General features: G+C 38.0%; 5 protein-coding genes across 7 annotated transcripts in view; 1 reads left to right on the forward strand and 4 right to left on the reverse strand.

Annotated features, from left to right (window-relative positions):
• The window catches only part of enc1 (ectodermal-neural cortex 1), an 11,553-nt gene extending 4,258 nt beyond the window's left edge, over window positions 1-7,295 (reverse strand). Inside the window, exons 1-3 of the mRNA XM_043239699.1 lie at window positions 6,930-7,295; window positions 5,395-5,694; window positions 3,459-4,983 (exon numbers count right to left, since the gene is read on the reverse strand). Of these exons, the coding sequence (XP_043095634.1) occupies window positions 3,502-4,983; window positions 5,395-5,688 (1,776 nt within the window). The 5' untranslated portion in view covers window positions 5,689-5,694; window positions 6,930-7,295 and the 3' untranslated portion in view covers window positions 3,459-3,501. The remainder of the gene's footprint in view (window positions 1-3,458; window positions 4,984-5,394; window positions 5,695-6,929) is intronic.
• Window positions 7,296-11,271: 3,976 nt separating this feature from the next.
• On the forward strand, window positions 11,272-18,817 carry hexb (hexosaminidase B (beta polypeptide)). 3 transcript variants are annotated; one of them, XM_043239280.1, is made up of 14 exons: window positions 11,272-11,587; window positions 11,695-11,843; window positions 12,133-12,198; window positions 12,688-12,734; window positions 12,835-12,945; window positions 13,601-13,702; window positions 14,026-14,158; window positions 14,393-14,573; window positions 14,829-14,915; window positions 15,022-15,094; window positions 17,370-17,547; window positions 18,033-18,123; window positions 18,254-18,358; window positions 18,493-18,817. In XM_043239280.1, exons 1-14 carry the CDS (start codon window positions 11,346-11,348, stop codon window positions 18,554-18,556), a joined length of 1,629 nt encoding a protein of 542 aa, XP_043095215.1. In that variant the 5' UTR covers window positions 11,272-11,345; the 3' UTR covers window positions 18,557-18,817. The 3 variants fall into 3 exon arrangements, 2 of the variants coding, with proteins under 2 accessions (XP_043095215.1, XP_043095216.1); XM_043239281.1 differs by lacking the exon at window positions 17,370-17,547 and adding an exon at window positions 15,859-16,033 and having other exon boundaries at window positions 11,274-11,587; XR_006250986.1 differs by lacking the exons at window positions 18,254-18,358; window positions 18,493-18,817 and adding an exon at window positions 15,859-16,033.
• Window positions 18,818-18,894: 77 nt separating this feature from the next.
• On the reverse strand, window positions 18,895-26,779 carry gfm2 (GTP dependent ribosome recycling factor mitochondrial 2). Its single transcript, XM_043239279.1, has 20 exons — window positions 26,467-26,779; window positions 26,188-26,269; window positions 26,068-26,113; window positions 25,872-25,969; window positions 25,260-25,385; window positions 25,088-25,176; window positions 24,813-24,901; window positions 24,624-24,684; window positions 24,361-24,546; window positions 23,953-24,033; window positions 23,707-23,855; window positions 23,464-23,604; window positions 22,748-22,847; window positions 22,338-22,527; window positions 22,173-22,249; window positions 21,802-21,940; window positions 19,926-20,108; window positions 19,678-19,793; window positions 19,423-19,605; window positions 18,895-19,251 (listed from the first exon to the last, which is right to left on the reverse strand). The coding sequence occupies exons 1-20, from the start codon at window positions 26,500-26,502 to the stop codon at window positions 19,123-19,125; spliced, it is 2,301 nt and encodes a 766-aa protein (XP_043095214.1). The 5' UTR covers window positions 26,503-26,779; the 3' UTR covers window positions 18,895-19,122.
• Window positions 26,780-29,213: 2,434 nt separating this feature from the next.
• aif1l (allograft inflammatory factor 1-like) lies at window positions 29,214-44,872 on the reverse strand. The gene is made up of 6 exons (XM_043238967.1): window positions 44,587-44,872; window positions 44,325-44,386; window positions 40,623-40,689; window positions 38,791-38,832; window positions 32,606-32,768; window positions 29,214-30,966 (listed from the first exon to the last, which is right to left on the reverse strand). Exons 1-6 carry the CDS (start codon window positions 44,609-44,611, stop codon window positions 30,879-30,881), a joined length of 447 nt encoding a protein of 148 aa, XP_043094902.1. The 5' UTR covers window positions 44,612-44,872; the 3' UTR covers window positions 29,214-30,878.
• A 1,378-nt stretch (window positions 44,873-46,250) lies between these two features.
• On the reverse strand, window positions 46,251-107,092 carry lamc3 (laminin, gamma 3). The gene is made up of 28 exons (XM_043238966.1): window positions 106,319-107,092; window positions 101,412-101,716; window positions 88,005-88,135; window positions 86,022-86,188; window positions 82,278-82,466; window positions 79,255-79,372; window positions 77,201-77,299; window positions 76,592-76,728; window positions 75,963-76,079; window positions 70,281-70,479; window positions 68,206-68,309; window positions 64,054-64,281; window positions 55,489-55,677; window positions 55,026-55,277; window positions 54,450-54,603; window positions 54,235-54,377; window positions 53,334-53,512; window positions 52,724-52,916; window positions 51,477-51,718; window positions 51,300-51,376; window positions 51,089-51,223; window positions 50,747-50,999; window positions 49,686-49,829; window positions 49,338-49,440; window positions 47,628-47,830; window positions 47,177-47,320; window positions 46,826-46,928; window positions 46,251-46,713 (listed from the first exon to the last, which is right to left on the reverse strand). Exons 1-28 carry the CDS (start codon window positions 106,686-106,688, stop codon window positions 46,463-46,465), a joined length of 4,929 nt encoding a protein of 1,642 aa, XP_043094901.1. The 5' UTR covers window positions 106,689-107,092; the 3' UTR covers window positions 46,251-46,462.
• Window positions 107,093-144,179: the final 37,087 nt, after the last annotated feature.

The raw sequence follows: 144,179 nt of genomic DNA on the forward strand, positions 1-144,179 counted from the left end.
CCCACACCCGCCAAACACAAGCCTGGCATAAACACACACGCGTATGTGCAGCTCATGCACATGCGCAGCAACAGACAAGCCTTACCTTTATATTAAAAAGGTCACTTTAAATTTCTGACTAAACTTAAAAAAAAATTCTCACCATTTACAAAAAAAAATATTTTCAACATCGACACACACACACACACACACACACACACACACACAAATATATAAAGGATTTTTGGGATCATCTGGCAATAAAAGCCATAAAAGTGCCTGCTGAAAAATAAGCTTAGACATGATAGCTAATTATATTTATTAATTTAAAATTATAATACTTCACCTACTACCCAAAATGTTTCAATTACTACATTGCTATGTGGTGATACGGATAAACCAATATTATCATAAAGCAAAAAAAAGGTAGGCAAAGTTTGACCAAAATAATCCCATTGCATGGATCTTCTATCCAAACTGCTAAAGACTAAGGCTATTTGTTTTGTCCATCTTTTAGGGGGGGATACTGTACATGGAGATATGTTGCCTGCTATTCTGTCTGTTCGAGTATAATGAAATACTTCAGCAAAGAACATCACTGAACCCTTGCAGAGTTCAACAGCACATTTGTAAAAAAAAAAATGGTTTCCCAGAGAGAGGGAAAGATAAGAGATAAAGAGAGCAGTGTGTCTGTGTATATAGGAAAGGGAGGATCTCTGTAACCAGATGCATTCCCATGGGAGAAAGATAGCAGGAGTTTGAGTGTGAGAAAACACAGCCAGTTGGAGAGAAAGAAAGAGCAAGACTGAAAATCTTTGTTTACTCTTCCTTATCCAGTCCTCCCCCTCTCCCCTCATCTCTGTCTTCTCTCTCCTCCCACTCCTCTGCTCAGCAGTGAGGCTCCTCATTGTTAGTAGGGAGGAAGCTTGCTTAGAACACTTCATGGTCTTTTAAATGCATAGGAATGGCTCAGTGAACAAAGGCAGGACCACCACTTTGAAATGAAGTGCCCTGTCAAGGTGGGCGGCATTTCTCACACACACACACACACACACACACACACAGAGAATTTAACAGCAAAGCTAAATGACCAGCACCAGAGGGTCAGGAATGGAATGAGTGTGGAGGACTGCTTCAGTTTTAGTTTTTCAGTGAGAAGCAAGTTAAAGTTGGAGCTTATTCTATTTAGTCTACTGTCCTAGAGTTTGATTCACTCTCAGTATTTATGGGTTATTCTGTTCTCTCTGCCACGAAGGTAGAGGAGAAACAAATGAGAAACAAATAAAATATTAATTTCAATCTACCAGACAGATAAATCTTTCTATTGTTCTTAGGTGCTTTTACTCAAAGAATAAAGTGCTAAATATAAATGCCCCCATTTCTTTCAACGGATATTCTCGTCAAACAAGAATGATTGCCTAAAATGTTCTTATTTCCCTCAGTTATATTTTTCTTTGCATCTAAACTTACATCTCAGTCTGAATCGCAATGATTTCTGCACACCGCAAATCACAGTGATCGGCAATGCCGAAACCATTTATGGAAAACAACAGCTATGACTCATCTGAATTACCTCATCTCATTTACTTATGCATGTTTTACTCTGCAGTTAAGCAACACATGAGTCAATCCAAAAGATTTCATACTAGAAAATCAAGTGAATCACCAACAGCGTGGGATTTACATTGATCTCTGACTTTAATCAGTTTTCTTTCACTAGACTCTTACGCTGCCGCACAAATTACAGCCCATGCAGATTCCTATTAAAATAACTGCACTTCCAGAGAAATTCAAGTGAACAACTTTAAATGGGACCACACCTTTAACCAGAAAGAAAGGGGTGATGCTTCAATACGCATTGTAGCATATATACTTTGACAGAGACTGTAGCTAAACAATGCAAAAGCCTACTTGTGACCGTATTGCAAAGGTACAGAACTTTGCTCAGACTTCATGCTAGCATGCTCCATGCCGTTAACACACCGCTCATCCAAATTAAACACACCTCACCCGTTTCTAATGTCTGTTCTCTGAGCCCTCCCTCCTCCCTTATTTGCCCTACCTCTCTCTTTCCTCCTTCCTCCACCCTTAGACAAATTTCCCCCTCAGGAACAATAAAAGTCTTCTATTCTGCTTCAATTACCCTCGGTGAAACGCCCCTCACTGCACTCTCATAACTCATTCAGCCCTACCGCAAGCTGCCTCCTCACAACAGAGGCACACATAAACACAAAAGTTTTACTCTGGGTCTAAATTTTACAAGTGAAGGTTTGCATGTGCCCATATACGCACTGAAATGTAGGTTTAACCTAGCATCTTTCTCTGGTAGGCGTATGGTGCTTCAATCTCCAGTTCTAAGACCAGGGCTTTGAATTCTCTGAAGCAAGGATTTCTTTTTTTTTCTCCTCCCTCACAGTCTGGAGACTGATCAGATACAGCAGGGTCTCCATATCAGCTAGACCAGACAGAGAGCACGCACACACACACACACACAGCGCTGGGCATATCACTGCTGAGAGGTAGATACTGGAAAGCATGATGCCCTTTTCCAATGCAGCCCTGCTGTGACCGAATCCTGTTTTTTCTGGAGACCAAGCAAGCCTCAATACTTAATAGCCACTGTTTTTATGGACTCTCGGGAGACGTGACATCTGCGGCAACCTATTATAAAACATCCATTAATGTGCCAGCTTTGAAAGTTATCGATTATTGCGAAACGCTGCGATTAGTACACCTACATACACAAAAGAAGAAACTCTTCATGCAAAGATGGAAAGCAGCAGTCCGAAGGGGAACTGATCGAAAAGAAATATATCTGATTTTACATATGAGCTGTGTCGATCGGTTTGATATTCATAACATAATGCTTTGCTGTTTCTTTCCTCTCTGCTTTGTAAGAATCTAATTGTTCTGTCAATACTTAATTTGCTATTGATTTTAATAAGGCTGTTTGTCAATGTATGCACGAGGCAGATCATGAGGGATAAATGAAACCTATATCCAAATGCAGAGTGCCTCTGAACACACGAAAGAGCTGTGTACTGTATGTTTTCAAACTGTATGGCAACCACAACACTGAAATATTCATAATTAAGAGTTAAAAAGTATAAAATTTATTTAGGAACATTTGGTCGTGTGACCTTTTTTGCAGTTAGTGTGCGGGATCGGATTTGTTTTTCAGATTTTGACCTTGCCTGTCTTTGTTTCTCACGCGCCCATCTATTGATGTCAGGTGTGATGAGAATCATTACTAATTGATATAATTAAGAGCTCAAAATGTTTTGTGTAAACAAGTATTTAGCAAATATTCTAATGATCTAAAAAGGGTTCACGCTTCAATAAAAAGTCTCTAGATAAATACTGTAGATTTAAAAACAGTAGTATCAAAGGATTACTAATATGGTAGTATTTATTTAATCCTTTTCTGTAGTTGGCTTGGTAATTAGCCTGGTAATTCCTGGTAAGACTTCATGACCTACCTTGTAGGAACAGTAGGGTAACACAGGGGAGAACAGGCGTGCTTCAGGCTGGGAGGTGTTTCCAGGTGCTGACGAAGGCAGTGGGGATTAAGGAATATGGTACGGTAGTGATGCTGTTCCAGGCATCCAGCGTGGGGTCGTAACAGTCCAGGGTTTTGCAGCGCTGTGTACCAAAGTAGCCACCCACCACATAAAGTTTGTTTCCAGAGGCCACCGCTTGGCAGCTCATTCGTTTTGCCGTAACATCTCCAACTTTAGTCCACTGATAAGTCTCACTGCTGAATTTGTAGGCAGAGCAAGCGGAGAATTCTGTGTCGCCTCCCATTACAAAGATCTGGTTGCCGAGAACCGCAGCTGCGGTGTAGCGCCACGGCTGTGGACAGGACGCCGGGACCGTCCAGCGATTTTCTGAGGGATCGTAGCACTGGACTTTAGGCAGCTTGTCGTGGGCCACACTCGTCCCACCGAAAGCGAATAACTTCAGCTTTACGCTGACGACGGCGGCATTGCTAACTCCTTCTCGCAGGGGTGCCACCATGCTCCACTTGTTAGCAACCGGGTCAAACTGCTCTACCTGCTTCAAGGACACAGATGGTGATGCAGGCAGACAGCCAGTAGCAGCTGTGTGACCTCCAACGACGTACAGGCAGTGGCGTAACTCAGCGGAACCGTGACCGAAACGCGCTATCAGCATCGGAGCCGCTTTGGACCATTCTTCATGCAATGTGTCATACACCCAAACGTCCTTAGACACGCCGTTCTCTGAGCCCCGGCCCCCAGTCACGTATACTTTGCAGCCAATGGCACAAGCGCTGAACTCCTTGCGTGGACTGGGGATATCTGCCTTTGGAATGATTTCTTTGGCCTTCTGGTCCACCAGGTAGAGCTTGTCGCACATAAACGTGGGGCCACCCAACAGGAAAAGGGCGTGGCTGGTCTTGCGGGGCCGGGCGCAGGGACTATTGACGACGCCGTCGTTTTGCAAGATGCGCAGTTTGCAACGGATGGCCTCGTCTACCAGCTCTTTGCTTTTAGCCTGCGCGATGATGAGCTCCTCCGTAGAGACGTTCTCCATGAGGAAGATGGCAGGAAGGAGAGCCAGACGCACAGTACGGAGCAGCTCCGGAAGGTGACAGTGTCTCCTCTCGAGGTCGTAGTTCACCCAGTTCAGCGCCGACTCGTAGACCAGTCGCTCGTCCTCGGTTTCAAGCTCTTCGTGCGCCAGCAGCTGGACCAGCATGTCCTTGGGCAGCTGGAGAAACTCTTCAGTCTTGCAGATAGCGGGGAAGTTACTGAGGCACATGCTCCAGGACAGCTGGAACAGCTGGGTGCACTGGTGAGCATCTGAGAGCAGCAGCATGCCCAGGCAGTTGGATGGGTGGAGGTTCTTCTCCAGGAACTCGGCACAGGCATCGCGGATGTCCTGAAACTCCAGCATGTCACCGGCCTCAAGGAGAGATTCCGCGTTCTCCTCATTTATTATCACTCTTGACGAATAGGCATAGTCTAGAAGGAGCTCCAATACCTAGACAAAGGAGAGTAAATGCAAAGTTAACTTAAATAAAGGTGACAAATCAAACTGTAATATGAGTTACTAAACCATGAAACTATTGATTTACAAAAGCCTGATGTTCAACCCCAGATCTACTCCAAGGTTTCAGTACTCCTCAATTAATAATGTATTGTACAACAACAAAGAAAATTGATTTCTGTCATCACGTACCCTCATGTCATTTCAAACCATTTTATTTTACACAAAAGATGGTATTTTGAAGATTTTATTTTGTCCCGTAATGGGACGATTTTTCAAAACACTTTTTTGTATTCCACAGAAGGTTTGGAACCATACGGGGTGGGTAAATTTAACAATTTTTTGCCTGAACCTTCCCGACCCTTTCATGCTCTTTGACTACAAATTCAAGCACTTCCGCAGTACCTCTGGATGAATGGAGTCTCTGAAGTCCACTTCGCTGTCCTGACTCTCTCTCAGCCCTCCGCTGAACATTGCTTCAAAGTAGCGGCTGCAGGCGGCCAGCACAGCCCTGTGGCACGGGAAAGAACGGTTTCCCGCGTGGAGCAGAACATCGGTGAAGAGCCTCTGCTGCCGAAGAGCATTCAGGTGCATTAGCACACTGTCGGCATACGAGGACTTGTGGAACAGGTAGATGTTCATAGAGCCCGTGCTGGCACGAGACTTGCGGTTCTCGTGGACGCAGACCGACATTTTCATTGAATCCTGAAAAAGATGCAAGAATAAAAATGAAATCACAAGTGTCTTTTTTTACAGGGAATGTGTGCTGCCAACCTTTCAAGACTGTTAAACATCCCACAGGATGAAAGGCCAAAATATTTTATTAGCACCTGTGTACCCTATTGACAACTGGCGTGTTGCTGTGGCTTGAATAGCCCCTGTTGTCCGTTCTAGGAGTTCACCGACATCGTTTTGATTAGCGATATGATCAGTATCAGCAAAACACACAAGGAGCATGCCAAACCTCAACATGAAGGGAGAGAAGATGATGTAATTCTGCAAACACAACATAAAAACCCACTGGAAGCCTCTCTGATGTCTAGCCGAATGGAATGCGAACGAATGCAAGGGAGTCTAATCATTACCAGGTGTTCAAAGGCAGACGGATAAAAGGGGGGAAAACTTTCAGAAGTAAACACCCCTGCCTGAAAACTCACCGTAGAAAAAAACGAACAAAGAGTGGAGAACCAGGCACAGAGTCAACGCTCAGTGTGTCAATGTCACCGGCTGCCATCTGGTCGCCTATATGGTGCACATTCAAATCCAATCAGTCTGAATTTCCATGTAACCGATACACGCCCCCCCGGTCCCTGCCGGCTGTCAACATCCCTCCGGGGAGAATTTAATTGTGTTTCCGCTAATGTTGTGCAGAGGCAAAATGTAGTTCCGAACTTGGCTAAATACATTAAGGGCACACGAGCAACGTTGATGTATCACACCTGATACAGTCCAGTAATCCATTTATACCGGCCACAGCCGTGAAGTACAAGAACCAGAAACCCTGTGCTGACATTCCCTATTAATTATTCTGCAGCACAGCACTGAACAATAGAAATGTTATATGGATGATGCATTTATAAGGAATTATAATAGGCTACAAAATAACCAGTACAATGATCATTTGTGTAATGACAAATCATATAACAAGAAGGCTCTATTATAAAGTGCTTTTCATGCACCACACTGTTAAACTAAAGCTAATAACATTCCCATGACATAATGTCATAGGTGCACATGCACACATCACTATTTTGTAGAAATATTTGTATAATTACAATAATGACAGCTATTTTACTTTAAAAGACAACTAGAACCACTATTTAAAACTTTAAAATGTGTAGTTTTCTTATGTTTTAAGGGAGAAATGTCTTATGAAGCATGTCACGCAAACAACTAAAGATTGCGTTTACATTTATGAAAATACAGAGCGTTTATTTTACCTGTTCAGGAGCAACGAGGAGTTCAGTTCCGTCCGCTTTGGGCCACAAACATGCCACAGCGAGACGCGTGCAGAGTCACAATACCGGCAACAGCGTCCGACGTCGCGTGGACGAACCACAAAATAAACAAACGAGGAGCGATTCGGTTCCACTTGCTTTCAACGTGAGCGACCGGGCTGGGGATGCAGTTCGGCGTGCCGTCGGTGGAACCGCTCGGGCTCCGCTCTTTCTCTCTATGTGACTACGGTGCGCAACCGCGTTCGCTCGTGCCGTCTCCAGCAGCTCCGCCGCCGCGCGCGTGCAGGTCTCGATAGTGAACAGCTGACGGGTGTGAACGGCTTTTAGAGGAGGAAGAAAGAGAGGCGGAGCGCTGCTGCTCTTTAGGAGACTGTGGGAGGAGATAGACGGATGAACTGGCGTGAAAAGAGATAAGGAGCGTGTGGCGCGGCTCATTAATAGAATCATGAAGGACCGCATAGCGCCGAGGGGTGTGCGTTCAAAGTCTATGCAACTTATACATTACGGTTTATTTCGCATATAACTGACTTTTTATGCCATCCTACATAAAACAACAACCCCGGTGGGAGTGCTTTATCAAGTTGAAGTCATCTCAATTGTTTAGTCTAGAAATTGTACATTCAGCCTAAACTTTCTCGCTCGTTGGTCTGAGATGCGCCGCCGTTCAGCGCGAGTGTTGAATTTAAATTCACGGAACAATGTCGCCCCCTGCTGAGAAAAGGGAGCATTGCGTTATCTGCATTATAATAGATTTAAAATCTGTCGATTAAAAAATTTTACGATTGTTCTTGATTCTTTTTGGGCAGTAATGTGGTACAGCGGTCGACTTATATATATATATTATATATATTATATATATTATTTATTTTTCAATATATATATGTAGGGTAAAATAAAGTATTGTATGTTATTGAAAAATAAATTATATATATATACATACAATATTTTATTTTACCCTCTCTACTGTTTTTCCTGAATTAACCATAAAATAAAGTCTAAATATATTTTAATTGTAACTATGGAGTACGTTGACAGAAAATTTTGACGATGAAGCTTACATTGGTGATGTAGAGAAAGAGAAAACGTATTTCACCGTACATTATCTAATTCCAGCAATAAGAAAGAAAGTGTTTTAAACACTGATCTATATATAATAATATAATTTAATATATTCTCTCTTTTAAATCAGTGATTTTAAAGCTTATTTTTGGTAAGCTATAATAATAACAATTCATTATATCGTATATAAAAAACAGGTACACACATGCGCATGTCAGTAGCTATTTAACTGGGCTGTGTTTTATACATGTACAGTAGGGTGACCATAAGAGCCATTTTCCCAGTATGCATCCTGGCCAGGATTTCTATCTTGATTTTGGCTTTGAATCTTTGGCTCTTACGGTCACCCTACTGTACAGAAACCTTTTGCACCACTGTTCTACGCAATCCACTCATCTTCACCACCACTCTTTTGAGTGGCCCAGCTCTTTGGTAATTTACAGTGTTCAGTTTTTTTTCACAACTAACACCAACAGTTCACTCGGTTACTTCCTCACCCTGGAGTTGCTGTAAAGTGCCCTTCTTTTAAGACCAAGACATTTGCGGTCTAAAAGAACAACTAAAGTGTGAAGTATGAGGTCTATGAGGAGTGTGTGAGATCTCTGCACAACAAAAGTATATTTTAATATGACGTAGGCCTTAAAGTCAGCGTGAAACCAAAAACTGCCTATGTTTATTTTGTTAGGTCACATTGCTAGTTTTGTGGTTAACAGTTCACCGTGCAAGTCAGTACATACACACACACACACACACACCCATGCTTTATGGGGACATTCCACAGGCATAATGTTTTTTATACTGTACAGACTGTATGTGTTATTGTCCTACACCAACCCTACACCTAAACCCACCCCCTACAGGAAACTATTGGCAATTTCAGACTTTCAAAAAATGTAATCCTGTGTGTTTTATAAGCTTGTTTCCTCATGGGGACCTAAAAATGTCCCCCACAAGGTCAAAATTTACTGGTATTCCTGTCCTTGTGGGGACAATGTGATAAATACTAGGTACTCACACACACACACACACACACACACAGTTTGCCTTCGTAATCTTAAATCCAAATCGTAACATCCTTCACCACGCCCCTCTAACTATAAATTCGACATTATTTATACTGTTGGAATTTGATAAAAAAATTTTTTTTACAAATGTATTAATAATTAATTTAAAAAAATGTATACGAAAGATGATGCATGCTTTAATATTGTATATATATATATATATATATATATATATATATATATATATATATATATATATATATATATATATATATATATATATATACAGACGTGACAAAATTGTTGGTACCCTTTGGTCAATGAAAGAAAAAGTCACAATGGTCACAGAAATAACTGTTATCTGACAAAAGTAATAATAAATAAAAATTCTATAAATGTTAACCAATGAAAGTCAGACATTGTTTTTCAACCATGCTTCAACAGAATTATTTAAAAAAATAAACTCACGAAACAGGCATGGACAAAAATGATGGTACCCTAGAAAACACTGAAAATAATGTGACCAAAGGGACATGTTAATTCAAGGTGTGTCCACTAATTAGCATCACAGGTGTCTACAACCTTGTAATCAGCCATTGGGCCTATATATATGGCTCCAGGTAATCACTGTGTTGTTTGGTGATATGGTGTGTACCACACTCGACATGGACCAGAGGAAGCAAAGGAAAGAGTTGTCTCAAGAGATCAGAAAGAAAATTATAGACAAGCATGTTAAAGGTAAAGGCTATAAGACCATCTCCAAGCAACTAGATGTTCCTGTGACTACAGTTGCACATATTATTCAGAAGTTTAAGATCCATGGGACTGTAGCCAACCTCCTGGACGTGGCCGCAGGAGGAAAATTGATGACAAATCTAAGAGACGGATAATCCGAATGGTAACAAAAGAGCCTAGAAAGACTTCTAAAGAGATTCAAGGTGAACTTCATGCTCAAGGAACATCAGTGTCAGATCGCACCATCCGTCGTTGTTTGAGCCAAAGTGGACTACATGGGAGACGACCAAGGAGGACACCATTGTTGAAAACGAATCATAAAAAAGCAAGACTGGAATATGCCAAACTACATGTTGACAAGCCACAAAGCTTCTGGGAGAATGTCCTGTGGACAGATGAGACAAAAATTGAAGTTTTTGCCAAGGCACATCAGCTGTATGTTCACAGACGAAAAAATGAAGCATATCAAGAAAAGAACACTGTCCCTACTGTGAAACATGGAGGAGGCTCTGTTATGTTCTGGGGCTGCTTTGCTGCGTCTGGCACAGGGTGTCTTGAATCTGTGCAGGGTACAATGAAATCTCAAGACTATCAAGGAATTCTAGAGAGAAATGTACTAGCCAGTGTCAGAAAGCTTGGTCTCAGTCGCAGGTCATGGGTCTTGCAACAGGACAATGACCCAAAACACACCGCTAAAAACACCCAAGAATGGCTAAGAGGAAAAATTGGACTATTGTAAAGTGGCCTTCTATGAGCCCTGACCTCAATCCTATTGAGCATCTTTGGAAGGAGCTGAAACATGCAGTCTGGAAAAGGCACCCTTCAAACCGGACACAACTGGAGCAGTTTGCTCATGAGGAGTGGGCCAAAATACCTGCTGAGAGGTGCAGAAGTCTCATTGACAGTTACAGGAAGCGTTTGATTGCAGTGATTGCCTCAAAAGGTTGTGCAACAAAATATTAAGTTAGGGTACCATCATTTTTGTCCAGGTCTGTTTCATGAGTTTATTTTTTTAATAATTCTGTTGAAGCATGGTTGAAAAACAATGTCTGACTTTCATTGGTTAACATTTATAGAATTTTATTTATTATTACTTTTGTCAGATTAAAGTTATTTCTGTGACCATTGTGAGTTTTTCTTTCATTGACCAAAGGGTACCAACAATTTTGTCCACGTCTGTATATATATATATATATATATATGTGTGTGTGTGTGTTTGTGTGTGTGTATTGATAGATAGATAGATAGATAGATCAGATAATTATAATCAGATAATATTTATTTACTATTAGTATAAGTAGGCACATTGGGACGCAGCACTTGCATATGTTTAGTTCATATAATTTCTTCTGCTTGGGCCATTTGTTTTGCAAGTTTAGCCTATATCTAAGGACTGACCTTAATTGCTCTCTGCACAAATTAGCAGGAAAAAAGGATGAGGTTTCATAATAACATTAAAGTCATTAAAGGGGGCGTGGCGCCTGGTAGGTCCCATGACCAGGGTTAAGGTAAACCCCGCCCCGCGCTCGGAGCACAACACACACACAGACAGACACTCTCTCCTCAGAAGTCAGCTGACCGCGCATCGATCCACACAGACATGTACAGACTGCTCAAATGTGCGCCGCTGTTTTTGGCGGTGGCCGTCTGCAGTGGCTGGCTCTTCGACGACTTTGGAGGAAAACCGAAGGAGCCGGATGAAATCTCTCTCTGGCCGCTACCGCAGAAATACCAGTCGTCCGGCGTCGCCTTTAAACTCAGCGCCGCCAGCTTCCAGATCGTCCACGCCGCGCAGTCCTCCGCCGGACCGAGCTGCAGCTTGCTCGAGAACGCGTTTCGCAGGTAAAAGCGCGCAGCGTCCCATTCATATTCACAAAAGACGCTTTAACAGGAAGCGCGGTGTCGGTACAGTGTCACTGTTAAGCGTGCCACCGGCGTTTGCTTCGCAGATATTTTGAATACGTGTTCGGTGACCTGAAGAAGCACGAGAAGAGCCGAAAGAAAGCGCGCGACTCCGATCTCGCGGAGCTTCAGGTGTGGATCACGTCAGCGGATCCGGAGTGCGACGGTTACCCGAGTCTGAACACCGACGAGTCATGTGAGCCGCTTTTCCCTTCCGCCTGTGATCCTCGGTGATCTCTAATCCAATGAACGACCGGCAAATCCGATAATTGACATCTGCCTCTCCGGGGTGTGATCGGGTTAACGCATTAACGTGATCCTGGAGCTCTTTTTAGATGTGGCGACGTTTGACTCGCGCGGAGTAGTTTGTAAACTTCTACTTCATGTTACCTGGAAACTGCGTTTTGGAAGCCGGTCCCTCTGAGATGTAACTCGGCCGCACGCTGTGGTTGTCTGAGTTGTGAAGTTTTGCTCTCTTTGTGTAGATGAGCTGTCGGTCGATGAGCCCTCTGCTGTGCTGAAAGCTGCTAATGTATGGGGAGCTTTGCGAGGTAAGCGAAACTCTACAATGAAGTTAACTACAGTAAACAACCTTTTGAACGTACACATACCATTTAAAAGTCTGTGCTCAGTTTTAATTTTTTTTTCATATATATATATATATATACACATACATCATACACACACACACACACATATATATATATATATATATATATATATATATATATATATATATATATATATATATATATATATATATATATATATATATATAAACATTTTAGCAATATAACACACACACACATATATACACACATATATATATATATATATATATATATATATATATATATATATATATATATATATATATATGGTCACATAGGAAATACAATTTGAAAATGCACTAAAATTATTTAAAGCCAGGGTTTTAAAACCATAAGAGAAGATACTGAACTGTTTATTGTCTATAAAACAGATTTTATCTTAATTTGTTATTTCCTCAACATGTAACTTCCTCATGTGTTTGTTGTAAGGACTGGAAACATTCAGCCAGCTGGTCTATGAGGATGACTATGGAGCCGTAAGTTTGAAGAGGACTATTACTTACCGGCTTGCTCTTTTTCGTTAGGGCTTTAAATAATAAAAAATGACATCAATCTTTTCGTTGGTCTTATCAACAGAACAACATCAATAAGACCGACATCTCCGATTTCCCGCGGTTTGCCCATCGAGGGATCCTCCTGGACTCGTCTCGACACTTCCTGCCACTCAAAGTCATTTTGGCCAATTTGGTGAGCTGAAATCAATTGCATTATAATGACAGGCTTTACTTAAAACACACACATGGGTCTAGAGTGGCATTGTTTTAATGAATAATAAGAGAGAAAATGTAAATATATATATTTAAAAAAATAAGTGTGTGTATATATATATATATATATATATATATATATATATATATATATATATATATGTATATATATATATGTATATATATATGTATATATATATATATATATATATATGTATATATATATATATATATATATATATATATATATATATATATATATATATATATATATATATATATATATAAAAAAATTTTTTATATAAATAATCCTCAATTTTCTCATTAGAAGCCAGTTAAATATCTGGAGGGTAGTTATTGCATGGTATTGTATTTGGTTATTGTATGTTGTATGGAAGTTATGAGACTGGAAAGTCAAGTTTTTAATGTTTGTACGTGACTGCAATCACAAGACAAGATGACACTCATCACAAGGTTTGTCTGGGGAAGAAAAAAACGTGGTCAGCAAATGGTAGTTTTGACCTAGAGTCACATGCTCATAATAGTGGACATATGTGCAAGGACCTGAAATGCTTCTTATCCCACAAAACATGCAGTAAATTCTTATATGGCAATAAAATGTCTAATTTTCACAGGAAGCAATGGCGATGAACAAGTTTAATGTATTCCACTGGCACATTGTGGACGATCAGTCATTTCCTTATATGAGCCGGACCTTCCCTGACTTGAGTCAGAAGGTGAGTGCGTGGTTTACTTTGTTTTAGATTGAAGCCTTTAAGCCAACATCATATAAATAGGAGACATACAGCAGGCTTATCAACCTATCCCAGTAAATTCCTTTAGGCTTTAAAAAAAAAGATATACCATGCTTTTAAATATAGTGCCCTGTTGTCATATATATTTTTTTGCATACGCTGCATTGGAAGCGAAAGGTAAGGGGACGATAAAGATAGTGCTGTAGGATTAACTTCCAGCGTCATTTCCTTTTGTGTAGAAATAGAGTTGTGGATCTACTGCTGAAGTGTTTGTTGCGTATCGATCACGCTTTTGCGATTCACAGGGAGCCTATCACCCATTCACACACGTGTACACTCCGTCTGACGTGAAGATGGTCATCGAGTTCGCCCGCCTGAGGGGGATCCGAGTCATCCCCGAGTTCGACACCCCAGGACACACACAGTCATGGGGCAATGGTCAGTTGGTGGACTTCATGCGTAACAGTTATACAGATTGTTTTTAGTCATGTTTAGGGCTGCAAAAACATCGCACGGCTTTCAAAATGTGAAAAGGAAACAAATGCAAAGTCGAAAACGGAATATATGACAAATGTAAAGAAAGTACTCCAGCCTTAAGTCATATTTGTGGGTTTCAGGAGTTGATGCTGATTAATGTGACGTGTTTTCTCTCTCTGTTGCTCTTTACCCTAGGCATAAAGGATCTGCTAACACCTTGTTATAGTGGCTCTAGTCCTTCGGGATCCTTTGGGCCGGTGAACCCCATCTTAAACTCCTCTTATGAATTCATGACACAGTTTTTTAAAGAGATCAGCACGGTCTTTCCTGATGCCTACATACACCTGGGGGGAGACGAGGTTGACTTCAGTTGCTGGTAAGAAAAATGGAGCTGCTTACTGAATCATCGATTATTAAACTGCATTATTTCCCTGAATATTGCAATGCTAATAATCTTGCCTTCTATAACCTTTTATTTGATCAAATTGTTTAATTTAAAGAAACTGTAGCTTTCACACGGGACCTTGGGTGGAAGGGCATGCAGTATTTCTCTTTCTCTGTTTGATTTACTTTGAGCTGAGAGCTGTTACTGCTAAAGGTCATGCTTACATTCCCCTTATTGTTCTTGTAGGAAGTCCAATCCTGATATTCAGAAGTTTATGATAGAGCAGGGCTTTGGAACAGACTACAGCAAACTGGAGTCTTTCTACATTCAAAGGTAAGAGCTCAGGAAAGACTTTTATTTTGGTCTTGTCTAACTTAAAAATGATTACGACATGAATTAGAACACATTCCGACATTTAGTATTTGTCTTCCTAAAACAGATTGCTTGATATCGTGGCTGCTACCAAGAAAGGTTACATGGTATGGCAGGAAGTGTTTGATAATGGGGTGAAGGTAAGGCTCATCTCTTCTTATAATCTCTTATAACCTTCTTAATCACAAATAGCTTGACGTGCATGCTCACCTTTTCACAAGCTGCTGCTAGTGCTGACACACCACTATTGGTGCTTTTCCACTGCCTGGGTTCGGTTTGCATTTCTATCAGTTTAGTAACGCTTTAGAGTGGGCGGGATTATCTGCTTGTCGTTATAGTCAAGCTCTCGCTCCATCCGTTGCTCATCTATCAGCGAGAAGAACTGCTGTACTCCCTAACAAACCACAAAATGTATTTTTTTGGTTGTAAAAATAAAAATAAAAATTAGGCTTGTTCTAAACATTGCGTTCGTTCTTTCTATTCTCTCCGGCCAATCAGTGTTCAGGAGAGTATACACGTCATGTTTTGGAAATGGTATGGTGGTGCTAAAAAAAAGTACTAGATACTATTCCCAGTGGAAAACCCCCCTAAAGCGATCCATGCCAAACTGTACAATGCAGTGGAAAAGTGCCATAAGTTAGTTTTTAATCGTGTTGTATCAACTTGAAATAACTTGTTTACACCCCTAAATTTTCAACTTGAAATTTTAAGTTACTTTGTTAATTTAGGTGACAACTGAAATATTTTAGTTGACTATACTAAAACTTTTTAGGCAGTGGGTTAGCAAGTTATTTTAAGTTGAAACAACATTTTTTTTACATTGCATGTAGATTGTCTATAACAATATAACAGCCCACCCAAAAAAATTAATTAGGATACATAATGCGCTTTATGCATGTTCCAGCTGAAGGATGACACTGTGGTAGAGGTGTGGATGGGGAACAAGATGGAGGAGGAACTACAGAATGTGACTGGGGCAGGATTTACAACCATTCTTTCTGCCCCTTGGTACCTGGACTACATTAGCTATGGACAGGACTGGCAACACTACTACAAAGTTGAGCCACTCAATTTCCCTGGTCAGTTTCTCCAGTCAAATTCTTAATTTTGTTTGTTTTAGCCCTACTAGTTTACTAAAGTAGTGATTTCAAATGTAGAAGCTTTAGTCATTCAGTATTTGCACACGTATTGACCATGTGTGATGGTTTTGACATGACAGTCACTATTCCTTTTATTATATTTTAACCTATTTTATTGCCATGGATGAGTCAACATGGTGTTGAATCGCAAACACGCTTAAGGGTTGAGGCTTTGGTCTGAGTAGAGAAGGTTCATTGAGAAACACCTCCATTTAAATAAGGACATATGCGCTGGTCATCGACCCATATATAATTATTGGGAAGAATTTGCTTTTATTTTTGCATTGTGTTCACATGTGACCCTCAGTCTGGCTCTTGCTCTTGCTCTGCTTGTCACGAGTATGTTGTCATGGCTCGACCCCTTCTGAACTCCTGCCACATCCCGAGGTCGGGCCAATAAATGCCTTGAAAAGCACGCATTCCAGCATGTCACTCTTCCTTTCAAAATCTCTCATAGGCTGTTTATTTGATCATTCAAAAGTCCTTGAATAAGTTTTTAAGAGAAGTATATTTACTGTCACTTTTGAACTTAAAGAAAAGATTTTGGGAGCAAGCTTTTGAATGGTGGTGCATGCTTTGCCATAATTCCTCTTCCATCTTGCTTCAGTCTTGTTAAATTAATCACTACCAAAATTATTTATGGCTGATTTAATACCAAATATTGCAAAAATTTGTCACTTTTAAAACTAACAACGTTCAGTTCTTTGACAACTAGTAGCAACTAGATATGCTTAAATTAGCAATCTTGGTATCTTTAGGCCAATTTACACTGCGCAGATAAACGCCAACAAACAAGTGGGCTGTTGGATTTAGAATTTTCTAAAAAAAAATAACTGTCTAGTCTACACCAGACGTGAAATTGGTTGCATCGCAGCATATCCATTGTAAACCGCGCCGTTTGTTATAATCAATAGAACTTGTTGCGTCGCTCTCATCCGGCGTAGATGGTGCAAGTCTGACTGTGATGAACCTGTAGCCACAATCTAAATTTTACTGTGAAGCACTCTTTAAGTGAAACTTGCGCATCGTCATGGCAACAGTTCGTGGTCAGAGTTTGTTGGAAAATCTGTACACACTTCTTAACACCAATTAAGCATGTTCAGTCAGGTGAAAACAACCAACGGCAGCACACTTGTGGGTGTTTGTCTGTGCGGTGTGAAATGGCCTTTTGATATAGTAATCGTGAAAGAAGCATGAAAAGCCTCACAATGGAGTCCAGAGGGATTTTGACGTACGTGTTTGTGTCATACATGCATCTGTATGTGTACACGTGTAGCTGAAAGCCGACACACAGATCCATGTGTGGAAAGAAAAGCCGCAGTACCCAGATGAGATGGCGGCGGTAACAGCGGCTGGTTTCAGTGCTCTGCTCTCCACACCCTGGTACCTCAACCGCATCAGCTACGGCCAAGACTGGGCGAACATTTACAAAGCCGACCCCCAAAATTTCAACGGTGTGTGTCATGTGCAGATTTGAGCCTCCGTTTCTGTTCGGTTCTCCTAAATGTGCAACATCTTATGGTTTAGAGCAAAAGATTTTACAATGCAGTTTTTTGTGAGCTATGTTGGAGTTAAAAAATCTGGTGAATTTTCTTGTTTATTCATTGTAACCAAGGTTGGCACATGGTGTTTTGAAGGACTTATGTTTAAATGACAGAGGTGACGTGATTGTACAGTGTTCTTTATTGCCTTATCCTTAAATTAATGAGCTTCAGGTTTTTTCAGGGCAAAGCTCTATCAATAGTAAAGGCGTTGCCAGGAACCTGTTTTCCAACACTTGACCATGACCGCTATGAGTCTGTTCAGTCATGGCCCAGTTTAAATCATTTGCTTTGTCTGCAGATATAATAAAGGAATGTTTGACTCAAACACGACCAACTCTTTGTTCTGAGGGATGACACTTTTTGCTGTTAATAACGTGATTGCTATTATACCATAGGCACAGATGCACAGAAGAAGCTGGTGATTGGTGGAGAGGCTTGTCTCTGGGGAGAGTATGTGGATGCGACCAACCTCACTCCTCGACTTTGGTATGATATATTATTCAACCGTCTTGTAATATGTAAAACATAAGAGCTGATATTAGAAGTTAATGGCAAAACTGAAACCAACCCTAGTTTTTATTTAGAGTAAATTATTATTTTGTTTTTGCCATTGCAGGCCAAGAGCCAGTGCTGTTGCTGAGAGGTTATGGAGTGATAAAAGCGTGACGGATGTGGGTAATGCCTACAATCGTCTGGCCCAGCATCGCTGCCGCATGGTCAAGTGAGTTAAAATAGGACATGCATACTCATTAATGCAGTCTCATCTTATTTAATTAATCATACAGTTCCACATATCTAATTTCATTCTTTGTTTTTGGATGTTTATGGATTTATTTTTTCCTTCTTTCCCATCAGGAGAGGCATACCAGCAGAACCTCTATTTGTTGGCCACTGCCGTCATGAGTACATAGGCCTATGAACTTCAACATTCACTTCACAGAAAACGGATTTTAGAAGGGAATTAAAAGGACAAGGCTTTTTTTAAATGATAAAAACATTAAACCATTCCAGTAAATACGATTTGCTGTTCTATGCACTGAGCCAGTTATTACCAGAACTTTGTTTGTAATTGCTGTATTTTTATTAAATAAACGGACAGTTCTGTGCATCTAGATTTGTAGGCTTAAATGTTATTAAACTGTAATTAATATTCTTGTGAATAAATTTTACAGAATTTGAAGCTTTTGAAATGAGGTCTGCTTTTATCTTTGATTAAATATTAAAAAAAAAAAAAAAAAAAGATTTATGAAAGCACTGTTCTTGTAAAATTGGTAATGTAGTTTAATATTAAGCAGCAAGCGCTTTTTTTCTCTCCATCAGAGAAAAAAAATCCAATTATATCTCTGGATGTGGGCTGAGAAAATATGTCCATATGTAGGTTAGTTTTCAAAAGATTCATCTTCTAGACCATATGAGCATCCAATAATAGAACAAATCAAAACTGGCCTGTATAAATGTTCAGTTGAGTTGGTGAAGGTTCCCGTTTTATGCCAGTCCAGCCATCTTGTTAAACAGTGTATTCTGGTCCTGAGTGTTCATGGGCTCATAGCTGGACAGCTCCAGAGAAAAAGTAGCATTCCCAGAGGTCAAAGTGCGCAGTGCAGTCGAGTAGCCCTTGAATCAAAACAAATAAACTCATGTAAAATTGCTACAACATAAATTAACCATGTTGTATAGTAATCACGTGGCTACATGTTATTAGCCTTAATATATACGTAGACATTCACGAGCTGTAAAATTGTGCAATTATTGCCACATCATTTGTGATTTTAGTGAAAGACTGACCATCATCTCAGCCAAAGGTACTGTAGCCAGCAAAACCTTGCTTTCCTGTCGACTTTGGATGTCACATATAGTACCGCGTCGCTGGGAGAGATCTGCAAGCACAGAACTCAGAAACTCTTCACCTACGGTCACTTCCAGAGCCATCACCGGCTCCAAAACCTGCACCCCAGCCAGCTTCAGAGCCTGAACCAGAAAGACGATGTCAGATGTGGCATTATTTGAAAGCGATTATATCCCAGGGCGGTGTTTAAGTACCTTGAGCATGCAGCGGGACACGCAAGCTGCCACCATGGCTGCAGAAGTGCCAGGCTCCAAACGTACGTGCTGGATAACCGTCTTTACTCCCTCTACAGGAAAACCAAGCACAGGACCTGGGAAAGGGAATTGGGTTACCAATAGCATATGGCTGACAAATACATCAGATTTATAGGCTGAAATATTTTACCAGGAAGACATAGATGTGATGAATGCCATAAAAGCTTTAAAGCATGCATTGCTGTTACCTTGGAGGTAGGCGCTCTGAACTCCATTTTCCACAGCTTCTTTGACATCAGGTGGAAGCTGAGTTTTTACGTCCTCCTCAAAAGTAACATCACAGGAAGTGCTAGACTCATTCTTCAGAGGATGGACAGCAAGGTCTACTGTAACAACATGCCTCTTGTCTCCAAGAGTGCGATCTAATGTGTCTGAAATTGATACAAATCACACCGGAATTTACAAACTCTAAACTACTCCAAATAAACATGGTATTATTTGATATTATAATTACTTTGCCACTACAATTTGTTCTGTGTAGAGTGATAAGAATTAGGGCTGTCAAACAATTAATGGCATCAAAAATGTTTTTGTTCACATAATGTGTGCGTGTACTGTGTATATTTATTGTTACTATATAAAACGCACATATACACTCACCGGCCACTTTATTAGGTACACCTTTCCAACTGCTCGTTAACGCAAATTTCGAATCAGCCAATCACATGGCAGCAACTCAATGCATTTAGGCATGTAGACATGATCAAGATGATCTGCTGCAGTTCAAAGCGAGCATCAGAATGGGGAAGAAAAGTGATTTAAATGACTTTGAACGTGGCATGGATGTTGGTGCCAGACAGGCTGGTCTGAGTATTCCAGAAACTGCTGATCTACTGGGATTTTCACGCACAACCATCTCTAGGGTTTACAGAGAATGGTCCTGTCAGCTAAGAACAGGAAACTGAGGCTACAATTCGCACAGGCTCACCAAAATTGGACAATAACGTTGCCTGGTATGATGAGTCTCGATTTCTGCTGCGATATTCGGATGGTAGGGTCAGAATTTGGCGTCAACATCATGAAAGCATGGATCCCTGAATGTCTGAATGTTTGCAGTACCTTGTTGAATCTGTGCCACGAAGGATTAATGCAGTTCTGAAGGCAAAAGGGGGTCCAACTCCAATACTAGTAAGGTGTACCTAATAAAGTGGCTGGTGAGTGTACATGTTAATTTATGTAAAGCTGCAGTCCGTAAGTCTTGCCTATTTGTCGCCATCTATGATTAAAAACTTGTTATTGCAGTTCCTTGCAGAATAATATCCCATGCTTGGGTTGTACTGCAGAGCGGCTGAATCTAATGTCCTGTGTTCACCAGAGTGAATCCTGTCTGTATTCAGCAAACGCAGAAAACTATGTCTTGGAATATATGACCCAAATAAGAATTGTAGATAAGATATTGTAATCTGAACAAGTAATAGGTCTGCCACACTTTGATCTGACCAACTGAGGGAAAAGCATTACAATATGAAAACATTATTACAAGCTAACTGCTGTGAATCAGGCGATAGTTATAAATATAGATTTTTTTGGATAACTTAACCAAAAAAAAAGTTACAGACTGTAGCTTTAAGAAACATTTTATGTTTATATTAAATGGGTTTATCTGTAATATAAATATATACGTGTCAATATTTTCTGTGAGTATTTATATAGACATGCACACACCGATAACTTTTTTTTTTCACCTTATGTAAACAAAAACGTTTATTTTGAATGTGATTAATCAACTGACAGCACTAATAGGAGCGTTGTTTTCTACCTATGTCCTTATCACGTAATTCCAAAACAACAATGAAAACATGAATCTCCACTAAAACAGGGCATGTGACTAGTCATATATGTTGTTTTCTTTTTCATTTTATTGTTTTATGCTTTTTCTTTACCATGGACAAAGTCTATTGTAACCATAAGTCACACTGGGCCATAAAACAGTAAAGCAGCCAAACAAAACAGATGACCTGTCACTGGGAAATAGTTCTGATGTTTTATCACAAACCGAGTAATGCAATTTTACCAGGTAGACTATAATATAAAACACGAGGGGAGGGTTTGCGGTAGCCTCACCGGTGGCAGCTGCTGATTGGAGGATGGTTTCTCTGTAGGCCACCTGCAAGGGTCCTAGGTGAGTTTCGATGTTGTACTCTCTCTTAATACGGTCATGGATGATCTCAATGTGCAGCTCTCCCATGCCACAAAGTATCATCTGTGCACAAATAAGTGAAAAATACATTGTAGAGCATAAGCACTCCTCTCCTCAACACAAGATTCAAGGGTATCTGATATCCGCAGCACAAACGGGGCAGGATCAATTACGTGTCACAATGTAATCTGTAAAGTCTAAGACATTTCTTCTAAGCACTAAGCTCGGTTGAACAAGTAAATGCGTAGCGCTGATAAACAGGAAGCCACATCTAACGGAGAAAACGCTCATTTACCTGTCCAGAATCAGAGTCTGTTCTGACTTTCAGGCTGGGGTCTTCTCTCTGCAGGCAGTTGAGCGCGTGCTCCAGGTCTGTTTGACAAAACCCACTGAGATTTCAATCCTTCCTCCTGCTGCAGCCTATTTGGAAAGTGATCTGCTCAAGATCTGTTGTTCTTACCCGCTTGTTTGGCCATAGAAGGAGGTTCAATGGAGCAGAAGAACACGGGCTCGGGGACCTCCACCCCTGCAAGAGCCAGACTGCTGCTCTCCTTTTGCGAGCTACTCTTGCTCTCCGCTTCGTTCTGAGCACGCCGCACCGCAGCTGCAGCAGAGGCTTTGGAGGAGACGATGGTGTCGCCTGTCACCGTCTGATTTAAAACAAACAAAAAGATATTTAGCAAAAGTGCAATGCACCAGATGAAGACTCCAGACCATCTTTATTATAGCGCCAGTAAAACTTGTGGGCATCCCGAATTCAAAGGCTCATGGATCTAAAATGGTGAAAATGTATATCTAAAAAAAGAAGCATCATGTAAACACAATCATGTAAACAACATATTTTTTCTTCGTCCTATGAAAGTTGTTTACCTGTTTGAGTCCAACCGTGAGCGCGATGTTTCCAGCAGATAAAGAAGGGATTTCTACGTGCTGATCGGCAAAAGGCAAGAGAAGTCGGCTCATTCTTTCCCTGGAGCAACAAAAACACAAATTGTACTACATTGGTCAAAAAAGCAAATAAATGTACTTATTTTTTTACTGTACAATGACCATTGAATACCAAAACAAAAAAAAAGAACAACTACAATAAACAGACTAAAATGCCAACCGTTTATAACGTTATACAATTTATGAGATTTTTTACTCCAAACAAGTGCTTTAAAACAGATTCTTATCATACGAATGAGGTGTAAATTATATTATTTTATCATATTCTAGACAGCGATTAAAGGCTATGTTGATATACAATGACATTATATTTGATATTTAAAAAACCTGATATTTAATGACATTTCATTATTTAAATATCTTTATTATCGTCAACACTAGTAATATCGTGGCACATATAGTTAACGCCACAGTAATGCTCCTTCTTTTTGAGAGTGTGCGCGTGTTGTGTGATTTTAATTTTTTTTCCCCCACAACAAATCAGAAGAGCAATAGTAAAAAGCCGCAGAAGTAAAAAAATAAAAGCATCAGTCATTTCCTTTTTTTTTGCTTTCGTTTTAAAGAAAACTATTAAAATCTGGCAACGGACTCATTGGGTGTCATTATTATAACTGCACACAAAGTCTCAATAAACCTACGTTCCGTTCCTGCTGATGTTGTAAACTGCTGACTGAGCCTTCATGCTTCCTGAATAGATCCTAACAAACACGAGTGGACCCCTCTGTTTGTCATGGACCACTTTGAATGCCAACGCACACAGATCGTCCTTATACCAGCGTCTGGAGAGGCAAGAACACATATACATTCAATCAGATGTTATGTATTTTTTTTCCCCCTTTAGCATGATGAATTGATGAGGGGCTGAGGGATGCTGCACTCACACCAGGTCATGGTTCCTCTCGTTGGGGGCAGGAAGGTAAGCAGTAATGGCATCCAGTAGAGGCTGAACACCTTTATTTTTCAGAGAGCTTCCACACAACACAGGCACCCCCTTACGAGCTAATGTTACTCTTCTCAGCGCCTCCTGCAACTGTATATTCGATTTCAGTTCGGTTTATTTAATAGCAGAATGTCTCAGTAGAGAAAGAAACGTGGAGCACATGTATAGAGAAACTGTGTATTCTTACCTTCCCAGCAGGCACTGCATCAAAGTTTTCACTGTACTGTCCCAGCACCAGTTCCGCAAAATCATCATCTAGATCTGCTACCTGTCCAGTTCACACACACAAAATAAAAAAGGTAAAAATAGAAAAATTAATAATATAATTCTGCGCTATATCAAACCTCTATGACTGTCTGTAAAACACAAAAGAAAATATTTGGAAAATGTCTTCACCATACAATAAGTCAATTGGATGCATTTTTAATTTTCTATGTAGAAATAAAGTCATACATTAAAGAGAGTAAATGATGACAGAACCGTAACGATTTGGTGAACTGTCCCTTTAAGAACCTTCTGTGCTCAAGATGTGGCAAATAACAATAAATGTATCAGTATTTATTCTATTGTTTTCAGACACTTTTTTTTGTTGCACCTGTTCTATCAAAGTAGCCCTGGCCTCACTGACGGCCCGGAGCATATCTGGGTCATCTGAGGGATGAAGGGCGCTGGTTTCAAAAGCATCACCGTCATATGTCAGTGAGCTCCCCTGCCATGTCATTTTCTGCCTAGCGATCAAGTCCACCAATCCGGTAAAGCTCTTTCCTGAGCCAATGGGGATCTGGAAATAATACCAAACATCCAGAATGAATCTTTTCATTGGCAACAGCAGTCGGTTACTATGTTTAAAGACGCTACCTGAAGGAGAATGGGGTTGGCCTTCAGTTTAGTCTTTATGCTGTCTAAAGAGTACCTCAGGCTAGAAGAAACGAGAGCGGTCATTCAAATATATCATATCAGCGAAACATGCAGCTTTTCAGACATTAATTCTGCGAATTTAAGTGAGAGATTCTGAGAACCGAGGAAAAAAATATTTATAAGCAAAACCTAGCTGCAGGCTTGTCCATCTTGTTTAGGAAACACACACACGGGATTTGATGTTTTTCTGCCTGCCGCCACACAGTCATGGTTTGAGCCTGAAATTCATGTCCAAAAAAAAAAAAAAAAAAAGACTATATATTAAATAATATAATATATAGAAATACATTATTTGCAAAATATATTTTGCCTTTACTATTAATGGTATAATTAAAACGAATTAATAATTAATATGCATTCGTTTAATTGAAAATGATGATTACTACTAATCATTTCTGCCAAACCTCTACTCCAGCAGAAGCATCAAACACAGCGACCGCTCCATCCAACACCCGTAAAGCTCTCTCAACCTCCAGAGTAAAATCAACATGGCCTGAGAAAAGAAATATAATTCATATTGACCGTATTTATTATGCTTCTGCGCTGTATGCCCCCACTGTGTGGACACATGTGTACCCGGTGTGTCTATGAGGTTAATCCTGTGATGGTTCCAGTCAAAGGTCACAGCAGCTGACTGGATGGTGATTCCTCTCTCCCTCTCTTGAGCCATGTAATCAGTTACAGTGTCGCCGTCATCCACATCTAAACAACACCGGTCACAAAGCCATTAATATCATATAAAACAAATGTATATATTTTACAAAACATGTATTAAATAATTTATAAATTTATATATATATATATATATATATATATATATATATATATATATATATATATATATATATATATATATATATATTATAGTATTTATTAATATTTTAAATAAGCCTTTTTTGAAATATATTTTCAGTTTTCATTTTAATTTGTTAAATATTTATATTTATCATTGTTTTATTTCAGATGTAGTTATTTTAGTACTTCAGTTTAAAATTAGTTTATTTCAAGTTTATTTTTTTAAATGCAGGTTTTTCATGTAATATCAGATGAATTTATTTCTTAATATTACATTATTATTTAATACTTATATTTATTATGTTACCATAATAATTTTATACTATTCAGTTTTTTTTAATTAATGATAATCAGATTCCCCCCCATCAACTTTGTTTCTAGATGTCACCTCACCTCCGAGAGCCCGTGTGTAGCCAGAGAAATACAGCATTCTCTCTGTTGTGGTGGTCTTCCCTGCATCTATATGTGCCATGATACCTATGTTCCGAATTCTGGCCGAGAACATAATAGAAATATTTGGTATTGACAGACCATTATTCTTACACACTCAAAAGGAAACTGTAAATATCCTCGCATGGACATATCTTACTTTGAGATGTCAGGGTTGAGCACCGCTCGAAGTGATTTCACCTCATCTGAAGCAGAAAACAAGTTGCGAACAGTAAGACACTAGTCTAAAATGACAATGTACAGAACTACTGTCCTTTACCTCGATAAAAACTATAATTTCTCCTCCAGTTCACTTTGCATATGCACGTCTGTGAGGATCTGGTCATGAGGTGTCTGATGCTCTGAAAGGGAATGAATGATGGGGTTAATGTTGTAAAACACTAACTGAAGTGTATGAGATGTTATTTATATAGATTCACTATCTATGCAAACAAGCATTTACTGCAGTGACCATGGCATTTTGTCCTAAAGTATTGTTAAATTAGAGTCAATGACAAACGCTTATAGATCTTATAGACAAGACAATCCACAGACTTACCCCTCGAAAAACTGGGAACGGCACAATTAAATGCATTTTGACTTTGGTTAAAGGCTTGGAGCTTCAGTTGTACGGCAAGACATGACTGCTGTGCTCGCTCAAAGTCACGTTGAGATCAGACTTGACATTAAATTCATCGTAACGCGTGGACGGACGGTTAATTCTCAGTAACGACACGATAAAGCAAAAGACATCTAAAACAAACTCAGTGATATCTTTCCCCACTAATGTTAAACACAGCAAACGGGCAGCTGTCAAACGTTTTTTAAGAGTCGTTACAGTCGGGACCAGTTTACGAACGCACACGTTTTGGTGCATCTGTAAATAAGTCCGTCAGGAACACGAACGTACGACAAGGTATTCCGGGGCTAATCCGAATAAACATTAATTTTGAGGTTACTAGGCTAGTTAACTGCATGCACATTTATCTAGTAACTCCATAAATAAAGTAATTTAATCTTATTTATACATTTAAAAAATACAGCCAACCATATTCATAACTAACGTTTATTCAGCGGGTTAGCACGTGAATATCTTACCGTTCGTTTATGTTTCTGTACATTATATCGTGTACATATATTTAATACAGATTTAATACAGATTTACATTATGTGTATTATCAAGAAAAGTAACCAAGGGTTGATTGCTACCTTTAATACATTGCGATGTGTGTTAAATGCTGTGAAATATTTGTTCATTTGAGTTTGTCAAACGCCATTTGTTTGTGTGAACGCTTAGAAAAGGCATTGCTGTGCTTTACCATTTGACCCCAGCAGGGGGAAATACAGTCCACAGTGCAAACCTGTGCAATATAGTATAAACACTACGAGTACAGTACTAGTCATTTCTTATAAAATTGCTGGTAAGGCGGAAGTTTTTCATCGGTCTGTCCTAGCTCTGCAAAGTACAGTGTTACACTTGTCTGGTAAATTTCCTTTTTGTGTGAGCACTACGTGTTTTCCCTCAGGCAGAAAGGGGAAGAGTGATAAAGAGAAACAGATTGCAATTGACAGAATTGGAGTGAAAGGCAGACCTGCTGATTAACTAGAGAAGAATTCACTTCAACTAAACATGGTTTCACACACACACACACACACACACACACACACACACACACACACACACACACACACATTTTGGGTTTCCATGTTTTATAGGCTTAATGGTTTTTATACTGTACACACTATGTGTTATTGTCCTACACCAACCCTTTCAAAAAAATGTAATCCTGTATGTTTTATAAGCTTGTTTCCTCATGGGGACATAAAAAATGTCCCCACAAGGTCAAAAGTTAATGGTATTCCTATCCTTGTGGGGACGTTAGGTCACCATAAGGTGATAAATACCATGTGCGCACTCACACACACAACTTTATAGTTATCTTTATGATTTACATTGACACAACGTAATCTCTAGCTCCTCACCACAAACCTACCCATCAGAACTAAGTGTCTCTCCCCAATCCTTACCCTAGACCTACGCTTTACCCACTTATAACCTGATCCCTAAAATCAAGTCTTGGCCCTCAAACAGGCCTTTAAAGTGCTCTCAGAAAGTGAGGAGTGGCCAAAATGTCCCCACTTTATAAAACCGTTCCCACTCCGATGATATAAAACTCAAAAATGGCCTTCACATGGAAACACACACACACACACACAAAACACGTCCGGTCAGCTATCCTTGTGGGGTCTCCATAGACATAATAGTTTTTATAACCGTACAGACCATATATTCTATTACCCTGCATTTTTAGATTTTCGAAAACTTAATTCTGTGTGATCTGTTATTATTATTGAGTCTGTATGTATTCAGGTTGAAGTCCCCACTATTATAGAAAAAAAGGTAAACACACATACACATATAAGCTGTATGAAGAACTGAGTTGTGGGTGAGAACAAGGCCGCTTCTATTGAGATCTGTAATGCAGAAGTCTAATGAGGAAGTGAACTAGACCATTGAGTTTACACTCATGAAAAGATCCTCTTATCCTCATTATTTTGGAAAAGCCCAAAAATACTTCTGTTTTTTTTTTTTATGCGAACAAAAGAGTTTACAAAACCTTATTGTTTACAAAACCTTACTGAAATTAAAGAGTTTTTCCCGTCTTTCAAGATTACAATTATTTGGAAAAAAACCTAACACACCCACACACAGGGAAGTGTGTCAGAAACAAACCCATAGACACATCTAATTGTGACCATTATCATATTAACAGGCTACAGATTAAGACAATTAGTTATTTACGTGCATATGTGGGTTATCATCTCATGGCCTTCATCTCTTCATATATCTGTGACTTTGAACATTATAAAAATATATTGTGTTGCAGACTAACTTATTACTGATATGTTTTACATATCAGACTTGAGACTATGATTTACATTTTAGACTACGATCATTAAAAAGTTTAGGTTAGTGAGATGTTGGTTTTTGAATGCATTTGTGTAGTAATATAGTAAAATATTATCATTTAAAATGCTCTTCTATTTTAATGTATTTTAAGATGTAATTGTTTCCCTGACTTTTAGCAGCCATTACTGTAGTTTTCAGTGTCCTTTCATACCCCTTTTGACCCAACACTTCCTAACACGCACACAAAGTTATGAAAGATTGTAAGAACAAACTTACATTATAGATTTTTCACCAATTAGGACACGCTTGAGGTTGTGTCATATTTCGCAATTCTGGGGGACAATTATGTGTGGCACACACACAGACGTAAATAAAAAAAAAACTCCCACTAGTAGTTTAGGTGTAACAGTAGGGTATTTACTTCCTTTGGTGTTTGCCAAAAAAAAAGAAAAGAAAACCAGTTTACAAATGCCTCTGTTAATTAATATGCTGACAGAAAACTATTCATAAATTCTAATTACTCATTAAAAATGTATTTCTAATAAACAGCAGTACAATGCAGCCCTCAATTCATACTTCACTGATTTAAAAAGAAAGATAAAAAGCATGTTGATGAGAGAAACGTGGAACAGAGGCACAGAAATAAAACCTGACGTGATGGAAACAAACACATAAAAGTTGCTTTGTTTGCCGACGAAGTCTGAAATGGAAGTGAAAGCCACACCTGCTACTGCCTAGTGATGTCTTTTCAACATTTAATCTTAAAAAACAAAAACTCGAGATCATTTTATTTTCCATACATAGCACATCTTAGAAAGAAAACTTGAGGACAGTACAAGATTATTAAAAAAAAAAAAAAAAAAAAAAAAAAAAGACAAAAAGCACTACTGCAATATTTGCATCAGAGCTGCACATCACGCAAGTCTGGGATAAAACATGACATTTTCAAAGACTCACCACGCGACGACATTCTTGGAATGTCTCAGGATTACGATTTACCAGAATAAAAATTCCAAGCGCACACGAACACACGCAAGATCCGTTTCAAAGATGCTTCACTCAATCTTCACTCAAAACCTCTGCTACATGGAACTGAGTGAGGCACTTGGAAAGAGGGGTTTCAAGCTAATCGGCTATAGTGACTACAATCTACCCTGCTGCGGAAATGCCTCTTTTCCTACAACTTTATTTCCAATTCAAGCAGGGGAAATTTATAAAAAGCGTATGCTAAAATTGTGATTCAAAGCAAATCTGCACAATGTGTGTACTTAACAGTTAAATGTGCTTATACGGTACAGTAACGTTACAGATTACAGTCATTCGGACTCCGGTTAAAAAGAAACTGTCTGAAGACTGTACAAAGAAAAATGAATAAGCAAAGCAAGTCCCTTTTTGCCATCTCCCTCACTCCCCGCGCCTTCCTGTACCGTTACAAAGGAAATCCTGCTTTTAGAAACAGAACAAGCTTAAAAGAAAAGCTTTTTGATGGCTGCGCACTAACTGAATCTTAAAAGACCCTCACGCGCATCTAGGACTGATAGCACAGGCTAAAGAACTCTTCAAGCGAACACGACTCCAAACATGAACGTACTGGAATAAAAAAAACAATACAAAAATCACACATTACGGGGGAAGACGAAAAATCTTAATTCTCAATCTTAATTCTTAAAATACGCCTTGCAAGCTAAAATTGTGTCGTCCCATACACCCTATGCTTACTTACACTTGCAGTGTTAAACATTAAACGTCACTAGTACTTCACCCACAGGATTTGTGCTTGTAAACACTATTCAAAAACACCTTTTTCATATAAATATATACATTTGTTTACTTATAAAAAGCTACTTTGCGCTTCGACTTCTTCACAGCAAATATATATAGACATCTTTCACTTTTTTTTTTTCTCATTTTGTCCATCTATGAACTAAGATTTTCCCTGGATCTTGGCAAAAAAAAAAAAAAAAAAAGATTCTAGATAAGGCTATAGAAACCTAGCCCCTAATGTTAAATGGGCGGGATTTGCGAATGCAGGGATGCCGATCGAATCCATCGTCGCTGGTCTATGGTAGGCTGGTGATGTCACGCTTGGGAGGGGGTCCGTCGGGTTTACAGCCGGTCCCGTTAGCTTTGTCTTCAAACATCATAACCCTGTATGAGAGCAGAGAGAAAAAGAGTGAAAATCAGTAAATGGTCCATTAGAGAGAACCATATTAGCTTTGCAAGCACTTTTATAAAACAAGTTTATTCTTCGCAGCACTACAAGGGAATTTATTAAAATAAATAGCAATTTGGATAGATTACATACAAATTACAACTTTATAATAGATCATGATTTTATTATGCACATACACATTAGTCCTATGCTTCAAAAGGATAAGGCTTCTATGTCCAAATATAGGCATTTAAGAACATGGAGTTAAAAACGTTGCGGTGTCCACTACACTCGGTGTCCAGCACTGGCTATAAGCTTCCCACTGAGTAGATTAGCAGAGAGAGAGCTACAAGAGACAAGTAAAACAGAGATGGGACCGGCCTGTGAAACCACAAATGCTGGATCAGACAAAATGCTGGTGTTTTGGAGTTTAGAAAAAAAAAAAAACCTGACAGCGCAGAACTGCTGACTGATCTAGTCACACCATGTGACCGTGTCAGGTAAAACACGAGAAACAAGCCCCGACTCGCCTAACAGCTAGTCACCCGTTCACAACGTGTAGAATACTGACAGATGAAGAAGTCGCTGTGCGTCTGTATAACCATCACGCCACCTGTTACTAAAAACCATCCACAGAGCGGTTATGATTAGCTTACTTAAAGCACCGGACAACTTCAGTTATGCAAATAAATAAACATCGTACCGCAAGTTGTGCAATTACTTTTTTTCCAGAACGGTCAGGCAAACCAACCTCTGCACGGCGTGCTATAAAACGGGTGACAAAGTCATTATCAAATACAGGAGGCACGTGTGTGGGAGATTTCAAACCTCCGTATTTACTCCTAAGCCTTGTGAAAAATGGCTTCAGATGTTTTCAATGAGAAAAATCGCGAAACTTGGCACAAACTAGTGTTTGTCGCAAACAACCCGGCCGTGTTTTCACAAAAAAAAAGGGGGCAAAAATAAAATAAATAAAAAATAAAAAAAGCACAACAGGAAGTCGAAGACCAGGGAGGCGTTTAGGAGTACCAGTGCCTTGGACAACATCCACACTTGTGTCAATGACAGAGCTAGCCCCTAATTATGGCTCTCTCCTACCCCACCCAAGAAAATGTGTGGTGTTATATCATTGTATACACAAGTGTGTTTATACAAAACCGAATCATTAAAAAGGCTTTATTTCAGTGAAAAGCCTCAATTTTTGGTGCAAATGAATTCAAAGTGAGACCAAATTTTCCCCAAATGAAATGCCTGACAAGTTATATATATTGCAAGTACTTCAATATCACCAATGGACAACCCTAGTATCATAGTAACTCAATGCAGTTTATGTTTTAATATAAATGCTGAGGAACCAGAGGCTTGTACTGTACTAAAGCCAAATTTCTGTTATTGATCCAACCCCTAGTGTCTCATGATGATAACGTCGCCCGTCACGGCGGATCCCTCTCCCGCTGAGAGATATTGGCAGATATGCTGATCCAGCACTAGACGTGCTGATGAGATTAAACATGCCGACATATCTAAAAATAGCTGCACTGAGTCAATTCCCGCAGACATAACCCAACAGTGCCATTTCTCCAATGTTAAAAAAAAAGAAGACTGAAACGGGAACAGGCATGTTCACACACTTACAGTTTAAGAACAGCTGATCGCTTGCCAAGCATCATTTTCACAAAGTCCCTGTAGTTGATGGTGTCGCTGCAACCTCCCGTCACCTCCGAGATCATTTTCTTCATCTCCAGATGAGTCTTTGGCACACCCAACTTCTCCATCATTCGTTTCAAGCCCATCATGTCTGGAAACGCAAACAAACTCATTACAGCTTGACAAGTAGATCCTAATAAACCCGTCAATAATGGAGGTCAGAATTTAGCCTGTATATTTCTTGCAGATCTGGCATTAATGCTACGCAACGCACTGACGTCAAGTTAAAAATCTAATTTTAAAAAATGTGTCAAGAACCCTACTTTTTGTGCGAGTGTCCCATGATGTACATGACACAAAAATTGGCCTCATTGCAGAAAATGTAGTTTGGCACAAACATAAATGCTCACAGAAATGCATTAGGCTTGCTGCGATAGACTTTGTTGGCGGTTATGCCGGCGTTAAGTCTCAAAACTAGCTACGTAACACCATGACACCGTCCCACGCTGCTGTTCAATTTAAGTGATAACAGGGAGAGAAAAAAAAAAAAAAAAAAAAAAAAAAAAAAAGGCAAAAAAAGTGAAATCGAATATTTTTTATTTCATTATTTTACATCAAGGTGTATAAGTGTTATACGTTTCGTAATTGTTCCTCATTCTTTACTGATTTTTAGTTTTGCATAGCCATTTAATCTTTGTATAATAGGCAATAGCATGGCGTTTTGTTAATAAAAGTTCTATGTTCTGTGTTGTTGCTTGAATTGGATTCAAGTGATTGATGTTGAATTGTCGCTAATGTAAACGTGAAAGTAAAATGTGTGTTTCCTTATTTAAACTAGGCTATGAAGGAAAAACTCAAACTAAAAAGCCAACAACTGCTTGTCGCCGAAAGGAAGAGTAAAGAAAAACATGAACAGCGCTTACAGGCTATTTGAAACTCAATTCCTCACGTCACAACCCTAAACTGCATTTAGACTTGCAATGTGCCGAAATCGTGAAGATAACACCACATACATGTGATCTGTCCTGTGAAGCCGCCTCAGGGCTGATAATACAACACCAAGCATGCTACACAGAGCTGTCAGTGTTCATCTTTCCACATCATTTGCATTAGTGGAATGATTTTCTCCTCACTGTGTAGTCTAAGTTGTAAGTTTTGCGTTCCACATTATACAGTACGCCTCTCTCTCTCTCATGAAAACACACATGCTTACTCGTATTATACATCGGTCTCCTACGAATCAGCCTCTGAAGTGCCCTTAGTTCTGTGTCACACGCTTCAGTTGATTTAAAACCATGAATAAGGGTCATGAACGTTACCTCCCCCATCATCTTATGTGGGCAAGCCTTCCATTTACATACAAATGCATGCTATACATTTCTGAATGAAATAAAATTACAGTATTTCAGCTCGTCTATCATGTTTTGAATGCGTCGATGATAAACAGATCATTATTTTATCTGTAAGATTATTAAAATGTTATTTATCCTCATATACAAATTAATATATTTCAAACACTGCATAGACAGCAATGGCTGACCGTTTTGTTTTTTTGACAGCCGATGCAGATATCTCTGAGAGCAGGGTGACTGATGGCTGAAATAAAGCGGATACCTACATTTACTTTATTTTACACCATATTAAATATTATACTCCATATTCCAAAACCTAGTTAAGCTGAACTCTTCCTGTCAGCATTCAAGTCGCAGACTGACAGTCACGCAGAAAACACGTGATCATGCAGGATACAGATGCGTTTATATTGTTGAAGGTGCACAAGAAAGTATTATGTTATATTATAATGTTATGTTATATTATTATAATGTTTGCCTTTCTATTACTAATAAAAGCAATCGTTTTATTATGTATACTCCATGTATATTCTTTGTTTAACAGTTCTGTCCAATAATCAGAACTGTTAAACAAAATCACAGCAGCAAACTAGAGGGAGAATGCAAGCAAAATAAAAGTCTCACCTCAAACCCATTGGCCGAACAGAAAAACAAATCAGTTGATATCGATAATTATAAAAATGTCTAATATTGTTCGATTTATTGGTCGACCGATATGTTGCCAAGACCAATATTTCCCAGTCACAGAAACACAGCTGCAAGCTGACTTAAGCACTAAGAAAACAAAAATAATTTATTCAACATTTTGTTTTCTAGAGTTTCTGTCTTCCGACATTTTGGAGAGAACAATGAAACATTGTCCAGAAATGTAAAAAATGGTAAGATATGGTAGATTTTAATTTTAGGGTGAATTATCCTAACAATACTTAATTGTAAATATTCTAATTAGTATGTTTTTTTATTATTAAAAACATTGTATATTTGTTTTTTTAATCTGCATCTCCTACCACGAGTAACTCCTACTCTTCCTACAGCACATGACGGTGACCTTTAAGTAGGGCTGGGCGATAATTCGATAACGATAATTTTCACGATATAAATTTTCTCGATAACACGATAATGACAGTTCGATAAGCGCTCGATAATGTTTACGCACTATACGTAACGCTGCGCACGCATTTTGCAGCCTGCGCTTCTGGATGCCACACGCAGTGTTAGTACTATACAGCCATACAGTGTCAGTTGCACGTGTTGGAGGAGTAAGAAAAATGAGCGACAGTGAAGAAAATGCACCGTCCACGACTAGCTCGCAGGTCACAGACTTAGTTGACAAGAAAGGTCACTCAACTTCAGTAGTCTGGAGCTATTTTGGTTTTTTGCAATCCGACACAAAACAGAGCGACGTGCACTGCAAACTGTGCAGACGACTCGTGCCATCAAAACAGGCAACACCACAAACCTCTTTCATCATTTAAAACAACGTCACCCTTCAGAATACGAAGATGCAAAGAAATTACAGACCCAAACAAGTGTTGGTAAACGTCGTGGACCATCTACAAGCATCAGCGCAACTACCCAGCAGAGTCTCATGTCGTCATTTTCAAAGCCGTGCCTTATGAGAAAAAAAAAAAGACATGGAGACATCACAAAAGCAGTTGCATATTGCATTGCAAAAGACATGCTTCCCATTAGTCTTGTCGAAAATGAAGGATTTAAGAATCTTATCCACGTTCTTGACCCCAGATACGAACTACCGGGCCGAAAACATTTCTACAGACAGCGCTTCCACGGCTATATACTGAGTGTAGGGAGACGGTAGAGCGGCATCTGCAAAATGTACAATTCTTCGCTACTACTTCGGATATATGGTCCAGTCGCACATCGGAGCCTTATCTGAGCCTTACAGTTCATTTTATAGACGAAGACTGGAATCTTCAGAGCAAATGCCTTCAAACAGCTTATTGTCCTGAAGATCATACAGGTGAAGTTATTGCCCAAGGAATGACTGAAGCACTCACCTCCTGGGGGCTGAGTGAAACCAGACAAGTATGTATCACAACTGATAGTGGTGCAAACATGGTAAAAGCTGCATCGCTCAATAAATGGACACGACTTCAGTGTTTTGGACATCGACTACACTTGGCTATTGGTAAGCATTAGTCTCCGTATTCCATCTAATAACAAAAAGTTATAGAAATAATAATAATGATGATGAATTTTAAATCAATATTGTATTTAGGGCTGCAACAACGAATCGATTAAATCGATTAAAATTGATTACTAAAAGTAGTAACTTTTTGGGAGTAACGTTAACTTATGAATTTACGTGCTGAATCTTGCGTTGTGTGTTAAAATTTTGAATTAAAACGGAAAAATAAAATAAAAGGGATACATCTGTCATACAGCGTTATTGTGGCTGCGTGTGTCACGTGACAAACATGACGCGTAGCCATGGAAACATTAAAGGTGAACGTTCTAAAATTACGGTCGCCTAAAAAATTCACTCCTACACTGCAAAAAGCTTTTTACTTAGTAATTTTGTCTCGTTTCCAGTCCAAATATATTAAAAAAAATCTTAAATCAAGATTACTAGACAAGAAAAAATGGCATGAGAAAATTAAGAGATGCTTAAAACTTCTGTTTGAGATGCTTTAAATTCTTTTTTGGAGTGCACTTTCTAAAGATTTTAGTTCTGTTTGAATAAAAATTAATGCTTTAATTGTTTTTTTGTTTTTATCCAATTGATCGATTAACTAAAAAATAATCGACTGACTAATCGATTATTAGAATAATTGTTAGTTGCAGCCCCAGTTGTATTATTGATGTGTTCTTAAATGTTAATGATTACAAGAAAGAAGCCATATTTAAAACTGAAATGCATAATTTAGCCTAAATATTTAATGTGGAGTAGTAGTAGTAATGATGCTGATATAAAAGCTAATTTATATAGTGCTGATGGCCTTGTGCTGCTCAATTGTTGCTACAGTATATTATATATATTTTTCTTTACATATTGTGGATACATTTGAAAAAATATTGTGTTGAAAAAAGACAAAGTAAGTATCTATTTCCATTCCTTCCTCAGAGAAAGCGGGGAAGGACAAGAGGGTGGAACGAGCTGTCGGGCTGTGTAAAAGTAGTGGCTGCCTTCTCTTTCTCTTGGAAAAGAAAAGAGACCTTGTGACTGCTCAGGAAGAACTTAAACTGCCCAGACACAAGATGGTGACAGAATCACCTACCAGGTGGGGCTCACGTCAAAAGATGGTGGCCAGGGTGATTGAACAGCACAAGGCTATCAGTCAGGTACTCACTGCTGACAAGAAAACCAGACACTTGGTGCCTACCTGGCAGGACATTGACGTTTTGGAGTCAATAAATGAGGGCTTGAAACCACTTCTTGAGTTCACAGATTCACTGTCTGGTGAATCTTATGTGAGTGTGTCCTACCTTAAGCCTGTGCTGCACCTCTTCAAAACAGAGGTCCTGAAACATTCTGATGATGACACACAGCTCACAAAGGACATAAAGACAGTAGTCATAGACTATCTCAGTGAGAAGTATGATGAGGAGATAACAGATGAACTGCTTGATATGGCATCCTTGGTTGATCCAAGCTTCAAGACTCAATATATCAGGCCAGAGAAAATTGAGGGAATCAAACAAAGAGCAGTTTCTGAGATTCTGAATATGGAAGGAGACCAAGGTCCATCCACTTCACAGGCTTCATACAGAACAGAAGAAATGGAGGCAGAGGGGGGAGCTGCTGCAGCTGTTCCTGCCAAGAAGCAGAGGAAGTCACTTGGCAGTTTTTTTAAGAGGCCATCCCCCAGCAACACAGGACTCACTGACATGCAGGTAGTGGAGATGGAGCTGGAGCACTACCTCATGGCTCCAGATGCAGACAGTGAAACAGAACCCCTGGATTGGTGGAAGATGTATGACAAAAATTTCCAAAAGTAAGCCAACTAGCAAGGCGTTACTTGTGTATCCCTGCTACCAGCTCCTTCCGAGAGGCTTTTTAGTACTGGAGGAAACATTGTGACCTGTCATAGAGCAGCTTTAAAACCTGAGACTGTAGACAGACTTGTCTTTCTTGCACGTAACTTGTAGGGAAATGTCTTTGGCTGTTGAAAACTTGAGCAGTAAATGCTGAAAAATGGTTAAGATTGTTCTTTTGTTTATTATTTTTTTATTTATATTGTCAGACAGCTCAAACATTTTACAAAATGTGTTAAATCAGCTGCACAAAGGGATTGGCATGCTGAAAAGATTTGTCTATTCTCATTTTTTGTTGGAAGATAAATATACTTAATCACTTTAACTCTCTACATTTACAGTCAGAGCCATGTTACAAATGTTGTATAATTTTACAGTTCTTATTTTTTTATAAAAACGTTTTATATATTCTATTAATATTAATAATATTATTCTATTGATGTTGATGTAACTAGTAATATTCAAATCTGTATCTACCTCAATTGATCATTGTTTGAAAATTATTTGTCATGTTCTGACAATAAACTATAAATAATAATTAATTGTCTGGTTTTTCTTTTATTCAGGAGAAAAAACCTGCCTTTAAAATCGCTAGATATAAAGATTTGACATTTATCGTGATAATTATCGATATCGACTGATAAGGAAAAAATTATCGTGATAATTTTTTTTGCCATATCGCCCAGCCCTACCTTTAAGTTGGTTACAGGTATGTTCTCACGTTTCCCATCTGTCAGCTGTGGTATCACCTACACGGCGAGCATGACAAAAGAGCCCTTCCACAATAACACTCAAACTTTTAACTACACATGCACGCACACTTACCGATGTCCCCCTGATCATTCAGGTCAAACTCGGCGTATTTATCTGTGGATTGGAGAAAAAAAAAAAAGTGAGATTTTAATAGTGCAACAAAAACAAATGAAACTATTCACACACAGCCGCCAGCAACATCTGACAGCGGCAGCATCCAGAGGTCAGGCATGTGACAGCTGTGGTTCAGAGGAAAACAACAGAGAGGACGTTTGGAGAACCCAGCGTTTCTTATCCACAATGAGGCCTATTTCACAAAGGATGGCTGGCTATATCTGTAAATGAGGACGGCTAGTACCAGATTTGAATCTGTGTCCTATTAGATTTTGCTAGATTTTTCCTCCCTCTCCCCTTCATCTCTCTCATTCTGTGCCGTTTCATTCTCACAATGAAGCTTCTGTTGGAGCGGATGCATCGAGAGTGTAACAGAGTCACCGTGAGAGGAGGCTGATGGGAAGGAGAGGGTTACAATGGCCCCCTATAAACAAATACAGTCTGTTCACCCCCGAGCTGAATGAGAGAGAGAGTGTGAGTGTGTGAGAAACAGAGCTGGTCCATCGAAATGCTCCGACGCCGCCTAAAATGTAACTCACAATTTTCCCTGACTGAATCACTATCTCTCTAAATGGTTCTTTTTTTGGACGGTGATCCCTCTTATCAACTATTCTTTCTCTCTTTTCATTTCTGCTTTTAGGGCAGTGGTGTACGCATACTGACATTAGTGGGTCAAACACTGCGGCAAGTGCTCAGACTGTGTGTGTGTGTGTGTGTTCATTTTAACATTGTCAAAAGAAATCTCAAGGGTTTGGCGCTCCCTTCAGTGCCTTGTGCTTTTGACTTCTACCCTGTCCTTCCATTTTCTCACTCTGTTCAACAAGAAACTATTGTAACATTCAGAGACACTTAACCCCATTAACCTGATCACAAACCCAAGCGTACACCATGAGGACGGTAGTAAATAATTCAGAGTTAAAAGAGGCCCTTGGCTAAAAGTCAACATGTCTCAGTCAGTAATTTTATTTACTACTAAACGCAGCATATTCAAAAGAAGGGCAGGACTAAACTCGGTTGCGAAAAGTAGGAAAGTGGCAGATGGAGGGGAGTGGTTGGAAAGTTAAGAGGACTTCATAATGATAGTCAAAAACAAACGGTTTCGGATAAAGATACACTAATATTAAAAGTACTGGACAGTACAGATAACAACTTGAGAATAAAAACTTCACACTCTGTTGTCTAAGCACTTCCAAGCATTTCTAGTTTCAGACACATAGCACATTTTGATGAAGAGATTAGAAAGAAAAACATTCTTTGCTTGGAACACCACCGATCAAGTCTGCACAATGAGATGAAAAGATATTTTTGATCTTTGTGCAAAAAAATGTGCTACCAAAAAAACCCCTCAAAAAGTCAGCACTGCCTTCATGAGACACTTTTTTGGAAAAGTGTAAACATTAGAAAGAGGGAGGATGGCTTAAGATTCAGGTGACTTAAGTTTGCATGTGATTTTTTTTATAAAGAGAAAAGCAAAACCACAATTTAGCTTTGACCAAAATGCTCAGAGGACTGTTAGTTTACATTCCAGTTGTCCTTTCCCACACACACACACACACACAAAAAACCGTTATTTCCCTCTCCCACAAGAAGCACATGTCCAAAGCCCTTAGCGCTAAAACAACAAAAAGGGGGCAAGACCAGCTCATTCCTGCAAGACCATATGGAGAAAGCAAGTCTATCACACATGCACGAACACCCACACAAGCGCTCTTAGCATTCGTGCCACAACACACAGACATGTGTGCACATAAACGCTAGACTGCGTCTGCATTTAAACAGACTTTCCTTACTTTTAAAAGAATCCAACTTCTCTGGTAAATCCTCTTCATCTCTGTATTTCTGATCTTCCATAAACTCCTGCAAACAATAGAAAAAGAGTTAGAATGATCAAAAACTGGAATAGCCTGGGTGGATGAATGATTATCGAGCTCTTTGTTTGTGCATGGCAGAAGCCCAGAAAGGGTGAGCGAGCATGTGTAAAGTATCTTAAGAGTGCAGATTCTTCGCCGTGTAGTATGCCAAGGACACCCAAATATCTACGTCCTTGGGGAAAGAAAAAAAATAAAAATAAAAAAAAATCACAGATGGCTATGTACTTTTGTCTGCAAAGGGCCAAATTATTGGGATTATTTCCCCATGTAAATTTTGAAGTTGGTAATGAGATTCGTTGCACTGACCTAGAGAAATCTTCTTGGTTTGAAAGTGACTTGTGTGAGTTTCATCAGGGCTCTGAAAATCTCTAGCCTGATGTCCCGGGGCTACTGTGTTTTCCAGTCAGGCTACCAAAACACATCACTGCCCTGTCTGACCTTAAATACAAGTGTTCCCGCAAGTCCTTAAATAGCCTTCAATTTAGCTCTATCAAAATTTAAGGCCATAAAAAGACTCTTAAATGGTATATTAGCATTACAATTTCAAGACGTCTTACATTTAGGGATAGAAAGACGAGAATTGGTGATATGGATTAAAGGGTTAGTTCACGCCAAAATAAAGATTCTCCCACTGATTAAAATCACACTCATGTTGTTCCAAACTCATAAGACCTTTGTTTATCTTGGGATTTTTTTTTTTGGATAAAATTGTAGAGCTATCCAACACTCCACAGACAGCAACAACTGAAATGATCCTAGGTCCAGAAACGTAGTGAATGCGTCGGTAAAACGTTTAAAGTACTGCTTAACTGTAATCAAGAAAATGCTATATTCTCCCTTTACGTCACCACATTACTGACAATAGCCAACAACTCTTCGGTGTGCAAGAAACTTTCGTGACTGCTAGGGCTGTCGCGATAACCGCAGTGACGCAACGTCGTACTATTGACAAGCATAACCGCAGAGGAATGCAACGACCGCCAGCTAAGCCGATCAAAGTTAACATGATTGGAAACGGTAGGTTTCATTACATCCTTCTTTGAATGAATCGGCGTTTTTGAGCATGTAGTTCAGGGGTGTCAAACCAGGTTCCTGGTGGGCCGGAGCCCTGCAGAGTTTAGATTCAACCCTGCTAAAACTCATACTATGTCTGAAGTACTTGATTAGCTGGATCAGGTGTGTTTAATTAGGGTTGCATCTAAACTCCACCAGGAACCGAGTTTGACACCCCTGATGTAGTTGAATGAGTGGATTAATACCTCACTCAAAGACCACCGCCATCTCTTGGCAGAGCAGTAAAACTGCATTGACTGACAACCAGTCTAGAACGCGCAGTCAGATTCAGCAACAACAGACTAACAATCTTACCATCCAGTCTACATTCTCTTCTTTAGTTCACTCTTCTGGTTTCAATTTAGATCAAGTTTTATTGGTTTCTAAATATGACCTTATAGAAACCTGTGTGTCATATATAAATATACATGCAGTAATACCGCATACTGCGCTGCTGAGCCACTCAAAATAATGACTGCACCCTTAGTGTTAGTTAGAGGACAAGCATGCTTCATAAATGCAAGCTGCTAGCAAGTGTATACAGCAATAATGAAACGAACGGCACTTCCAAAGTCCTCCTCTTATCGGACAACTGGACAGAAGATAAAAAGACAAACAACACAGGCAACATCTTTCTGCATGAGGCCCATAAATCAAAGATCCACCTGATTTGAAACCTCGCTATCAGGGAAGCATTAGAGTGTGTGTGTGTGTGCGCGTATAAGGGAGATCACGCAGTGTGTTTGTAAGTGGATTTTAATTATGGCTGGTGGGAGATGCTGCTGACTAAGTGAAGGAATGTGCTGTAAAAGCAAACAGCATGTGTGTGTGTGTGAGGAGCATCAAGCAACCTTGAACAGTTCATGACTCATAATGACGTCTACTTGACACACATAGAGAGTAAAAATAAGATAGATTAACACACTGTGGTCAAATCGTGATACAGTTTTAGAATTAGATGAAAACTACACTGACTGTATCCACCCTCTTGAGTCATGCTGAGAGATGAAGAGCACCGCATTCAACCTCAGCCAAGTCACGACTACACCTCAGCATTCCTTCACATCAACTCGAAACTGTGAATTAGCTTCATGTGAGAAGCACAGTCTTTGCTTTCCTTTTGCTGTTCTTTTTAGATTATAAAAGGCATCAACACATCTGACAGATGAAAACATGCAAGATGTGCATAGACCCTAAAAAATCACTGTAGAGCAAAAACATTTTTTAGTATTAAGCACATAAGACACCATAATTTATGCATTTAATAATAAGAAAAATACATTGTCCTTAAAGGATAATTTTCATAACTGTACTAAAATAAAAACAAAAGGTCAAATGTATTGATGCATTATGCCAACAAGAATTGGGTGGGAAATGTGCTAATTCACAATACAATGGATTGTGACGCACATGAAAAAAAAAAAAAAAAAAAAAAAGTAGGATGGATATTTAATTCCATCAGATGTTGAATGGATGGAGGCAGATTAGATCAGAGGTTGACCGTAAACATTTTGACCGATTTCGTCAGATTCACCTCTACACTATGTGCAGGTAAGCATTGCAGATGTCACAACTAGTAGGCTAGTACATGACCTGATTTTCTCCTTAGTGTTCATGTGACCAGACCAAGCTGTCACTCCAGCCAGCCGCAGAGAGAGAGAGAGAGAGAGAGAGAGAGAGAGAGAGAGAGAGAGAGAGAGACCACTGCTGCCCACTCCTCAATCTCTCTCCCACATAATGGGTCCATTCATGCAGGATCACAGACACCTGTTTCCCGTCTGAGGGCACAGAGACAGCCGGCTGCGGGGGACACACTGCCTCTTATCACATCAAAGACAGCCCATTCTAAATATTAGCTTCAAAATAACACCAGTCAAGAAAATATGCCTCTTGGGATTTTCATAAAAGGTCTGAGGTTTTTTTTGGAAACGCCCAAGAAGGGGGTCACCTCCTTTACTTAAGGTTAAACGTTTTTTTTTTTTTTTATTTTAAAATACTTTTAAATACGCTTGCAGTTGTATTGTCCTAAAACTATTGTTTGAGGATCTTGGCACGCTAACGTTGGCTCGGCCAATGGCGTGAGGTTTCGGCGGGGCGATCTGTTTGTCCGACCAATGGCAGACGGGAAGGCGTTTTGGGGAATCCTTGAGCGTTTAATAAAGCAGCTGTGAATGACTCATGGGCTGCGTCTTAAGACTACCGACATAAATGTATTTTTCAGTTTGTAGGAGCGTTAAAATAAGAAAATCCTGTCTCCGTAGACAGCAGCTCGATAGCTTTTGAGACACAGTCCTGCTCTGGATTGTGAAATGATCTGCGGCTTAATGTGGTCGAGCTGTCTAACTAAATTAGGTCATGCTGCTGTAAAATCGAGCTTAACAATTCCGCCGCGGTCCAAAATAACATTTAACAGACCCGGGGGGAAGCGTAAAGCAAATGAAAAGCCTCGCTAATATTTACAGACAAAGCGGGAACAGCATCGGGGTGAACGGAGGCGACTCAAGGCCAGTGAAATAATCTCGCCTCCCCATTCAGACAATAATAATCCATCAGCGTTAGCTAATTTACCTTATTGATTTCCTCCAGCTTCTCCCTCTGCTGTGCTTTGAGCAACCCGAAGGCTTTTCCGCCTGAAAAACGAGACATAGCAACCGTTAGACACCCGCCTGGACGTTTCACGCAGGAGGACCCGCGGGCAAAAGATAAGGACAGCCGGCCGCTAACGGCACGCGCGCGCGCACAGAACAAAAACAAGCTCCGCGCGGATAATGGCAAACGCAGCGTCGGTTCACTAGAGAGAAAAAAAACAGACCCGCGGCGAACGATATACCTTGTAAGTCCTGGTTGGAAGGCATGCTGGACGGTCGAGCGCCGGCGATGAAGGAAGACAAGAGGAGGGACGCTGCTGTGGGAGAGCGCTCGCGTCGGTTGTGCGGGAGAGGGAGTCTCACGCTGCTTTAGAGGCGCAGGGCTCCCTGTGATGCACTCGCCCGCTCGCCGGGAACGCGGCTATAAACGCCACCGCGCGGTGAAGAGAGGCGACGCGGGCCGACGTGTTCTTTTATCACGAACAATGATGTTTGTAATTCAATTAATCATATATACACGCCCATACGCAACCGCGCCGAGCGACTGCACTTTTATTTGAGTTTTGCACTCAGCTATTTTTTTTAACGTTTACTCCTATCGCATCTTTCTAATCGTTTATTTTTTATTGTGTCTTAGCCAGTAACATTTCATTTCCTGTAATTACTGTCGCACGCCTCATTTGGTTAGATTTGTACATTTCATAAACCGCACGGCTGCATGCATTTTTTACTTTTAGACTACGCTCTTATTAGAATACATTTTCCCCTTTGTCCTATCGTGCATCATCTTAACGTTTATTTTCTAACTCTGTGATGTTATCTTTGAAAGTTATAAGCATTTAATTTCCTGCAGTTGCTGTTGCATGATTTATTGTGCAGTTGATAAAGTTTGAGTCGATGTGGGTGGGTTTCACTGGAGACAGGTTTTAATATTGTTGCTTTTGATTTGCCTGTTATATTTTTGTGTTAATTAATTTATATCCATACATTGAGCCAATGAGCTAACAACATTGAACGCTGCTTTGTAACTATAACTGTTAGTGATTTCAACTTGTAATATACAGGTGATGCAATATGGATGTGTATTATAGTGTATTAAAGTGTTCATTCTGGTTTTTGACAAATGGTCTCTTTGTATTGAAATAAAAGTTAAGCAAAGTGTCTCGAGTCTTGAGATCAGTGGAGTTAAGAACATTAAAAGGGTACTAGCTCAGAGAACATACCAAAAGCTTTTCACAGGAAACAGCTAATACAATAAGTCATGATGCATCAAAACTGAAGACAAGCAAACAACGGGCCATGCAGTCATCGATGTCGATGATATATACCAAATAATGGAACATTTGGTTATTCATAGCCAGTTCCTTTTGTGACTGTAATTTATGAACAGATGGATAATAAGCACAAAAATGAATATTTAATATGCCATGTTAGATATTAAATAAGTAATAAGTCGCATGTCAGCAAGCTCACAAGTAAACACACACCGATGCTCATAATGCACGATCGCACTCTTTAACGGCATGACACGATATGTTTATTTCGTCTTGATTTACTCATTCTAAAACCAAATTTTAAGTTAGCAACTTGTATGCAAGACAAAAGTACAAGGACCAAATGAATTTGAGTAGATGGCACCCTCAAGTGGCCAAAAGAGACCATATCTTGTCAGGAGCCCCCATTAGTCGAGGTTAACGGATGGGGAAATTGCATATTAATGTCCTCCTAATGTCAGCCAGCAAAACATCAATAATTAAGCATAATGCCAATAAAGATTGGGCATTGACGTCTTGCTCGAATACTGATGATTTCAATTCAAAGTGCTACAGTGTATAAATGCCATCACGTGCATTTTGACTTTTTATCAGTAGAGTAAATAAGTAAAGCCACTCTGTATTCACGACAATTATAAAGAATTTACTTTTTAATGTGTCATTAATACGTTCAGTATTGCTTTTATAACAAGACGCAGCGGAAAGAGGAACGGGAAAGGGGGATTTCAGAGGTTTTTTGATCTTCAGCTTCCTTTGATTCAGATTTTCTGAGGCGACTAACTCCTTTTGAGCTACCCCAATGTCTCTCTAAAAGACTAGATAAGCGATGGACTTCTTCCTCCCCTTAGTGCCCTTTTTGTGGGCATGTTTTAGGCAAGTTCTGAGCGATGTCTGTCAGACTGTCTCTTTCTTCTCGTAGCTCCTGCAGGCTCTGTTCGAGATGCCGCAGCTCTTTCTCTTGATCGCGCGCAGCGCCGTGGAGCCTCTGAATCTTTCCGGTGAGAGACGGACTCTCCACAGCACCCTGGAGAACGCGGAGACGGGCTGCCGTCTCGTTCAGGATGCGATCATAGCTCTCCAGCGCCGCATTAGCATCTGCTCACATCCGTGGGAGAAGAGCGTGAGTTAGAGAAGATTGCTCGAGGAAAAAACACCAAAAAATAAAACGTAGGGTTGCAGAGGACATGAAATTAAATATTGACTTTACCCAGTTGTTTAAGGAGCAGAGTTAGCGTGTTTGTAAAGGACTCCAGCTGACTCTTGGCCGTCTCCATGCTGTCTGTCACACTCCTTGAAGAAAGCTGGATGTCCTGAGGAGAAATGGGTATATCGGTCACCTAATCTGGACATTACAGGTTAGCATTACGTTCTATGCTTTTTTTAAATCTAGTTTTTATATGGAAAATGCAGTGCATTGTCTCAAACCCCCCAAACAGAACATCACCACTCAATGTCCTGCAGAAGTCCTGTAGTAGTTCTAGTTATAACGACACTGAGGTCCTATCCAACTGGACAAACATTGGCAATTCCAACATCTCGTTGATGCCAAATTGTTTACCTCCTCTCCCTCTACGGCTTCTTGTTTCCGTGAAGCTCGGCTTTCCAGCTCAGTCAACCGCTCCAGGGTGGTGTCCGCAGCTGAGCGCAACTGTCCAGATGCATGCTTAGTCCGTTTCCCCTGCGTGAGGGACGCTTTGGCATCCTGTCATGAATAACAGCATAACAGGGCTTTCAGTTCCCATCAGCTCTTGCCTCGGTCCAGACTCCTCGAGGCAATGCAGCGTTTCTACACTTAGGACTTGATTTGACTAAATTGCCTCTCAAAGTTCGTTGCACACAACGTCTATAATCACAATTTGTTTACAAAAAGGAATAGAACAGGATAAAAAAACTTCACCGACAAGTACAAAGCAATGGCTTTGGGAAAAGTTTGTCTTATTTGCATAATTCAGAGCAGGATTGACAAATATAACCGCTTTTGTTTTTTGAATGCACGCGGCGTAGCCTACTTTAGCCACCGCATCTGCAGACTCCTGGGCTTGTTTAGCTGTGCTGCTCACAGCCGTAGCGTTCTCCACCGCAGGCTTGATCATTCTCTCTGTCAGCTTGACTCTTTTTTTCACTTCCACCAGGGTCTTCCCATTTAGCCCCTTCTCTCTCTCCAGATATCCTTTGCTATATGTGGGCAGCTGAGGCCAGTCTTGCTCCACGTCTGCAGCGGAGTAGAGCGTACATTATCACATGTTCACGTTTCCATTGCATTATACAAAAGTTCAGTTTTTTTCAGATTTCAAACGTTCACCAAAACGGCATTTATTTGATCAAAAATACACTATTGCGACACTATTGCAATTTAAATAAAGGGTTTTCTATTTCCAGGGCCGCTGCTGGCCAAAGGCAGAATAGCACTGTTGTGTCGCCCTACCTTTATAAACTATAATATTATAAGGGGTCAAAATAGAATTTTAATAAAATATAAAAGTAAATAAATACATTGTAATTAAACCGTATTATTTATTTAAGTTACAATTGTAGCTCTAGACGGTTACCTATGATTTTATTAATACAGTTTGATTGATTTCATGGTCTCAAGCATTCAGAAATCCAAATATCATAAACCATTTTTGTTAAAGAAATTAAATGAGCTGTAGCACTTCTGTTACAAATAAACTGGCCGAAATTGGATATTTATATTACATGTTTGGTCATAGTTACACGCTAAATAAAGATTCGTTTAACAACAGCAATTATCACCCCTTTGGTGCCCTTTGCAGGAATTTGTAATCATGTAAGTTGTTTATTTTGTATTACATTATCTATCTTAACTTTGTTATTCAATAAAACCAGAATTAAACCATATATTGGCTCATTGTTATTATATAATACATTTTAAGTCATGGAAATTAAGTCAGAGGCGTTGTTGTTGGTGGTGAAATTATTACAGACAATAAAAGACATTAGCCTACTAACGTCAACAGTCAAAAATGTTTCACAGGATTATGAACGTATTACCTGAAATTGATGCAATGGCTTCATCTCAAGCTTTTTTATTTTTCCTCTTTTCTCTGAAATTGCCTAATTGTCCATCAGTTATGATAATATGTATTCAGCCGCAAACATAAGATGAGAGCGAGCGCAGGCACAGATGCTTATACAATAGCATTCATTATAAAATAGTTGTTTTTTTATTTATATTTAGCCTATATAATAAGTTCATGTTTATGCATACTCTGTGTATAGGGATTATGTGGTATTATCTATTTTAAAAGCTCAGTGTTGTGTGATCCTTCAGAAATCATTCTAATACTCGCTGCTCAGGAAGCATTTACTAGTATTATAAAACTGTAAAAAACAGTTGTTCTGCTTAGTATTTTTCTGTAAACTATATTTTGTCAGGATCCTTTGATGAATAGAATGTTCCAAAGAACAGCATTTTTTAAATAAAAAAAAGTAGATTTTAAATGTCTTTGCCACTTTAATACTTTTCCAAATATATATATTGCTGTATTTCTCACAGTCCTCAGCCGTACCATATTACTCTTTTTTAATCATTAGAAATGCTTAATTTTACATTTGCAGTACAGTATACAGCATATACAGTTTAGGCTATTAAAGTTGTAATTAGGACACATTTACTTCTATATTTACCGCATTTATTGCTCATCTGTCATGATATCAACAGTGAAAATATGAAAGAAGTAAAGAGCAGAACCAGTTACCCTCCAGACCCTTCTGTAAAGACAGGATCTCCGCCTCAACCTCTTTCCCTGTCACCACAGAGGAGACGGCTGACACCCTAAATCCCTCAGCCACATCCGTCAGCTTCAGATAAAAAGACAAAAGATGCATCTCATTACACTGTCTTTTGGCAGGAAATTGTCACATTTTGAATTTGCTTTGAGCCGAGAACACATCCCTGTTATTTCTCTCATGCTGTAACATTTCCCACCAGACTGACTGGCAGGAGGTGCTAAAACTCAGAGGATGAAAGAACTGCTAGACCTCTAATTACTAGGACTTTATTGCAGTTCTGGGTGTGTTTCTTTATCAGTGTGGTCAGGCTTTACCTGCTTGAGCTCTTGAACGGTTTTCAGGTGTTTTTCAACACTGTCCACGTGAGGCTGTGTTTCCTCCATGGTCTTATTTATCAAATGTTCTTGGGATTGGACAGAAACATCCAACTCAGCTGTCCTGTTCATCAGGTCCTTAATCTGAAACACAGATTAATTTGCTTCAGAATATATTCTTTTGATGTCCTCTACACTCAAAACACATTATTTATAATTATATATATATATATATATATATATATATATATATATATTTTTTTTTGAAATGATATAATTTCAAGGTCAGTGTGTTTTACAAAAAAAGGTGCAATGCCAAATAATCTTCTTACAGATTACAACAAACATATACTAATGATCTTTCAATTTGATACTTGTTAAAAATCCTACAGTTTATCCAGAATACACCTTATTTCGTTCCAAACCTGCGTTCATCATTCACACAAATTAAGGTATTTTTTTATGAAATCCAAGAGCTTTCTAACCCTGCGTAGACAGGTTCAAAGCCCAGAAAGTTAGTAAGGATCATTAAAATAGCCCATGTGACATCAGTTGTTCAACCGTAATGTTTTGAAGCTACATTTTTTGTGCACCAAGAAAACAACAACTTTACCGACGTCTTTAATACCTTTCTGGGCCTTGAACATGGTAGCTGCATTGCTGTCTATGGCGGACAAGAAAGCTCTTGTATTTAATCAAAAATATATTAAGTTGTGTTGCGAAGAAGGGTTTGGAACATTGTTAGGGCAATCAATGACATAATTGTTTTTTTTGTGCACTTTAAAAGTATGACGGTTTAATTAGAAATGCCTCTTATATATAGCTTTGCTTGCTAAACATGTCTGGGCGGTAAAATAATGTATATGAAAGCTTCAGAATGTTTTTCATGTCGCGGAATAAGTATAATTTTAACTATAAAATACATCCAACTTTTCTGTAAATCAACTCTAGACTCTAGATTTTAGTTAATAAGATTATAATATATGCATGTTGAACGATAATTAGCGTACTGAGGCATTAATAGCGGTGCCACAATGTCCATTCATAATGCATGAACGTACCTCTGCGATTTCAGGATCCTGGGTTGCCGTTACATTTGTTTGATTAAGCGTCTGCGAGAAAGACGTTATATTGGACTCCTGCGCTGTGAGGCCGAAAGTGCCATCCGTTCTGCGTAGGTCAGACAGCGAGGCGGTGATATTCTCTAAAATGGCGGCTATTTCGGAGTTGCGGCTCTGAAGCGACAGGTGTGTCACTAAGGTCTCATTAACCTCAAGAGTCAGACTCTCCTTCAACCGCTGCATCTCCTCCAGCCTTTAAAACAAAAAAATAGACAGACAGCGACATTTAAAATGATTAGTTATTAAGAATTAAGGCTCAATGAATACGGACATGTGACTCACTTCTCTGTGAGATCCTGTACATAGGACTCTGTGGAGTTGTCTTCCAGTAACGTGATTAGCTGTGAATAGGTTCTGTTAGCCATTTTAAAGGCATCTTCTGCTATCCGCTCTATGTGAGCTGCAGCGTCTGTGTGACTGTTAAAAGGAAAAATTAGAAGCAATGTCGGCAGAAGTCACATCTAAAACACATCCAATAGATATTTGCGCTAACCTTTTCGCTAGCACCTCGGACTCATTCACTATGGTGTTCCATTTGTTTGGTTCTTTAGGGATTACAGGCGGGATGGCCTGAGAATAAGATGTTTGAAGAGAAGCATAAAGGCACATTTAGACACGTTCTCTGGCCAGATGGATTAGACAGCCGCTTAATTGATCTGTGCGGACTCACCATGCTGTTAAGGTCAAGAGTCATCTTCTTAAGCTGGCCTTGCATATTCAGAGCAGCGGATAAAGTGTCACCAAGCTCTTCACACTCGTTTTCACCCTTCGGAGTCTGTTCTTGTTCTCTAACTTCTCCGCTGTCTGTTAAGCTGCAGTTCAATGCTGTTGCAATGCTACGCAGCTGCAGCTGTAAGGTCTGGGCAGATGTTTCCAGCTGTGAGAACTGCTTAATGAAGGCCTCACGAGCCTCTGCATCAAAGGAGGAACATCAGTGTCGAATCAGTAGGGAGTTTCCAAAAAAATGACTGTCACTGGCAGAAACAACAAAGCTGAATGGAGGCGCAATATGTTCTCCATTTGTTTTACATAAAGTATGATAAATTGAAAAGTGGCTGTACTAACCATGCTAGACAAATTAGTTTTTCTTGGCATTCAATACCTGTCAGAAGCTATTTTGAAATAAGACTTTAAAAGCTTGTTGCAATTTAAAATCCATTTGAATATGTTTTAAAATATCGATATTCCTGAATTTTCAATATTGTGTCAATATTAAAGCTGAATTTTCAGAATTCACTCGATCTTCAGAAATCATTCTAATATGCTGATTTGGTTCGCAAGAAACAAATCTTATCATTATAATCATAGTTGAAAACAGCTGGTTAATATTTTTGCAGAAACCCGTGACACTTCTTTTCTGGATTCCTTAAAGAATAGAAAGTTCAAAGAAAACCATTTATTTATACATGTCCTTATAATTTTCGATCAAGTTAATCCTTATAAAACTATATATATATATATATATATATATATATATATATATATATATATATATATATATATATATATATATATATATATATATATATATATATATATATATATATATATATATATATATATATATATTTTTTTTTTTTTTTTTTTTTTTTTTTTTTTGGTTAACCGGATAGCATTGACAGAAAACAATGTTGCAATAATTTTTAGATTTGAAAAAGTTTAACAATTTTCAAAGAACAGTTTCTAGTGAAAAATAGACATTTGGTGCAAACATTAGTGTCCTTTAAAGTATTATTTTATATTAAATGCATTAAATACATTTTATTTACATTGTGTTACTTACTACTAACTATGTAATGGTGCTATAATGTAAAAAAATATTAATTAGTCTTTTGAAGGAGCATTATTAATAATTTGTAAAATATTTGATCAAATTAATCAGACCCATTCATGACCCTTTAAAGAAGAGCTTTTCACCTTGAATAGCTAGGAGGTCTTCCAGGGCATTGGGCAGATAGTCTTCAACTTGGTCCTTCTGTATGTGATTGTCCAGGCCGGTGTATTGGTGTCTGTGCTGCTGGCGTCCACGATAATGCCGACTGTATCTATTGCAGTCATAGCTGCTGAGCAGCGTCTCCAACTCCTGCAGTCTGGCCTTCAGTTTACTGGCCTGTACGCAAAACAATGAGAAAAAAATCATTAACAAAACCTGTGGGTAAAAATGTAGAGAATGCGCAAAAGTAGTCCTTTTTAAAAACTGTAAAATCAAAGCATTCAATTATAGCATTTTGATTATTAAAAATATCCATCACACCTTATTGGCTTGAGCCCCACTGAGCTTTTAGCTATCATTTAAAGGGCAGAGCTAAAAAACAGCTTTGCATTACCACCCATTCATGCTGATTATGAAAAACCAGGAAGATGTAGGTCAGAGAGACCTAAGCATCCGAGCAAAGGAACTTATTGAGCGGGTAAGATAACACTTAATTATAAAACTTTTAATTTGCTGAGCAAACATTATATGAGAAGATAATTTATCGTGCTTCATCGTCATCTCTCTCTTTCTCGTGGACTGAGGAAGGCCCACCTGGTCTCTGATGAGGCTGTAGCACACAGGGCACTCCTCACATTGGTGGGTCAGGCGGCTTTGGTAGTAGTTCAGTTCACACTTGTCACACTTATAACCAACAAATCCGTGGCGACAAGAACACGTCCCGTTGTCATGGCACTGCATCAAGGACGAGCCCATGGGGTCACAATTACATGCTATAGGAAGAAAAACAATGACTCTCCGATACTTGAAACAGGTATGTGAAAGACACAGTGGACAATATTATGTATGAAACTTTAAAGGGGCAGTTCACCAAAAATGAAAATTATGTCATTAATTATTCACCTTCACGTCGTTCCAAACACGAATTAAGATATTTCTGATAACATCCGAGAGCTCTATGACCCTAGACAGCACTGAACTACAACGTTCAAGGCCCAAAAAGGTAGTCATCATTAAAATAGTCCATGTGAGATCAACCGTAATTTTATAAAGCCGCAAGAAAAAAATGTGTTTTCTTTACACACAAAAAATGTTTGCAGCTTCATAGCACACTCACTATTTTTTATAATGCCCTTTCTAAGTTTCTGGGCCTTGAACATTACAGAAAACTCTGGGATTTCATCTAAATATCATAATGTGTATTCTGAAGAAGTACAAAGGTCTTACAAGTTTAAAACAACATCAGGGTGAGTAGTTAAAGACAAAATGTACTTTTGGGGGGGTGAACTGTCCCTTTAAATGTGTATTAAAACGTATACCTGTTTAAAAATAAATTCTATTGTGATATAATACGTCCTGGAGTTTATTCAGCTGAATTCACTGTAGAATGCTATTGAAATTTGAATTATGAATTAAACTGTTTTAAAAGATGTAGATCAATCTCAGTGTAAGAGAAAATCTGACTTATGTCCAGTGTCTGTCGGTTTTTCGATACCTCTGCAGCCTCTAGAGGAGAAACCAAAGAATCCCATTCGACAAGTGTCACACGACTGCCCCTCCACACCTGTTCGACACACACACTGTCCCGTGACCGGATGACACGCCGAAGAGGAGGAGCCAATGGGGTTGCAGTTACACCTGTACAACAGAATAAAAGCGTTTAGAATGCATGCAGTTTAGATTACACGCCGAATCACTGGCGTATCTTACATCTCGCAGCCCAAGCCTGGCTGTAGGTTGAAATAGCCGGTTTCACACCGTCCACAGTCTCTCCCTGTCACGTGACTCAGGCATACACATTTTCCTGTATCCGGGTGGCAGTCGTTCGGCGATCCCGATGTCCCAGCCACGTTACAGGCGCAAGCTGAGAAACACAAATTCATAAATTCTCAATGCAAAATACCCAGAATCTTAAGTTTGCCGAGCTACTGAGAAATTCACCGAAAATCTTCTCACCCGCATGATCGCAAATGATGTATAGCTCGCGCGCAAAATGCTTTTTTAATGTGTACATTCTAATGAGGCATGCAACAAAGCACGATCTTGAACAAGGGCAAAGTGCTTAATGTTGTCGAGCTTCTCAAAAACAATTTCATCTAAGTTCTCAAAGCCTCAAAGCATCAACGTTGTTTTTATACTCAGCTAATGAGATTTTCTGTCTCTTAACTCGTTAGCATTAACGCATCTGCAGTATATGGAGCCATTTTCTTTTGGCTGGTTCCACAATGCAGGTGATTTAAAATTTTACTGTTCTTGTGCCACATTCATGTTTTAAATGATACTCACGTTTGCACTTTCGCTCTGGATTGAGCTCATTGGCCAAAGCGTTGCCGTAGTAACCCGATCTGCATTTTTCACAATGGTCCCCGGTCGTATGTCCCAGGCATTTCAGACAGCGTCCAGTCATGTGATCACACACACCAACTGCATTGGGATCCACGTTCCCATTACACTCGCACCTCAAACACGGTTGCACTTTGCCTCCCCAGCCCAGAGGGTTGCCATAGAAACCATCTTCACATAATTCACACCGTACACCTGGGAATGCATTAAAATCCATTAACGCAATCTACTTTCTATTTATTAGCACCCTTCGTGCTTGTGCTTTGAATGCAAGCATCTGCTAAACGGATAAATGTACATTTATTTACAGTGAGTGCATAATGTATTTTAATTACTAATCTGTCTGCATATTAATGCTGAACTGAGATCAATTATGTAAATAGCGCATGAACTGACTGCAACTGACCCCTTTGGGCTGTTGGACAGTTGGTACAAACCACATCCCCTGTCTCTGGCACCTGGGCACAGGTGGTGTGATCTGGACAAGGACAAGGTAAGCAGTCGCCTGGGCTGCCAGTCAGCGCATTGCCATAGTAACCATCTTCGCAAAGCTCACAATAATGACCTGTGGTGAAATCTCTGCAGTCACATACACCTGCAATAAAACACACACACACTCAAAGAAAGCATATACAACTTGCACACAAACAGAAACGTTGGGGCTGGGTTTTGACAAGTTTCATGATTTGATTATATTACGTTTCACAAGCTTGCAATTCTATTCATTTCAATAATGATGTGTGTGTATGTGTATATATATATATATATATATATATATATATATACACACACGCACACACACACACTCAGGGAATGTTTTATAATATTATAAAATATAATATTTTTACTTTAATTTATTTTTGGAAACATAAACATTTAAATGACTGCTGTAAAATTAAATCTTGAAGTCCTGACAAATTAACTATTACTATTCACTGTTAAGCAAAATTTTCTAGCAAAAAAAGTTTTTGGTCACAGAATATGTTTGATTCGGAGGTAAATGTGACACCTTTTTGGACATAATTTGAAAATGGATATAATTTGAAATATGAATGATACTCTGTTTTATATCAAAAGTAACAAAGCACTAAGCTTATTGCGATTTATTGTAAGGTGCGCTTCAATGCTACGCTCATGAACTGAAAACAGGCTAGACTACTTGATTTAAGAATGAGAACATTTTAAAATCAAGAAATCAAAAATTTTCACCAACCCCAGTTTTAATTTAAAGCAGCGGTCAGACAGTCTAAGACAATCTTCACATTCATTGAACCTCACGCACCGAAACTCAGTATCACAGCTCCATGAATACAATATGAGTTTCACGAAAGCAAACAAACTCAAATGGCTTTCTGGTTCAGTGCAGAAACACCAGGGTGTGAGCAATCACGTATCAAACCATCGGTTTAGACAAGCAGCTCAACGCTGCCAATGTCAGCACAAAAACAGGCTGTAGTATGCCACAGGGCAAAACGATGGGCTCCCTAACAGTTTCATTTGACAGAAATTAAAAACAAGTACAGACATGCTACAAAATACATAATAAGGAAGAACGTACATTGCATAAGTGACAAAATAAATAGAAATGTTTATGCATACTAAACAAACGTTATATCATATATAAAATGAAACAAATGTTTTATCACTTTTCGAATGCATGTTTGTCTGTGCGAGTCACTTCGTGCAGAATCCAACAGGCATGCTGTAAAAATATATAAATATAAAATATATAATATAAAAGTATAGCCCCTCGGCTGTGATTAAGCTAAAAGAAGTGCACTACCCATTTGAAACAGCAGATGGCAATATACTATTATATTAATTGTGCGCGTGAGAGAAAGGACGTGACTAGACTAGTCAGACTCTTCAAACGCATCTGTTTTCAAAAACCCTTTGAATATTTCTGATTCTGTGGAAAGAACTTAATTTAAAGGTCTCTTTATCAACAACAACAACATCAAATCTCCAGATATATGTCTTTCGGATTACTAGGCTCCTATAAGAGGGCAAAACAGCATTATGGGAGTTAATTCTTGACCTTTGACTTTCACATATATATAATGCATAAGTACATCCACGGTCAAAAGAATGTCTTGACCTGTGGATGTATGAAATATATACGGCGCATGAGATGAATAGTAAAACAACCTTATTAAAAACTAGTATTCGGAAAGATCAGGGACAAAAATAGCATAAAATAAACACGCTAATCATAACATGCATTTCCCTGAAAACCACTGTATATAGCTTCAGTGCCGAAGTTCCCTTTTGAGACAGTTTAAAGACAGAGATTAAGTCCTTATAATAATCTGTGTTAAGAAACAAGCTAATAAACAGATTGAGATATTCAGATGGATTTAATAAATGCACGTAAACACTACGCGGTACAAGATGGTGAAAAACAACTCAGTTTGTCAGTAAGGTCGTGCGGAGCTCTGCGTGATGGCTAATTCACACCTATCAATCAGATAATCACGTCTTTAACGTTAAAGGACTGAAACTTCACACTCCTGCTGTCCCTCAACGGCACTAAAAACCGCTGAGAGAGAATTTGCAAGGTTAACACTAATAGATTTAATAAGGTTTCACCTAGAGAGACAAACGAGCGCCTCAAAAAAAGACGAGGAGAGAGAAAAGTATTTGTTCGGGGTAGGAACGCACCGATAAGGATTTTAAGCAGCATATTACTTTTACGGAATAATTTTTTGCGATTATTGTATGGTATAGGCGACTGTGCAACAGATAATAACGTAAACGGAAAGCATGCTGCCACACATAGCACAAAGGATAACGTTATTGCGTTATATTTGTGAATAAAGAATATAAAATATAGCACACATTCAGTCCCCACCACTATCCAGGAAGACATGCTTTCTAATATTATCTCGAGTTCGGAAGACTATGTGGTTTCAAAGGTTTTGACCGGCATTATTAGATCCAAATCAGAGGGAGAGAAATAAAGAGAAAGAAAGCAAGAGACTGAGAGGAACAGACAGATGGACAGAGAGATCAATAACGGGAACCGGTGTGATAACTTCAAATGAAAAGCACCGTAGTTCATAACGAAATCTGGAGTCTTTTAAGAAAAGACTGTAGGGGCGTCTGTTTTTTTGGGGGTTTTTTTTTTCGTCTGATTTTATAAGCAGCTGGACTGGGCCGCGTTCCTCTTCCTCTGTTTATTTGTTCTGCTGAATTAGATTTAGGAGGCATTTTATTTTCGGTCTTTGGGAGGTCTGGGAACACAGCAGACATATGTGTTCTGTGTCGGTCTGACCTAGAGGAAACACATTTAACTCTAAAAGTCTTACTAAAAGAACCACCGCCTCATATATCACTTCACCAAGACAAACCTCAACTCTCACGAAGATCAATACCACTCTCTTACGCAACAAAACAGAGGGCTCACAGCAACATAATGCAGACCGAAAATGTTTTGAACGCTCTGCAGTACCTTAAAGTACAGCAAAACAAAGCCATTTTTGCTCTTTTTTATGGTTTTACAGAAGGGAGCACATGAAGAAATCTTATTTTTGAGCGAGCTAAACACTAAATTGAAGGTCATGAAGTGAGGCAGCATCACAGATTTTGTCGGTGACCCATTTGATTTCACTTCACTGGCCCAGTAATGTTGCAATCCAAAGGCAACAGGTGACACGGGAAATTTGGACCAGATTCATTTAAATCATAACTGAGGGATTGAAGATGACGGATGACATTTTCTGTCAGCATTGCAAGCGATGATGAGAATGTGTGCAATACAGCTGAAATGATTAATCACAGGACGTTTTCCAGCACGAACAGCCAGTTACACCTGGTCACAAAGGTATAAAGAGACAGACAGAAGGGAGAATGGGAAGGTGAGAGAGGTTACATTTAATTCTGTTGGAGTGTAAAAGAAATGCTGGCTACCATCTGTCTGCCGGCCTCGGCGGATGTTAAAGTTGCCCTTATGGTAATATGAGACAGATGTGGCAGCTATTGACTGGCAGATGCCATACACACACACACACACACACACACACAGAAGCAACCACTTCCCTAAGCGCAGATCAAAAGCTGCTGGCATGGATGTTGCATTCATTTGCATTCTGAAACAAAAGTCTCCTTATTCCCTCAAACTGCTTGACGTCAGATCAACATTCTCTCACAGAGTCCGATTCATATTTAACGGCTAATCAATCAGGATTAATCGTGTTAATTTTACATGCTGTCCGACTAATGGTCGCAAAAGAAGCCGGGTTCATTTCGCATTCAAATCAGAACCCTAAATATTCACAGACTCATCTGTGCTATGCAAAACAGGACGATGTCCACGGCCAGAGGTCTGCTGGGATTATCATATCAATGTCTTTACTTGAAATCTCGCATCTCTTCAGGCAAGTTTATTCCAAGCGCCTGACATTTGTACCTTTCCTCTTTTTGAATTATTCACTGCTTTAGGGTGGCTAAATGTCAGCACCTCCACATGGGCCCTTCCTGACTCTTTGAGAGGGGTGAAAGAATGAGAGTAATATAAAGACGTCCCTCTTTCCAAAAACAGAGGCATGAAAAGGAGCCGTCCCTGCAGCTGTCCTTTGGGAAAAGGGCGCTCTTGACCCCCGGTAGCTGCCAGACTATATCCGTCATGAGGCGGTCGAGCTCGTTAGAATATTCATTACAGTTTGGTCTACATTAAAGAGCTAATTAGACTGTAGCATTTTCATTTATGAGGCTCCAGATGGTTAACCAAATACTTTTTTATGTCGCAGTGGCATCAGATGGAATAAATCTTCGGAATCAGTCACAGCAAAAAGATTTATTTAAGAGTCTGTATGTGTCTTTATTTATGCTTTGTTAGACCGTCTGCTGTTTCGTCTAGCAGCGCATATCTAGCGTAGACCATCGTTTTAAAATGCTGGGGTCGAACTTTTGAATTCCTTCTTTAAAGAAATCGTTTTATTCCGTTATGATAAGAAGTATGTCTCGAGGAATACATATTTCTGAAAGATCAACGTGACATTGAAAACCAGAGCAACGGCCTTTGAAAAAAACGTACGGGAATAAATTACTTTTTATAATACGCTAAAATAAAAGAATTTAACTTAACCTAATCGAATTTAACCTTTAATTAGATTTGAAAACATCACAGTTTCGCTAAACAAATATAAGCAGCCTCGGTGAGCCTTGAAATATATAGAAGTCTAGAAATAAATACAATTATTCTTGCATTGTGTACCGTGTGCTAGGCGTTCTCGGCAGAAAGATTTTGCTCGCTGCTAGCAGAGAAACTACGAAGACTGAAAGCTGAGACTTTCCATTCAGTTTCTGAATTGAAAATACGTTCACAGCTGTGAAAAACAGCCGATCGTCTAAGACAAAGACGGACAGACGTCTTTTCTCCCTGCAGAACATCTTCCGTGTATTTTTCCCTCCTTCGATTATCTTTTTTCACCTCCTTTATTAGGTCAGCTTCACTGTAGAAACTGGTGACAGGAACGGCAGGAACAGAAAGAAAAATTCTGAAAAACAGCCTTTTAAATGTATGAGTCACCCTTACAAAACACGTTTTAAAACCTCGTGAGAATATATTCGTCTGAGGTGACCATTCACTTCTCTTTAGCCAAGTTTGTGCTGTTCTCCTTTTTTGTATTCGGCGGCTTTAATTGAGCAAATAGACAATAGACAAACATTTATTTCGTCTGAGTGATGAGCGTTATGCTCTACAAAATTATTCATTGTTTTTTGCTATATTTACCGATCCAAATTGAACGCACAACTCTTTTTGCGAAGGGTGCGGAGAGAAAGAAAGCGAGAGGAGCGAGAGAATGAAAACGACACAATGGAGCAAGGTGAGATATGAATGCTCTCGCGCTTTCTCTTGCTGTGGAGGTTAATATAAATACACTTATATGAAAACCCAGCCTTCCTTTTTCTGCTGCTCTCTGTTCTTTTCCTGATTCTTCCAAGGCAAACACAAACCCTCTAAGCCTAATTTTATGGATGGGATCCTTTACATTAACGCGCTCTGGAAAAGCACTTAAGAAAGAGACCAGAAAACACACAGGCACGCAAAATGTATGTGCATCCGAAGGACATATGCTTGACTTCATTAGCCCTCCAGCGCAGCACTGCGCCACCGCTCCGTTTTCCTGCTGCAAATATTAACTTTTTCCAATCTGCTGTATCGCTCGCAGGAAAATAGAAATGACACGAACAGGCAGACTTTAAATAAATCACAATTACGAAGCACCGCTGGATCCAGCCCGGAGACGTGAGCTTCCCTCCTCTCTTATCCTCGACCAAACAAACAACACCTGTGCTGAGTGACAAGACTAATAACCAATTAACGGTCAATTACGACCGTATCACATTACCGTGAGAAACACCCTCTCGATCAGAAATAGTAAATCAGAGGGGTGTGGCCCATCGGTGCGTAAACCCTTCCTGAAGCGGAAACGAGATCGGATTAATGCTCATCAAAGGACTAACAAAGCATAATTACGCATGCGAGTGCGAAACCAAATTAAAACACACTTTGGTTTTTGGCGCAGAGAAAAATGAAGAGTGACGTATGCGTATGCTAATGAAAAGCGTGCTGGTTTTCAGCAGGGACCTTGCGGGCCTAGTTCTATTTACGAACCTGGAAAATATTTAAGCAGCTAAATGGCAATGAACAGCGCCCGCTGTGACTTAGGCGAAATCTGCTTTGAAGTTAAACAGGTTCATAAATAAATAAAAGGAACGGGCTCCTCCTTTTCTCTCGGGAGGTGGAGATTTCCTGTGCATACATTCGTTCGATCTTTCGCCCCCCTTGAGCTCCTTTCGCTTTGATTTCCTCCTTCCTTCTTCCTTCCATTCCCTCCCTCTTTTCTGGCATACATGCGATTCGCTTGCTCTCGTTTGTCCTTTTGCCTACCCCGAGTGGTAGATAAAGTCATGTCTGACATTAATTTGTAATGTTAAAGACTTGTACCAAACTAATCGCACATTACGCTCATAATAAGAACGATGGAGGTTTAATTTGCTGCTTATTAAAAGAGTGGAATTACTCATCAGTGTGAAAGAGAGACAGTCGGAGAGAGAGAGAGAGAGAGAGAGAGAGAGAGAGAGAAAGCCCAAATCCACGCCAGGAGTCGCCGCAGAAAGAAGACGAACAGAAACAAACACTCTTTGTTGTGCAATCGACATTACAATTAATTAGCCTGTGGCTGGCTCGCAGGTCTAACAGAGGAGAGAGGAACGAGTGTGAACTATCTACCCTGTGCAGACAGACAGCCCGCCATTCTAGCTGCTAATGGGGTCACGGAAAGAACAAGAGGAGGAATGAAAAAGTGAGAGAGGAACAAGGGGAAGCGGTACAGAAAATGACAGGAACAAGAAGAGGATTGTGAGAGGAACATTTGAGTGATTTTGCTGGAGGTGTAAAAATGTATTTGGAAGCCTACACTATAGAGACAGTAGAAGCTGACCACTTGTAGATAAATGGAGAAATTGCGGCGGTCAGTATGGCGGGTGTAGGAATAGAACTTTCATCTTTTGGATAAAAGAGCAAATGGGCTTTTTGATAGAGCCTTCTTTTAGCCTAGAAGAAATAGGGACTGTACTTGTAGGTTTACTACAGCAGACATTGAAGGAAATTCAGCATTTTTTCACCAACATGGCTCTTCATTGGTAAAAAATTTACCATTTAAATATTTTTTGTATAATATATATATATATATATATATATATATATATATAAAGTTTTTAGAATTACAGCTCAAATATTCTGTCTACCACTAAAAAGTTTGAGATCAGGGTTTTGCTTTGTTTTTTTGATTGTTTGAAAAATGTACATTTTTTTATTTACCAAGGAAACATTACATGACAGGAAAGACATTTCAAATTAATGCACATAAAATAAAATATTGTGAAAACGTCTTTTGAAACTTTTATATATTCTAGATTCATTACATGTAAAGGTAAACATTTTAACCTTTTTTAGCTTTTTTATTTTGATGATTACAGCTTATCAAAGTAAAAAAGTCCAGCAGCCAGTAACTGTAATACTGACAGTATTCCCGCTTTTTACAAAATGTAGCTGTAGTTTGAGTATTTACTTTTTTGATGAGTTATATTGCGTATAATATATTGCGCCGTGTGTTTTATGGAGCTAAAATCTGCTAAAAATTTAGCTTGGCCATCCCAGAAGAGAGCTTCATTTAAATATTAAATCTAAAATAGAATAAAAAAATATTAAAATATGCTTTCAGCAGCCATTAATCCATTCTACTAAGAAGACAATGTGCTATATAATCCTTAAGAAATCCTTCTAATGTGCTGATTTGGTATTCAAGAGACTTTTTCTTACTATTAGCACATTTGAAAATGGTTGTGTTGCTTAATGAACTGTGAAAACAGCAGTGCTAAGTCTCTTTCAGTTCTTAAAGCAGTTTATGTACTTGCATTTGTAAGTCACCGTACAATGTCCCTTTTTATATTTTGGTTTTATAAACGGCCCAACACAAACACATTTTTCTAGTCGTTCTATTGTTCTTTTGAGAAATGACAGATATTTTGTACGCAAGAACAAAGCAAACGGGATCGAACCAGCGCAGGGGAGAGAAGCGGGCAGCCCAGATTCGCAACAAAATAAGGAGAACATAAGTGTCTGCAGTTTCAGAAAGAGACCCCTCACTGATGCTTAGCTGGAAGCTTCTCCGAACAGCACGCGCCGAACGCCAACTTTATTTGCAGTAGTCAAGAGAAGACGATGACGAGATGCTGCTGGCCTCAAAGAAAAGCCACATCTGACACTTGCATGATTAACGTTTAGAAATGCCTGGATGTATCGCATCCTTAGTGAATGAGTGCCATTTTCTCTCAAACAACAACAGTGCATTAGTGCTTCTCAAATACGTGCAAAACACCCGGCCAGAGGTAAAACCAAGATAAATGACGGTGGGGAAAGAGTACATGTCATGTGGATGTTGTGTATGGACTGCATGCAAACCTGTCTCAGGATGGCAGGTCCCATGTTGATTGCAGCTGCAAGGTACACAATGGGAGAAGGGTCCGCCGTTAGGGGTTTCTCTGGTGAATCCAGGAGCGCAGTGTTCACAGAACTGCCCAGTGAATCCTACAGGACAAGTGCACTCCTCCACCCACCAAACATGCGGAGCCGTATTGTAGTTTGTGCGGACTGCAGATTCAAGGCTAACCCTGGAGAGCTGGGAGGTGTCTGCGAACAAGAAAAAGGGTTCGATTTTAACCGGATAGTCCACTTAGACATTCTACTAACATTGTAATTACATGTCAATTAGCGGGCATTAGAGTATTAGTCTGGTTAATATCTACGAACACTTTATTTTGATAGATCCACAATATACGGACTATCAGAAACTTCTCAAGTACATGTCAGCTTATTCTACTCACCCTAAATCTTCCCCAGCAGTCTACTCTGAGAGTTACTAGACATTTAGCTGCATGTTGACATGTAATTATAAAGCTACTTTTCATTAGTACAAGTTTTAATTGTGGGCTATAAAAATAAAGTGATATATCAATATAATTTTACAACCTTATAAATTATTAAATAAATACACTAAAGTAGAGTTAAAATGTTTGAGACCAGTATGATTTTAAATGATTTTAAAACATATTAATTTATTAAAAATTTAAGGTCACAGTAAAGTATATATATATATATATATATATATATATATATATATATATATATATATATATATATATATATATAGTTATGTTACAAAACTTTTTTTTTTTTAATCATTCATAAAAGAATCCAAAAAAGTAGGATTTACACAGCAATATCAAACATCACAACTGTATAACAATACTTATCATTTTAAAATATTTATTGAGAAAATTAGATATTACAACAATTTGAATTAGTATATTTCTTCATTTGACACCGAGGACTGTAGTAATGATGCTAAAAATTCAGAAAACAGTCATTTTTAAACTTATAATTCACAGAACGTATAATATTATTTCACAATAAATGTTTAGTGGTACTGTTGTAGCGATTTAAAAAATGTAGAAAATGTAAAACAAAAAAATGCTGAACAGCAGTGCAAACAAACCGCTAAATAAATAATCAATCCTCGGGGTGCAAAGAAATGTCATAACAGGGAACAAGTTTTCTAAGAGTAAGAAACATGATGTGCTGACTTAGAAAAGTCAAGTGCCCATTCAAACGTATTTTTTTTATTTTTTTGAAGGGAAAAGAGGATTCAGCAGTTCTGACGGATTTGGAAAGAGCATTCCACCTTGAATCTACACTGAATGTGAAATCACTGTGTCCGGTCCACTTGTAATTGCCCTCACGATGTATCTTAGCTAGCCTGCCTGCTAAAGCTCCCCTCTGCCTCTCTCTCACCTTTGCTTACACGCAGACAGACATCAGGACCACTGGGTGCAAGCAGATAGAATCTTTGATCACCATATGAATAAATGAACAAGGAATGAATTAATCAATAAGGGCTGATGGGGAGAGGTGGAACATGGTGAAGGTGAGTGGGTCTTTGTTTCTCTCAGGGATCCATACCGCCTCATAAATAGTGATAGATAGAGAATTTCACTAGCACCTCGACTCTCTCTCTTCCTCCAGGGTCCGTGTGTCCTATCGTCTCAACTTTCATATCGGGACATGGCCAGGAAAACTAATGTTTGCGGGTGCTTTTGAGAGATACCGGCGTTTGCGCGCGCGCGCTGCCGTATACAGACAAACTGTTTATCACGTCCACGTCGTAGCAGAAGGGGAGAGCGGTTCAAACGCATGCACGGATTTCAGCGCAGCGGTTTCCGAGAATCAATGAGAGGGCCTGTCAGTGCAGGACGTGGTAGAAAAATAATTATGCTCTTTGGTAAGATGCAATTTACTTCGTTTGACGAAGAAAACAGACTAGAGCGAGACAAAGTGCGTTTGTGAGAGAAGACGTATGCTCCCACGCAGAATCACACGGTTTGTCTCGAACTCTATGCTGCATGTGCAGGACGATTGAGAGCAGCTTGGCAGGGATGCTCAGAGTTTAGTCTCTTCTTATAGTAATTTTCTCTTTTTGCTACAGCTCCTCGCTATCTCCTCAATGAAGACGCACTACAAATCTTCAGGTTAAAGCAGGAAAGCTTCAGGTTAGCAGAAAACACCGCCGATGCTGATACAGCGCACACACACACACGGATGTCATGACTGGAATCACAGTTGCTTTCTGATGTTTGTTCGTGGTGTTCACACACTTCTAATAATAAAACAAACAATAAGCCACGTGGTCTCAGCGGGCAAATGTTTCAGATTGCCATGGAAACTGAAATATCGCATATGTGTCCTAGTCTGGCCTGAAATTAAAGTAAAAATATTTAACTTATGTATTTCAATGAAAAGGGTTTTATTATATTGTATATGTTTTTCTTTTTTTTATTGGTGATAGACGTATATGTATGCATGTACATATATAAAGCGCCTTGAGTAGCTAACTATTTAGGCACTATATTTATATACAGATTTATTATTATTATTACAAAAGCAATTATTATTATTAAGTATTATAAATAAGGATAATAAAATGAATTTTATAGTCTACAATTAGCTTTCAAGCACTGGCGCTTTTATTTAGGCATCAAAATTCAAACTTTTAAACTTTTTCAAGTTATATTATTTTGTGAAGATGAAGAAAAAGTGTACGTTTCATGAGCTATGATTGACCACAGAGTTTATTTTTTGCAATAATCCAAAAGCCTATGGAAAAATCCTATTGGCTTTTTGTCGAGGGAACCGGTTTCATGCTAACGGCCCATCGACCTACTGAGTGGCGTCGTAGTTCCCCCACTTTATTAAATTTTTTTTTACTTTTAGAGATTTCCAACATTTATTTAATTATTGAACTCTCTTAAAGAGCACTCAATAAGAGATTTAAAGCTGTCAAGAGAAATGCTCCATATAGCAAAGCGCAGATTTAATACACTACGCATCAATATCTCTTCCCCTTTTCGGGCGCTGTGACTCAAGCGCATCATTCTGCGAACGGGATGCGCATAAGCAGTCTGTATTAAAAACTTTTGTATAATAATTTTCTGCGCAATGAAGGATTATTAATCTTGTTCTGTTTTTATCTACCATCATCATCTACCCTTCACTACTGCGAAGAATAAAGAAATGTCTTTTAATTCACTTAGTATATACTTATTTATAAATGCAGCCTATTGTTTTTTCATCAGTGTATTTTACAACAATACAAAGAGCAATGTGTGACATTTTACCAGATTTAGTCCTTCATTTATCACTTTTATTTGTAAATAAAATAGATTTTATAAAATGATTGTGCACCCATGAGTATCTTTTGCTGCTGAATTAATCACTAAATTAGTTTATAATAGTATTATTGTCATAGATTATGATTATATATATATATATATATATATATATATATATATATATATATATATATATATATATATATATATATATATATATATATATATATTTTTTTTTTTAAAAAAACTGAGCTGGTATCTGTTTGGATCGTTATCGGCAGATACTCAAAATTTTCAGTATCAGATCGTTCTGAAAAAATAGTATTGTTGCATCCCTAATAGGTTTTATTCATTTTCCAGAATAAAAGCATTTAGGCCTACAGTACATTGTTGCTTTTGGTGTAAAAAAAAAATAAAAATATCGGTTAAAGGAAAAACAATATTTGATTAGTGATTTAGAAATAAAACACTGAGTTCATGCCAGAATGGGAAACATTCACACCTATAATCCATTCAGCTGTATTGTATTCCAGTGTGTGGCACTTTCCAATTGGCAAGTACAGTGGCACATCACTGCATATATCTCAATGAGCACAGAAATCATGCCACGGTGAATGGCAATCACTAAACACAATCACAGCCCAGGAACGAACTGGGGGCACGACCAAACTTACAGGCTCCACTAGACTACTAATCGATGGCTGATTACAGTACAGTCCATATTGCCAGTTGGAAATGCATGTCCCTTTGCCATTTGAAATCAATTCCGTTTAGTCTTTAGAGACCGCATTTCTTTCTCATTTCATGTCTTTTCCTTGCAGAATTCCACAACACACACGTACATAAGCATATAAACAATGCACACATACATATATAAACGATGACTTACAGTTCTGGCCGCCTGCATTGCTGATACGTAGTGCAGTTAGATTGTAAAGCATTCGGAGAAACTCAAATGGGGCAACAGATGGATTTACGTTCTTCTCTGTTAACCTGGAAACCAGAAAGCAGAGATAATGGTTAGAAACATGTGACTGCACCTGCTATAATAACTACAGTAGTGTTTTTCAAAAGAAAACAGCGCTCCTCAGACTTTATTTACGCAAAACTGAGCCTCTTCATTAAGGCACACTAGGTCTAGTCAATTTAAGCCAACGGAATAAGGAAAGTCTCTCGGTATGAGCAAGTCACAAAATATATGAATTTTCTTGTCACTCTGCTAGGAAAGTGCCTGTCAAAACAACAAATGCAAATGCAAAAAGCTTCTATGAACAGAAAAGCTTCAGGTTAGCAGAAATCACTGCCAAGTAAAATTGCCATATGCTGACAGACGTACACAGTATTGCACACACAGATGCCATGACTCAAAACACAATTTTTTTTCTGATGTTTATTCTTGTTGTTCACACATTTGTAATTGTATTAAAAAAATGCTTCATGAGCCACGTGGTCCCAGCGGGCAAATAACGCCGTCTACCATGGAAACTGAAATACCTTCCTCAAAAAACACATAAGCAATTCACACAATTTTTCTTCCTATAACATAGCTCTGTTTCCCCCTGGTATTAAGATGTTTTTTGTATAAGTTGTCACTGCTATACAGAGGTGAAAATGGTCTAGTATTGGTGTAATACCCAGCTTTTAGCTGAAATTAAAACTCTAGCTCTTTCAAGAACAACTATAATATTTTTAAATATAATTCAGAGTCAATTCTGTGATAAATCTGGCATCTTTTACACAATCGCAGGTTATGCATTTAAGCTGAAATGCAATGAACATCCTCATTAGCAACATGAACAGCAGTATTTTTACTAAAATTTAACATGATACGAGTCTGCAAATGTACTCAAAGTGCATTAAGTTTGTTTTATTAAACTGCTGCTTACGAAATTATATTAGACTCAGTAGTTTCTGGCAAGCCATTGTTTATTTATTTTTGTTTTATTTATTTTATTTTTTAACTTTATTGGGTTTTTTTTTTTTTTTTGTCCTTTTCTCTGATTTGAGTGAAATGTTATATTCCTTTTATTAATTTGCTACAAATAATGAATAAAACAAAGTGATAAATCCTAAAGAGGCAGCAGCTTCAGAAAGGGTGGACTAAAATAAAGATGAAAGTAAGAAACAGTATTAAGACAGTCTTAATTGCATTAGAAAAGTATAATTTCACTTTTCATTGTTTTATTTTTGCACAAAAAGCTTCAAAAAAGGATTAAAGGGGTCATAAACTGATTAAATAAGACGTCATAAGTTTCAGAACTCAATACTTTCTATTTTAACAGATTATATTGAAGCCAGTTTACTAAAACAACAGTTTGTGGAATGTCACTTTATGATGTAATAGTGTGCCTAAACCCCGCCTCCACATAAAAAGATCTGTTTCTATACAGCTGCCTGTTTAGCCCCGCCCACCGATTCCCACACATAGTAGGTAAATGACAAGAGCAGCAAACGCAAGTCTATGCAGAGACCAAACGATCAATTTTTCATAGAATTAACTTCATTCTTAAAAAAACTCCAGACCCCAACAGTAATAAAATTGGTCCTCAGTTTGCTTCGTGTTGTCATGGATTCATTCACAAAAAAGGCACAAATCGACGCAGTATTCATGTGTTTTTAGCCTAAATCACAACAGCATCCATGTGTGAAGCCAATCATAGCAGTGAGCGTTTACTTCCTACTTAGCACACAACTTGGCAAATGCCGAAATTAGAATGAACTAATCTTAATAAATGCTGTAGATGTATTGTTCGTTCTTAGTTCGCGATGGCTAATGTTGTTAACTAATGAACCTTATTATCACCACGAAATTTAATATGAAGACATATCATAAATAATACTGCCAAATTCAAACGTTCAAGAAAAATCTGATCTTTGAATCCCTCTTAATAAGGCACGTGCCCTATTTCAGCAGTGTATTCATATCTGCCTACACGTTAGAAAATAACACGCTCACTCGCACACCTGAGAGTGAAGGTGTTGATGGGCATCTTCTCCAATGAGGAATAAGTCTCCTGTTGTGAGTACAAATCAGCAGTAACAGATACTCCGGAGCCCTCAAGCATCACAGTCACACTTCTGGGCAAGAGTTCCTCCAGCTCAGCTGTAAATGACACGCTAAGGGTCCGTCCGTAACTTAGCAACCTGTTCCCCAGGTACTTATCTGCAATATAAAGATAAAACATTTAACAATTACCATGCATATTCCAATTTGTATGACCATGGTATGATTAAGCAAACACGAGTGTAACATCTATCTGATAGCAACAGCTGGGCTGTGAATTGAGTTAAGTGGTTTGCTCAAGGGCAGCGCAGAATTTTCTGGAACACAAACTCACAACCTGCAGATTACCAGCACATTACACCAGCCACTGAGCCGCAACGACCCGATTACCAAAGATAAACACCAGCACAATGAAGAGCGTGTGACTGTGAAAGATAAGAACTGTAAAAATATAATAGGAGGCCAAAATGTTCAGTTCACAGAAAGAAAGTGGATTTTTCTGCTTCTCGGAAAATAAGACGGTTGTGTCTCTCTGATCTTATTGTGTTTGTACATTTCTATATGCAAGAGAGTGTAAGAGGACGAACATAATTGCCACTCATATCTTCCAGCCTCATTAAAGAGCTTTAACGAGACTTCAAAGAACTCCATGCTGAGCTTTTGCAAAAATTCACATGCACGGACACACACACGTAAAAATATACTGTGTGCAATTTGAAGCTCATAAAGTCATCTCCATTGAATAAGTCTACAATATAGAAAAGGCCAGAGTGGATGTTAAATAGTTGGCACATTTTAAAAAGCATCGGTAGTCAAGCTTGCCATTATCTATACTGCATTACTTTTTTAACAGTAGCACTTTAAAATACAGAAGCATCTGGTCCCGAGTCTCATTTCTAAATTCTATAGCACTATGTACTATATTTACGTACAGATACTGTGCAGTCACTTTATCTATTTTCTGGTTACTGTGCAAACATACAGTAGTATTGCATTTAATGGGAAAAATGCAAATGCTTGTTTAATGCATTCCAAATTAATTTGCATGATGCAAAAACTTGTTTTTGATCATTGCGAAAGTTCAGCCACCTTATTCTATTATGCATGAACAAGTAGCCATAAAATATAATATTTAAAAACGGTTGCACTGAACTGTAAGTTTTTGTCAGCTTGTGTTACTCATGTATAGATTATTGCCTCCAGGAGCTTCAAGTTGAGATGCCTGCAGTGCAACAAGGCACTGCAAGTGTAAAAGTGATATAGATACAGTGAGCCAGCACTTGAAAAAACGATCAATTTAAAAATAAAATGTGCCTAGCAATGCAAAAACACAGTTATGGATCGCAACATACGATAACTAATATAGATTATTTAAACAATATAGAATAAATGTGTGAGCTAATACAAAACTGCAATTATGGGAAAGAATTCTGATATATAAAGACAAAATTAAGATGAGAATAAACAACTGCCGAATGAAAATCAATTATTAAAAACATACCACAACAATTTTGTTTTATCTTATTTGAACTCTTTGTAAGCTCTCATGCTGCACAATCTTTTAAATAATGCCTACACCCAACCCAAGGTGTGTGTGTGTGTGTGTGTGAGTTTAATTATTTGTTGTTGATGGGGCACCTCCAAGCAGCTGGTGCCCCGGGGTCTCGCAGGACCATAATTTCTCCTTGGGGTCACAGTATCTGAAGGCGGTTAGTCTTTACTCCTCGCAGAAGTTAATGCTTGCTTCATTCGAAGAACATTTTCCGGAGATGAGTTACACATCTCGGGACATGAAACGATAGTAATACCTGTGAAAAATGTGATAAAATAGCATGGAGAGGGTGAGCTAAGGGAAAGACAGACTGTAAAATAGAATGGCCAGTGGTTACAGTAAAATTGTTTTATTGTATTGGGACTTTGAGAGAAACACTTACTCCTCCTGGCGGTGATTAGATGCTCTGCTTAGGGACAGAGGTGCTCTCAATACTCCTGTCTAATGGGCCATTCACACATTGTGCCATTACAAGGCAAAAAATCCAATAAACAAATTAAATAAATTGCATTCCTTTAAACTTTAGTTACTTTAGTTAAGTAAAAGAAAATATTAAATGGTTCCGACGTTTCAATCATCACACACATTCAAACCATTTACTTGTCTAATTGTGATGCTGCAATCGCACAAGTGGCTACTCATAATTTGCTGCACATCAACACAAGAATCATAGCAAAATGATTGTCCTTCCTGTTATCCAAAGCACCGGCTGCTCTGTGGGATCAAATCTCTCATAGGGCCATTGAGGCACCCCTAGGAGTTTCTTGTTCCCATCATCTCTTCAGCATCGAACCGAACCCTGAAATACATGCACAGCGCCGCATGCATCACCTGAAATAAAGAGCTGTACAACATTCTAAGCCCCGACAACCTGAAAGCTTGTTAGATACTTAGCAGGAGTGTGTTTTCTTCTCCGCCCCCCTGCCGTTCCGCATGCGGAGACAAGTATGAGTCAACTTCAACAAAAGGAGGCTAAAATGTTCTGTACCTGTTGGATTCCTGTTGTTTTCAGGTCTGACAGAACGCTGAAAGCTTCGCTACGAGAGCTTGTTCACAAACTCCAGCACCCGTAGAGATGCTGAGGCAAATTTTAACGTGAAAAAAAATATCTACAATGGGAGTTTTTTGGGGGGTTTTTTTATTCAACACCAGAGACAGTCGACAATCTGGTGTCTGGTGAAACAACTGAAGCTAGAAATGAGAAAATATAATATAAAAGTAATGTTGGCAGTTCAGAAGAATATAGTATCCCTCATAGCTTTCAACGCTACCTATTTAACTCCCATCTCTTCTAGATCAGATTAGATTAAATGGAGGTGTTAACCCTCTCTCAGACAAACAAATTAATCGTCACCACGACGACAAAGCCTGGTGACATTTAGCGAGCCGCCATCAAACTTAACAATCAATCCAGGCTTTAACTTTTCCCTGACTCAATTAAACCCACTGAGCCTCAATTAAATTTCCTCAGCTTCACACAAACAATCCCTCTGAGGGGATGGATTGAGCATCTGGGTCGTTTTTATTGCAAGAGGCCTGCTGAAATGCATTTTCTACATCTTTCTGGGGTCTTTTTGGTTTGTATTTTAAAGGGCAGAATGTGAAGAAATAATCTCCAAAGTAACGGAAATGAAACAATTTATTTTTTAACATTCAATGTTTCAACAGTTCCAATAAAACTCAGACCAGCTAGACCACACAGTCAATGTGATGCGAATGAAAGCAAAGCTGTTCAGTCCATTCTACACTACGCAAATAGAGAGTTTACCTAAAAATTAAAATTCTGTCATCATTTAATCCCTTTCATTCGGTTCCAAAATGAATGCATGCCTTTTTTTTTCATCTATGGAACATATTACCACACAGTTTTGACTCCCACTGTCATGTTAAAGCAAAAACAACAACAGCCCTGAAGCATTTTTCAAAATATCTTTTATACCAAACTGTTTAGTTTGGAAAAACATAGCATAAATAAATGACAACAGAATTGTAATTTTCAGGTGAACTATCCCTTTAAGTTAACAGTGAAGATCCTCCAGCTGTTACACTAAAGAGAGAGGCAGATCAGTCGGAGAGGGTGGACAGGCTTATAAATCAGGTATTTATTCAGCATTTACCTCAATGCAACCACAGTGAGGTGTGCTTGCACTTTTGCCCAGTGTTATCCCACGCCACCCACTGTAGTAAAAAACCCAGCGGCAGCATCAATGCGGACCTTTTAACAGACGAGTCTGGCCTTATTGCTGCAGTTCTATTGATATTTCTGCATTTTACAATCGGCACAATCTTACATGCGGGAGGAGAAGTTGGGTTGAATATCACAATTAAACCCCGGCTTTGAACATCAATCTCAGTGATTAAAGGATTGAGCTTAATTTGTGCCACTTGTCTCAGTTGATCACATTTGATACGTTTCACCAGCGAGTTCTGATTGCCGGAGAGATTTATGCCAGGCATATGGTTGGCTGTCAGGGTGCACGGGCCAAGTTGTTCACGGACACAATGTGGTACCTGGACGCATCTCTCTGAGGACGGGAGACGTTTAGATCTCCCTCCAACACCCGTCCCTCTCTAACTCTAATCTCACAGCGACCTCCGTTTCTCTCCATCTGTGTTTGTGACTCTGAGACAGCTTGCGACCAGCTTTTGGGAGGTGTGTATGTGTGTTTATGCGTTTATGTGTGTGTGTGTGACATGTTGTTTTCTCCTCAAAGCTATGATAAATGTTCCACTCTGTCCTCTCACCATGGAGCAGATGTACCTCTGGGGAGATCACACACACATACACACAGTCTGGCTCAGTCAGCCAGCTAAACTCTTGGCTTGGCTGCTTGGCTATGGTATCTTGTCTCACCCCTCTGTTGACATGGCAGCCTCAGCGGTGTCAAAAGCCCAAAGCTGTGCCCAGCTAGATGAGCTATTCAAGTGAAGAAACATTTGAAACACACAAACGCACACTCTCGGTATCTATTAAACTCCTTCAGACTTAATCAAGAAAAAGTTCCTTCTTCACATGGAAATTTCCTGAGACCGCTGGTGTGTAAAAAGCATTAAAGATCCGAATGAAGAGCACGCCGCAAATCAGAGGGTGACGTTCATGAAAAGGATAATCTAAAAAGTCCTTGGGTGTTGTTCCAGTTGTCAGGGTGGCTGTACTCTAAAGCAAATGCACGTGAATGAGGAGATGCGAGTGAGAGGGAAAACAGAGTGAGGGGAGGAGAGCAAATGAGATCGTTAAACGCATCGAGGGAGCAATAGATCTCTGTGCATTTTAGCCGAGCGACCAGAACAGCACAAACAAGCTCTGCGCCGCAGCGATAAGAGAAACAGCACCAAGTGCAGCAAAGAGCTGCAAAAAGGACAACGCTGCATCTCTGTGGCTGGAAAACAAAGGATCAGATTAAACACGCACATTAGAACCTTGTGGATACATATGAAACCTTACTATTCTGCAAAAAAGCCATATTGTGCATTTTGAGAGCATTCGGTACAATAGCGCTCTGTTGGTAACGTTGTAATCCATCAAATAGCTATGCAATACATGAAGTGCCATTAACAGGATTTCTCCCAGAGCGAGCAGCCAAGTTGGTCTGGCTAAGTGTCTCCCCGTGGCAGTAAACTGCTGTGTAGACAAGACTAAATCCCCTCAGCCTGTCCACTAAACTCAGGGGACCTGGACTAAAACTAGCCTCTGGACTGGCCTGTACAGCTGGTTTATCTTCAAAGGCTGCTCTATAAAATACTATTTATGGCCAAGCATGCTAATTCTGGCCCGTTGTTTATCATCTGTTTGTTTGTTTGTTTGCATAAAAAGAAATCTTTGAATAAATTACACTACCCCCCACAGTTAAACATATGGTAGGTTCAGCTTATAGTCGAGATGCTCTGAAAAGAAAAGACATATAAATCGATTTTACAAGATTAGATTGAAGATATTTTCTTTGTTGTAGAAAATATTAGAATCTGCAGCATATAACAACTTAACAATTGCAACAGAGATCATGTAGCTACTCTGGAATAGTTTCAAAGAAGGCCAATATTTACAGTACCAACACATGTTGTAAAAGGGAGTGTATATTTGTTGTCCTACCAGGTGCTCTGTAGAAGCCATTCTCCTCTCTGTAGGGCAACAGATAGACTTCTCCCTCCTTCCAGATGAGAGATTGTTCTTGCCCTGTAGTGAACACACCCTTCCAGCCATCTGGATCTGAACACAAAGCACACACGACAAAGTCTGAGATCATTGGTGAAAAGTCCATTGTGCTTTTTTTATTTAATACAAAATGTGTTTTCTTTTACAAACTTCAAAATGTGTTAGTATTTCTGTTGGTCTCTCTTTTGCGTTTAACTCAAAATGTTTGCGGAAAGCATAACGGTCATTTTCACCAAAATGATTTTAGAGGATCCATAGAGTGTCTTGTGCTTCAATATAAGCGAAAACATCCAACCATCGCTACGAAAAAGTCACATGATCAATGCGTAAAATCTGAAATACTTCTAATTATTTTGGCACCACAGTTTTATCTCATATTTAAAGTTTATTCAAATGGGACTTGTGTGTGTGTGTGTGTTTTTGGACCCCACTATCTCTACTATTACCTGAAAAGTAGTGAAGGAGTGAAGAAAGAAGTGTGTGATTGCAGTGGGAGGCGGAAATTGTGAACACTTATATTCAAAACGTAAATCATGTCAATACAGTCTAAATGTTTGATAAATCACCTTCTAGGAAGTCTGAAGTAATATTAATCGCCATGTACTGATTGGAGGACGAACAGGCGAGGGAGTGTCCAAAGCAAAAGCATTTTTTACAGCCATCTGGGTTTCCCAGTTGGAGGTTGAAAGAGCCTGGTTTACACCTATATTAAAGACACATTAAGCAGACATTCAGTACACTGGTAAAGTACTCAAGTTTCCTTTTTCATTTATCAAAACAATTTATGTAGAGATCTGAAAAATCAAAAAATGCTTATTTCTTGAGATTGCAGTGTGCAGAGAAGAGTGCAAATGAGCATTTCTCCACTGATTTATTATAACCGGAGGTATTTGTGTATGTGTGCATGATGCGACTTAATAAGACGCTTATTAAAGGAATAGCTCACACAGAAAATTATAACTCTGTTTGAAACACTGAAAAACTGTTTAGTTAGCCAGCGTCTTCACAATATTTTCTGTGTTCAGAAGAAGAAAAAAATTCATACAGGTTTGGACCAACTTGAGGGTGAGTAAATGACAGAATTTTGAATTTTGAAGGAACTGTCTCTTTAAGTAACCAAAAAATAAACACGAGTAATAAGCAATGGTATGAGAGGAAGAGAAGCAGTAGTTCACCTGTTGCAGGACTGACCCTCCACATTAGTCTTGCAATGGCAGCGTCCGTCTTCGACTGAACACACTCCTAAACTGCCCCTGTTATCACACTCACACAACCTGTTTGAACACAGACACACACACACACACACACACACAGATGAGAGAGCCTCAACTGATATGCCTGTAGTGCGTGGGTCAGTTGGTTGACAGAGTTGCTCTGTCGGGTGCAAACTTTCAGTTATTTATTTATTTATTATCTCCCTACGATCTGCTACCTGGCCTGAAACCATGGTTTTACCTGACTTTCCATTACCCATAATTCTCCTATCTGACAAGTAACCTCCCTCCTCTCGTTTCTCTCTCATTTAATCTTTTTTTCTTTCACGTTTCGCTCCAGTGAACCAAGTAATTTGCACCCCAAAACAGTGACCCACATGGGCCACATGAAAGTGTAGTGGTGTATAAAATGTTAGTTTGACGTTTGCCTTTCTCCTGTGTTTTCTTCTGCATTACGCCATTATTTGCGTCACTGACTAAGCACATGCAAAGTGCAAATCTTCTAAGGTGGATATAATCTGCACACAGCGCAATACTGAAATGTTTTCTTTCTTTGAAAAATTTTAAATAGGTAACAGCACAAATGTAACAGACCTTTACCTGTAACAGGCATAAATTAAACAACACAGATAACCCCCCAAGCATATATCTAACAGAAATAAGTTATATTACATTAATTAATTAATTGGAAATAACAGATATTCCAGACTTTGCCTGACATTTTATATGTGTTAGAGGAGGTCTACAGAGTATATATATATATATATATATATATATATATATATATATATATATATATATATATATGCAAATTCCAACCTTATACAGTAGTTGCTTGCTTTATGGTCCAATTTGGGGCAATACAAACTTTAAACCTCATTAAACACAGGCTTTAAGTCTATGCATAAATGCTTTTTGAGGAAATGCTGTCATTAAAACACATAATAGTCCTACAAAACATTTAATTTACAAATAGGAAAATTTCAAACCACAAAATAATTCTCTTGCTTTGCCAACACTGTCTATTTCGGAAAGGGAAATGCCAAGAAATTGTTTTAGTAAAGGTTTAATTTCATCATTATACAATATGCTGGTCTATATAAGCTGGAAGCCTTGAGAACCGGGTCTAAAGGAGGATATTCAGATGGATATCCCTGACACTTGCTTAAGATGCAGCGAGTTTAAAGTTATGATATAACTCTGTATATAGGAATGTGAAAAGCCAAGAGTTTTTTGGAAAGGTGTGAAAAGGATAATAGAGAAGATCCTTGGTGTTAACATTGCACTGTCACTTTTATTATTTTTTCAGTTATAGCCTAAGCAGATAAATCGGAATATATAGTTATAAATATATGTGTTCTTCAACCAAAACAGCTCGAAAAAAAAATGTAATATATACCTGAAAAGTGTTTGTGCACCAAATATAGGACGCTGGCTAAAGCTAAATGGTATCAAATATGTAGATGGAAAAAATAGCACATATTAACGGATAAATTTATAATTTTTGATGCAGTTTCAGATTCAAATTGTTTTTAATGTGGAGCTGGAAATGTGTTGATAGAAGACTGCATGATACTGTATGTTGATGTAAAACACTTAGAAGTTATTGTTTAATGTAATGTTAAATGGAAATTTATATGCACAAATGCCAGTCAAGATATTTATAATATACAAGCACTGTGGAATTACAATGTTTTTTTCTTTTGATAAGGTAGAGTACAGATTTATTTAAACATGTAGAATTTTCATGTAGAAGCCATGTTTTCTTGAGTCTGCTGGTTCTATCTCTCATCAAATCTGTTCTTCGTGTTTAAATCTTTCAATACGTACATGTAGTCTGCAACAGAGGTCTTAAAAAAGGTCTTTAAAAGACGATATAATTGTTTTATTTGTGGTGCGATTCGATTAAAATTAAATTTATTTTGTTTCAGACATTTCTGCAGAATTCTGCACGCGAGAATCGAATGTTCTCGTTAGACGAATTCTTATTAGTGACACTCTCTCGCTCTCATTACCTGCATCCGCCAGGGCCGAGAGAATGGAAACCGGACTTGCAAATGTCACACTTCACACCAGACACACCTGGCCAGCACATACACACTCCCTCTGCATCACACTGCAAACTCACAGAGCCTGGAGAGAGACGGGGAGAGAGCGAGAAGACAGACATTCAAAGCCTTCTGGTTTTTTAATGAGTACATGGTTAGTTTCAGCTGCATTAAAGAATCATTTCCTTATCTAAAAATTCAGCCAATAAAGGTTAATAAATGCTAATTTCAACATATCTTATACACACATTTCGCCACCCGAAGCAAAATCAGATATTTCAGATACAAGACGAACACAATTAGCGTATATTAAACAGCAACAAATCATTTTAAAGTGCACGTTTTTTTCCCTGGCATCGTGGGAATTTAAATCCATTTATATTGCAATATCCAAATGCAAATTAATATTTAAATGCTACACCAACAGGCAGCATATTTAATACATTTTAAAGAAACTTTTTCAATCACCTGCAGTCTTGCACTTTGTTAATATCAACTATAACAAAAAAGAAAATCCATATTTGAGTTTGAGTGCGTGAGAGACTTTTCTTTGCTGTAGTCACTTCGGGAGCGTACGGAAGAGGATTAGGGCCAAGCAATAAGAAAAAAATAAACTATTTCCAGATTAAACTCATTCATTTACGAGAAAACACTTTTTTAAATTGCGAGAAAAAAGTCATAAGAAAATGTTGAAAAACTCAAAAAAGATACAAGAAATAGAGAACAGGCAATTTATGGAAAACTGCATTTAAACTCAAACAGGCTGATCAAAAATATGACCATAGCCCTATAAAGACAAAATCAGCACAACCTGAAGATCCATTATCCCATTGAAGGAAAAAGCACACCAGATCATGATGGAGCCATGTAGAAAACATCTTCAGTGATCCCACTTTGTCATGACAGTAATGTTGGAAGCCATCAGGACTGTTCAGGCTCAATTTTTCTCATCAAAGAATAAAACTTCCACCTTTCAATGCCCCATGTGTGGTGCTCCCTTGCAAATGACAAACAGGCAAGTTTGTGTCATGGGAGGAGACGTGGCCTGTTCTTGAGACCCCAGATGGCGTCTTATGGTTGTTGGGCTGCATTCAGCATCAGCAAGGGCCTTCATCTGGGTTGAGGATCGACCTGTGTCTTCACGGACAGCCCGTCAGAGCCTCCGGCGAGAGCAGCTGATTTTTTGTGTGGTCTACCGCTTGACTTTTTTATCCCATGACTCTCTGGATCTTTTAAAACATGTAAAATAACTGTCTTTCTGAGTTGAAACTCGGTAGTGATGAGGCTCAACAATCCTGCCACACTCAAAGACAGGACTTTTTTGTCTTTGCCATCAGGAAATCATGACACTGTTACTGCCTGGAGAACAATGACATGAAAGCCATATTTTTGGTCTTAAACCTTTGATCAGCTGAAGAACAGCCTGTTTGAGGTTAAATGTAGTGTTTTAATAAATTGCCTATTTTCTAGTTTTTGTCTCTTGGTCTCGTTTCTATTGGCATTTTGAAGCAGTACTTACTACCTGGTTACGATCCACCAGCGTGAAAGATGAACACTTGTAATGTTTCCCCTGGTCTTAAGATTTTATTCAGGAGTAAATATACCATAAAAACAGAACGCTGGCTGAAGGAAATGTTAGCAAATATATCAATGGAAAATACAGCACATTTTAAAGGATAAATATATCATGTTTAATGCAGTTTCAAATTGTTCTGGCACGTTCATTTCTTCTTGCTGGACAATATTACGCAGCATCTGGAGTGACAGAGGCTGGCGAGTAAAGCACTGGGGAGTAGTCTATGATATGGTCGAGTGGGTTTGAGTCTGTATCAGGAGTGAGGGATAAAAAACTACACTGAATAAATTATTATTTTTAAACAATGTACACTGATACAAAACAATTTAAAAATACTTATTTAACACTGGACATTTTTAACATTCTAGCAAACAAACAAAGCCTAATTTAACTTAAAATTAATAAGTTAGTAAACTAATATTTTGTGGCTATTTTTCAGACTGCAAATAAATGCTGAACATTCTTTTAAAACACTAGAAAATATTATAGATCCCAATTTGAAGACTGTGTGAACGTTACAATAATTGTATTAGTGCAGCTGTTGTAATTATCATTATTATTGTCTTTTTATTTTATTTAAAAGAACAACAGCAATGTTACAATATCATCATTAATAAATGTTAATGGAGCTTTTACTTTTTATGGAAACCCACAGGATGGCCACAGTGCTTTTTTTGTTGACAGACATTATTCTCGTTACTAATTTGGTAAGTATTAAGTACTCACTTTTCTTCCTTTTTTTCATCACATGTCACATTGAAGAAGTGGAAATCAATCGTTTAACAAGCGTATAATAATAATAATAATGTATTAATTAGGGGTAGGCAGGCTATAGGGAGGGGTTTGTTTTCCCAATAAGGAAGCATCTATTTAAAAATGGAAATAGATGAATTGTTATTATTAAAATCAATGTTATTATTATCTCTGTTTTTGGTTTGTGAAACCCGCCCACTGCTAGTTTAACCGGCTTGTCAGTTGGCGGAAAACACAACGTATTTCTTTTCATTCATTGTGCTCTTTTCTGTTCAATCTGGCAACCCGCGCGTACGTCAAGTCTGAGGAGGAGGTGCCGGGTGAAAAAAATCGTCTCCAATATTTCGAATTTGGACTGCAATACCTAGTTCAACCCTTAGGTGTCAATTCTAAACACGTTTAAAGGCAGACACAGATGTGTTTAGAATACTTTTCAATCTATTACTTTTTTTCTCTGAATTAAATGTGTTTATTCGAGATGGTTTTAAGTGTTTTGTTCTCGCTTGGCCCTAATCCTCTTCCGCAGAGGTGTATATTAATATGCATATATGTTCATTTGCAGCAGTGCACGAGATCAAGGCCGATTACACCTGTTGGTCGGAGATCGTAGTGAAAGTGTGAAAGAGAGTGAGCGATGCACGGTTATGTGCGTCAAACTCACCCATTGCATTACAGTTACAGTTTTGGCATGTCCGCTCGGCTAAGGATCTGAAGAAGTTCTCCCTGCATCTCTCACAGTGAGGGCCAGCTGTGTTTTCCCTGCAGCCGACACAGTGCCCCCCACTTCCTGTGCTGCGGTACTGCTCAGCATCAAACACGCATTCATCAGCAAGACCGCTGCAGTTACACCCTGAGAAGCAAGAGAAAGATGTGGAGGAACGTATAAGGATGAAACAGAGGAAAAACAGGCAAAACAAGAAGAACAACAGATAAGCTGATTAGAAATAGCAGTTGATGCACTTCTAAAGCTTTCGGTCAAATTTACAGCAGCGTGTTCAGTTTCAATAGGCTTTAGATCACACGCACTACCTAATAAGCTCCCCTGCCACGGGCCCGTTCTTCTCAACATATCATCGAACCAGAACGCACAAAGTCAGCTTTTTATGCACCCCGCTACCTAGGGGGGCATTGTGGGACATTACTCGTTTTATTACAGCTCCGTCAGTCTATTGACTCTGCAATAACCATCACATTATCACTTTCTAATGGGACACAGTTTCTCGAGCTGCCGCTGAAAAAAAAAAGAAATGCATGCTATTACAATAAAGAAAATGTGCTAAGGAAAGGGAGAAATGCGTATTCGGAGGAACTAAATCTCAATTCCTTTTACATTAAAATACTTCCTTAACGAGCAGAGACAACTATAAGTAAACACATTTTTCAAAGGCTTCTCCAAAACATAAAGTGTTTTAAAAATAAAGCAATTAATACCTTAACTGACCGAAAAAAAAGAGAAGAAAATCATTAAATTGGTTTAAGCGATAGTAACGGCTGTTAAATAGCAACGCTGTTCTTTCTATTCAAATGATCCAGAAAAAGATTTATGGTTTCCGCAAAAAATATGAGCAGAAAACACAGCTGTGACTAGAAGTATGTTCTCGAGGAGCAAATAAGCATTTTAAAATATCACGTGAAACCGAAAACTAAGTAATGGCTTGAGATATGCCATCATAGGATATATATTACATTTAAAAATATATATATAATAAAAAGTTGTTTTACAACTATAACCAAAACTGCAACAAATGCAAACTGCTTTTTGTCCAGAAACAGCAAAACAATATATGCACATTAAAGCAGTAATTTGTTTTTAAATAATTGTCAATGCTTTAGTCAGACTGAAATATATCGGGGCTCGTGTATAAAACCTCTCAGAGATGCTCTTGAGAACAGTCTTAAGCTTTGACTTAAAAGTGGCTTGTTTTTGAAGCATGGTTTGAAGGTCACTTGGACCATATAGTTGTGGACAAAAAGTGATGCCCGGCCTAGGAAATTTAACATCTTCACCCTTAATCAAAAATTACGTTGATTACGTTGTAGCCATTGCCGATGTTGATAATTTAGTTATTTTGTCACTACATTTATTGACTTCCTCAACCCTTTTGAGACATTTTTCAAAAGCAAAGCAACAAAATCAACTTCTCGGACAAACCATAATTCCAAGACACTTCCACCAATTTATCTTTATATAGATCAGTTAACATGCCATTATACTGCAATCTGGCAACATTTACATTTACCATTAACATTTACTTTTTTTTTCATATTTTGATGGTGTATGTGTACTAAACTTAAATAAAATCATAACAATCAAGTTCATGTTATCAACTCTGTATCCTCATATAACTCCAATAAGTCATATATTGTTTGTCTCTTCCTCTTTGTTACCGTCTTGTTACTCTTAACCAGGTTAGGAGAGCTCTCTTAAACCATTTACGAGCTGAGGGCTAGTCTTAACTCTTAGGTATGATAATTAACAATTAACAATTTCATTCCGAGCGGCTTTATACATGCGGCCCCGGGGTTTTTTTGGAAATGAACAAATCTAGATCATGCGATTTAAGATTCGCTTCATCTAGCATACATGTTAATCAGACGGCCGTGCTTCAACACGCAACAATGACATGCATAATAATATTCAATTACCCGTGCTTGTCATGCATACGTGTGCAGATGGACAAAGAGAGAGAGAGAGAAATGCGTATTAGTGTGAAACTGCTGTGCTCGAACACTTCAAAACAGACAGAAGAAATGGAAACAAACATGGTTTCACGTAGTTGCAACATCTTTTAGTTAATATCCACATTTAAGATAAGTATGCAAAAAAATTATATTTTTAGGTATTCTTAATTACTCTTCCTTTTTTTTATTCATGCAAAGTAGAGCACCGCAATTAAACAAAGAATTTAGATTGCATATATAAAGAAAACCGTGGTAACAAACAGCAACAAACCCTATGAGAATATCGCTGAGAAGCAAAACAAGGATTTTGTGCTAGATTTACACATTTTCTCTCAGACTTTCAGATTAGAGAGTGAAAAAAAGACGTCCTTTGTCCATCTGTTTGAATCATTACAAGAGAGGCATATGGCGGAAGCTTTCAGGGTCTGCCATGCAAATGATAAACTTGGCAGAGTCTACGACGGAAAAACTTTGCAATGCAGCCATGCACAGAATGCATCGCTGTCGACTCCACCTCCTCACCAACAGATAGTGCTGCTTCTGCAACCAGAAACTTGTTTATTCATTAAATCCACTTTGATGAGAAGGAACAACAATTACCACCAGAAACCCATCTGTTGACCACTGAAACAGAGAGTTAATTAAAGGAACGTGAAGCTTAGTGGAATACAGAATGAAAATAATTAACATGGCTTTTTTCGCCTTATGGGTTTGTCAGAATAGCCAATTACAGCTTCCCCTAAAGTATTTACCAGAGACGCATGACAGCACACACACACACACACGCACACGCACGAAACACATTACGCGAACAAAACTTTCTTAGTTATTGCGCTGAAAGGCTAAATGGTGTGTTTTTTGATTGAAGTGCTGACTGCTGTGAGCATCTTCGTGAGCTGGAAATGCAGCGAGTGGGAAAAAACTAAACCAAAAATAAAAACATGATGTATTTACAGCAAAAGCTGATACCGCTAACTTCATACGGAGGCGGCGTTGTACAACCTTTTATAAAAAACTTGGTTGCATGAAATCGATTTGTAGTACATTTTAGATAGACAACTTGCCCATTTTAATTGTTTTCATTAAATCCGTTCAGTTACACTGCGCAAACTAAACAAATTAAATCAATGAACAAGAGGCAACAAATTAACTTTTTAAACAACTTCATTTGAAAGTTAATTCGAGAAAGTGAAACCTCAGAATTTCATGTTTAACGACGTTTAAAGCATTTAATATATAATGCAGATGTGAGGCTCATAGAAGTTAAATTCATTGTTATTAATTTTCATTTTTCAGATACTCCAAACACAATGCACAGATGGGCCCTCAGATAAAACTACAGTTTCTTCTGACTGATTTAAATTTACATATGCTACTTCAAAACATACAAAATGGATTAGAGATCATTTATTATTAACAAGTAAAATGAAAAACGCCGTTAAATTAATCACGCCATGTAAAATTTACTTGGGGCCCCAATGCATTTTTTCTTGATTATAACCTAAATGGGACGGGTTGTCAATACATTTATAAACCAGATGATAAAACTTTTAACGTTAGACGGAATTAATTATGAAAACTACCTAATATTATATGTCTTGCCTTGCATTTTTGTATTCTCCAGTGGTCGTTTCATCGCCAGTGTCTGTATCAAACCCGAGTGAAAGATTTTGGGGTGAAGGAAGAATCTGCTTAAAAAGATAAAGAATCAGGCCGTACTCACTCACACACTGGTTGGCTGAATCGGCGGTGGCCCGTGTCCACGGCCGGTCCTGGTAGAAGGGGGCACAGTGCTGACAGTCCACCCCTGCGGTGTTGTGCTCACAAGCACACACCAAACGCCCCTCCTCATTGGTGAAGCAGTCAGTGGCATGGCCATTACACTTGCACCTGCAAAACAGTTGAAAGAACATTAGCATACTTTCAAGGCTCATTGTTTTCTGTGGACACTCATAAAAAAAATCCCTTTGCCTAAAAAATAAAAAAAATAAAAAATCAGGATGTGGCATACTGGGACGGGAGGAACAAATGAGCCAGATGGTTGAAATTTAAAACCAAATGACACCAAAACACAAAGCAAATTACGATATGCTTCAGGGACCTTAAAAGAAAATTTGAACTGGCAGAGTTGATCAATATTGTCAGCAGTGTTGGCACGGTACCGACATTTTTGAATTCGGTACCAATAGCTACAAGTAATCTACAAGTTTTTCGACAATAAAAGTATGAAAAATAGTAAAGAAGTTTCACCCAAATTTCTTTTAATTAATGAAATTTTAAAGACTTTTTTTGTTAAAAATAAAGTTGATTAATTCTGTGAACAACAGCGGTAGTAGTAGCCTATCACACACACACACACATTATTTATCACATATCACATATTTATTTATTTTTTATAATAGTGATACATAGCTAAACCGAACTTTTATTTTGACGGGTTGCCGTGAATAGCTTATCATTTCCCTGTGTGTATGATATGATGCTAGTTTTACTCAAATGTAATGTTAAAATGCACTTGAAGTTACTTTCAGAGCAGTTCTGGATATGTTTATGTATTTAGGCCCTCGTTCAGACAGCAGACGCCGAAATCACGTGCTTCAGTGTATGTAAGTAAACATTCATTCATTTACACAGAGACTCGCAGAACACGCAGGGTTCATATTTGAATAGATTAATATGTACGAGTACATACAGCAAACTGTAGGCTACATCCCGTTTAAAACTGGATTCCGAGATTTCGTCCGCGTTTTCTGCATCACCGGGTATGAATGATTTCCAGGTGCAGTATGTAGGATTTTGACTCTACTAAAGCATAAAAATACAATTTTTTTTTGTACATATTTAAGAAACATACTAAGCTAGTATACTTGTTTATCTGAAAAACAACGCTACATTAAATTATTCTCCGTTCCGGCCGGAATGCAGGACTTTCTTTTGGTTTGTGAAGCTCGCTCACCGCCAGTTTAACCAATCGTGGTTCGGAACCCCGGGTTGCCAGTTCACGGAAAACACGGCGTATTTAATTTCATTCAAAGCCATGTGCGCTCGTTCCTTTTGGTGTCGTCAATCTGGCAACCTGCGTGTGTGTGAAGTTTTACACCATTTTAGTACCGATGTACCGGGTCTTAACACTAATTGCCAGATACCTACTAAGTAGAAACGCATTCTGCCCTCAGTGTAGATACTGCATTTATTATCATCATCATACGTTTGGCGGGAAATTAGATTAGCAAGTGATGCATATTTAGCTACTGTAGCGTTAGTACGTTTTTGCAGTTTACCGTAAGGCCAAATAATCAGAGAAAAGTTTTAAAAGACTCTTTGATATGTGAGCTGTTGGCGCAAAAAAAAAAAAAAAAAAAAATCAGACATGCACAAACTCAAACACAGACACAAACAATATACAGATGGTGACAAACACAAATACACAAACACCGTCTCTTCCACATCCTGTTTATATTGCAAATACACGGATGATGTAGAATGCAGATCACATGGCTGGCAAACTCTCTCTCTCTCTCTTTAAAACCCAGTTCCCCTCGATATTTAGAGCTCTTTCTGTTTCTAATTGCCCTATTCATCACTCCCTCTGTTGCCATTTTCCTTCATTTGCTCGCTTTCCCCCTTGTCTTCGTCTATATACAACTGCCAACAAAACATCGATGACAGCTGAAAGACACATCTACATAGTTGTGTTTTTATTTACCTGCCCCCCACGGAGAAATCGGATATGGCATAAAAATATGAACGAAGCACTTTGGGATCTTTGAAGAACTCGTCTCCAAAAGTGTTCAGTCTGTCCAGAGAGATGAGGATATCAGTAGCTGTCACCCAGTCCTAGAAACAGAGAGGGAAATTAAATGAATGCATTTTTATTAAACTCAAAAACGTTAAATACCATTACTGAAGTTATGTGTGGTTGAATCAACGTTTTTTGCAGCTTTTTACAGTGCACCCTAAGCAATATAACAGTCATATAACAGTCTGTTCTAAGATGTATGCAGCTAAATATAATAAATCTAAAAACTAGTGAACTGTTATAGCTGTATAACACAACTATATACAATTTAATAACCATTTTTTATTTAATAACCCATATAAGTTTTATATTTAAACAAAATATAACTCATCATCGCACAGCTGCTAACTGATTACAACATGTCAAAATCCAAGCCAATCTTGACAAACCGCCCACTAAAATCTGTTTATGTGGGTTTATTTTCAAGATGTTGATTGCGATACACTGCAAACTGTTCATTAACATTCTTTAAACCCAAGCTATTAACCGCTTCAGACTCTACGGCCTGCGAAGAATGAGCAAAATGGTCCTTTTTCATTCGTTTCGCTTATTTCGTTTACCAAATAATTTCCAAATGCTTCACTCTCTCCAAAGAAAGGCAAAAAGTTGGGAAGGGACGATGACCGGTCTTGTTTCCAGTAAACAGTTTGTGAGGTTCCGATCTTAAAATAGAGCCGAAACGCTAAATTGTCTACACTTGCGACGCTCTACATCAGATGTATTTTCATTTTTGCGAATATGATGCGAAATGGAAAAGCGTGAATGCTGAATTCCCAAGGTTCTCCACTCTGGTCTGTGGGGTCCACTTTCCTGCAGAGCTTAGCTCCGCACCTGAACAAGCTAATCAAAGCTTTGGGATTACTAGAGAGTTACAGTAAGGAGAGTTTGATCAAGGCTGGAAAAAAGTGGATCTCGGAGACCCGAGTTGAGAAACCCTTCTGTAATCTGTTTTCCATGCATAATCTTTTGTGGGATTCGCATATACAGTGTGAACGGCAGGTTTTTATTTTACGCCTATATAATAGTATGTGTGAATCCCATTTTAGGTCTGATATGGCTTTTTGCATGTTTGCATGTTGCCCATATGGTTAATACACTACGGTTAAGGTTGTAAGACACTACCGTTATATGTTAAGACATACTTATGCATTAACAGCAGAGACATATGTTACAAACATACGTAAGTTGCAAAAAAATTTATTTCAAATTTCAGAAGGATTACGTGACACCGAAAATATATATATAAATATATATAAAACACAAAATGTGTTTTTAAATTGAAACACAGTGTTAACCTGTAGTTTTTTTTTTAAGATCTACAGTGCTGTATAAAGACATTCAGAATTAAATAATTGGATTTCATGCAGTCGCTCCAGTTTCATCAACGTAGTAAAGCAAATTAAAATACGACATTTACTTAATATTAAGCGGACAACTCGCTCCTTTAAACTAGAGCAGTTAAAAATATTAATGATCCGCGTTTTTAGAATGAGCTTTAGAATATATATCACATTGCATATAAAAAGATTCAGCCTTAAATTTTGCTCTCCCATAAGTCAAAGAGCTGTGGAGAACAGAAACACAGCTGATGGAGAAGGTCATACGACAATACCGACAGCAGATTTATATGTCCACATTTTACACTTCACGCATGCATCATTTCGAAACGTAGTTTATTAGCAGGAATAATGTAGATGCGGCTAAGAGGTTGGTCTGAGGTCAGGGAAAATGGAGCAATGAGCAACTTTTTTCTAAATTCTTGCGTTGAAGTGAACTTCAAGGAATACAAAGCCGGCGCCTCTGCGTATTCATGTACGTGATCCAGACAGAAGCAGAAATAATGAGATGGGAGACAACGACGGAGCTTTTCCTTTTCTTCCTTTCCGTTTGTGTGCGTCGTTGTCAAATGCGTGTTTCGGTTTGATCGCGCATCTGTGCGTTAGCGTGAAAGCAATAGAGTTTGGTCATCCTTATCAGTTGCTGGCCTGTTGACCCTTGTTCTGTCCGTGTTAATGGGTTTTGAGCCGGGTGTGACGGCCTGGCGCGTGGAGGTGAGTGCACACATCTTTCATTCTGGGGGAACAAGATAAAAGAAGGGGCAGAGTTGGCCAGCACGTCCCTGCGAGCACATCCAAGCCTCCTCTCGGAGGGCCGGTAAGTCCATTCCTATTCAGAGCAGTTGAGTAAACAAAAGAGAGAAACAAATAACCCCTCCATGTCTCTTTGTCTCTCTAACGATGCTCCTCTGACTCTGCTTCTGTTTTTATTATATATGTCGCTCAGTTCTTCTGCTTCCACCTCTCTCCGAGTACAATATTCTTTATTTCCCCCCCCCCGGCGTCTGTGTCTTTTCTCTTCCCCCATCCACAGCTCTACACAGTTTTTTTGTGCCTACTTTCCTTTTTCAACTCTCCCTCTCTCTTGTTTTTGTTTTCACAATACTTGTGCATCGTGTAGAAAAAGACTTATTTTGGGGGAGAAACAATGTGCCATGAATCATAAACAATAACAGCTCCGGTACTACAGAGTGAGAGTAAACTAGAGAGAGAGAGCGTAATACAAGCTGTGTTCTACAACCTAATGAGCTCCTCTGTAGACAGTATTTCAAGGCATCATAGTCACACTCCCGATGTAAAATCTGTGCCAGAAAGCAGGCAACTTAATTATGCTGTCTTATATATCTTCTTTTAGCTGAATTATTGGAGCCACCGCATTTATCCCTCAAAGCGGCGGAAATCCCATAGTGCACTACAACATCGATGGCATACGAGCAGTTTGTTGATAGGATCGGGCAGCGTTGAATTTGATTTGAGGGTAAAAATGGGCTTGGGCGAACATATGCATCGTATGGGCTAGCTGGTTAACGAACAAAAGTGCGCATCCGCATCCGATCGATCATCGTGACGATTGTTATTAAACACACTCGCGCACTGCGGAGACGGCAGATGCCGACGTCGATGTCAACAGACGCACTTTTAGCCAATTACTGGGATCAGCAGACGGACGCGATGATTCACGGCGGGTTTTTAGCTTGACAATGGATCTGATTTTGAACGTATAACTGTATTAAGTGGTCGCTATTTCCTAAATACTAGTTAAATAGCGGGAGAGTGACTCAACTCTCAAAACATGAAAGAAGGTTTTAGTATCACTGCAACTCTGAAGTCAGAGAACAGTTGAATTAATTAATAAATCATATTATTATACTATACTATACTATACTATTATACTATACAATCATCTTTATTTGATCACTTATATTGGGCACTTTTTGCTTTTAAACTGGTTTATTGACATTGGACATGATGTGTACAGTATGTGTTTTTTTCGAGGATATGAGTTCATTTCTTATTTGCCATTTTGACATTTCTGCTTGCATGGTAAATGGCAATTTCACTGATTTGAGCTGTTTGGCTGGGAAATTTATCTTATGTTATATTTTTATTATTCTGTCATCATTATTTTGTTTTGAGGAGTTAAAAGTGCCCCTCATTAATCTTGAGTGACGTGGCAATATTCTATCACATTAATTTGACAGTTTTGAGCTTTTTTTTTTTTTTTTTTATTATCTATTAGTTACTTTATTATTTATTTATTTAGTAGGTGGGCTTTCGTGAGCTTTTGGGCTGGAAATCATTCATCATCTGGCAACACTGTTGGCAGGATCTGACTATTGTACGCAAAACTTTGTGCTATTTAACCGCTCGTTAATAATTAGAATTGGTCTTTAAGATAAAAAAAAGAATATTTTGATCAGAAAAAAAAATAAATTCTCAGAAATTCTAAAAAAAACAGTAGCAGTTTTCACAAAAATAATGACTTGATAAAATTCAGCTTAAGAAAAAATAAATAAAATGCCATCATATGAATAAAATATATTTCAAAATGTGTTTCAAAGGGAAAAATATTACAATGACCTCAAATATGTGCATTGTATATGTAGTGTATGTTCCAAATCAGTCATTTGTCAGGTTATTCTTCAGTGGCTGCTTATAGACAGAAACAGTTCCCTAAGTTTCGCAGCGGAAGAGCAAAGGTTATTTGGTTTGCTCTGGCCCTGTGTTAATGAGCTATATTTGTGACGCGATCTACTAATAGGCGATACACTCATCCTCGGTGTCTTAGGTTTTTTAAAGTAATCATGCAAAGATTAATGTAAGCACAGGTGTCATACAGGTACTGACATTTAGACTCACTTGTTGATGCTGTAGAAGTTATAGTTCACATCTCCGACATTGGTAATAATATATAGCAAGTCATTTATTTATTAACCTGACAGCAAATGAGCAAATGGTATAACATTTCAGATTTTAATGACGATACTTGTCTCGCTGTCAATACAATGACACACGCATGTGACACTGGCATTATTTAAGCTGTGAATCTGAAAATAGTGTTAGTTACCAATGGCGGACTGGTATGAGCCTCAGCAAACAGAAAAGCAAGAGTTTTAGCCGACTCTGTCAGGATTGTGTTAGCAACTGTTCTATCATCTCGCCACATTTGTTCCGCGATTAATCATGTAGCCGCTTTACAGCTCAGCTTACTGGCTCAAACCCTGCGCCATGAAAGAAAGTCCCATGGGTTAGCATTAAAAGCACATGTTTGATTGCGAATGTCATGAGGAGACTATCAAAGGGTTTGTAAACCGTAATTGCGTATGTGACACCAGAACATGCCTACAAAGCAAGTTGATTTTAAAAAGCTGATTAAGAAATAACTTCTTATAGAACAAGTGTTCAAATTTCCATTAAAAGTGCTCAACTGATATGGTATTCTCTGGCAGTGACATTCAAAGTGAATGCAGATCAAAAAAAAGCTATTTTTTCTTGATTAATGCCAGCTGAACTATGCCTAATTGTCTCGAGCGAGTTGCTCTTTGAGATATTATTTACATGGCAGGATGGAAGTAATCTTTGAAAGGTTAATTATTAGATCGTTTATTGGTGGTTCTTGCGCAAACGGCAGCAAGCACTTAATTAGTCTTCATTTGCTTCTTCTGGTTTTGGCTGATGAGTTCTTAAAAACTGCTGACTACACAAAACATTAAGAGAAAACTGAGAAATACTCTCGCGGTTCTCAATCTTCCGTCTGTTTTAATTTCTCTTTCTTCTTTGAAGAGTTTAGAGGAGTCATACTTTCCACTTTTTTGTGCAGCTTTTCTGTGAATTATTCACCCCTGCCCCCTAGCCATTTGCCTCTCAATTGCGTTTCCTGTTTTCGCATCACACCATGCACCATTTTTTTTTTCCCCCATCCCTCTGCCATCTTCCTTTCCTCTCCTCTTACGTGGGTCACAGCCAGGAGGGCCTTTATGATTAGAATGCATCAGGAAGAGGCTTGTCCCTCATTTCAAACTGAATAACTTTTTTTAATTTGATTGCTTAAGTTCACTGTGTGTTGCTCGTTTTATGCGCTCTATCTCTCATTCTCATTCAAACCTGCCGTTCCAATTTAACACCCAGCTCTCCAGCCTCGACCAAGTGAGAGAGAGAGAGAGAGAGAGAAAAAGAGAGAGAGAGAGCACGTACACCGATTTAATGGATGACTGAACAAATTAAATTTGAATTCATAGGACAACTTTCATCTTCAGCACGGATTTTATTGGTGGGGGAAAAATATAATAATGCCTTTCAGACCGAAAAAAAAAAACATACAAATATCCCCTTTGAAGTAATTCATTACTTTGCAAGAAACCATCAAGTATTAGGTTACAAGGTGAGTGTTTTTTATTCTAGCCAATCTGTATGATGAAAAAAGGGAAAGCATGAATATATTAACAGATCAAGATCTGGCTCCTCCCCCACGGAGAATAATTCCACTTTAGTAGAAAAATAAACAATTGAATTAGTGACGGAAGAGCAATGAATTAAAAAGAACTACGAGATAATTAGGAGCTAATCTGATAATTGGGTGGGCTAGGCTGATTTTCGGTTTCGTTTAGAAAATGATTTGATATTGCTTATTTGATGTAGCTCTTATTATTGTCTATCTACAGACAGACAGATTTTTAAATGTTTTAAAGGAAGTCTCTTGTGCTCAACAGAACTATTCTACAGCCTTCATGAAAAAAAGGTTTAGCATAGCAGACAAGACTGTATAGAGAATATTGCAGTTGATTTGAGTGCTATTCTTTTCCTCTTTGAGCTTTCTTTTTTTTCCCCCTCTCTCAAATTATTCTCAGAATGGAAATACAACCCAGGGGGCCTCTCGTCTCTGTCATCTGATCTGAAGTTCAAACTTCCTTCCTTTTCTCCCCTTTTTTCTTCTGAGAGGTTTAAGAGTGGAAAAGAGTGTCTGTTAAATTCTTTCTACAGAAAGCTCGGTAGGAGACACACTGGGATTAAATGCTAATATTAAAGGCAGGATGCTGTCTGCTGGCGTTAAAGCTGATGAAATATGGATGGTTTCACAGAGGAAGCAAGCAGGGTCGACCACCTCTTTTTTGGGCTTTTCTCATGAAAATTAAGAACATTTAGATTTGCAACCTGTGCTGTCAATTAAGTTAACAATTTAGTAATCTGCGGTTGATTTCATATTTTTTTTGTTGCTTTAAAACCTCAAATTCCCGCGGTAGCACAATATAAACAATTCAAAACTAACCTAAACCATAACCTATGTACAATGCAGTTTTATATCATTTTTGCAAATGAGGATGCCCTTAATGGTCTTAGCTTAGCTCACTTTTGGGTAAAGATTCGTCCCCGAAATATTCCGCTTGTTTTTTACCTCTTGAAACTTGAAACGTGTTGGTCGTTGCATGAAAAGTGCTTGCGATGTTCATTTGTAAGTCATTTTAGATAAAAGCGTCTGCTAAATGGCTGAATGTAAATGTAAAATTTGCATATAACGGCAACTGAAGCATGACTGTATCGCAGAAAGGATTTGTGCAATATAGAAAAAAAAGATACCGAATGTCATTGTTTCCTAAAGCCACTGCTTACTAGCATTTTTAATACTTTAGGAACAGATGTAGTCATTTTCTATATAAGTAATAATATTGACCTGCATTATTATGTGTACACGAAAGTGATATGTGAACAAATGTAGTGATTAAAAACAGATTTCATCCAAATGAATATCAATATTCAATGAGAATTTTTTTACTCTGAAATTCCGACGTTGTAATATTGCGATGGTTTCAAAATAATCGCTTTCAATAAACCAAAAAACTTCATTATTGATGCTTGGATTTTTGAGGATTAAGGCATAAAATATATTGCTTTTCTGCAATTAATAATTCTAATAGTGCTGTCAAAGGATTAATCACATTCAAAATAAAAGTTTTTGTTTTTATATATATGCATGCATGTATGTGTGTGTGTGTGTGTGTGTGTGTGTGTGTGTCTACTGTGTTTATTAAGTATGTATATATAAATAAATACACATAGAGTATATATATATATATATATATATATATATATAATTTGTATATACATTTATATATTTATATTATTATATTTTATGACACAATATATATAAACATTTCTTAAATACATGAATGTTTACATATTTATTTATCTGTACATATTTAAGCAAACAAAAACTTGTATTTCTGATGCTTCTAATGGTTTGTCAGCACTAAATTCTAATGAACAAATCAAAACACAGTATAGGTGCATATTATTATTATTATTATTATTTTTTTCATTTTGTATTTAAAGCTGACTGCGGAAGGTTTTCCGAGGATCTGTGGAAGACCGAGGAGGTAAGCTGAAGGGCCTTTAAAATGGTATCCGTCTGAACTGAAAAAGGCAAGTTGCCATAATGAAGAACATGCTTCACAAGCCGTGTCTGCCACATTAACAAAGGTCAGCTCATCTTCATAACGGCCACAGAATTTAGCTCATCTACATGAAAATTCAGGCTGCTTCAGCTAAAGAAAAAAACGTAGAGTTGTAAATGGCCAGTCAAATGAGTCATTTTCCCTTTTCACATTTTAATTTAACAATATGTCAGTGGGAGAAATAAGAGGGAGGGAGAAAACTGTGCATGCGGTAATGAAAGAGTGTGACTTCATTGATCCCACTTTCATTCAGATTACAAGTGAATGTATGCTCATTTTCTCATTAAAATAAGAAGGCGCGCAAAGATGGGGAAACGCAGAGAATGAGAGAACGATAGAAAAGATAAGAATGCTCCAAGTGGACACAAACAAACAAAAAATTAAAGATTTGGATTTGTCACCACCTTCATGTACAAACCGGCTTGCGTATTGATCTGGAGTTGCTTTATAATCAGCATGTCGATGAACGCCTCACTGAGCAGAAATCTATGGGCAACTGGGCCATTAGGGAAAGCTCAGCTATTAAAAAATCCGACAGAGGTTTTGAAAGCTAAAAACGATCAATCATCAAAGAAGTGACGGAGAGGGGAAATGGGAAGCGTGCTGTGCCATCATTCTTGTTAACGATCACAAAAATGCAGAACTGCACTGTCACAAAACCTTCAGACGAGTTATGAAAGCTTGGGTGGTACCACAACGAAATGGCTGAATCTGAATCCACAGGGATGTGGCACGACATATTTACATTACTTTCTGCTCAGATGCTTTCCAACAATGACTCAATACAATATGAGCGTCAGCGTACAGATGATTTACATGTTTCGCGTCACCTTAATAAATCTATCTGCTAAGATGAGTTTCGAACGCTGTCGGAAAAACAGTGTCAGTTGCATAAATATGCATAAAACTAAAACCAATGGAAATAATGTTAAAAGCTAACTAAAGAAAGTTCAATCTTATAAATTCAAATGAATGTCCAAAATGTTTTGAAGCTAAGGACATGATACTATTTTGTCAGATTACGCACACACACACACACACACACACACACACACACGCTGTATATGCTATTGTCCTACACCAACCCTACCCCTTACAGGAAACTACAGCAATATAAGCATTTTGAAAAGCGGAGACATGAGGTTATGTCCTCATAAGTCATCTTCTCTTTGTAGTACCTATGTCATACCTGTGTCATTATACAAATTCATGTCCTGACTTGTTACAAAAATGCACGTGCAAACACACACACACACACACACACACACACTCACATACTAGATATCTCTATTTAAAATATTCAAAAACAGCAGGAGTGAGTGCACTCCGGATGCAAAGAATTAAGAATGGCACACAGTCAGCTAAAATACTTAAACTTTTCCATGTGTGGAAGATGTTTGTCATTTCCTGTTGTGTTCTCATTTTTCTCCAAAATATCTTATTTAGCTATCTTACATGAACCGCACTCAGCATAGTCATAACATCATAAGTCATAAGTCAAACCAGGCAGGCTTTTAAAATATTAAAAGCAGAGAAAGTGAGATCTTTTCCCCAAATGTAAACAACAAGAAAATGCAGCAAGTTTTTGGATCTAGGTAAGTGGTGCCTTTCATGTGGAAGCAGGGGGAGAAGTTATTTCCCCAGAAGCATCTGATCACAGCAGTAAGACTGGGGCTGCCGTAAATAAAACTGAGCTGTAAAAGAAGCCTGGTGGTAAGGAACATTTCGGGGGCTCTGACTTTAGAAAAGAGGGGTGGCAAGAAAATGAAAGACACTCAACTTGCCCTCTGTTTCACATAGTGCCTAAATCACTACTTCCACTCTCTAATTACAGAGTGAAAGAATTAATGATTAAAGTAATGAGTGCAAAGGGAGATAAATGGACGCAGGAGTTCAAGTGTGTGTTTTTGTGTGAGGCTGAGGAGAAACAGTAAAAAGTGAAGTGTTCATGCAAAACCTTGACTCAATATCTCAAATTAGATCATGTCACAATACTATGTATTTGTAATTTATCAATCATCGCTTTGTTTGTATGAAACATGGATTATGAGCCTTATGAATTGAGCTAAAATTTGTATTGCTGCAAACAATGACCTGAATTCAAATCTGAATTTAAGAAAGTGGTATAAGATATAACTGAGATATAAAACCAATGATGCAATAAGTGAGTGTGGAGTGTGCTAAAAAAAAAAAACTTAATCAAGTATAGAGGCCTATTTACACCAAAAACAAAAAAAACTTAACCGTAAAGTAAACAGTTGGAAAACATATTATATATTACCTAGCTCTCCCTCAATAAATCCTCAATTTGCTGTTTTTTTAGTAGTTATTCTAGTAATTCTGTTTAGGTATTGGGTAGAGTTAAGGGAGCTGCAATATGATCATGCAGCCAACAATATGCATAAGTATGTAATAATAAGTACCATTTAATATGCATGCAAATAAGCAACTAGTGAATAGTATTTAAAGCGTTACAATAAAAACATGGGCAATCAAAATTCCATCAATCTTTCCATCAAAATCCAAAGTATGCATCTAAAATGTAATTCTTGTTTTGAACAGGTTTTTAATTATCTGTCACTGTTTTTAAAAGTCCTGTTGAATTTATACTTAATGCATTTGTACGCGTGTGTGTGTGATTGTTTTTTTCTTTTTTTGGTAAAACATTTCCTACAGTACATCCTATTTCAGTGTTGATTCTTCTTTTACCTTCAGAGCACAAATTAAGATACTTTTGAAGAAATCGGAGAGACACCTGACTCGCCATAGACGGCTACAAACCTGAAGATGAACGAAGGTCTTACGGGTTTGGAACGACACGAGGGTGAGTAATTAATTGCAGAATTTTCATTTTGGGGTGAACTAAACCTTTAACGAAACCAGAAGTTTCACATTCTCGTCAGTGATTATTTTCAGCTCTCATCTCATTTATTGCCGTCCTTCTTGCTCTCTGCATTGTCAATCACAAGAAATCAAGTAAATTAATTAAAATAACTAGGCTAGCAACAGGGTGACATTTGGGTAATTGGAGAATCTTAGCTCTTCTCCCGTCCGCAGACGATCCATTTCCACTTGCAGAGAGCCCATTATGAGAAACGATATAGATGCATGTGTGAGAAATACATTCTGAGCTATTAGTCATTATAAACAGGTCGAACGAATACAAGCGTCTCTGAATTAAGTGGTTCTTGTCAGGTCTCCTGATCTCACTCCACTGGCTCAAATATGCGGTCTTAATGAAATATATGCTGGATTTCCACTGGATTAGCACCTCCTCACCTCAATTCATGCCCATGCGGGTAACCTAATGAGCAACGTGACAAAAAGCCAAAAAAAACTTCACCGTCTCTGTTGGACACCTTTTAAGAAGCACATGAAGAAACATCTCTTCCACGGGCACTTAAACGCATCAAAACCTTAAAATAATATCTGAATTTCTTCTCTTCTATAGCTTGCTTCATAATCAAATTGTTGTATATTATGAATACTGCCGGCTCTTTGATGAACTGATTTGGATAAAAGCTTCTGTTAGATGCATATCCTTCAAAAATCCAGGTCCATATCGGAAGACACACTAGACATCGTGCGTATTTGTATACGCATATGCTGATTACTACGTACCTCTCAGCCCAGCAGCTGGACTACATCAAGTCAAGCACTCTCTTCCAGTTCTTCCTCTTTTTTTGTGGGGCCACTGGAGCCCCCTTACATACTCATTTAAAAAAAACAACAACAACAACAGCAATTCATCTCCCATCTGTGAGATAGGGAGATTGCATTTCGCACATCAGGCTACAAGCCTCAATCACAAGAAGCCAAACTGTTATCTCCGCTCTTAAACAAAATGACATCCCCTTCTTTTCTGTGGCTCGCTCTCATGTCCTCCTTTAGTGGCTTTCACTTTTGTAAACAGATGGGTTGGCTGTTTTTCTTTGAAAAATTGAGAGAAAAGAGAATGATGGAAAAATTGAAAGTGAAAAAGCTTTACCTAAAATGGGCTTGTTCACAATTCCGCAACAAACCTCAGTAGGACCGAACCTACTTTATGGCTGTTCAGCTGCTAAAATTCAAGGACCCCGTTTACCCCATTAACATCTGTTTTTTTGCGATAAGATCAGCACTTAATACAGGTGTAAATGTGACTGGATATTAGCCACCTACTGATATGTGATCATTATGAGACAAATAAAAACAAGAGGTTCAAGCTTTGCCGCATTGTACTAAAACATACAACCACAGTATAAAGTCCTTATCCTTTTTAATTGTTCTCTTTCCTGCATACTTGTAACATCTTTTTTTGTTTTTAATCGTGCAATGTAATTATTACAAAAGATATTTTTTTAGAAAACAGCATTCAAACACCTTATGGGGCATTGCATGCACATCAATTTCAATCGGTATGACCCTTCTGTTAGCGAGAACACAATCTTTCCCTTCCATCCATTTCTTGTTACGAAAATAGATGTGGAGGCGGTGAGCTCCCATTCTGAGTGCTCTTCTTGCAGGTACTGATCATCTAATATCCTGTCAAATCTGCTTTGATATTCTTCAACTTGGACACTTTAATGTTCCAGCCAGAATAGCTTTTTTGTTTATTTATTTATTTATTTTGAAGGTCACATTAAAACACTTTTGTAAGCTTTTTGGAATTTCTTCAACTTAATTTAACTTTTAAATGATTTTCCGATGCATTTTATGTACATTTTATTGATTTAACCATGCAGGCTCAATAATGATCCATAATGAAAAATAAATGATTAATTAACAATTAATGAAAATCTAATTATTTGATTATTTATTCTGTAGAATTTATATTATTATCTGTAAGGTAATAATAAATTACAGTGACATCACAATTGTATCAAAGCATGCAAAACATGAAATTATAATTTTTTAAAAAGGTATTATGTTTTTATTATGCGTATGTGCTATTGCAAATTGCTGGCAGACAAATAAACTGGTTTGAGTGTGGAACAAGTTTATTTCCTTCAGAACCAAATGTCTATAGTTGCAGAAACACCCATATATATGTGTGTTCATATACTGTATCAAATAGTTGGGTGAGCTCCGGCAGTTGCCTGTCACCTGTGATTTCCTGAACTTCATCTGACGACTGTGACTGCATCGCTGTGTAGTCGAAGAAGGTCCCTAGAAATCTTTGGAAAAAGTTGCAGGCTGTATTTAGCAGCATGGCATGCTGAGCACACTCATGTTTAGCCAAGAGATTCTGTTGTGAAAGTGTGAAAGTTAGAGATGCTTGACAGTGAGGTGTATTTCCCTCAAAGCTTTCCCTTGGAACAACAAAGCACACCCATCTACATATCTAAAGGCCAAGGAGAGGAGCCCCTAACTAAAACAGCAAGTTACTGTCAACAAGCCGTGAAGATAAATATTTTGCATGCACACACACTGTAAACGCCTCGGGTTTACATTAGAAGTTGTTCATGTTTATATCTGGCATGCTAAAAGATGCATCCAGATGTAAGTAGTATTGCATTATATGTTATCATGAAATAAACATGATATACCTGTAACACAGGACTCTGGTCGTAGTTGTAGGCACTGGGTCGTCCCTCCAATGTGGAGAAGGCCACATTTCCGCCGGTTAGAGGTGAGATGTCACTAAATTCATCCGTGCAGAGTGCCGTCCTTTCGTTCTCTCCTGGACGTATGAAGCCCTTATTGTGCCTCCTGTACATCTTGTGACAGGAAGCACTGTAGTATTGGTACGGTTGCCATGGTCCGTTCTCATCGGTGCGCTTAAAGATGGCGAAGCTCTCTGGTCGGCTGGTGTAGAACTTCAAACGGACATATGTGATCTCAAAGGCCTTGCCTTGGAAAAACAACAACATTGCTAATGTCATTACAATTATTAAGGACAGGTCCCAGTTATCGTAGCCTAATAATTAAAGTCCATGTAGCTAATTAAAGGTTTACATCTACGTCCATTCATCTTCATCGCATCGGCGAGTGAGCAGGTGAAAGATTAAGCCAAAAGAATATTGCGAGTGAAAAAGAGGATGAGGACGCTTTATCCAATTTAGAGTAGCTTTCTTGTGTGTCTGCCGAGAATACGTGAGACTTGAGAAATAGGCATACTTGGTGGTACTTTGTCAGTTTAATTGCTGCTTGAATATAATTGTCCAAATGAACTGGAGAGTTCCTGAGAAGTCTTTAACCCTGGGTTGCTCCAGGGGGACTGCTCCTGCAGCAGTGTAATGGAACAGATATACTGTGACAAATAACACATTTACTTAGTTTAAATCCATTTATATTTAGTCAACGTAAAGTCCACTGTTGTCCTACCGTATTTTGCAATTTGCTGCCTTTCCAGTAAAACTAATGTTTATCACCAGTGTTGCTGCCAGAAGATTACTGGGTCGTCATCAACTAATAAAACCCACAGTTGGAAACTGACTGCATGAGGTCTCAATAAACAATAACAACATGACCGTACTGATATACCTGTACAGCGCAGCTGCCAGTATGATATTGTTTGTACACAAACGAAATGGGAAAAAAGGATTAATTAGTTTCAGACCCAATATTAACAGTCATTTTGTCTAGCCTTTATCTCTGCCAGTCAAATTATGTCCAAACACTGTAACGGCGTTTGAATCAGAATCGGTTGAATGAATCATTCAGTAAGATTCACTCGGTACAGTACTTAAGTTGGAAATAAAACATAATTAGCAAACTCTTAACATTACTTTTCTTATTAAGCTATAGTAAGAGAGGTATGCTAATACGATAAAAGTCTTATTTTGTTAATGAAGGTATTGAATTAATCGGTTCAGTGAATGAATAATTGACCACCTATTGGCAAAGTATGATCTTTCTTTCTTTCTTTCTTTCTTTTTTCTTTCTTTCTTTCTTTCCTCTCTTTTACAGATCATAATTTCGCTCATACACTACATAGACACGTTCACCCACACCATTTTGGTTGCCATGTTGACATCATTTAAGCATAATTTCATCTCAGCATGTGAGAAGATTATCTAGGCTGGAAAAAAAAGAGAAGGAAATGGAGAAAAACAGGCAGGAGTCAAATAAAACGAAAACAAGAGTTGGTCTCCAGTTCTAATCTTGATGATGAAACTGTCTGGAACAAAACAAAAATCACTATATATACATACCTACTGTATAATGTGTTCGTCACCCACAGGTTTAATGTGTATTTATACGCACTTTCATACAAAGCCATCAGTACTAGTGCTACAGTTGTTATCACGGAAAGAATGAGTAGACTAAACTTATCTGTGTATATGTATGGGTGTGTTTGGTTTGGTTCTGAACTCAACTGAACCTGACCAGACTCAATATTTATAAAGAAACCGTAAAGTAGTCATGTCTGTGCATAGTAAAACTGGAATGTTTTTTTTTTGTTCTTTTATTACAATTTAGATTGGTGGACATGATGGTAAACACTATAAATGAATGCATAACAAATTTTCAGTGCACAATATAATTGACTCGCAGATATCCACACTGGGTTTGCAAACCAAGCCGGAAAACGTTCAGTTATTACATGTGTTCTTCTAGCGTCTACATACGTGACGTTTCGAAGTGCACTTGGTCTAAACGGTCTCATTTGCAAACAACAGTCTTTAATGTTCAGTCGAAGTATTTTGCAGCAAACATCTGTATCTCATATCGGACCTTTGAACATCTCTGAATGAAAACCACAATGGAAACCAGATGTGGAAACATTCCTTAGAAGTCTGCAAATGTGTGTTTGTGTATGTTTATGTGTGTGTATGGGAAAGACCTGACCTGCAACTGGACCTCTGCTGCTTTTTGTGTTTGTCTTATTCTTTGTAGTGTTTTCTGTACCACCCCCATCGCTCTCTGCTGTGTGTGTGTGTGTGTGTGTGTGTGTGTCTGTCTGTCTGTGTCGGCCTCCCTAGGATATATCTGTTTGGTTTAGAATTCTGAGAAGCATAGACACCCGACTGCAAGGCATCTTCAGAGCAAACACGAAAGCATAAACATTTGTGCCTGATTAGCCTGTTGAAACATCATTTTAGTGCTTTTTCATCTTCCATTTTTCTCCCTCTTTCATAAACGTGCTTCACCAAATCACATCAAATTTTTTAATGTGCAGAAGCTGTAAGCTGTTATGAAAATAACCAAAAGGTACACATGCTGCACTGTTTCAGCTAGTAGCAGTAGTTTTATGAGAACAAATGTTTGTCTGCACTATGAATCTACAGTTTTGGTATTTACAGTCTCTGAGAATGATAAAATATGCAAAGACATGCTCAGTACTACAGTGTAGGCTTCATAGCCAAACTTTTAGCTACAAGCAAGTCTGCTTTACATTGCAGCTTAGAACTGCCGACTTAGATAAGAAGAAAGTGCTGTAGTGCTGTAATATAAAGAGACTATCCACAGTTTCTTTGTGTGTGTGTGTGTGCTTGTGCATTTCAATTGAATTTTATACCTTCATATGTTATTGCATCGACACTTGTCTTGAAATCATTTTGCACTGCATTCAGGATATGCGTTTCTCAGAATGCGCATTCGCTGGAAATCGAACCCACGACTTTCTTTAACCTTTTAAAAGCTTTCTTTAACCATTTCTTTTAAAAGCACCTTCTTTTAAACTAAATTTGCAGTGCTGCGATTGTAGGGTTATTTATATCTATTTTTTTGATACAGTAAATGAAAGGTTTACAGTCGTGATACTAAGAAATATCACTATTTTAGTAAACATTCATGCCACATTTGAATTTAAATAGTTGTTTTAACAGCACTTAATAGCAAAAAAACATACAGCAAATACAGCAATAAGACCATAATGATGAAAAAACTACAATTCGTTGAATAGGCTGTAGGTTCACTGAATGAGCCATTCTTTCTATTAAGAAAAATAGAAAAAATGTATGACCTCCAATGCCTAGTGGTACATTTTTGCTTTGCTTAGAAAAACCTCCAGAATATCAGGGCATGTAAACCTGTAAAAATGTATATACTCATATATAATTTACAATTTATTGCTTTGTAAATTAGTGAATGTGTTGCTTGTTACAAAGTAAATCCACTCACGTTTATTTAGTTTTGTGTGATTATAGAAAGCTGTAATAACCAAAACCCTTGTTCAGATAAATATTAGTGTCAGCTACCCTATTCTGTGAGAGTTGGGTATTTTTTTAATTGCCCTGTTCTCTGAGGGTTAAATAAGGAAAAATTTCACCTTACGGGATACAAATAACATTTCAAATTTCAAAATCGTTACATTCTTAGAGACATATGGGAATGCTTGTGATTGAAAACACTGTAGCGTAAAGTCTGCAGGGCAATAATGTAATAAAACTAGAAACCAGCTGAGATATCGGAGTCATCTAATCTTATAGGGCCCCAAAATGACATTAGATTTCTGAGATGCTCACATTTACAGGCAGCATCAGATTCACAGCTGAGAAACTTATTGTGACTAGCGACGTTTTTGCTTCTTAGTTGCTGTTCAGTTAGCATTTACACAGTATAGGACGTTGAGCTGAATGTATGTCTAGGAAAATAAAGAATAGGATGCATTTGGACAACTCATATCAGACAAGCTGTAATAGGAGGACATATTTATTTTTAATAGGGTCATATTTATTTGTTTAATGGTAATAATCTATCTAGATAGCTTTTTATTGTCTTTTATTGTCTCTTGTTTTATTGACTCTTGTTAAGTGTAGTTAAGTAAAATTCAATATTATTAGTATTTTATTTTATTACTTAGTAATCATTTCACTAACCAACTAGTTTTGTGTTGTCTTTACCAGTGCTTTTTATTTTGCTGTCTAGTAGTGTTAATTATATATAATAAAAATAATGCTATCAAACGATCAATAAACAAATATTTGACAAAAATATGCAATATATAAATATATACAGTTCACAATACATGAATGTGTACTGTGTATATTTATGTATAAATACAAACACGTGCATCTATATATTTAAGAAAAATATGTTTATATATTTATCCTATATATAATAATATAATATAAATGTATAAATGCAAATATCTTCTAAATACTGAATGTGTGTGTCTATGTATATGTATATGTTTACGTGTAATAAACATAAAATATAAAATAATATTTTTTTTTAATATTTTTATGTTGGATGTGATTCATTTTTGACAGCACTAATATTTATATAGTTATTAGTATTTCAAATTGGCTTCTTTTTCTATATCTTCAGTTTTCAGTTTTAATTTGAGACTGTTTTAATTAATTTATTATTTATTGCATTTATTATTTGTATTTAAATGTGATGACTTTTAGGACTTCAGATCATTTCTAGTCAACAATTTTAGTCAATAACACTATCTGTAAAACTTTCGTGCAAAAATAAATACAGATTTGTTATATTTAACGTGCAGAAACAGGATATTTTCCCGTTGTTTGATCAATATTAAAGCCCAAACAGGGTGTCTTACCAAGATGCAGTGTGATGTTGACTGAAGTAGGATACTGAACTCCATAGAACATGGACTGGCTCTGCCACCAGGTGGGCTCTTCATCTGTGTGGAAGTCTGTCAGGTAAGTAGCGTTGTGATTCAGTTCCAAGTCCATGGCATCACAGAAGTGACATGACCGTGTGGACCCTGTTTGCATGCAGTAGTCCTCAGGTGGGATACCGTAAACATTTGAAACGATCACTGTGCGATTGAAGGCCGCATTTTCAAATTTAGGCAAACAGCGGCTCGGGACGCCCTTCTCATCGTAGCAAGAGTCCATTCCAGCGATAGCATGAGAGAAGAAGGTGAAAAGCAGAAATAAAAGAGAGTGAAGTGTAGAGGAATCCATCCTTCTATGCAACAGCCTAAAACAGAGACAACTTCAAAGGAGCCGAGCGAACGAAAACAAGTCTAGCAAATAATCAAAATCAGAGCCACTTGCTACAGGGAAAAACTTCAAGGGAAGTTCAGCAGTTCAGCGTTCAAAGGCAAGCATAATAAAGTATGTGATATAGCAAACACACATGCAGATAGATACATTTTTTTTTTTTTACGCAGGAACTGTTCTCTGAGTTGGCATGCAGCAATAAGGTTTCAATCGAGTTGCATGCACGCATGCATTCAGTTAAGAAAGAAAAGGTTTAAAGAAAATGAAATATTCCTCCATGCTCAGTCTTTGTCCTCAATGCTTTCTTTCCCCTTTTCTGTCAGCATGTGTTTCCCCTTTGAATCCCAGGACACACGCTTCATACAGATTCGCAGACAGACGGAGTAGAGGGTGGAGAGAAGGCTGGAGGGGAGTCAACTGGGGTTGACCAATAATTAGATAAATAGGAGGAGGGGCAACATGAACAGATTTTTTAAAAAGTAGGAAGAGGAGCAAGAAAGTTTGGAAGAGCAGTGCCCTCTTTTGAAAGGGTAAAGAGGAGCCATTGTTAAAAATACTACATCATAAAATAACAGCATGAGCCCAATATCTCCTGCTGGTGGATGCCTGTGACTACAACACTCAGCACCAAACAAATACGTCAAAAAAGAATTGCTTTCGAAGCATTCGGGCCCTCACAACCAGACTGGGCAATGGCTTTTCCCACAAGCCATCAGGCTTCTCAACAACCAGAAATGAACCGGACTGAACTCACACACACTAATTCACACCCAGTCCCTTTCAACTTTACATTCCCAATTAACATAGTGCCTCAACTTACAATTATTAACATTTATTTATTATATTTATTACTTGACTGCTTACATTGTAGAAACCTTGTTTTAATGTCACTGTATACTGCACCATATTCGCTAAAATGGACGTACGGGCTTCTGTTCAAAAGCAGTCTCGCGTAGCCAGACCCGTAGCGCTCACTGAACGTAACACACTCATCTCCCGTAAATCCTGTATAATTTAACCAATCCGACAATGACTTCAAAACTCCTGAAGTGTTTCCAGATGAGTGCGCCATATGCATCAGACGTCTAGCCAACGTTCTGCAGCTGAGACTAGTTCAAAAGCAACAAGGGCACTTCTCGGCTTCTGTAGCAAAACGTGAACTTGAAAATGGACAATACAGGTTTTTTTTGGACTAAATGTGTTTTCAGACCACGCTATATGTGGAGGATAATGCACAGCAATCAGCTCAAAGTGGTGTTTACCGGTTTTTAATGAACTTTTCATACAGGCTGTAGTATTTTTAGTATAGTGTAAAGAACAACACTATGTCATTCATTCTACTTCAGAATTCACTTTTGATACTTGCTGTTTCTTTGTGATTGATTCATTGTGAAATTTTATCATTTCTGAGTGAACATTTTTTCTATAACACACTTATTACAAACTGTAACAACACTGCATTTCTCATCAATTTTTCCTGTTTTTTGACTTTATAGAGAGTACAGGGTGATGCATCTTCACCCTGTACACACTATAAAGTCGTCTCAGAATATGCTATGGATTATCAATAAATGCATTCTAATGAGAGAAATCTTCCCATCCTTCCTTACTTTTTAAAGTGCAAAACAAAACCAAAAAATCTTTCATGCTATCCCGTGACAGCTGAAAAAAGCACCAGTGAGACTGGAAACAGATAACCAAGTATTCCTATACATCTCCTCGCAAATAACAACCAGTGACGATAAAACCAGCAGAAGCACGTTTTTTAACATAACAGCGAATGAATATTTACGCATGCAAATAACCCGAAATTTCCAACGTAAACATAAATATTTGAAGCAATCACCAGCGCCCGACTCCCTCCTACAGCAAACAAACTGACAGACTTACAGTGTTTGTGCTAAATGACAATGTAACTATTCATTTCAGTTGAGCGTAATTTGATTGTGTGCACTCATTAAGTCAAGGTAATCTCAAGCAACAACATAATCATTTGTTTAACAAAGAGAATAGAATGATTGATTTTCATTTCTGGGAAGCTTTTATATGAAAGAAAATTCACACCACGCGGAAACGCAATCATTACAGAAGAACGCGAGGAATGAATGCACCACACTCATGACATTGCTTTTCATTGACAGGACTGCGATTGGACAGTAATTCAATTTCGCTGCGGCACAATTTCCACTCTGTTTAGACTGCAGTGCAAAAGACAGCATCATTCAGGCATACGCAATGATGTGCCTCGTATTTAACTTGCCAAGTGTAAAGCGTCACGCTCGCAATATAGCTGGATAAGTGGATTATATTTCAAGGTGTGAATGTTTTTCATTCCTACAGGAATTTCTGCATTTTATTGTTTCAAAAGCAAATTACCATGCATTTTAATGAAGAGATAAGTGGCTGTAAAAATAAATAATGACAGTTTGGCTTTTCATTCTGGCGCAACATCAGGTCGCAATATACGCAGCTCGCAAATAAAACTGGATTGACTTTTACATCGTTTCTCTCTAATGAGTGCTTTTCATGAATTCAGAAATTCCCTTCCATATGTTTTTCACGTCTACATTCAAAGTTGTACCGGTACACTGACATTTAATCAGCTTTGTCTCCAAGTACGCAGGGTGCAATAGCGGTTTTATAGTAGCGCGCCACCAGGCAGCTCCTCTGAGCCAGAACTGTAAAAACAGCCCATCATTATTTTATCAAGATGAATGAGCACACTTCACTCTGAGGACCTGCTAAACATTCAGGGGAGAGAAAAGTGCAGGGGTAAGGGACCAGATATTCATTCATCTTTTGCTGGACAAAATCTCTCTTATTATGGAGTGTGTTTTGTAACTGAACCAAAACTTTACAGTGTGAATGGTCGGTCTAACCACCTACAGTTAAATGTATTTATTTAGTACAATCCAACAAAGAAACAAATAATAGAATAAGGCATGAGAAGACAAGTTAGGTAAGAGGGTTCAGGGATATTTATGTGAACATAAGGTTCTTTTTCCTTTGTCTTTTTCCCCTTATTTGTCTCAGTCTAATTAACTAATGGATAAAGTCAGGGAATGGTCAATATAAAAGACTTTTATATTGGCTTTGATTAATGCATCTTTTATAGATTACTGCGTGATTTCAGAGACTTGTCTGTGTGTACCTAATATACATGTATATACATAAATACATATATATATATATATACATAAATACACACACACACACATATATATATATATATGCACACACACACACACACACACACAACACAATACCTTTTGCATCTTGATTTATTAAATTAATTATTTTGTTACTTGTTATTCCAATTCGCATCCAAAATAATTTTTTGGTTTATATATGTGTACTATGTACAGGCACAGGCACACGCACACACACACACATGAACGTGTATATATATAAATATATAATAAATATATATAATAAATAAATAAATAAATCAAACAACTGTGCATATATTGTTTTTGTGCATATATTGAAAGCATTCAGGCCCACATACAACGCTTTCATATACGTATATGAAATACAACCCGTATAGTTGCAGTCTGTGGCAAGGACAAGCTGATGTTAGCTTTTAGGCTGCTTTTAGATGAATGGGCAACATAAATGTGAGCGTTTTAAAAATGAATTGATAATAAGAGGAAATGAGGCATGAGCACCTCAACATGGTTCTCAGTCAGTCACCAGCACAAATCAGAAAAAGTACAAAATTATGTGATTTATGGATGATTTTGACTGCCAATTTACGAATTACAGAGGGTGAACGGAAAAGGACCAAATCTAGATGAAACAGCGAAAGAGAGACAGAGAGAATATGTTTTCCCGCGTGTGACACCGCATAGGGGACTTTAATTGCACAATGGATTGTCAGATTTTGAAAAGAGAGGCTCAAACAAAGCCAAGGAAGTTTCTGGCAAATGAGATTGAGAAAGAGAGCAATGGCACATTTGACATGAGAGGAGGAGAGTGTGAAGAGATGATGAGAGTAAGGCAAAGGAAGACAATTAGGTGATGGAAGAGGGAAAGGTGGGTGGATGCATAGAAGGTAGGCTAATGTTATATAAAGATGAAAAAAAATATGACAATAATGGAGGGCTGGGGGTGGTGGAGAGAAGCAGATATAGAAAATATGAGTGCACTCCATCAAGCTGTGCATCTCGACTGTTAAATGAAAAGATTCTACCCAGAACCCTAATGAATCTTGAGTGTGTGCTGACTGAAAACAGTTAGGATGGATACATACACCTCCCTTGGACCATCCCGCTTCATTCCATTAAAACCCACTCCATTCTTCGCCTCTATTTAAAACCAAAGATGATTTCACCCTCACCTGCGTTTTGATTACAGTTTGAGCACATTTCATAGACCAAATAAACTGTGGCCTTCAGTCAGTATAGTGAGAAAATTTATATCTGTGTAAATACATTTAAATACATTTACACAGATATAAAGAACAAATTAGCATTAAATGAGGTGAATTAAAAGAGACACGGCTAACAGACAGTGCATATATCGCGTTTCAAATGACTATAAAAACACATTTAGCAGATGATAGATGACTATTATAATTGAAGAGGAAAGTGACAAGTAAAAGAAAACATTTCAAGCATTATAGTCATGATAGATAGACAGACATATAGATAGATACGTGACTATACTACACTTATAATGCCAATAAAAAATGTTAATTCAATTGAAATGGTAAGAGAAAGAGTGCAAGAAAGAGACAATGTGTTTTACTTCGGTAATACCAATAAAGATGAACAAAATAGAACTGAAAAAGGTAAAAGAGAGAGAGACAAGGAAACAGAAAAAAGAAAGAGAAACTGAGTGAGGGTAACATAGGCAGTAAAAAAGGAAGAGACAGAGACAGAGGGAGCAGAACAGATTGAGGTCAGTGATAAGCATCTGTAAAGGTCAAATAGAGAATGCTATGGGAAATAAATGGCATGGCTGCTTCACCATTAGACCCAGAATTAAGAGAAGCAGCACCAATAAAACAGGAGTGCTTTTACTTTTCCTTCTCCTTATCTTCAGACCACCCGAGAAAGAGCTGTTTGGGAGCCCTAGGTCTTCTTTTTCAGTCAGACTCTACAAAGACCAATGATTTCATTATCTTAAAATGCATGAATACTACAGAGTCATTCAAATAAAAATACACGAGAGCTACTTGCAAATTAGTTTTCAAAACTATCTATTCATTCCAGGGAGGGAAAATATTTTATGCTTGGTGCAAAAAAAAAAAAAAAAAACAGTACCTTGGCTATTGTACTTTCATGCAAGTCATCTGCATGGGCTTATTATTTAGCTGGCACAACTCACATTGCCAGAGATCATAACATATGAGAATTCACTTTTGATAGATGAATCATATGAAGTTTGCGTAAAACTGTGAACAGAGCTTTTACATAAGTAAATGTCAAATATACTTCATACGACTGAATAATCGTCTGAATATGTTTCATGCAGAAGTTCATGGTTTCCCTAGTAACATCACAAGTCCTTTCCTTTTCGCTGTCCTCCCAGACCAATTAAAAACTGAGGCTTTTTAACTGACTTTTGGCTAGAAGCTCTAGCGACCATAAATCATCTAAAAGATTATTCATTTAGTTAATTAATGAACTTGTCCTAAAGTGCCCATATACACAATGAATCCTTAAGATAGATGTTCACACAATTAACATCTCACTAATTTGTGTTCTTTCAAAGAGCTAGGATCTCACAGCTGGGTTTTCAGCTCACAGTGTTTCAAAAAAGGCACACTGACTGTGTCTGCTCTCAATGGGAAAGATGTTCATGTCTCTTTCAAAGACAAACCCTGAAAAAGAAATGGTTACAACAGTCAGCCAGATCCGGTCTGATGAACGACAGAAACAGAGCTCTTGAATATCAGCAAAGGCCACAACAATTAGAAGAGTCAGATCCTCAGCAAAGTCTTTGATGAGACAACCCCATGACCAGCTCGTGCACAGACCAATTTTTAACAAGAGTGATGATCATTGTGCCTATAGCTATTGATAAACCATATCTAATGCAGCCAAATCAGACTTAATATTAAAGGGTTAGTTGACTCCAAAATGAAAATTCTGTCATTGATTACTCACCCTCACGTCTCTCCAAACCTTTAACACCTTTGTTCATCTTTGAAACAAAAATTAAGACATTTTTGATGAAATCAGAGGGCTATCTGACCCATAGATATATTTACCTACATGCCTCATTAGAGACTGTTTCTATGATACATCCGCCATATTGTAGTGGTCTGACTTGGCGACATTTCCCATAGTAATCAATGAATATTCAAAAGATGCCACAATCCTGCGAAAAACGGTTCAACGGCTCTGTGTGAACCTGCAGTGTGGTGAATGACGTCAAATACACCGTTTTAACATGGCAGCCACATCTACGTGCCTGGAGCGGTCTAATGAGGCGTCTATGAATGTCTGTGATCTGACCCTGTATAGGCAACTAATACAACTGAAATGTTCCCAGCTCCAGAAAAATAATCCATGTGACATCAGTAGATCAACTTCAGTTTTGCAACACTATGTTTGCACAAAGTAAACAAAAAATAGCATAATTTACAATTCTACAAGTTTTCTGGCATTTTAGTGATCATCACAATGAATACATGCACTTTCCCCCGAACAACGCTGATTACAACAAACATGTCCTGCAGTAATCTCCAAAATGGCAGAAGATGTAACTCAGAGGAGAAGAATGGTTGAGTAAATGTTGTTACAATTTTTTTTTTCTTTGTGCCAAAAAAGTATTTTTTTGTACTATATTTTAAAGATGTATTTACTATGTTTCTGGAACTGGGATCATTTCAGTTGTGTTGCTGTGGAGGGTCAGATGGCTCTCAGTTTTCATCAAAAATATCTTAATTTGTGTTCTGAAGATGAACAAAGGTCTTACGGGTTTGGAACAAGTAATCCATGAAAGATTTTAATTTTTTTTTTTGCACAGTACTCTGTTGGGTTGGCATTGACATTCAGTATACAAAAATATTAAGTCCATTATAATACAAAACCTAGGCTAATAGTAGGGCTATAAGAGAAATACAAAATCTATGCTATTTTGTATGGGGATCAGATGTGTGTGTGTGTAAAATATACAGGGGTTGGACAATGAAACTGAAACACCTGGTTTTAGGCCACAATATTTCAGTAGTATGGTGTAGGGCCTCCTTTTGCAGCCAATACAGCATCAGTTCGTCTTGGGAATGACAGATACAAGTCCTGCACAGTGGACAGAGCCATTCATCTTTCAGAATAGTGGCCAGGTCACTACGTGATGCTGGAGGAGGAAAACACCCCAAAGTGGCTCAATATTATTTAGATCTGGTGACTTTGTAGGCCATGTGAGATCTTCAACTTCACTTTCATGTTCATCAAACCACTCTGTCACTCTGTCTTGCTGTGTGTATTGTTGCATTATCATCCTGATACATAGCACCGCCTTCTGGATACAATGTTTGAACCATTGGGTGCACATGGCCCTCCAGAATGGTTTGCTAGTCCTTGGCAGTGACGTGCCCATCTAGCACAAGTATTGGGCCTAGGGACTGCCATGATATTGCAGCCCAAACCATCACTGATCCACCCCCATGCTTCACTCTGGGCATGCAACAGTCTTCTTTGGGGCTTCTCCACACCGTAATTCTCTCGGATGTGGGAAAGACAGTTAAGGTGGACTCATCAGAGAGCAATACATGTTTCACATTGTCCCCAGCCCAATATTTTCTGGCACCATTGTAACCAACGTTTAACATTGGCATGAGTCGTCAAAGGTTTGGCCATGTATTGACCTGTGGAGCTCACGACAGTTGTGGTGGAAGCAGGAGAGTTGAGGTGCACATTTGATTCTGCGGTGAGTTGGGCAGCTGTGGTTTTATGTTTTTTTGGATACAATCCGCGTTAGCACCCAGACATCTCTAGTAATTCCCGTTGGATGCGGTTCATCCTTCTTGGTGGTATGCTGACATTACCCTAGATACTGTGGCTCTTGATGCATCACAAAGACTTGCTGTCTGGGTCACAGATGCGCCAGCAAGACGAGCACCAACAATTTGTCTTCTTTTGAACTCTAAAATTGTCACCCATAATGTTCTGTGCATTGCAATATTTTAAGCAAAACTGTGCTAATTACTGTGCTATTACTAAACCTTCACACTCTGCTCTCACTGGTGTATAATCAGTGACGATTGGCCACCAGGCTGGTCAAAATTTAGCCATGAAACCTCCCACACTAAATTGGCCAGTGTTTCAGTTTTATTGTCCAACGCCTGTATGTGTGTATATGTGACCTTTACAAGATCCAAAAGTTCATTATTGGCCATCTTGACCAGACTGTCTCTGTGGGGTGCAAGCTAAACTTTAGGGAAGTGCAGCGAAAGGTGGAGACCATCATCCCCTTTATTTCTCTCTTTGCTCCTCATCTGTCTTCTCACTGCAAAGGCCTGTTTTTCAAACAAAGTAAAAGAACCAGCAGGACGCCACAGCATCAACCCCATACCCCACAGATGAAAGAAAGAGAAAACCTTAAAAATTGAGTGAGGGAGAAATGGGGAGAATGATAAGCAGAAAAAAATTACATAGCCAATGACAGATTCAGGCTGGAAAACTTGCGAGAGGTTAAAAGACACTTGAATTTGACTAATTAGATTTTTGTAAATTACAAACATGCGCTTCTCCAGTGAAATTCGGTCTAGCTGTCATCCTTAATTTGAAAACTGATTTTTCACATGCCTCAAAAGAGCATTCTGGATTCGGTCCCACACATGCACGTGCACACTCTAGACAAGCAGTTTGCATCTTGGATATGCACAGTACATGCTAATGACTATTTTAAATATTCAAATCACCATGGCAATGTGCATTTTTATGCTTTGGTGGTCTTGTCTGTCACCACCCTTGAGAGTCCAACACTCGCTTAATTGTACAAGGATGCCAAGAATAAATTTATACATTTACATGTGGCCATCTCAAAAGACCTTACTAGCCAAATTGCATTAGAAAACTGATTGCCTCCAAGAATAACGTCTCAAGACATGCCTCTTTAAGATTCACTCGCTCAAAGCTCATTCATTATAAACAACATTTATACACCAAGTCTAAATTAATTTATTAATTAAGTAAAGCGAAAACAATGTGTGGGAAATGTGCTAAAAAATAATCACGAGCTGTCTCATTTTAAGTGAATGAGTCAGAACTGTTATTAAGATTCCTTATTGAACTTAAAATCATTTTTTTTGGTTATATGCAATTTTAAAAAGGCTGACATTTTGGAACAATAATATTTTGGAAGAAAATATTGGACTTTTTTTTGTTAAAACAGCTAGAAATATTCAGAGAGTGACACAATAATCTGAATCAATATAATGCTTTATTTATATGCACCGAGTTTATTTAAATGTAGCTAAAATAAATTGATTGCAACCACTTAAAATAATGTAAATTCAATTAATTCTTTTTTTTCGTTTTATATACACGGGTAGTTCACTTTATTCAGAAGCGGATTAGTGTTCAGAGGCCAATAGTTTCCTAGTCTGAAGTACTGACCTTCTTGCGTTTGTTAATATCCTCTTTTGTGATATTAGGCACTTTATTATACGTTTCTTTGGTAAGTAAGTGTCTGCTGGGAGTATAAATGTAAATTAGGTCTGCCGTAGCTCAATGATTGCTCATTTTAACGTCACACCTCCATCTATATCGTCGTCATACAATTAAAAACAACCTTCTAAGTGAATATTACATGCCCTGCTGCTAAAAACAGCTTTTATCTGGCTCGCTGTGCTACTGCTGTTTTCTTCCCGGTAAATTAATAACAGTGCCGTAATGACTGTACCATATCCACAGCGATGGGAATACCATAGAAATAGGGACATCTTGCTGCTACGCATTAGTGCATAGCAATTAAATGAATAATTAATAGCACTGCATTGTTTTAATCCAGGAATTAATTTGTCAGTGTTCAAGCAGTAAAAAAAATCAATGTCATCAGCATAAAGTGATGAGTTAGAGAAAGCATAAGTGACTTTGAAAAAGTGGTGTGGCGTGGTGGATTATTAGGTTTATTATGGTCATGTGGTGCAGTTTGCTTTACGTTTCTCCAGTTTTTCTACAAAAAATAAACTAGAATTTTAGAAATATATTCTGTTACTTGATGACGAGGCAGTTATACAGAAAACTAGATGGAAATGAAGAGGTTTTTTTATTTCATACATTGCAAATTCTGATATGCCTGCTTTAAATCTGTCACAATACAATCAAATGCAATACAATCGATTGCATATACTTCATTTTTTTTCCAATTCTTTCAATTTTCTTCAGAAATACACACGGTAAAAACACGAACATAGTACCATTTCATGACATAGTCTCCTTTTAATCATCCACACTGTGATAAAAGAAAACTCATTCGTTTTCAATCTTGAAAAAAAGTTTCATATCTCATCCCAGATATTATGACAGAAAGAACCTGCACCGTTTTTTTCTTTCCTAAACTTTTTTTCGTGTTTTTTTTGTCATTCTGGTGTTCAGTGTCTTTGTTCGCCGCTGTTTTTAAGTTTCAATATCTCGATTGTTATGTTTTGAAACCCTATTATTTATTCCCCGTCTCTCTCGTTTTCCCCCTTTTCTCTTTTTGCAACTACGTGTGTGTTCTTTCAAAAAAACCCACGAAAAGCGGCCTTTCGCAACAGGCATAACTTACGCCGCCCCCTTGTCTTACCTCAGGACAATCATTGTGTTATTTGTTTGCTCACAGTGTGTGTGCTTGCATTTGTATTTATCTTTGCTCAGACTTCTGTAATCCTTGTTTCAGCTCTGTGTCTTCCTCTTCAGGAGCTGTCAGAATTCATTCTCCTCACTTCTTTCCATCTACGCTTCTCTCACTCTCACTTGCTTCGCTTTCTCCCCGAGGCAAGGTGCCTTGGGCAATTGTGCATTTATTCATCAGTTTGCTCCTTTGTGCCCTTTATATGTATTTCTGTGGCGCGCACACAAACACGCGCACACTGGTGTTCCGCTGTCAGCGGTGGAGATTAGTCAGTCAATCAGAGAGTAAGCACGTTCTTTAAGAGACAGAATGAAGGAACTGTTCTTCACACGCTGGCCCATATGTCTCTTCTGATGGTCTTTATCCCCTTCTCAGGTGGACGTTTGCATCTCTAATGCCAATGACATATACCCTTCCCACAACCTCAATAATGCATATGCTTACTGCATGCTTTATTTTCTCGCTTCTCTTATTCAGTTCACAACTACCTATCATTTCCATTCACTTATTATTTTTTTCTCATCCCTCTCAATTAACAATTTGCACTGTACTGACGTGACAAAAACAGAACGAACAATATAAATTATACATATATAGAAAGAGAGTAAACAAGTGATCCAAATGACACTAACTCTCTGAGGCAAGCAATATTAATACTGTTGTTATTATTAAAAACTAAAAGAATAAGATTAAAAAAAAGATGCCTTTCCAGCTAACTGGAATAAATATGTTTAAATTAAAATTAAGTAAATATGAGTGTTGGCATGTGATTAATTGCCACTAATCGCATCCAATATAATTTTTATATACAGTACACACGCGTATATTATGTAAGGAAAAACGTTTCTTTTGGTTCCGGCCACAAATAAATGAATAAAAAAAGAGTTATGGTTTACGTAAAATTGTTTGACTTTCAAAGGCTGAGCAATCACGATTCAAAAAGTCATGTCAGGAAAATAGAGATAAACATCTTATCTAGCAATTTTGATATAATTCTCAGATATAATTGTATAACCCAGAATTATAGCTCTGTCTGATATAAACTTTTTTGTTAGGAGGAAAAAGACTGATATGTACGGGGGTCAAGAGAACAGCAAAGTTGTTTTTTAATTTGCTAATTCCTTTTTTTTTAATCTGAAGCGCATTGAGATCTCTAGGTTACTGTTTATGTTCTCTATAAGTCATAATTGCAAGTTTATATCTCACAATTATGAGAATAAAAACAAAAAATTGCCTTTTTTAATTCAACGGAAATAGGCTATCAATACTATTTCTATTGCTACAATTTAAAAAAAAAAAGAAAAGTTGCCTTACCTGACTAGAATAAACAAGTTTAAGTTATTTTAGGTAAGTATAAACATTAAAATAAAAAACTTACTTAAAACATAACTGTAACAGTAAATAAATAATACTAAAATAGCACTGGGTTCCAGCCACATGTTCCTAACCACATCATTTGGGACACACAAACAAATAAATAAATAAATGTCATCATCAAGATGTGCATACATTTTAATATGCGTGTGAGAATCATATACGGTCTCTTGAGCTACAATTAGACATGGCCGTAAACAGAAGCACAAAATAACGTTTCTACAGAAAGCCACGTGACTGAATAAAACACCGCATGAAACACTCGACACGCGACACGCAAACGTACCGAAGAGTTTCGGGCCGAACTGCGAATACTTACACGCAGCAAAACGGTCCTCCATCACGCAGCCTAGCCCTTATGCAAATAAGCCTGTTCTCAATCCAATCACTGTTATCAAACATGCTCAATTGACAGAGGGGTTTTTAAAGCTATAATATGATTTATGGGGTGTGTGCTGCGATTAGACGACTTGTGCAGGAAGCGTGCAGCGTGTCAATAAGGAATGAAAAAGCGAAGCTGTCACTGTCATCAGCTCTCCCTAAGCACTGAACACTGTTTACTATCGCTCATGTGGAGTTATGGTTTTTGTGTAGTAATGAGATTTCCGGCTAATTCCCCCCTGAGGAGCGTTAATTGCAGAATAATAAGTGGAACGTCAATACTAGGCTCCTGGGGTTGTGTGGTGTTTGTTAGGCCACATTGCGTTTCTGCTATTGTTTCTCTAACCTATCTGTGCGTGTTTTAATATCTACGTGTGAATATTATTTTTTAGATTGTCTTGGCGCAAAGACGTCTTTGCATCCTTTGCCTTTAGCTCACTTTTCTCAGGATGTAGCCTTACATTAATTAAGTGCATTCATGTCTGATGTTCCTTTGCAGTGGCAACGTCTGCACATTCAGTAAGGGAGACCAGGCAGGAAGATTACAGCCCGAGGGCAGTCAGGACTCATCTCCATCCCTACATACTTTCTTTCCACTTCATGCACTCACAAAAACTCCAGTGTGGGTTCGAGAGGTTGTGTGTGATGTGGCCTGTATCACCAGAGCCAGGAGTGTATAGTCAGCGCTCTGGCTCTCTTGCTTTCTAAATGAGATGTAGATAATATCATCTGCGACTGCAGCTACGCATTTTCCGTGCAGACATTAAAGCATACCTGTTTTCTGATGAGTTCAAAGATTTATCAAAGGAGCGCTGTACCACTTGTGCACTGAATTTCCAGATGAGAGTTTCCATTTTGAGTTTAAAGCGGACATGTATTTTATACAAACATTTTTGTTAGTGGAAATCAGGGTCTGTACTAACAGTATTTTTCACTGAATTTGTAAAAAATGCTTTTGAAATATGCTCGCCAAGGCTGCATTTATTTGATCAAAAATAACGTATAGTAAATTAACTAATAATAAATATAATAAAAATTATAATTTTTTTTTTTTTCTTTATGTCATTTATTCCTGTGCTGGCAAAGTGGATTTTTCAGTAGTCATTATGTGAGTTTTATAAATATAAATTATAAATTAAAGGTTTTATAAATTATAAATAATTTTAATATTTCATATTTAACATTTTGTATTAATATTAATGTTGAAAACTGTTGTGGTGCATAATATTTCCCAGCTTTTAAATACATTTTAGAAAAAAATTTAATTTCAATTTTAAATTGCAATAATATTTTACAATTTTTTTTCAAAGTTTTTGTTCAAATAATGCGGACAATTTAGATTTTTTTTATCTTAATTATTGCAAATATTTTGACCACCGGTGTACAAAAGGATCAAAGTGTAGTTGGCATGATATACAGTACATTTCAAGTGTAGCTTAATAACACCCATGGACAGATTAAGAACTCCTGGCCGTGAAACTGTTCAAAGAGGTCCAACGAGCGTGCCTATGGGCATTTTACGATTATTAGGTTTATAGAGCTGTCAAGAACCACCCACATTTATATATATCATTCACCTTCAGGATTCATACAGTGAGAAAAACATGTCCCATTGACAGGGAAAGTAAATGAGCTACTCTCTAACCGCCCATTTTTCAAACGACTAAAGAGTAAATCATTTCTTAATGACCGACTCGTTCTACCTAGACAACTGACCCCGACTGAGGCTCGATATTTAGCTCCTGTTAAGAAATGTAGACGGTAATAAGAACATTTCTCACAATAGCACTGAACCTGAAATGATGGGTCAGTAACTCCCTCCAGTAGACTTCAGTCCCTGAAGGAAAGTCTGTTCACATTTTCATGATGCCCCTGGTCTGCTGTTTGTAGTCAGGCAAGTACAGCTTCTACCTACTGAAATAAGACATGTCTGTCAAAATTACATTACAATAATATGTCAAACCACGCTTCTTACATTTAAAGCAGTTAAAGCACACTCTGGAGTAAACGCATTTTAGAGCCAGCTGCCATATTCATATATTTAAATTTGAACCGTCTCTGATTCTTCTTCTTTGACTTTTATTTTGTTCCCTTTCCGCTGATACTGTGTACGAATGCATCAGTTTATGCCTAGGTATCACTGATGAAGCTAAAAACCTCCGACAAGATTTACTAAAGTTTCCAGAGCATGCAAGTTTAAAGCTGCAGTCCGCCGCTCTCTTTCGGTTAATAAACAGAACTGCGTGCATCTTGCGAAAGAACATCCCAGCCGAAGCTACTTTTCTCTGTTTACGTCTATGTAGAATCACTAATCACAGCGTAAACAGTCAGAATATAGACACTTATTATAGACACAACGCAGCAATTAGGGACAAATCATGAACACGGTTTGAAAAATGCATTCACGGTGTACTCACTTGTCTTTAAAAAACAAAAGAGAGACTGCGGCTTTGATTTGATTGCATTTTGTCGTTTTCCTGATTTGAAACGTAAGCTAAAAATAAGCGAAACGATACAGTACTGACTTCACTGGCGAAGAAAACTGGCATCTTAGCAACTTAAGGTCACTGCGAATCGCTGTCGATGTGAATTGTCCATATTGGCTTATTAATGCTCATTATCCTCCGCTCCCACACATAACGTTTATTAATCATAACTTCTTCTCGGACGTGCAAATCTAAACATCAGGATGATTTATCTTTCAGAGCTTTCAGAGTTGTGTTTTTTCTCCTATACCTCCCCCTGAGATGCATCCGGCTTACATTTGTGTTGAAACTGTTCGCAACTAGCTTTTTCCACACATTTGAAAGGACCGTTCATGGGCATTAAAAAACCTAATCTTATTTAACATACATAATCACTTCACTCACCTCAATCTGGTGGAGGGCTCACGTTACACTCTTAGAAGAAATGGTTCAATATAGATGCCTAATGAACCTGTTTTCTATGAGTTTGGGCTGCCATGCCTTTGAGATTCTTTACAGCCATTTTATTGTACACCTGTGAATCTGATAGACTCAATATTCATGTTTCAGTGACTGCAATGAACAGGTAATGGAATTATTTTGTAAAGTGGCACGTAGGAGTTTCTATAAGGCTGATATATTAGCCAGAATTGGTTTGATGTTATTGTATTCACGTCATTCGGCATGCTCAGCGCTGGAAATCAAGCGTGAGAAGACTCACGAAGGGAGAATAAAGAGATTTAGGGAGAGACTTAGACTTAGATAAATCAATATAAATAGATATAAGCAGAGATAATGCAATAACGCGTGAATAAATGCTTAGCACACCAAAAGTTTCATTAGGCAATCATTCACTCTACATCCTTTTACCTTCTTCCGTGTAGCAAGAATATACATTTTAGAAATGATTTGTTTTTACTATATACAGCAGAAATTAATGGAACACAAGAGAAAGAGGTTCAAGAAACTTATACTATGCTAGTCAGATCAAGATTAATGCATTAAATCTACAGGGCCGAGGTGGATACTTTTTCACCGTAATGAAAAGACAAAGATTGTGCATTGTGTACAGCTTTGTTAACACTACTTAAATCAATCAGAGTCCTTCAGCAATGGGAGGAAACCAAGAAATGTTAACAGCATCACAACAACCGGCTCCAAAAACAGTAGAAAGCATCACGTTTCGAAAGACGACTTTGACCTGAAAAGCTCATTGTTCAGGTTTTCTAAGGTCAGCGTGTGAGTCTCAAATAGGCACAGACTCCTTTCTCAGAACTTCAACCTCAACTCAAGACTTTACTTCATGAGAACTACTATAGTACACTATCTCACGCGCATGTTTGTACTAGGTCAAACTAACTGAAAAAAAGAAGGAATTCTGGATTGCTGTTTTATTGTTTTGTAAACCACTTTGGATGAAAACACTTGCCAAATGAATAAATGTAAATGTGAATGGATCAAGCTCCCCTCTGTGAAGCCAGGTCCTGTGCGCCCTCTAGAGGACATTCTTAACTTCAGTACAAACCTAAAGACAGCGCTCCTTCACATATGTGGAACAGACAAAAGTGTACACACATGCGCACGCACAAACACACACACACACGCGCACGCACACCGAGTACATAACTCTAATAATGACAATAATCCAGTTCCTATAATTAGTCTAATATCAGTGACCTCCAAGTATAATTAGCTAGGAGCCCGAGAAGGCAGTCGTAAACAATGAAGATAAACATGAATGGAACAATCAAGATAAATCAGCAGGTGACAGGAAGAGCTAAACCACAGCGCCTCAAAGCTCTAATCTAGTTCAGTCCTCCATGGGGTTCATTATAAAATATTAACATGTGATACGGACCGGCATGGAAAGAAGACATTGATAGATTAACTCCAATTAAACCGTTCAATAGTCAGCACTGCTCAAGTTTTATCATGGTCACAATTACGAAAGGTAGCTCTGTTCTGTTATGGGAAGCGTCAGGCATGTTCGCACGTAGCTGTGCTTGGCTGGTTTTGACACAGTAGAAGTGTCCAATCCCGCTCCTGGAGGGCCAACGTTCCGTAGAGATTAACTTCAACCTGCTCCAACACACCTGCTTGGAAGTTTCTGGTATCTCTAAAGACCTTGATTACTTGTTCATCTGTTTTTAATTAGGGTTGAATCTAGACTCTGCAGGACACTGACCCTCCAGCGGTAAGATTGGACACCCCTGTAGTAAAACATATGGTGGCCCTGAAGTGCTAAACAAATAATTCTGGCGAAAAAAAGGAGAAATTATAATAATTTGTTATTCCGTTTGTGGAATAATTGATTTGTTTGGGGAGTTAGGGAGTTTTTGGCACTTCAGGGCTAGCAAAATATCTAGAGGAAAGCCTAATAATTTTATTGTCTTTATTTTTTTGTTGGTATGGCTGCAAAGTTACAATAGGGTGTTATTGGTGGGCTTACTTTGCATAAACTGACAAACAAAATGCAAAATATAAATGGGATGCATAATGTATTGGAATAAGTAAACAATCCAAGCGTGTTAAATGCCAATTCCTAAGCTCAGCAACAGTGTTTCCCTCGTAATCACATTTGGAGAGAAATCTGAATGTTGTATTGTAATGAACACGCTCTGAGCTTCATAGTGTGATATTCGCATTTATCTTCATAAATAAGCAACCATGCTTCGCGCGCTAACGTTGTGAAAAATAAAGGCATATCTTAAATCGCAATACAAATTCTGCTCAAACAATCACCTTCATCCAAATTTCCTCACTTTCTTTGGCGCCATCATTCATGCACAATGTTTTTTAATGTGTGTTGCAAGAAGAGGAGAACGCCACTGAAGTGGAAGATCAGAAAGCCAGTGTGTGTCTTGGCTATTACGAGGAGAGAAACGAAGAATTTTGCGTTTGATCAAGCGGTGACGTGCATGCAGGCACACACAGACGCGTCTCTGTAAGAGCACTTTAAATGCTTTGACCCATAAATAGTGCTGCTTTCATCTGGGGGGCCGTCCAGGACCGAAGCCTCTCTGACCCGTACACAGCTCAGACTGACATATCTTTCATGTGGGGCGATATCCAAACCTATTTTTCCTCTGTGAATTCAAAGAGAAGCTGCTCGGCTTTTATCTGAGACCGAGTTCAGTATTTAAACCCATCTCACCTTCAGACCTGCTCACGCATGTTACTTTGATCTCTAACGAAGTTCCTCATATACATCCCGTTTCACCTGAGGCCATTCTGAGAAGTGGACCTTTCATTGGTTTCTGGCTTGGCCAGCGCATCCTGGTTGAATAAGTAGAAGCAGATCAATTTGAACTGCAGCTCGTGTCCCCCAAGAGCTTCAGCTGTTGACTTTGCTACAGGTTTCATGTTTCTTAGCATTCACAATTAGCACTTACCTGTACATATACTGGACAACTTTAGGGGATATGTAAGAACTCTACAAATGAAGATGAACATATCTATCTATCTATCTATATCTATATCTATCTATATATATATATATATATATATATATATATATATATATATCTATATCTATCTATATATATATATGAGACCGTGAAAAGGTTAATGTTCTATCATGCTGGAAAATAATATATACTGCATACCCCAAACCCAACCAACAGTGCTAACAACACTATAAATACACATTTCGTGAAGCAGCCATGTCTTTTCAAGCACGACTCTAGTCTTTGAATTCTTTTCGTAGTCAAGTGCTCCACATCAGAAGTGCCATGTCAGGTGAGCTATATTACAAGTCAAGTGCTTACAGCCATACCACCCGGAGCTGGATGCCTGCAAATATAGGAAAATGCATCGGTGTGCAAGTTATGCACTAAGGTCTGTGCAAGGAAATTTTAATATTACTTATAATTAAAATATACTTAATCAAATTTTCCTAATTCATAGGAAAAGAAGTTTTCCTGCTAGTAGTGTTCCTTTTTCTAGCTGGAAAAAGCAGTGAGGTATGTTTTTTGGAGGCATAAACACATTTTTCCCAATAAGCTTACAGTATGTAGCAAGGTCAGTATTTAGTGATTGAGAAAAATGCAACATGGATGCAAAATGGTCTCTCACTTTTGACAACTTCATGAACCAAAATGTATTAAAACGAGTACTTGGGGGCTAAATAATAGGGGGAATAGACATTAGGTTAATATGTTTCCAACACATGCAAAGAAGAGACTGACCCAGTTTGTACAGCTTTCTTAGGTTAATGAAAATCGCTAAATATGTGTTAACATATAGATGTTGACAGATTGTCTCCCGCTAAGTCTAATTCCCTATTTCGGCCTACATGTGTATACAAATAAAATAAAATCTTTAGCTACTTGTCTCAAAGGGCTGGGAGACACTTCACATGTCGCACATAAATCTCGTGCTGGAATGAAGCCCAGAATTTCCACTCCCAGAGAGAGCTAATTTTAAATGATTTCTTAATGAATTTCCTCACATCCAGAGTTGGTATCAGTACAAAAATATAATGCAAAGCAACACCGCGGCAGTCAGAGCCATGGCCGTGTTTAATACAGGCAAACACGCTGTACTTGGGCACGCATGAACACACACAGCCACACGCGCTTCCACTTTCATCTGCATGACTTTGCTCTCTTTTTTCCGCATGCACACTGAAATAACTTTGTAATCACATGCTTTCGCATTTCTGATTTATATTTTTGATCTCTCTTGTTCTCTAACAGCAGGGGTCTTCAACCAAGTCTAAGGGGTCTAAGGCAAAACCGCAGGGGATCCGCCAATTATTGTTTGATCTCTAACTATTTTTTTTTTTTTATGAATAAAAAGAAAATTAAATATGCATTAAACAAAAGATATAATAACCTAAGTTCAGTCGTGATTTCCACAGTTCCACATTTAAATAAAAAATGGTTGAAGGTGCCATTAATATTAAAATACTGTTACAGGTGCATTATGTTTATACGACTGAAAATGATTTATATTACTTTTAAGTTTTTCAAACATCAGCGCGCATGAAAATCTTCACATTAAAAATGCAATACACAGTACCTAATCATTTTACTGCAACAAACTATGTTTACGATGAACAGTTACTCTAAAACCAATTGTACAATTTCATTGTTTTTCCTCCATAAAAGTGACAACATTAACATCAACTTAATAATTGATAATATACATTTCCCAGTTTTTGCCCTTTTTTATTACTTGTTTATAGTTAACACGCTGTTTATATTCATTATCCTATATGTAATGATAAAAATGTAAATAGTAAAAAAAATATTACTGATACTGATAATAGCTTTTTATTATCGTTGCACCTGTATATGAATTCCAGGTCCTTGACCTGAAAAACTTGACAACCACTGACTTACACATCAAATCCAGCTGTCAAGTTGAGCCCTTTCTTTCTTTCGTCAGCTACTTTATTGTGTTCACAACACCCTCTGTTTCTATTTTCTTGCTATTTCTCTTTTAATAATTTTGAAGGTTATGTGATACATAGTGACGATAGATGTTGGACTGAATGAAAGACCCAGAAGAACAAAGGATGCTCATCATCATCTCTCTTTTGCCCTCACTCTCACACATCGACTGTAAATGGGGAATTTAGATTCCAAGGCTGCACCATTCTTCAGGAGAATGTCTCCGGCGAGAGCGCAATGTGCAGTTGAAGCGAAGTGAATGGAGGGCGTCTGCTGGACTTATGGGTGCGCGTCTTGCATTTGTAGAGTGACAAACGCCTGCGGCACATATTAGAGAAGTCCCCGTTAATATGCAGATATATGCAAGTCATTTTCAGTCGTCTGAGAGAGCTAATTTGAATCTGACAAATTTCTTATTACAGGATATGAGACGCATTGTGTCTTAGAAGTGTCCCCAATTGAATTTGAGAGAAAAGTATGCCAACAGTATGAATGGGTGTCATTAGGCCAACGGCGCGGTTGGGTTTCATTCAGTGTGTTTGCGCGTGTTCGCCAGTGTACGTGAATACGTGAAATAAGTTTGCACGAACAACGGTTATTATTGAAGATGCAGATTCTTTATGTAGAATTTTGCCGGTATTATTTGTAACACAAAAACAGGCAAAAAAAATATTCATAATTGAAAGTACACTGAAAGACTATGTGTGCGTGTGTTGTTGAGGGAAACAGGAAGTTTGCCTTGTTTATTTGAGTAGTACCTTGTATTGTGAACGCATTGTGCTGGATACTGATTTATCAAGACGATACCACACAGAATGTTGTATTCTTTTATTTATAAGATATACAGCACACATGGTATTGTATTCATTTTATTGAATAGTAGAAAGAAAGACCACCATTGCATTATATTTAAAAGTAGTTTATGGAGAAAAGACATTAGGTATGACATATGTAGCTTTTAGTTAAAGTATAGCCAGAGATAAAATATGTATTACTAAGAACTTTGAAGAATAGGAATGTTACTGTTGAGTGCTGAGTTCCCGACGCAGAGAAGAAGACATCTTAGAAAGATCTTCGCAGAAGTGCAGACTGATAAGATGGCCGTGTTTTTATAGTGAGCTTCTTGAGAGGGAGGTCTCCAGCTGTATGGGAACGAGCTCGCAGATTACACGACTTTGTTTTTATTTCTATTTTATAATAGTATTTTATTTGTAATGTATTAAACCTATATATAATAAAACTATATCTTGTTATGACCAATACTCTCACCTGCCATATGTATATATATATATATATATATATATATATATATATATATATATATATATATATATGTGTGTGTGTGTGTGTGTGTGTGTGTGTGTGTGTGTGTGTGTGTGTGTGTGTGTGTGTGTATTTGTAGGGGAATTTCCCCATCTGGTATATGCATCCCTGCTATGAAGTCCAACGATTCACGATACGATATCATAATTTTTAATATCGCTGACAAGCTACGCAACATCACGTTCAGTCTGACAGGCGATTAATTTGCAATACTGAACTTGATATTACGTACATTTTCACTGAACTACGGCTCTGTGTATTAACTGCCGCTCCATATGAAAACGGCTAATGGAGATTTACCACTAAACATAGAGCCGTCTTTACTGACGAGACGCACGTGAATATTTTGTGCGATATATTGCCCAGCCTTATGTGGAAGTGGATTTCGACTCACCGTTCGAGGCTGTCAACGGGACTTCCCGTGCAAACCCTAGCTCTTCGAATAATTTTCTGTCGTATTAAAACCATTTCGTTGCATGACACTTGCGTGCCTAAAATATGGATTTGTGTTTTTGTACAATAAATATCTCCATTTCAAATGTAGTACAATTTTCTCTCACTTCTGTTGACTCTGGAAACTGGAATCGGTCCCGGCAGATGACGTAGTACGTCGGCGTTACGTGATTAGTGACAAGCGCGGAGAGGGAACAAAACAATATGCCAGTCATGAATTAAAAGCACGAACCGAGGTTTTGCAAAGAAAAATGTTGGAGGATTTCGACATAAGCCAAAAGACTTTTTGATATGTTTTTTGATAAAGTAAAGACACTACATTTCCTAGAGGCGCGCGCACAACGCACGCGTCCTGTGACGTCTGCCGTGACGGCTTCAGTCAGCAGAAGTGAGAGAAAAGTGTTTATTACGTTTGAAATATGGAAACTGATCATACAATAACGCATGGATTCGCTACATGGGGCCTTTATTCACCCATCAGAGCCGTGTGAGGGACGTTTTATTACGAATAAGAGCATGTTATTTCACGTCTTCACAGCTATGATCGTTCATATAAAGGCTTGGGGGGTCTGGACAATTTTTAATATCACTGACAAGCTACGCAATATCGCGTTCATCTCACAGGTGATTAATTTGCGATACTGAACTTTATATTACGTAAAATTGTCACTGAACTACGCCTCCATATGAAAACAGCTAATGGAGATAAACATAGAGCCGTCTTTACTGACGAGACGCACGTGAATATGTCGTGCGATATATTGCCCAGCCTTATGTGGAAGTGGATTTCGACTCACCATTTGAGGCTGTCAACGGGACTTCCCGTGCAGACATGTGCCGACCCCTTCCCTCTTTCCCATCTCGGCATTTCTCTCAACAGAAAATGAAATGTCAGTTTGATCCCAAACACACACTCACACACATTCGCAGGAAGAAACTCTTCTCAGCCATACCTGCCTGCTTGTGCCCCTCTACATCTCGTTTTTTTTTATCTTCCCTCTCGTGTTCCTATAGGCCTGCACATCTTGAGCATAGGGCACAGTGATGAGGCGTTGCTTGTCACAGAACCTGTAATATGTGTCTGCTAACATATCTTTTTCCTTCTGAGAAGCGAACGTAACTCAGCCTTCCCTTAAACTTACGTGTCAAGAGCATTCAGCTCGGTTATGTGTTTTTTAGGTACGTGTCTGTCTGCGGAGACAGAGACCGATTCCTCATTCAGCTCATCCTCTCATTAACTCTCTTATAATTGCCTCAGAGCTGTAACGTTGCCTGTCTTTTTTCAGCTGAACAGCCTTTGCAGTGGCTGCTATGTCTAGATTCTGAAAATGGCATAATATACTTGTCACTTTTTATGAGTGGAAATACAGAGATTTGAAGTAAATGTGTGAGTGTGTGCCTGCCCTTTGAGAAACTTATTCATCCATGCTCTTTGAAGAAACCCATTACTGCCTTACCCACACATGAGAATGTTTTACTATGGTTCTCATGGGTATAACAATGTAAAAACAAAAGAAGAGATGAACAGGGAAATAAAGCAAGAATTCTTGTAATAAAAACATTAGAACCCAGAGAAAGTCATAAGAGGGTAGTGGTTATGTGCTTTGTGAGATAATCATGATATACAGAGCACACACACACACACACATATATGTATATATATATATATATATATATATATATATATATATATATGTGTGTGTATATATATATATATATATATATGTGTGTGTGTATATATATATATATATATGTGTATGTGTATATATATATATATATATATATATATATATATGTATGTATATATATATATATATATATATATATATATATATATATATATATATATATATATATATATATATATATTTTTTTTAATGTTAAAGAGAATTTAAAATGATAAGTACGTTTATACAGCACCAAAGTGCCATAATATAATGATTTCTGAATGATCGTTTGACACTGAATACTGTATGCAAAAAAAAATGTAAAATAAAAACTTGCATCACATGAATAAATTACCTTTGAAAATAAAAAGAATGCAATCCGGTTTTGTGTCTCATGTTGGAAAAAGGGAAAGACAGAAAAGGAGGAATGATGAAAGGATTAGGGTGGAGTTAAAGGTCAGACTAAAGCAGAGAGTGAAAAAGTGAGATGCCGAACATAGCAAAATACAGAGAAGCAATGCGACGTGCTTGCGAAAGGCTGGATGGATATGGATCAAAGCTGGATTCCTGATTTATAGTCAGTTCAGCAGAGGTGGTTATCAACATATATTGATGCAGACTTAAGCCATGCCTTGTTACTGTTCTGTCAGTTCTGTCACAGTGCAAAATATAACATCAATATCAGGCTGTTATTACATCAACCTTTAGTCACCATGGCCCCAAGCTTTGGATCTCTCCCCCAGACAACCTACGAGCTGTCGCATGCTTTCAAAAAGGATCTGTCATCATCACTCCTATAAGAAGATTTTAGTACCTCATAAATGAATAATAAGAGTTGGTACCATAAACTAATTTTAAATCCATCATCTGTAATTTACAAAATATCTTTTTTTCATCAGCTTTTCTGGCGAGAACCACTAAAGAAATATAAGCAGCCCTATTTCTGCAGTTAGATTCTCCTTGAACTCTGTGTTGCCTGTAATGGGAACTAAATCTGAGCACAGCTAATGCGTTTGGCAATTCCTGACCTCAACATAGTACTGCTGGGATTTAGGGTATCATGAGAGGTTGCGCAAAATCAGTGTTTTTACTGAGTGTTTTTATGGTAATTCTTAAAGCCAGTATACTACTTTTTATGCGTTCGCGAAGGTCAGCATAGCACGCGCACCATACAATTTTTGTAACCATGCACACTTTGTACGCGCAGGTTGCGCAATTAAATTATTTTTTGCAGTAAGTATATGTTCCACAAGGTGGCAAAACTGGACCAGGGGCTTAAGTTTACTTAAAAGTCGAGTTTGTTTCAGTTCATCTGCATTATTATCAGTTGATTTGGTTCAAAATTAGTCAGATTAACTGAAATAAGCCTGGCTTTTTTGTTAAACCTCATTTACGAAACAGGCTCCAGGCCATTGTTTCTCAGTGGAAAACTAAACTAAAGAAACGGAGCGATAAAAACATTTGAGGGGCTTATATGAGAGAGACACAACTGTACAAACATTTTTACTTCTGGTGAAAAATAGAGCAGACACTGGACAAAGAGTATCGAATTAATTAGTGTACATATACTTTGGGCTTTAGATTTTTCCTTCGTTTCGATTTCTTTCTCTTTCTAAATGTTTCCAGTGGTATATTTTATGCATATGAAACATTGAAACTTTTTTCCTGTCATGTTACGGAGCCCCTAAACGGTGATGGAAAAAAAAATCAGGATGGGAAAAAAAAATGTTTTATGCTCTCTGGCAAAAGTTTTGTGTTCCCTCGAAAAACTTTGCCTTCCCTCGCAAAACTTTTGCGGTCTCTTGCAAAACCAGTTGAGGGTTCATACAGTTCAGTATGTTCACATCTATTGAACCTTTGCATGGTAGTGTATATTTAGCGATTTTAAGTTTATTACTCTTACAGAATAATCGCATATTTGCAATTGTGGCTTCATATCACATTATGTGACTTTATACCTTACGGTTTGAGTTTAATTCTTGATTGAAACTATATCCCTATTACCCTTTTTCTTCTGAGGTAGAAACTGGCATTCATGCAAAGTCCTTACAGGTCCCGAATGGATTAATGTGAGCCTACAGAGTAAATCTTGAACCTTCAGAGGTACGTCCTACAAATCTAATAGACTCTAATGAGTGTAATTGGGTTGAGGGTAAAAGATAAGACTTTTGCGAAAGAAGCCTCACAGCTCTGCACGTTTACAGAGAAGTACGCTGGGGAAACGGTGTATACACAACGTTCAGCATCCCTAAAGCGTGCCTCGGGCCGCAGGAAAACTCACATGTTGCAGGTCAGAGCTGCTGGTGCTATTCAGAGCATTTAATTATCTTAAACTCGGGCTGAGGCATGTCACCAAGGGCGAAAGGACTCTTGACTAACTACCGAGAAATGAACTCTGAGAACAGTAAGCTGTGTCAGCGCGTCTACAAGATCCTCCTCAAATATTAGAATTAGTGACTTACAGCCTCTCGTAGAGAAATACAGACATACACACACACACACACACACACACACACACACTCGTCAGTGGGGCTTTAATACTAAATTCAACTCCTTCAAGCATCTGTCAAGCATGTATGGGCTTTTGGCAAACATTCAAATGCCACCACCTTCTCACTCTTACCTTCTATCAGTCTTTCCGTCACTCTTTCTTGTAGTCCTCATCTTTCTTCTCTTTGTCACTTGTCATTACTGTCTGTAAATGCCAGCTGATAGAGCGGCCATAAATCCACTTCTGTCCTGCTCACCTGTCAAATTCATCTTCTTTGTCTCGCGCACAAAGAAAAGAAAATGTCTTGAGCAATACATAAAGAAAGACTCCTAAAAGATTTATTTTAAATAGGGATTCAAACGCACCAACTAACATACCTGCCTTGTACCAAACCTGTATGACCTTGTTTCTTTTGTGCAGCGCAACATAAATTTTGCAAAATCTCAGTGTTGTTTTGTCCATACAATCAAAGTCATTGGAATCTAATGTTGACCTTCAATGCAAGGACTATACATCAAAACCAGTGGCACACCAACAGAATTACTCTAAATGTCATAACAACACAGTTGTATGAACAACAAATTTCAAATTACTGAATTGTTAAACCCTTGTGAGTTCCTAGCATGTATCGCAGCATGAATAAATAATGCAGTTACTGTTCCAGAATTATTGTTTTGCTTTGTGTTGACTACATGTAAGCTTTTGCATTGTTTTGTTATTATAGTTTTTGATGTAAAGAGCTCATCTTTTTTTATTTGTTGATTGCAACCGTTCTTGATGTTCGTGTGTATTGAAGCTTAAAGGTAACACTTTTTAGCATGCATATTAAAATAATATTAGCCAAATATTAGTGCTAATAAAGCACATATTAATGTCTTTTCTACATCCCTAATCCTACCTAATACTTAAATTCAATCTTACTACCAAAAAAAAAAAAAAAAAAAAATAAATATATATATATATATATATATATATATATATATATATATATATATATATATATATATATATATATATATATATATATAACTACAACTAAGAAGTATTGTTTTATTATTAATATTAAGCCTTATTATTATTAATTTATTTTTTTACTTTTTATTATTATTATTATTTTTTTTTTTGCAGCGTGAATAAATGACTCATCCTTTTTCATTTTGGGGTGAATCTTCCCTTTAATCCTTTAGATTACTGCATGTCTGCGAGAGAGCTCCAATAATCCCAAGCGTTTAAGCAAGATTTCAGTCCTGTGTGTCTAGAGAGCTCTGAAAAGCCACATTATTCCGCTTATCTTCTTGTTCTTGTCTTGCACTTCTGTTTGGCTGGGGAAGAACTGACGTGCAATAAATACGCAAATATTAAATTTAAAACCCAACATATGCTCACCAACCAGGTTTTCAGGTAAACATCGATTGCTTTCATTATAATAGACTAAAAGTGCGAAAGCTGGTAAGTTTTTTTTTTTTGCCTAATAAAATAACCAGTCTGTCATATTCTCCGCTTCTCTTGCGGATTTATACAATGAGCTGCCTCTGATGAAGTTAACAGACTAATTAAGACTAAAGAAAACTTGTTTCCCAAGGGCAGCCTCTCCAATCCGCTGCTAATTAAATCTAGGGAGTGTGAGTGATACACAGCCAGATCTAATGTGATGGCACATTCCTGGATGAGGCTGAGACGGTCTAAGACAAGAGAGAGAGAGAGAGAGAGGCTTGATACTCATCGTTGTGTAATGGACAAGTCATTGCAGAACTCTAGTTACTTACCGAGAAATAAATGAAACAGAGAAAGAAATAGGGAAAAAGGAAAAAGGAAAAAAAAATCCAGAGATAATGGAATAGAGCACTTGAGACAGGTGTACACTGTGTGATTTCGTTTTTTCCGTGTCCCGTTTGATTGCCTGTCAAAGTGCACAATATGACCCAGGTGGGATCTTGGTTAAAAAGCGAGACAGATGGTATGAAATCAACAGGTCTTTTATGTCAGCCTGTACAATGTATAAAACTTGGGTTATGATTGACAGCCCTGACCGGGTGATTCATCAAGTCATGTCATGCTCTGACGTCCTCATTGTAATGTGATCGAAACCTCACAATAGTGTTAACCATCCGTTACCACATACCAAAGCATAACATGCAGTACTGTTTAAAGGTTTGCGGTTGGTAAGATTTTTTTAGGTGTTTGAAATAGGTCTCTTATGATCACCAAGGCTGCATTTATGATGAACAACACAGTAAAAACAGTAATCGTATGAATGAAATAACAGTTTTCTATTGCAATATTAATTTCTGCTGGCAAAGCTGAATTTTACAGTATCGTATTAGTATTAGTATTAACACTAAAAACAGTTGTGCTGCATAACTATTTTTTTAAAAACAGTAGTAAACGTTTTTTTTGATGAATACAAAATTTGTAAGAGAAGCTTAACATAGCTACCCCTGAATGTATGTTAATCAGTTGGTCTTATGCTAACCCATTATTATCAGAATATTTCCCATTTTACTATGACGCATACACTCATGTTCATCTTTCAGTGGAGACTTATCTGAATTCTACAAATCGCTACGAGGAAATATCGAGCCGTATCTACACCTCCATCCAACTGTTCGGTCGTGATGTCCATTTGTAGGCCAACCTGGAAAACTAATCCAGCATGGGTTCTCTCTTGAATATTTCAGAACGGCAGTGAGTAAAATAAGCCTGTGGTTAAGAATACTTGATAACACTTCTGTAAAATTACACCTCACTCATACCTTGAGTGTGAATGTGGATGCTGCCATGTTATTTTTTTTTACATTTATTTACAATAGACCCACAACTACAAAATGTTATGTTTCACGATCTGTGTGCGTCGTGGATGACGTTGGCCGTCGGTCAACTTGCTCTGGGCCGTGTGTGCTTTATCTTATAGAACAACGCATAAAAATCTCTTCAAATAACGTTAACCATGGATCTTAATTTAGTCATCAAAACTGCAATACTAAAAACCCATAGGAAACTGCAAAGGGAACAGTGCGTCGAAAATGCTGATGAAACTGTCAGATTAACAGTACGTGGGATGTCACGTGTGCAAACGCTTTCTCGGGTACATACGACTGTGTTGCTGCGCGTGCACGTAACACCCAAAGTACAGAACAACAATCAGATGGTTTTAACAATGTATATTTCTGTCTCGGATGACATTTGGGTGAGTACAGGGAGAATGTTTAATCTCCTGAGATGTCACCGCAAGGCTAATTGTAACTATCATATTCTATATGCTCCATTTTCACCCCCCACTCGTCCTTTATTACATTGCATTGCGTAATTCCATAAAAAGGACATTTACAAAAGGCAGAGCGCACTGAAGACAAAAAATATCATTATTTCTGACCAGCATAGCACCCAAGATGTCAGACTTGTTTTATGCCCAAACCAGGAATAGTGATATCCTACTGGGAGAACCAAAGCAGAAATGACGAGAAAATGTAGACGCGAAAGCGAGAAGAAAGTGTGAAGACAAATCAAGGTGAAACGGAAAAGAATGAGCAGATGAATGCAGAACATAACTGTGATACGGACTAGAATAGATTCGCATCTGCTTTAAGACTTCACGTGAAATACCAATTCAGCATCAAAATATAGTCGCTGAATAAGTCCAACCGGCGACATGGCTTCCAAAAGTCTTATTTTTGTTTTGAAGATGCTTCAGTCCGGCCGGAGACATTTGGTATGACGTATTGGTCATTTAATTGCAGCTGTAAGAGTTTATGTACACACAACCAATGCTGCACAGCTGCTCTGGTAAATAAATGAAATAAAATAAGATTGTGGATGGAAAATGGATTCGTTCATTTCACAAGGAAAGACCAATTTTCAGCTAGCTGCCCTGTCATGGCAGCATCTTAGACCTCCATTTAGTCGTAGTACCAGAATGACAAGGGAAGGTCATTTCTGCCAAATGGTACCACAATAATTCGGCTAGGCATTGTGCCCTTGAGCATGGCACTTAACCTGAGGTTCTTCGGTGTGTTTGTCCCTCTAATAGATGTAATACAAGTTGCTTGGGATAAGAACATCTGTTAAATAACTACCTGCTCTGAATCAATGTCTACATCTGCAGATCCTTCAGGATAACAGATTAGAGTCCCTGACAGAACAAACACATACATCTCTGGGTGCACTAAAAATCCAATATGAGTGTTCAAAATACTCACTTTATCAAAGGTTCTTCGTGCACATTGATTTATCAGCCCTGCTATCGGTGATGTTTACTTCCAGAAAATATTTGATTCTGAATGAGCACAGGGGGTAAAATCACACGGGAGGTTGCATTTCTAAAATATTGGCAATCTGTCAGGCTATACTTATTTATTACCACAGACAAGGTTTTATACGCAGTGAATTTATGCATTTGCATTTTGTCTGTTAAAAAATTAGTTCACCCAAAATTTTTATTTCCTGATTATTTACCCATTACTTTATCGTTCGACCCGGACTACCCTTATTGTTCTCTAAAATCCCTTGTGAATCATGGGCTGTCAGAAATGGATGTTGAGCGCCACTGCAAAAAAACCCTGGAAAGTCACATACACAAATAATCAGGAAATGTTCGTAATCAGGAACACTATTCCTTTCAAGAACTGTCAAATTTCAAGGAAGTCAGATACAAAAAGCAGAAGTAATCAAATGTTTGGACTAGAATTACTGCTGAAAACGTAGATTATGTTTGTTTCTCTAGTATAGAGAAATGCAGAGTCGGGTTGTGCTTGCTTCCTGAGTAGAGTCAAATTTAATTGGCTACAATGTATTATGAATCAATTTCATTCCCATATTTTCCTTTATCTTTGATGCCATTTCACACAATTGTAATTTCTACGAATGCAGTTGCTCTCCTAATTCAAAGGCCTCATTAAAGTTTGCATTAAGAAAATAAAGAAGTCCTTTAATTTGTGGCCATTCATTCAAAACACAGGGCAGTGAAAATTGTATGTATATATATATATATATATATATATATGCATATGCATATGCATATGCATATTAGTTGTTTTAAGTTACACTTTTCTTAACTAAAGCACAACATTTATAGAACAGTGTGTCATAGGTCCAACACTGCATACGATCGAAATAGTACCTTTGTTAAACACATATATCTAGCACATTTGCACAGAAAAACAATGCAAAAGCAGTGCTGTGAAATACAAATCACATTCTGTGTTTAAGGATTCTAGGCCTGTTTCCCACCTAGTTTAAGCAGCAGCATAACTACAAACTAAAAATGGGCGACAGCATAAATTCACACTATTTTCTGCTTTTGCATACCGTGGGAAATGTCATATATTTGTGCTAAATGCCAACAGTTAAGTTTTTAAGATAAAAAATATATATTTTTTTAGTGTATCTATTTTGTGCTACATATACAACAAATATTTGCTGTGCTTAATAAAAAAAAACCCTGCAATTGTTTTGGTATACTGGACCGTAATCATGTAAGGATTGTTTTAGGCACAATATTAAGAAATGTGCATTGTGCAATAAATAGATACTCAAAAATAAGTTTAAAGTGTCATTACTTAAAATAAATATGTAAATGGTTTACTATTTAAATGCTTTGAATAAATGAAATAAATTATTGCACAGTTTTTGTTCATATATATATATATATATATATATATATATATATATATATATATATATAAAACTTGAGTGGGCCCTAGAGTATATATGCTGCTCTGTTGTGTTGGAAGCTGTCTGATCACGTCATTCTTGTTAATGGTTGTTTGTAGCTTTTTTGTGTGAATTGAATAATTATATCAAGAAAAGCAAGCCCTGGGGTCTAGAGGGCAAGGCTAAACTTGTTCTAGCTTCTTTTTTCACATCCCTTTTCTGGCCTCAAAGAGGGACAGTCTTTTATTAAGCACTGCAAATTGACTTGGTAATTCAGTGGCGGCTCAAGAGCATCATAGAGGAATAGCAATGAGAAACAGACAGAGAACAAGTCTTTTGAGGATGAATGTGTCTGTGTATGTGTGAGTGTGTGTGTGTGTGTGTGTGTGTGTGTGTGCATGAGCAAAAGGAGCGAGAGCTGCATTAGTGCCTATGAATACCAAATGGTCAAGTTAGCCCGTTGACAAAGCTGACAAAAAAGTGTTTGTTGAAGCCTATGGATGGTATGACTGTCTAACTCTCTCCTTCTGTTACGCACCTGCTCTTAACCAAACCAACCGAAACAAAAGCAGTGTCTCAGAGCATCATGTCATCCGGGCTGCTGCTTATTTTCACCGAATTGAAATCTACTTCGGAAACAGGATCAACACACACCAAATGACAGGAATGATAAAGAGATGCTTGCTTATTTATGTAACGGTAATGCATTTGCGCGTATGAGTAAGTGAGAGCTACAGATAAAGAGAGAGAGAGAGCGAGAGAGAGATTGTCCAGTCAGCGCTCTCATATTGCACAGGAAGACTCTTTGGCATACTCAAAGATGTTTTAAGAGATCTCATTTAACTCCCTTTAGTGATACCCTCTTTGCTCTTAGACTCTATTACCTCTCCTCTCCATGGAACACTCTAGAACTCTATTCTGCACTAAAGGGACAAGAGCTGGCCCAGACCCAAAACATCTACTCAGCAAAGCTGCTCCAAATCCGAGTAAGATATATGAGCCATTTGCCCTGAAATGATCAGAAATAGCAAGTCAATTTTCACCACACCGCGCCAACTACAGCAGGCGCATCGGCTGTTTTGGAAAACCCACAAAAAAACCCACCAAAAACACAATGAATATTGGCACAGGCAGACAGGGAGGAAGAATGCAGTTTTGGTAGGCTACTATGTAGAATCATAGGATGTGTGTGTGTGTGTTTGGAAGCAGGGGTGTTTACAAACCTATAGCAAATAAATGCGTTATACTGTAAATGTATCAAGCAATAAATCACAGTAGACTATTACTTATTGTCTGTTTTTTATTACGGTAACACTTCATTTTACGGTTACACTTATTAGTTGCTTATTAGTATGCATATTACTAGAATATTAGCCTTTTATTAGTGTTATTTAAACACATATTAATGCCTTATTCTAAATCCCTAATCCTACCCAATACCTTAAACTTAACGACTGGAAATATGTGCCTCTACATGCATTTCTGCAACCCCATAATTATGTACCTTACCGCACGTTTCGCTTCAGTTTCAAAGTGAAATGTCCAGAGAGAGGCTCTAAAATGCTTAAAACATTTTTATTATGCTGCTTGAGGTACATTTTGCGGCCATTCAGAATTCAAATATTCAGCGAGGGTCGTTAAAAATGTATGCTCTATCATGCTGGAAATCTCCCTACACCAAACCAAACTTAAACCTACCTGATCGTTTTAACAAATACAAAGATAATGTAAAAACTGCTATTGCTATAAAAAAAAAATGACAAAAAACGAAAGCTATTTTCACTGATTTGAGGTTTTGTTGAACCATAGTTTCACATGCAATGCTGTATTACGTGAGCTACCGAGTAAGAAAATTCATACATAAGAAGACGTGCATGTGACGACAACGTTCAAAATATTGTGTAAAACATAATATATATTATTTAATATATATATTATTTAAATTTAATGCTTTGGCGCTTTGTCCAAAAAGTCTCCAGCGGTATGCCTATAAGAGTTTTTACGAGATGAGAGGCCTGCGCCGTGCCCCAGTACTTTGTGGTAACTTTGTTTATTGCTGTTCATGGTTACACTTCGTTATGAATTCATATTTCAAGTTGATTGCAATTCGATTGGTCTCAGATGTCTATGACATAGCACAAATAATGCATGGGCTAATTTATGGTGCATGGATGCATTATAACCGATGCGTATGGGATAGAGCAGCATCTATGTTTGAATATTCGGTTTTCTATTCCTTTCATTTTTACAGATCTTTGTAATGAGTTATGACAAAAATGGCAAAAGTTGGGTTTTTAAAATATAACGTTCTTGTTCTGTCTTCAAACTAACAGTTTCTTTGAACACAGTCCACTTTTTCCATACATCTCGTTTAATTTTACTTTAATTGTCCTATTCAATTTTTTTTCTTTCCCACACACAGAGAATGCATATGAGACAATGTCGGACTGGCTTTATTTGGTGAAATGTCTGTTTAAAATTATACGTATATTTGTTTTTTTTAGATAATAAGTAAAAAAGACAGGTGTCATGCGGTATGTTTCTTATACAGCTGTTTTGGGTTAAAAACCTGGAAAAAGAAACTATGCTATGTATGTGAACTATGTATGCTATTACTTTACAAGCCTATTTCCAGCTATTTAAATCCATCTACATAAAGTTTAAGAGTCTGACTTAAATTCACGGCTTTGCCTATTTATGCGTACTGACTGTTTATCGTAAATCTTAATGATAAAAGGAAACTGGTATAAGTAGAGACTGAAAGAATATTGAGGTGTAATATGCAAAGAGACGTACTATTACGGCTATAAAAAATCCTCTTAAGTCGAGGATACAAAGCTTATTGCGTAAAAAATAAGTTGATAATGAAAGAATTGTGCTGTTGTTGTTGTTTATTTCCACGATAAATTGTGAAATCTAGATCAGAGAGAACAATCAGCCATCAATAAGCTGTAAAACTGCTTCCGCAGCTGAAGCTGCTGATAACCGAAATGGCTGACATGAACTGATTAGCATATTCGTTTCTGCAGCGCAAACTGGTATTATTCTATGTAATGAAACATAGGATGCAAATCATTGAGATATTACCATTCAAAACGGTTTGGAATGACTTTAAATATAAGATTGTACAAAAACGAATTTACGCAAAATAAATCACCTGGACCGGTCTGATCTTATTACATTTGCACCGCAGGTATTTGGAAATGCATATATTACAATAAATGACAAATATGCAAACATAAGGAAGTGAAAGGTAAATCCTTATGAATAAGTGTTTGAATTTAAAAATTCATGGAAAAAACTACGCATTTAACTATACTTTATTTTTCTCTTTGTTCAATGTTCTTGTGTGTGTGTGTGTGTGTGTGTGTGTGTGTGTGTGTACTGGTTTTCTTGGCAGGTTTTGTCATATTCAAAATTTGATGCTTTTCGGTAAACTCACATATCTTGTAACAGGCCGATCATGCATCTACGTGTTCATGCATCTTCGTAACATATCTTTTTTTTGCAAATGTAAGCCAATCTGAGCCTTTAATCGGTTTCAATATAGTTCAATTCTTTCAATTCTTTGCTCTGACAGGGTCTCTCTTTAATGAACACTGTTTCTGCTCATCCACTTGACATTCAGTGCACTGACAGAGTAAGAGAGAGCACACAAGCTAATCAGCCCGCAGGTCCGTTTACTCTTCAGTTTCTGTTTACTTGTCTTGTCATGCCCTCAGTTTCTGGAGCCATGACCACTTCTTCACAGTCAAAAGAATTTTCCATGTTTTTTAACCCATTATTAATTATTCCTTTTTACACTTAATAAATCAGTTTTAAAAAGGTTATAAAGAATCGACTGCCATACGAAAACCGGTGAGGGTGAATTAATTCAGTCTGCGAAAGAATAAATCGGTCGGATTTAAATGAATTGCTCTATGTGGCCTGTTTTTAGAAGCGAGATCACATTAAGTTAGAAAGGTATTGTATTTCACTTCGCAACGTGTGATTTCTTCTCAAAATGTATTATTTCACTGCAGAGATTGCCCTTTTTGTTGTGTTAATAAGATCTAAAAATGAACTCATCGGGTCATTTGCGGGATGGTGCTTTTAGCTCAGAAACCTGGAAGAATATATATTTGATTTTTTTTTTTTTTTTTGCCATCAGATATTATGATCCATTTACTTGGTAGGTACAGCGGCAGAAAATGACTTGGGTTTTCTGTCTGCACTGTGAGTCACTTAGAGTTAGTGTCCAGTGAAGATGACAAAAAGCTTCTATTGAAGAAAGAATGTGGTGTTCTTTCCATTTACCATGTAAAAAGCAGAGTGGACGCGCGCTGCCTTGGATGGAGAAGTGGAATCGGCGTCCAATTTTTCACAAGTTTGTATGATTCTTTCGGGTTTTCACAAAATGTCTGTAACATTTTTTTTTTTAAATCCCCAAAGACACCCTATTTTACCTTGTTTAAGGGAAAGATGTATAGAGGGGTTTTGTCCGAATAATCCATTTAATAATTGTAATAAATGTATGATAGCCTATATCGATCAATCAATTACTTTTATTATTATATATAGCCCTTTTAACAATACGGAATGTATCAAAGCAGTGAACAGAATAAAAAAGAAGAATACAATGAAATGGGATGTATAATGATGACACTGAACAAGCAGAGACGGTCTCTGTAGTCAATTCGGCTATAATCGATAAAAAATTAAGTGTCCCCAACTAAGCAAGCCATAGGCGACAGCGGCAAGGAACCAAAACCCCATCCATACAGAATGGAGAAAAAAACCTTGGGAGATATATATAAGTATTTAAGTCGCTTTGTTTACACCTATAGAGGAAAGCCTGCGTATGCATTGTGATACTCTCTGAAATGGTAAGGACGCAATGCAGGGAGAAAAATGGTTGAGTTATTAATGTTATTTTTTCTCTGCGCAAAAGAGAGCTAGGAACATTTTTGCTGTGTTGTTATCTATGGAAGGTCAGATAGCTCTCTGATTTCCTCATAATATAATAATTTGTGTTCTGAAGATGAACATAGGTCCTATGGGTTTGGAATGACATGAGGGTGAGAGAATTAATGACAGATTTTTCATTTTGGGGTGAACTAACCCCTTTAATGGAACCGTTTAGGCAAAATGGTTCTTCTATGGCATCCTGAAGCACCTTTATTTTGAAAAGTGTGGATGACAGCTTCAGACACAGACAGCCCATAACAAACTGGCTGCGTGTTTTCTTTTCAGCTTTTCTAAGCTGGCAGACAGGCCAGAAATCTTACTAAACGCAAAAAAAAAAAAAAAGTGAAAATTTCATCCAATTTTAAAGCCAGCGCTGCATGTGCGTTTGTGGGCAAGGTTGTGAGGAGGCAGAAATAAAATTTGTTTTAAGACACACTCTCCTTTACACACATAATAAATGTTGTTGTCCTCTTCACACCAGCTCAAACACAATTGTGAGTGAAGATACTAATCTC

This window comes from Puntigrus tetrazona, chromosome 5 (genome assembly GCF_018831695.1).
Source record: "Puntigrus tetrazona isolate hp1 chromosome 5, ASM1883169v1, whole genome shotgun sequence".
NCBI lineage: Eukaryota > Metazoa > Chordata > Actinopteri > Cypriniformes > Cyprinidae > Puntigrus > Puntigrus tetrazona.

Bases quoted from the DNA above. Each gene is read 5' to 3' on its own strand.
- hexb (XM_043239280.1), top strand. From the start codon at position 11,346: ATGTACAGACTGCTCAAATGTGCGCCGCTGTTTTTGGCGGTGGCCGTC. The intron at 14,159-14,392 runs GTCAGTTGGTGG...TCTTTACCCTAG, and splicing joins CACACAGTCATGGGGCAATG to GCATAAAGGATCTGCTAACA. The intron at 18,124-18,253 runs GTATGATATATT...TTGCCATTGCAG, and splicing joins AACCTCACTCCTCGACTTTG to GCCAAGAGCCAGTGCTGTTG.
- aif1l (XM_043238967.1), bottom strand. From the start codon at position 44,611: ATGCCTTCCAACCAGGACTTACAAG. The intron at 38,833-40,622 runs GTAAGGAAAGTC...TCCAATCCACAG, and splicing joins GAAGTTGGATTCTTTTAAAA to ATAAATACGCCGAGTTTGAC. The intron at 32,769-38,790 runs GTAAGTGTGCGT...TTGCGTTTCCAG, and splicing joins GAATGATCAGGGGGACATCG to ACATGATGGGCTTGAAACGA.
- gfm2 (XM_043239279.1), bottom strand. From the start codon at position 26,502: ATGCATTTAATTGTGCCGTTCCCAGTTTTTCGAGGG. The intron at 21,941-22,172 runs GTAAATGAGCGT...ATTTGTGCACAG, and splicing joins CAGACTCTGATTCTGGACAG to ATGATACTTTGTGGCATGGG. The intron at 19,606-19,677 runs GTACTTAAACAC...TTTCTGGTTCAG, and splicing joins TGTCCCGCTGCATGCTCAAG to GCTCTGAAGCTGGCTGGGGT.
- lamc3 (XM_043238966.1), bottom strand. From the start codon at position 106,688: ATGGATTCCTCTACACTTCACTCTCTTTTATTTCTGCTTTTCACCTTC. The intron at 82,467-86,021 runs GTGAGTACGGCC...CTTGCTTCTCAG, and splicing joins TTCAGCCAACCAGTGTGTGA to GGTGTAACTGCAGCGGTCTT. The intron at 52,917-53,333 runs GTGGGCCTTCCT...TTTTGCGTACAG, and splicing joins ACAGCCTCATCAGAGACCAG to GCCAGTAAACTGAAGGCCAG.